This window comes from Heptranchias perlo, chromosome X (assembly GCF_035084215.1).
Source record: "Heptranchias perlo isolate sHepPer1 chromosome X, sHepPer1.hap1, whole genome shotgun sequence".
Lineage (NCBI taxonomy): Eukaryota > Metazoa > Chordata > Chondrichthyes > Hexanchiformes > Hexanchidae > Heptranchias > Heptranchias perlo.
Window position 1 is genome coordinate 10,154,357 of NC_090370.1, and position 144,179 is coordinate 10,298,535.

Here is a 144,179-nt window from a genome sequence, read left to right on the forward strand (position 1 = left end):
CACCCACCAGTTGCCACATAATCTATGGGGAGGTGCAAAAATAAAAACCTTTGGGCCAATTCAGGGAGAAAAAGAACTGGGAAATTCCTGTCCGACCCCCGAATACGATCGAAACGAGTTCCAGGAAACCACATCACTCAACATCCCACCTACCTTATGTACGCTGTCAATCAGCTACACCAAGGAACTTGTTCAGCTCCCTTTTGAATGCCTGCAGTGAATCCGCACTCACTCCGTGAGCTGGCAACTTGTTCCAAAGGTCGATGATCCTCTGAATAGAAAAACCTCCTGGCATGTGAGCTAGTTCTATGTTTACATAACTTAGACGCATGTCCCCTGGTTCTCCCTAACCTATCTAATTCAAATAGTCAATCCACATCGACAGTCTATTCCCTTCATTATTTTAAAGGCCTCAATCTCCCCTGAAGTCTATGCTTTTGTCAATTAAAGAAACCCAGCTCTCTAAGCCTATTGAGGTAACTAAGGTCTTTTAAACAAGGCAACAATCTAATGACGCTCCTCTGAACCTTTTCTAGAATTCGAGATCACCCACCATACAAGGGGACCAGAACTGAACACAGTATTCTAGGTGGGGCCTAACCAAGGTCTTATACAAGAACACGATGGTGCTCTTATATTGGATCATCCCAGCAATGCATCCCAATACTCCATTTGATTTTGTTATAGCCTCATGGCATTGGTCATAAGCCTCAAGAGACTCATGCACTATAACACCTAGGTCTCCTTCCTGCTCAACAGACCTTAGTTCAGAACCTGCATGGTATATACACAGAGGATATTAGCCCTACCCATGTGTACAATACATTTATCTATATTAAATGACATCTGCTCATTCTCGCACCACATCTAACATAGGAACAGGAGTAGGCCATTCAGCCCCTCAAGCCCCGTTAACATAGGGGCTGAATAGCTTATCTGTACCTCAACTCCATTTACCTGCCTTTGCTCCATATCCCTTGATACCCTTACTTAACAAAAGTCTATTGAAATTTTCAAGACAAAAATCAATTGACCCCCAGCATCCATAGCCTTCTGGGAGAAGAGACACCTAGAGCTGACTGTAGTCATTTCTCCTCAAACAAAGGTTCTAGCACTCAACTCTTTGTATTATCCACAAACCTGCAGACAGTACCCTCAATGCTTTCATCCAGATTATTAAAGATTGTAAAGAGCAACAGTCCCAACACCGATCCCTGCAGGACTCCACCAGTAACCCATGCGGAATCACAACCATTAACAACAACCTTCAGGCTAGGAGAGTACAACCAATTCCTTATCCAATCCAAGATCTGCCCTCCAATCCCACAGGACTATATCTTATTAATTAGCCTATTGTGGGACACGTTGTCAAGAGCATCGTTGACAATCCAAGTATATGCTGCTAACTGGATTTACCTTCATCCACTTAGTAACCCCCTCAGAAAATTCAACCAGGTTGGTAAGATATGATCTTTTCCAGAAGTCATGTTGAAAGACTCCAATAATCCCTTCTCTGTCCAGGTGGTTATGCAGTGTATCTCTAATGACCCCTTCTGGCAACTTACCTATAATCACAGTCAAACTTATGGGCCTGGGATTTCCTGGTTCAGACTTGTTGCCCTTTTTGAATATAGGCACCACATTGGGCCTCTCTTCAGTCCATGGGGGAAAAAAATATCTGGTCCCATGCAAGTTGTTAAATATATAAGCCAGGGGCTCACTGAACACAGCTCTCATTTCTTTGAGCATCCTATGTGAATGCCACCAGCCTAATCTGTTTTGAGGCCTCTTATTCTTTCCAGAATTATGTCTGCATCCACTTTGACATGACTTGAGTTAACTGTAGGTTGGATCATTCTCAGCTGGGGCAACAGTAGTAGTGAATTGGCCTCAGTGGCACCAAACTGGAGGGGGGAGGAAAGAAACCAGCCTAGGCTCTCACTCATTCATCTGACGAAGGAGATAATCTCCGAAAGCTTGTGATTTTAAAATAAATTTGTTGGACTATAACCTGGTGTTGTAAGATTCCTTACATTTGTCCACCCCAGTCCATCACCGGCATCTCCGCATCCTGATTTCAACAGGGAACACTGGCAAATTTTGTGTGTCTGGATGTAGACCAAGATTGGGCATGGCTGAAATACCCCAGATGATGGTATAGTCTGCTGATAATGTCTAGACTAACACATTTCCAACAATCATTCGAGTGAATGCAAAGGGGCAGCCAAAATTCATGGGGCCGTATCCCAGAAGAGGAAAAAAAAAATCATAATCCCAGATCCATGTTTAAATACATTTCCAATCTGATCACTGTCACTCCCAATGCTTCTCCAGTGTGTTAACAGCTCTGTTATGCAGCAGTCAGTGGACTTGCTAAACTGTTCACGTGACCAGAGCTTCTGGACAGACCAGCAACGTTCTCGCGAGAGCTGGTGTGAATTCCCGTTTTTTCCTCTGCGCAGTGAAGGTGCGGTGTTCCTCTCTTCAGGACCTTCATCTGCATCATGTTATCCCGGTTACTGAAAGATCATCAGGCCAAGCAAAACGAACGCAAAGAACTACAAGGTGGGTTCAGATCGTGCTATTCCGCCATTAGGCCGAACTTCCCTTTAACCGTCGGTACCCGAGCAGCCGTTGACCGCCGAATTCGACTGCTGCCTGAGCGCGAGGCCCAGATCTCCATGGAGACGGGGCTGTGCTCCCGCTAATTGGTTATTGATTGGTCCAACTCAGTGCAAGGTCTGCCCATATATGGAGCGCAGCAATCTACTCGCGTCCCTGATTGGTGGAATCAGCTGTCAATAATGCTACGATAAGATTAGTTTACATTTAAAACACAAACCAATCGAAGTGTTGTTGGATTGTAAAACAGACAGTTATTGTGTAGGTGAAAAGAAATCTACATTTATCTCTCTTTGAAATAAAACATATTTGAGATTTAACTACCAGAATTTATGTATAATGTTCAGCCTCTCAAGTAATGAACTGCCAACTACACCTTGATAAACTAGCATTGATCACAATACAATTAGCAACATTGGCATCCACATTGAAAGCTGTCAACAACATACTTAACGACGTTTATATACATACCTGCCACCTATCCATATTTTTACACAGTTAACATTTTGGACCCAGTAGCCACTTGTCTGTGTTTGAGGAAAGAAAAACTTGCATTTATAGAGCACTTTTCATGTCCTCGGGGTTTGCCAAAGTGTTTCACAGCCAATGAATTGCTTTTGAAGTGCATTCGTTGTTGTTATGTAGTGCAAACAAGACAGCCAATTTGCAGACATTAAGGACCCACAAACAACAAATGAATGAATGACCAGTTAATCTGTTTCTGGTAGTGTTGCTTGAAGGAGGCATGTTGGTCAGCACACCAGGAGAACTTCCTGCTCTTCAAATAGTGCCATGGAATATCCTGTGTCCACCTGAAAAGGCAGCTAGAAAGAAAAGAAAAAAGAAATTGCATTTATATAGTGTCTTTCACATCCTCAGGACGTTCCAAAGCTTATTACAGCCAATTAAGTACTTTTGAAGTGTGGTCACTTCTTTGTAAGGCAAACGTGGCAGCCATATTGCACACAGAAAAGGTCTCACAAACAGCATTGAGATCAATAACCAATTAATTTGTCATTGTTAATAAGGGGTCGGCCATTTAGGACCGAGATGAAGAAATATTTCTTCACTCAGAGGGTTGTGAATCTTTGGAATTCTCTACCCCAGACGGCTGTGGATACTCAGTCATTGAGTATAGTCAAGACTGAGATCGATGGATGTTTGGACACTAAGGGAATCGAGGCATATGGGGATAGGGGAGTTGAGGTAGAAGATCAGCTATGATCTTATTGAATGGCGGAGCAGACTCAAGGGGCCGTATGGCCTACTCCTGCTCCTATTTTTTATGTTTTAGGTGGTGTTGGTTTAGGGATAAATGTTGGCTAGTTCACCAGGGCAACGCCCCGCTCTTCCTTGAGTAGTGCGGTGGAACTTTTTACCTCCACCTGAGAGGGCAGATGGGGCCTTGGTTTATTGTCTCTTCTGAAAGACCACACCTCTGATAATGTCACACTCCCTCAGTACTGCACTGAAATATGAGCCTAGATTATGTGCTCAAGACCTGGAGTGGGATTTAAACTCATGATATTCCGACTCAGGTGAGAGTACTACCACCAAGATTGTGGGAAAAGTTACACAAGGATTTTCCCTAATTTCTTAGAGAAATTGCAAGCTATTATGGATCTGTATTGGTACTCCGTTACGAAATCTAATGGTGTTTTAAAATTGCTTACATGGTGTGATATGGAAGAATTCTTCTACCCCACCCCCCACAGTTCACACTGGCACTCTTCTCCATTCCAAGTTCACCGTAGCATTCTTCTGACTTTTTTTTGTCAGATGGACCTCGGCTTAATGTCTCATTTGAAAGCACAAAAAACAGCGGTCTTTCGTCGTCTGTCCCTCACCACCTCGCCTGGCTCCATCTGTCACTGCCACTTGATGCTGCTCCTATTGTTCTAGGATTATTTTGCAACATTTTTGTGAGATCATGAATTCTCAGCCTCAGTGTGCAGCAAAGTTTGATCAGTGGGAGCTGCAGCATCTGGTACGCGGTTGTGAAGGGGGAATCAAGCAGGAAGAATGCTAACATAAACTGGAGGGAGGAGAGGGGAGAAGAATGCTACGGTGAACTTGGAATGGAGAAGAGTGCCAGTGTAAACCATGGCGGGTGGGGTAGAAGAATTCCTCCATATCACACCATATAAGCAATTTTAAAACACTATTAGATTGAATAGCTTGCAATTTCTCTAAGAAATTAGGGAAAATCCCTGTAACTTTTCCCGCAATCTTCAACTATACAGGTGATGGAATGTTGAATACATCTGCAGCTTAACTTGTGAGATGTCCATACCCCGCTGCACTTTCAACGTATCTCAACCATGCCTTTGTTACCTCTGGACTCGACTATTCCATTGCTCTCCTGGCTGGCCTCCCACCTTGCACCCTCCGTAAACTTGAACTCTTCCAAAACTCTGCTGCCCGTTTCCTAACTCACGCCAAGGGGCCGATTTTCGAATGGCCGAGCGGGTGCGTTAGGGGCGGGGGGGACTCCTAAAATGGCGGAATCCCGGAGCGGGTTCGGAGTCCGGCTCCAACCTGCTGACTTCTGGGTTCCCCAGTGACGCGTTCGGGTGTGCGCGCAGCTCCCGCATGCGGGACTCCCACTGGCAATTAAAGCCGGTGGGATGCTACTTTACATTGTTATTTAGATACTTGCGGTAATTCACAGACCTCATTGAGTGGAGATTTTGGCAGGGGTGCAATTTTGAAGGATCCTCAGCGTGTTTCCCGTGCTGTGGGAAACACTCCCTGTTGGAGCAGACGTGTTTCAGCCAGCAGCCAGTGGGAGATGCAAAGGATTTTTTGACAGTTGGGGGAAAACCTCATTTATTGCAGCAGGGCACTCTGTCACTTCAGACAAAGTTTTGACTGCAAGACCTTTGTCTTTTCACTCAAAATGCTTAATTTATACCCTAAACTCTGCTGTTCAAACACATTTACCTACTTGGCGGACCCCCTCAAACTCACACCGTCAGGATGGGTGCCATAGCTGCATTCATCACTTCATCCGCGGACGAGCAGCATCACCAGTCTCGCCAGGCACGCCGTCCACCTCCGCCACGTGGAGCTCCACAACACAGTGCTGCGCCACAGGCACCTGCACAAAATAGTCGTGCAACTACACATACACCCACTGTAGGGTAACCCAATGGGTGGCATCAAGTGTGGGTGTTCATGGTGAACCTCATGAAAGGGACTTATTACACAAGCCAGTCAAGAATGGCCAAGACGTGGCAGTAGTGGTGACAATATAATATTTAATGTGAGTTGAACAAAAATTAAATATAAATACAAAAACATGACACAGCGTCAAACACCCTTGTGCATCCTCTTTGTGCTCACAAAACCTTTGCCTTACTCCTACATGGTGCTTCCACTGAGGCTGCAGCAGAGGTAGTGGCAGGTTGCTCTTGTTCATGCCTTGACTGCTTAGATGCTTTGGGCCTATGCCCTCTGGGTTTTGGTGCCCGTGAGGGCCCCTCCAAAGACTGCTCCACCTGCACCTGTGCAGTGTCAGACTCGGCCACCTGGAGAGGAGGCAGCATTGCGGGTACTGGTTGAGGGGGGGGGCAACGGGTGAGACGTGGGAGCGCTTTGAGTGGTGTCCCCATTTTCATGTCCCCTTTCGCCATCATCCCTCTCCTGGCCAGGCCCACATCACTCCTACCACCCTGCTGGACGACAGTTTGGAGGACATGTGTGAAGCCTTGTAAGGCCAGTGCCAGAGTATCTGCCTGCCTGTTTAAGGCTCACCCTGAGTCCGAAGGGCCGTTGTCAGGGCCTCATTGGCGAGTTGTGCTTGAAGCTCGATGGAGGCTAGCCTTCCCTCCATCGCAGACATTCCCGCACTTACCCGCGACACTATCTCAGAGATGCCCTCACGTCCCTGTGACAGTATCTCAGAGATTCCCTCCTGTACCTGTACCACCATTCCACTCATGCAGGAGTTGGACTCCTCCATCCTCTGCGCGATTGTGGAGAATGCGCGTGGCGCCTGTTCCAGCACCTCGCAAATGTGCTGCTGCCCCTCGATCATTCTCCTTTTAAAGGATGGCTCCCAGGGTTCAGCATCTGTATCCAGCTGAGCAGAACCTGGAGAAGAGTGCTCCCACCGATGCGGACTCTCTACAGCTGCCCCTGCCACCAGTGTCTGCTCGTGCTCACGTGTATGGTGACTCACCATGTGCGACCCCAACTAAGTGAGGATGGGGACCCACTGAGATGTGTGTATCTGCGCTGGTGGATGGCTCGTTCAGATGTGACGATGCCCCCTCAGAGGCTGGCAGGTCCTCTGAGGAATCGCCCTCCGCCGTCATGGCGGTCGCTGAAGGCCCTGTAAGAGAACAGAAGGCAATATTAAGTATGATGACAGATGTTGAGGTGCTGAAGATGGCAAGGCATGTTAACATCATTTACTATTGTGAGTGCTGAATGTTAAAGTTCTGTCGCCAGCCGTTTGTCAGGTGGTAGTCTCGGTGTCCCCAACAGACAGACATTCAAGGGTGCGGTTTAGTTCAAGAGCCTCCTGCTCCGTGTCCGTGAGGACGACCAGATGTTGCGGCCCCCCTCCGGTCTTCGCCCCCTCCGTGCATTCTGGGCCCTCTTCTATAAGGGGAGAAAGTAGAGAGGTGTGAGTGAGGGACGGTGACATGGCTAACCGCTGAATGCATTGGTTTGGGTAAGGCTGACCGTGATAGAGATGCATCAGAGGGTGAGTATGAGACAGAGCCATGACATTGGATCAGTATTGGGTTGAGTGGTAGTGGTGGGATGAGTACTGGGGAGGTGAGTAAGTGCAGGTAAGTTGAGGATGAGGTTTGAGTGGGTGTGAGGAGTGATGTGATAGTGTAGTGTTGGCAGTGTAGTGTTGGCAGTACAGAAGGAGTTGTGGGGTGGGGCGGTGATGTGGAAGACGGAGTGTAGGAGAATGAGTAAGTGTGCTCACTTTGGCTGACCTAGTTAGGTCATTGAAGCACTTCCTGCACTGGATCCAGGTGCGGGAGATGTTGCTGCTGCTGCTGACCTCCTCTGCCACCTTGAGCCAGGCCTTCTTGGTGGCAGAGACAGGCCACTTCCTCCCGTCCGCTGGGTAGAAAATATCCCTCCTCCTCCTCAACCCATCCAGTAGGACCTGGACTGAGGCATCGGTAAATCTGGGGGCAGCCTTTCCCCTGGTCTGCTCCATTCTGTACGTTTGGGTGTTTGCTGCAGGAGCAGCATTGGAGGACTGCCCCTTTAAATAGGGCTCCTCCAGCTGACAGCCTGTGATGCAGGTGCGCAGTCCGCCCACTGCGCAGGTTGACGACGGGAAACCCGGAAGCCAAGGTAAGTGCCTTTGATTTACTCGCAATCGCATGGGGAACGGACGGATTTCACTGGGCCTGTTACCCACGTGCCCAATCGCCCCCCCCACCCTCCCCCACACAGCTGCCATCCCGCCTCCCTGGTAATATCGGGGCCCAAGTCCCATTCACCCATCGCCTCTGTGCTTGCTGACCTATATTGGCTCCCGGTCTGGGAACGCCTCGATTTTAAAATTCTCATCCTTGTTTTCAAATCCCACCATGGCCTCGCCCCTCCCTATCTCTGTAACCTCCTCCAGTCCTACAACCCTCCAGGATCTCTGCGCTCCTCCAATTCTGGCCTCTTGCGCATCCCCGATTTTCATCACTCCACCATTGGCGGCCGTGCCTTCAGCTGTTTAGGTCCTAAGCTCTGGAATTTCCTCCCTAAAGCTCTCTGCCTCTCTCTCCTCCTTTAAAACGCTCCTTAAAACCTACTCCTTTGACCAAGCTTTTGGTCATCTGTCCTATTATCTCCTTACGTGGCTGGGTAAATTTTGTTTGATAACGCTCCTATGAAGCGCATTGGGATATTTTACTACGTTAACGGTGCTATATAAATGCAAGTTGTTGTTGTTGTTATACCACTGCGACACACATTGCTGACGTATTACACAGTGGAATGTATTTTTGCAACAACTTTCAGCTTGTTTTTGTAAAATAAAATACAGAATGTAACCAGAATATTTCACACTCTATATAACCTTTTACTGAAAGAGATGTTCAAGACTGACTGTTTTGTAAGGGACATAAAATAAGTTACTTTTTGTGCGGTGAGTTGGAAAGATTTTCGCTACATTCTTCGTGTAGACAGTATTGTCAGGGTCACTGGAAAGACAAAAAACGATTCATTCCCTTCAATTTAAAGGAATAATTCTGATACAGTCCAGCCTAAGATGCTACCCTATCTTTCTCGTTCACTTGCTGATTGATCTGTTACTTCCAACGTTTTCGGTTGCATTTCAGACGTGCGGTGTTCATGGTTTTCTCTCTATGTATAAAGATTTACAGGTTCAAAGATTGGTCTTATTTTGAATCATGAAAGACGCTGTGACTATCCCAGATTACTTTGCTTAAGGCCGCATTCATGGGCTTTCTTGTGGAAGAGATCCTGTGCACTAGGTATGAGAAAAAGCATCTGGAGAAGGCCTGGATCATGATGCTCACTGTCTTGATTAAGCAGTGTTGGACAAATCTTTTTTCATTCTAGGAGGCAGCAGAACCATTTTTTGGCTAACAACACTTGCAAATGGCTCAATTATCTGTAAACAAATGAATACGGTTTGCCAAACACTTCTTTGTAAAGACACTGCTCTTTAAAACCAACTGAAATTAATTGAACTATTTTTAAGAACAGCAGAGTGGTATTTTTTAAAGCAGCTTTTCCACTCCCCCCTCCACATTAAACAGTAATTGTCATAGAGGCTCGACAAGTTGTAGAAAAAGCTTTAGTCATTTGTTCGATGGCCATTATTAATTCATTACAAAGTAATACAGTCGAACTGTACACATGTGGGAATTATCTTCTAACCTTCAAATTGCCACCAGCATGTACATAATATTCAATATAATGTTTCATGATTGGTGACTGAAGAGTTAATGGTTTTGGCTGCAAACTTTCCCCTTCATTAGTTGCAGACAACTTAGACATTAATTGCAACTGATGAACCTTATCTACAGCAATGTTAACTTATATTTCCATAATGCTTACCATGCAAAGGAAGATGCCTCAGAGCACTTTCCATTGAGAAGGGAAAAACAGTGGATGGCAAGCAGGATGGGAAAAGGGAAAACTGAGAGGATTAGAGGGGCATGAGGGTATGGTTGAACAGAAGGAGTTTGAGGAAGTTTTTGAAAGCAGGAGGGAGGTGGCAAGGCACAGTGATCTAGAGAGGGATTTCCAGCGGGAAGGGACGTAATGGCTGAAAGAGCAGCCACCATTGGTGGATCACGGAACAAGGAGTGACCTGGAGAGGAGTGGAGGCTACGTTAAAGGGCTTATGCTGGAGAAGATTGCTGGTGCATGATTTAAAAAAAAAACAAAGACAAGGATCTTGATCAGTTCACTGGGGCACGGGGAGTCGGTGGAATTTTGAAAGGACATTTTGATGGGAGTGTGCAGATGAGGATGCATGTCTTGTTGTTTTGAATGAGGGTGTAATTTGGTTAGCAGAGTTAGAGAAGTCTAGACTCAAGATGATGAAGGTATGGACTGTGGTTTCCGCATCAGTAGGGAATCGATAGGGGTTGCGTTTGGCATTGTTATAGAGATGGATGAAAGTGGTTTTGGAGGAAGTAGCTCAATTCAGGATTGAGCATTGCACCAAGGTTTCGCGCATCCTGACCTAGCCCAAATCAGCAGCCAGGGAGGTTGATGGAGCCAAAGCCAGAGGGAGGTACATAACTGTTGGCAGGAACCAAAGGGAATTGCTTGGATTTTGCCAGCAGTAAGCTGGAGGAAAATTTGGCACATCCAGGTCTTAATGTCAGCAGGTAGTTGGAGAGTGTAACAACAACCTTTTGAATTGATGGAGGATGCTCAGGGATAGAGCTAGTTGTCTTTGGCATACTTGTGGAGGCTGCTTTGGTGGTTCCAGTGATCTCACCAAGGGATAGCATGTAAATGATTAAGGGGAGGAGACCAAGGAGGAAGCCCTGGAGTATATTGGAGTTATTCATGTACCAAAGGAGGGGAAGCCATTGGTCATGATTTAGTGTTTTTATTGTAACAGGTACGAGTGGAACCAGGAGAGAGCAGTGCCACGGAGGTGGACTGCATGGGGACAGATGTTGAAGGAGGATGGAGTGATTGATGGACTCAGGAAGCAGCAAGATCAAGGAGGAAGAGGAAAGACCATGAGTCATGGCACAGATATATGGAGAGGTCAATCTCATTGTATATGGCAGCTAGAGGAGAGAAAGAACTTGTATTTATATAGCACCTTTCATGTCCTCAGGATATCCCAAAGTGCTTCATTGGCAACAAATTACTTTTGACGTGTAGTATATTCGTTTTGTAAGCAAATGTGGCAGTCAATTTGCACACGGCAAGGTCCCACAAACAGCGGAGAGATAAATGACCAGTTAATGCTTTTTGATGGTGTTGGTTGAGGGAAGAATGTTGGCCAGGATACCCCAAAGTTATTAAGCTATCTTGGATAAGAATAATTAGAGTTGGGATCCACTGATAATTCTAATTATGTAATGTTCGGTTTGATAAAGATTGAAGGGTGCAGTTGCAATTTCAAAAATCAAATTTTCTTCCCTATCCTTACTTCCCCACTTGAGATTGTAGGCAGCCTGCTGTTTAACTGGCTACTAGAGGGTGCATGGGACTGATCTGGGCAAATTTTCTTCCTGTTTTCCCTCTCTCTCTCGTAATGTGGAGGCAGTTGACCTCCAATCTGCACCTCCCCCAAAGGCACCGTCGAAATGAGGAAACGTGTGTATTTTGAAAGCTGCAGAGGACATTTAAGAAAACCATTACTGCTGGTATCGTAATGCTGCCAGGAAGTGATAGTGTAAAGATGCCACCAGGGTGATAGCATAATCCTGCATACAGAGGGAAAGCTTAGGCTGGCTTATATCGCTTTACTTACACTAAATAACGTGGTTCTACTTAGATAAACAGATACAGTATACAGTGAGTAACTGTTAGCTAGTTGCTCACCTCGGGCACTCTATGGATGTGTATTGGTGTCATTGGTTCCATGTATGCTCTAAATGGGATACATGCAGAGGAATAGAGAGCAGAAGTAGCTGTGTCGGTGTTGGGCAGGCTGGTATTTATTTTTCTAGTACTGGGTTTAATTGCCATATCTCTTGTACAAATGGTGTAAGCTTCTTATACAAATAGTGTACAGTTCCTGTGTGATTTGCGTCAAGTTCATATACTGAGTGTCAGCTTCTGTGAGCTGTGTAGAAGGCACTACATTCTGGTAGTGCCTTGTACCCCAAGAGCAGCTTTTTTATTTTTTAATCTGATTATAGCTGTAATAGCTCCAGAACTTATTTCAAATTCAGTCTGTCGTTCTTCCAAAATAGAATAGCTACTAATGCAGAGGGGAGCAATTCTGAGCTTTGAAGTTTAAGATCAGAATTTTTGGACATCTGCCTGAATTGAGTATACTTGGCAAAAACATTTTGAGTCTCATCACTTAGACCTAAGATCCTGAAACTAGGCCATTTGGACTCCATGTCTAATTTTCATAACTCCAGTGTTGGAATCAAAGTGGAAGTCTGGTGTATTAGGGATATCTTGCCCTGGTTGCCATTAGTATATGGTTTGTAAATGTGATTGCTGTACGCAATAAACGTGCCAGTGATATTGAGGACATCGTAGAATTTTTTTTAATAGGAATTACAGTGTAGTAGGAGGCCATTCAGCCAATTGTATCTGTGCCAGTGCTAGCACTTCTACTGGAGCTATCTGTTCTAATCCCATTTCCCTGCACCCTTTTATATTCTCCCTTTTCAAATGCTTATCCAATCCCCCCATTTAAATTCTGTTCTGATCCCTGCCTCAGTAGCCACTTGTGGTAAATTGATCCAACTTCCACCTTGCTCTTCTCGTGATTCCGGTGAAATTTCTGGGGTCAGCTTCATTAAAATGTCTTCCACCAGCTCCTGTCAGTATTCCAGCCTGTGCTGGGGAGCTCGCCATGGCGTTGTGGGGGGGGGGGGGGGGGTGGGGGTGAAAAATGGCCACTGCTGCAGGAGATGGACATTTGCAGACACCCTTGAAGATTAAAAAAATATTCCTGGCTCTGTTTTTAGCACCAGTGGTAACCCATCTTATTTTAAACAGGTTACCATTGACATTAAAACAATGCCGATCAGGAAATTTAGGATTCGCTCTCAAGTTGCACACATAAAGAATGGGAAAATAAGAATTGCTAGAGCATAATAAAAAGACCAAAGTCCTTCTAACGTCCTGGTAGTCATGTAATACAACGATAATTGGAGTTGGAGCAGTGTGAACCATTCTGACCTCCATATAGAGGCACCGGAGAAGGTGCAAAACAGATTTACAAGGATGATACCAGACTGAGAGATTATATCTATCAGGAAAGATTGAACAGGCTGAGGCTCTTTTCTCTAGAAAAGAGAAGACTGAGGGGTGACCTGATAGAGGTCTTTAAGATTAGGAATGGGTTTGATAGGGTAGACGTAGAGAAGATGTTTCCACTTGCAGGAGAGACCAGAACTAGGGGCCACAAATATAAGATAGTCACTAATAAATCCAATAGGGAATTCAGGAGAAACCTCTTCACCCAGAGAGTGGTTAGAATGTGGAATTCGCTACCACAAGGAGTAGTTGAGGCGAATAGCGTAGATGCATTTAAGGGGAAGCTGGATAAACACGTGAGGGAGAAAGGAATAGAAGGATGTGTTGATGGGGTTCGATGAAGAAAGGTGGGAGGAGGCTCGTGTGGAGCATAAACACCAGCATGGACCTGTTGGGCTGAATGGCCTGTTTCTATGCTGTACATTCTATGTAATTCTATGTTGGATTGGCAAAATCTACCAATGTAGAACCACCCTGCCGTGGGCCTTCAAATTCTTTGCAGCAAGCGTTGCGCCTCTCCCAGCAACACTGGGCGCCTACTGAATGCTGGAGTTTAGTGTTGCTGAGGAAATAATAATGAAAATGTGATGCACGACATTAAGCACCTTATTCGAATGCAGGCGCATCCAATGGAATTGGTACCAGAAAAGAGGAACCATCACAAAACTGGCCAGGGATGTGGCATAGCGGGTCCCCACCCATTATACACCCATGCCCGCACCTGCATCACCGCTAAAGCAGCAGAAAGCAGGTGGAAGATCCTCCTCAATGACTCCTGCTCTGGTATTGTTCTGCAGGTACAGATGGCAGCTCTCTGTTCTTTATGTAAGTGGCCGTTCTCTGTGTGGGCTGGACGGTGAGTGTTGGTCATCACAGCTAAGGTTGGGCCTTGTCTTTACCTGACATCTACAAATGTGTGTACTTCCAGCAGCAGTCACTGAACAGCAATCAAGACCATCAACCCTAGGCAGATTTCTTTCCACCTCGCTAACCTGGGGATGCTGAAGACCTGTGTAGGACCCCAGTTACTGCCTTGGTTCAGATCAGCTGCACCCCTCTAAACTCTGATGTACATTTGCATATTTTCAATGTGTCCTTTGCCAATCCAATAACATCGATTTTGGTCCATAGTTTGCACAGAAAAATGGGAACTTCATTGCCTTAATAAACCAACAGTTGGTGGGTTGGTTTAATAAGGTGCAACTATGCAAATATGTTCATGCATTGGTTCACAGGCACTAAAAATATCAAGTACAGGTCTTTGCCCAGTGACTTAGTAAGTCAGTGAACCGTGTGGTGTGGTACTGAGCCACACAGACCAAAAAGCTTTTGGCTTTGATTCCTGCTCTGAGTTACACAATCTCATTTGGAGCGTTCCAAATTCTCTCAGTGCCCCAGGTCGAAAAATGGGGTTCCCACTCCCGATCGCTATCCAGTAATTCCTGCTGGAAAGGTGCATGGTGGCTCAGTTTTGATGCCCTCAGTAGTTGAATAACTTGCTGACACTCACTTGTTTAGGCTCACACATGAAGAGTAACCAGTTGGACAAGGCACCTTAGTGCTGCTGGCATTGATGGAATTGTACCCCAGTAAGAGTTGATCCTCTTGAGAGGAATGGAGAAAATTGGCATAAAACAAAGTACAGCAAGTAAAATATACCCTGGCACTAGGACATTTGGCTACGTGACTCCTCGTTTTGTGACCTGTGTAACAAAATGTCTCCTGCATGATATTTAATGCTTTCCCTTCACCAGCAGTTTGCTTAAAAAGCTGTTAGTTACAATGAAAGTCACAATAAGTCAACCCAAAGTTATTCAACTGTGATTTGCCCATAATTTACAAGATGATTCTACAGCAGTAATGCCAACTTTCTGACTGGATTGATCAGGCTGATACGTCAAGGGTCTTCTCCCCCTTCCCCCATAGTGATTATTCCTTGGAAAAAATAATAATGTAACCATCTATTATATCACTAGAGCAGCCTCTGTTCAGTAGTAAAGATAAAACTATTTCACAGTCTTAGTTGACCCTTTTCTAATTACCCTGGAGACCTAAGTTATTCTCTGAGCAGAGAAGTTGAGGCCTGGCCAGCATCTTTTCCCACAGTCAGAGTAAGGAAAAATAATCTCCTGAAACGGTCGTCATTCAGTGTAGATCCAGCGTCCAAGGGCCAGAAAGGTTTTTAAACTTTTAAAACTTTTTTTTAACAGCCACATTGCATCACACTCCATTTGATCCAACAAGGCCTCTGCAACCCAACTACCAATGCCAGTTTGTCATCAGGCTTATTTAGCATCTTGTACCATCACACTATAGGAAATGTTGCACTGAATGTCTTAATGGTGTACAAATAATAAGATCAAAACTACAAAGTAAAAAATGCAAATGCTGGAAATTCACAACAGGTCAGTATCTGCGAAGAGAAAATGACAGGGTCACATTTCGGGTGTAGATCCTTTGTCAGAAGGATTTGCTGTGGATTTCCAGCAAATCCTTCTGACAAAGGATTTGCTGGAAATCCATTTAATATTAATTTCTAGTTATAAGAGCTGTTTGTGCCTGTGGAACAGTTTCCCAGCTTGGAAGGGATAAAATTGGTGGGGGAGATTAACAAAATCCTTGTTCTTGTTCCTGCAAGTGGGCAGCAAACTTTTGATGTCAGAGACAGAGACCAGGGAATGGTCGGTGTGTATTCCGGCCAGCTTGCAGTCTGCTTCTAGCATGTTATAGAGGGGCATTTGCGATTAGGTTCACTGTCTCACTGTACATCACTTAACGACAGTACAGAGGTAAATTGGAGCAGTTGGATACCATTCCTACACAAGGATGAATGATGTGGGGGTCGTCACTTCAGCAGGATATTCCAAGTTTCCATTTTGATAGCAGCACTGGATATTTAGAATTCCAGATTTTCTTGCCATGTGTATGTGGTGGTTATCTTTTCTCCCTCTTCAGAATGCAAGGATAGACCAGGGTAACCATGCAGGCCTTGAGGAATAGTCCTTCACCAATCTTGCTTCTTCATTTCCTTTCAGAAAAAAGGAGGAGAGAAGCTGTTGCAGCTGCCACCCGACTCACTGAAGCGCTGGTCGATCACCTTAATGATGGGTGGGTATTTGCCTTTATCAGTGACCTTAAAAAAAAATGCAGTAAAACATTTATCCTTTCTTTTGTGGAAAATGTACAATTCTTCAGAACCTATGAAGAGGTGGGAGGAAATGATTGATATAAGTTTCTGTGCTTAATTCTGCAATCTTTATGCAAGATGTTTCTCCCTCCTTCAATACAGCACTGTTGCAGGATTGGCTAATTATTTGTCTGATAGCCTTGTTATTAGTTATGAACGATCAAATCACCCACTGTAATTACAAGAGGATAATTGCCCCAAGACAGTGCTGACTTCGCACCCATTTTGGGCGTATGTGCCTCTTATGAAATAGCATTTTTGAAAAAGCTTGTAGGCTTGACACTGGGCAAGTCATTTGAAACAAGAATTTTTTTCTTTCATTGTCAAATGAAGCCACTTGTTTTTGGTTCTTCAGCCATTAATGATGATAGACCATAACAAATGCATCTGACTGTGTTAATCTGACCCTTCATAAACAGTCTGCTAAGTTTTTGTGCCATTTCAGTAACACATATGATTCCAGATGAAGTATTTGTGTTTGGAGGATCCAGTGGGTCTGAAGATAAACATATATTGCCTTAGATGAATCTTCAATTTCATTTTCATTAATTTTATAAATAAACTGGAATGCTTTTAAAAATGGCGAATGAAGCATGATATTGAGAGGGCAAAAGAGAGAAGTAGGGAATATTAAATACTGATGAGGGTATAATTTTCATTGATGTAATAACAGGTATAGCGAGGATTGGATGGCATGTCGTTCAAAAGTACCAGCTGTGCAAGTAGTGTTAAAAGAGAGTAATCAAGCCAGAGAATAAGTTAAACATTGTAATTGCTTCTCGTGAAATTAGCTGAGTGAGTGGGAGGGTGTGCACTGTTACTATTATGTTTTCAGTGTTTCATATTTCAACACTGAGAAATGAAATCACTATAGTAGTAATCGAGTAGCAGTGGCCTTCAAGATTGTGCTCTGCTGGGTAAGGTTCTTGTTTTAATTCCACTGCAGTGGAATCTGCTTAACCTAAGCATGACCTATCATTCACTAGCACTATAGCAGCTGTGTGAAGCAGGTGTGGGATGGGGGGAGGCTGGGGAAGGATGCTGAAATGCTTCAGGCACTCATTTGATACAGAATGCATGGATTGTGAGCTCCTGCTCTTTCCAGGTATCACAGCTGTGCTTATGATTAACAATGCCCTGCTTCTCCTCTTTCCTCTATGTGCTGCTGTCTTTCCCCCCCCCCCCTCCGCCCCACCCTTTCCTCATGTTTGTCTAATGTCTGTAACCATGTCTTCCTAATTTGGTCAATAGTAATGGTGAAGGCCAAGAAATGGATTACAAGACAGAGTCTGGGGAGGCATGGTGCACATGATTTGAGAAATATATGGGGTATGTGTGATGGTGGCAGCATCACTATGTGTCCAGTGTGGGATTATGCAATCATCACATGGGGCAGTCTCGGCATCATGATGAGGACTGCACAGTAAGCTGTGGGTTCTTTTGCACATTCAGGTTTAAGATATTGACTCTCTATTCAATCCTTGGGTCTTCTTGTGGCTTTCAAAACAATACGATCAGCATTTGGCTAGTTGGCTAGTTACTTAAGGATGGAGAGGTCCCAACAGTTTATGAATTTCAGGGTTGTCATGGTATAACCCCGGTTCAACCACCCGCTGAACCGGTTCAACTTTGATGCTGATTCAGGCTGACTTTGGAATATACACGGCACACGCACAAAACATCAAGTGGCAATTCTTCATGTGTAAGCCCAGGGAGTTAGGTGACTCGGGAAGGAGAATGGTGGCGGATGATGGGTGAGTCTAAACCCTGGCTGATCTTTGACAAAGTGAGCATTGACACAACTGTGTCAGCCAATGATTTGGAGGCAGGGTGGGACTTACAGCAAACAGTCTATTTACTCAGCAAACAGCGTCTATTTAAACAGAGTCTCTACGAACTACAGCAAACCAAACTCACGACGGAAACTACAGCAACTTCTCCCGATAAAAGCAGGGTTATTTCTCCAGCAAAATTCAGTGAGTGGAGGATAGTTACATAATACAAATTATGTGAGTAAAATCAATCCCGGAGGGGGGGTGGAATTATCCAATCATCTCCGTTCTGGCCAGGACTTGTGGTGTCACTACATGCAGTTGATTTTATTTTAAAAAAAATTTCCTCCCTAACTTGGGGAGTGTCAAGAAATCCTCGAACCTGGCTGCAGCACTGGACTTGTGCTTTTACAGCATTACTATTAGACCTGTTCGTTTACACGCTGCTGCCATAGTTATTTGATTTTTTTTTCGGCGGCTATATTTTGCAGTACAAGCCTAAAAGGAAGGATGGGGAGAGGATGAGCAGGAAGTCAAGGATCAGGGGGAACAAATGAGATTGTGAAAGCTGCTGGGCTGTAGTAAAACCCCAAATGGTTCACCAATATCCTTCAGGGAAAGGGAACCTGACATCCTCACCTGGCCTAGCCTACACGTGATTAGGTGGTTGATTTTTACTGCCCTCTGGGGTGGTCCAGCATTCAGTTGTCCAAAAAAAAAAATCATTATGAAGAAGGCCCACCACTATCTTTTTTGAGGGCAACAAGGGATGGGCAATAAATTTGGCCTTGTCAGTATCCCCCACATTCAGAGAACAAATTTTTAAAATCTCAGTTTTTTAGGGGCATTGCCTGAAAATGGACACAATTTTGTTAATGTATAGATTTGAGTTTTGGGTTCTCTTCTTGTCTTGACCCTTCAGTAGACTGATACAAAGAAGACCCTTTTAGCACTGTTTTCAGTTGCTGCACATGTGGTAAAATTGCATGCAGGAAATTCTACAACCGTGGCACTTCTTCGGAGCCAAAAAGATTACAGCTGGGCAGTGTTACAATAGAGTGAAAATTCACTACAAATGTTGGTGTGCAATTTGCCAATTTTTTTTTAAGGAGGTGATTGTTTACCAGGGGGCCAGATTCCATGGACTTTTAATGGAACCATAACTGAGACCAAGGGAAGCAATTTTAATTGAGTTTGAAGAGTTACAGTGGAACATATTTAGAGGAATGCAAAAATCTTGTCGAGGTGAATATTTCTTTTTGTGCAGCAATAAAGGATTGTGGCAAACTGGTTGGAATCATTTGTCTAAATTTCACTTCAAACCTTAACGGTGTACCTTTCCTTGACCTTTAACGAAACGTGATGATAGATTTATGTGAAGGAAGCCTGTGAAAGGCATGTGGCTTGAATATAAAGCTACAGTGTTGTGGGTTTTTTAGATTAAATTTTTTAAAAATAAAGTTTCCTGGAATGCCTCTTGCAAACCAAAAAAATACTGCTGTAACTCTTCCAGCATTCAAACACTATATAATTGTTTTTTTTGTTGCCATCCACTGAAAATCTGAACCAGAGCGACAGTACCCATGGAGAGCCTTTCATTTTCTTAGGAAAATGCGAACTTGTCCACTTTGGCAGGAGGAATAGAAAAGCAGTATATTATTTAAATGGAGAGAGATTGCAGAACTCTTGAGGTACAGAGGCATCTGGGTGTCCTAGTACATGAATCACAAAAAGTTAGTATGCAGGGACAGCAAGTGATTAGGAAGGCAAATGGAATGTTGTCATTTATTGCAAGGGGAATGGAATATAAAAGTGGAGATGTTTTTCTACAGTTGTACAGGGCATTGGTGAGACCACATCTAGAATATTGTGTGCAGTTTTGGTCTCCTTATTGAAGAAAGGACATAATTGCTTTGGAGACAGTTCAGAGAAGGTTCACTCGACTGATACCTGGGATGAGGGGGTTATCTTATGAGGAAAGGTTGGACAAGTTGGGCCTGTATACACTGGAGTTTAGAAGAATGAGAGGTGATCTTATTGAAACATATAAGATCCTGAGGGGACTAGAAGGGGTAGATGCTGAGAAGATGTTTCCCCTTGTGGGAGAGACTAGAACTAGGGGCTGCAGTTTAAAAATAAGGGGTCTCCCATTTAAGACGGAGATGAGGAGAATTTTTTTCTCTCTGAGGGTCGTGAGTCTGTGGAACTCCCTTCCCCAGAGAGCGGTGGAGGCAGGGGCATTGAATATTTTTAAGGCGAAGTTGGATAGATTCCTGATTAACAAGGGAGTCAAAGGTTATAGTAGGTAGACTGGAAAGTAGGGTTGAGGTCACAATCAGATCAGCCATGATCTTATCAAATGGCAGAGCAGGCTCGAGGGGCCGAGTGGCCCACTCCTGCTCTTAATTCGTATGTTCGTATTGGCAAACTAGTTTTTGGTTGGCCCATCCCATATTGTGACCACCATAAATTCATTTCACTTTCTGTTTAGAAGCACACCCTCCTCTCAACCCAGAGCTCATAATTTTTTTTTTTGTCAACTGTATTGGCAATAGTAGCGCAAAGGCAGCCTCGTGTATTTTTATAAAGGCAAGAGATCCGAAGCAGACTGCCGCAACTACAGGGGTATAACCTTACTGTTAACAGTGGCTAAAGTATTTGCTTGGATGATACTTGCTCTAATCAAGAACCCTTTCAGGGACAGACGCCACAAACAACAGGCTGGCTTCACAGAGAATAGGTTCAATAGACTCAAGAAGCTCGACACCATCTCGGACAAAGCAGTCCGCTTGATTGGCACCCCATTCACCACTTTAAACATTCACTCCCTTCACCACCGACGCACCGTGGCTGCAGTGTGTCCTATCGACAGGATGCACTGCAGCAACTCACCAAGGCTTCTTCGACAGCACCTCCCAAACCCGCGACCTCTATCATCTAGAAGGACAAGGGCAGCAGGCGCATGGAGACACCACCACCTGCACGTTCCCCTCCAAGTCACACACCATCCCGACTTGGAAATATATCGCCGTTCCTTCATCGTCGCTGGGTCAAAATCCTGGAACTCCCTTCCTAACAGCACTGTGGGAGAACCTTCACCACACGGACTGCAGCGGTTCAAGAAGGCGGCTCACCACCACCTTCTCAAGGGCAATTAGGGATGGGCAATAAATGCTGGACTTGCCAACAACGCCCACATCCCATGAATGAATTATAAGAAAAAGGTTCGCCATCGAACAGATATTCACATTATGGCAGGTGGCAGCCAGACGACGCTAATACAATGAGCCACTGTATGTTGCCTACATTGACTTGAAAAAAAGCTTTTGACTCACTGAATAGAGAGTGCCCATGGCTCTAGGTATCCCTACCAAAATTATATTATTAATCAGACAGCTTTATGCCCACACAAGTAGCCAGGTCCCTATTGATAGAAAGCCTTCTGAGCCTTTTGAGTTTTATACCAGAGTACGTCAGGGCTGTGTTCTCGCCTCAACCATACTCTTGCCAGGTGTTGACCACATCAGGAAGCCCGCAACAGAAAAAAGTGGATGTGGAACTAGCCTGGGCAGTGACTATATGTGGACAGAGCTGGATTTTGTCGACGACATAGCAACCTTGGCTGAAACTGTGGACACCCTCACCAAAGCCCCACGAATCTTTCACCATGAGGCATCGAGCCTTGGTCTTCAGGTCAACTTGAACAAGACGAAAGTGTAATCGCTGGGACATGACATAATTCCAGCTACCTTCTTAATGGATGACGATCCATCCAAGACAGTGGAACTAGTGACATGATTCACTCACTTAATTAGCATGCTTTCCTCCAATGGGGACTGCCTTCCTAATTGCCGAAGGTGCATTGCACTTGCGAGCTCCGCAATTAACTCTCTACTCCATATATGTAGGGTACGGTAGCATAGTGGTTATCACCACACGGACTGCAGCGGTTCAAGAAGGCGGCTCACCACCACCTTCTCAAGGGCAATTAGGGATGGGCAATAAATGCCGGCCTCACCAGCGACGACCACATCCCATGAACGAAAATTTAAAAAAATGTTACTGGACTAGTAATCCAGAGGCCTGGAATAATAATCCGGAGTCATGAGTTCAAATCCCACCATGGCAGCTGGGGAATTTAAATTCAATTAATTAAATAAAATCTGGAATTAAAAATACTAGTATCAGTAATGGTGGCCATGAAACTACCGGAGTGTCGTAAAAACCCATCTGGTTCACTAATGTCCTTTTAGGGAAGGAAACCTTCCGTCCTTACCCGGTCTGACCGATATGTGACTCCAGACCCACAGCAATGTGATTGATTCTTAATTGCCCTCTGAAATGGCCTAGCAAGCCACTCAGTTGCACCATCTCGCTAAAAAAAGTCACAGACGAGTCGAGCAACAGCCTGACATAGCCATACTCACAGAATCATACCTTTCAGCCAACGTCCCAGACTCTTCCATCACCATCCCTGGGTATGTCCTGTCCCACCGGCAGGACAGACCCACCAGAGGTGGCGGTACAGTGATATACAGTCAGGAGGGAGTGTTCCTGGGAGTCCTCAACATTGACTCTGGACCCCATGAAATCTCATGGCATCAGGTCAAACATGGGCAAGGAAACCTCCTGCTGATTACCACCTACCGCCCTCCCTCAGCTGATGAATCAGTCCTCCTCCATGTTGAGCACCACTTGGAGGAAGCACTGAGGGTAGCAAGAGCACAGAATGTACTCTGGGTGGGGGACTTCAATGTCCATCACCAAGAGTGGCTCGGTAGCACCACTACTGACCAAGCTGGCAGAGTCCTAAAGGACATAGCTACCAGATTGGGCCTATGGCAGGTGGTGAGCGAACCAACACGAGGGAAAAACTTACTTGACCTCGTCCTCACCAATCTACCTGTCGCAAATGCATCTGTCCATGACAGTATTGGTAGAAGTGACCACCGCACAGTCCTTGTGGAGACGAAGTCCCGTCTTCGCATTGAGGACACCATCCAACGTGTTGTGTGGCACTACCACCGTGCTAAATGGGATGGATTCAGACCAGATCTAGCAGCTCAAAATTGGACATCCATGAGGCGCTGTGGGCCATCAGCAGCAGCAGAATTGTATTCCAGCACAATCTGTAACCTCATGGCCTGGCATATTCCTCACTCTACCATTACCAACAAGCCAGGGGATCAACCCTGGTTCAATGAGGAGTGCAGAAGAGCATGCCAGGAGCAGCACCAAGCGTACCTAAAAATGAGGTGCCAACCTGGTGAAGCTACAACTCAGGACAACACGCATGCTAAACAGCGGAAGCAACATGCTATAGACAGAGCTAATCGATTCCACAACCAACGGATCAGATCAAAGCTCTGCAGTCCTGCCTCATCCAGTCGTGAATGGTGGTGGACAATTAAACAACTAACGGGAGGAGGAGGCTCTGTAAACATCCCCATCCTCAACGATGGCGGAGTCCAGCACGTGAGTGCAAAAGACAAGGCTGAAGCGTTTGCAACCATCTTCAGCCAGAAGTGCTGAGTGGATGATCCATCTCGGCCGCCTCCCGATATCCCCACCATCACAGAAGCCAGTCTTCAGCCAATTCGATTCACTCCACGTGATATCGAGAAACGGCTGAGTGCACTGGATACAGCAAAGGCTATGGGCCCCGACAACATCCCGGCTGTAGTGCTGAAGACTTGTGCTCCAGAACTAGCTGCACCTCTAACCAAGCTGTTCCAGTACAGCTACAACACTGGCATCTACCCGACAATGTGGAACATTGCCCAGGTATGTCCTGTCCACAAAAAGCAGGACAAATCCAATCCAGCCAATTACCGCCCCATCAGTCTACTCTCAATCATCAGCAAAGTGATGGAAGGTGTTGTCGACAGTGCTATCAAGCGGCACTTACCCACCAATAACCTGCTCGCCGATGCTCACTTTGAGTTCCGCCAGGACCACTCATCTCCAGACCTCATTACAGCCTTGGTCCAAACTTGGACAAAAGAGCTGAATTCCAGAGGTGAGGTGAGACTGACTGCCCTTGACATCAAGGCAGCATTTGACCGAGTGTGGCACCAAGGAGCCCTAGTAAAATTGAAGTCAATGGGAATCAGGGGGAAAACTCTCCAGTGGCTGGAGCCATACCTAGCACAAAGGAAGATGGAAGTGATTGTTGGAGGCCAATCATCTCAGCCCCAGGACATTGCTGCAGGATTCCTCAGGGCAGTGTCCTAGGCCCAACCATCTTCAGCTGCTTCATCAATGACCTTCCCTCCATCATAAGGTCAGAAATGGGGATGTTCGCTGATGATTGCACAGCCTTCAGTTCCATTCACAACCCGTCAAATAATGAAGCAGTCCAAGCCCGCATGCAGCAAGACCTGGACAACATCCAGGCTTCGGCTCATGAGTGGCAAGTAACATGCGCGCCAGACGAGTGCCAGGCAATGACCATCTCCAACAAGAGAGAGTCTAACCACCTCCCCTTGACATTCAATGGCATTACCATCGCCAAATCCCCCACCATCAACATCCTGGGGGTCACCATTGACCAGAAACTTAACTGGACCAGCCATATAAATACTGTGGCTGCAAGAGCATGTCAGAGGTTGGGTATTCTGCGGCGAGTGACTCACCTCCTGGCTCCCCAATGCCTTTCCACCATCGACAAGGCACAAGTCAGGAGTGTGATGGAATATTCTCCACTTGCCTGGATGAGTGCAGCTCCAACAACACTCAAGAAGCTCGACAACGTCCAGGACAAAGCAGCCTACTTGATTGGCACCCCATCCACCACCCTAAACATTCACTCCCTTCACCATCGACGCACAGTGGCTGCAGTGTGTACCATCCACAGGATGCACTGCAGCAACTCGCCAAGGCTTCTTCGACAGCACCTCCCAAACCCGCAAGCTCTACCACCTAGAAGGACAAGAGCAGCAGGCACATGGGAACAACACCACCTGCACGTTCCCCTCCAAGTCACACACCATCCCGACTTGGAAATATATCGCCGATCCTTCATCGTCGCTGGGTCAAAATCCTGGAACTCCCTTCCTAACAGCACTGTGGGAGAACCTTCACCACACGGACTGCAGCGGTTCAAGAAGGCGGCTCACCACCACCTTCTCAAGGGCAATTAGGGATGGGCAATAAATGCCGGCCTCGCCAGCGTCGCCCACATCCCATGAACGAATAAAAAAAAAACACTTGGAGAGCGAGAAGAATTGTATAGATTGTGTCACCTGGTCATACAGATATTTACATCTTATTTGAGGGAGGCAGCATGTTTCAATTTTTGCCTCAAAAAGTGTCCGGTTGCAGTACCCCTCCGAGTGAAACAGTAGTCCTGCCAGGACTGGAACATTGCACTTGCCAACCAGTCAGAGGCAAGTTAATATCCAGTATTGGTGAGCGGAAAAACAAAGGAACTGGCCAGCATCCAAGTTCCTTCAGCTATGTACCCCATCATCTTCAATCCTTGGATTGTTTCATTCTGCATTTTCTTGCTGCATCTGATCCTCTGTAAATTTTTGCATGTCTTTGCTACCCCACTGACTGGCTTCTCATCTATATTAAGGGTAGACGTTCTTCCTTTTTAGGATTAATTTGCCATGGTTGAAGATGATTTTCCCCCTCCCCATCCCCCCCCCCCGGGTGGCAGTTAACATGAAGCGTGGGATTTCCCCACTGGCTTCCTGCCCCCAATCTGGCTGACTGCAATTAGACATTTCAGGTGGCAAGGGCACCCATCTGAAGCCATCGTGTTCCTTCCTTAAAGATGCAGATCGGAAACCGATGCCATCATTGAGGCCCGACTGCAATATTAACCTGATGCCTGAGTGAGGGAGCAGTAGTGGCTTCCCCACCAGGCCAAAGTTGTCAGGAAGTGGGTCTGGGGCCAGAAGAGACCCAGAAAGATAAGTTTTTTTTAAAAGAAAGGTTGTTTCCTTATGGGGCCAGGAGCAGGAGTACTCTTCTGGGCCCCACAAGGAAACCTTGGGCCTCCCCACCCCCTCCCGACTGCCATCCCTATCAGACCCCCCTCCTGAGTGCCTGGGACCGTCCCCAGTGGTGACCTCCTGCCTGATTTGAACAGCCGGGCAGCCACTTCCTGCCGACTTCCAGGCTATTTTCATTGGGAAGTCGGCCAGTGGCATGTTACTGAAGCCCAGCCATTAAAATCAACTCTGCCTCCTTGCTGCCTCTCCGGACACTCACTCGGTCGCTTTCCTGCCCAGGACTTAAAGTCGACCCCAGTGTGTCTGCAGGCTGTTCAACTGTGGAGGACATCACAGCTGAGGATAATCTTACCCAATGTCTGCACACATGCACTTTTCATTTAGGTTATTTGGATAACCATCAGAAGGGGGAATCCCTGACTAACTCCCCCTCCCCCTTCTTAGTTCAGCGGTGCTGAAGCCAATTTCGAACCCCAACTGCTATCCCAAATGGAATCAGCTCACTCAGTGTGGACTGGGGATCACATCTGCGATCTTTCACTCTATATGGTTTAGTGCCACACCAGGCAGTGCCGTTACCCATTACACCATCTAGGAAGCTCCATGTTTTTAATATAGTGGGGAAAAACTGAGATACAAGAAAAAAATCTATTTTCCAACACTGGCATGTGCCACCGACTACATGGGGACATAGAGTTGCTGCAAAAAACATCTGCATTTGTGCTGATAGAACATTGACCAGTCTGCCTATTCCCAATTGTTTTTCGTAGCGATGTTAACATGGAACCTGGGAGATGAAACAGCACTTTTAAAAATTATTTTATTGTTTGCTGTGCCAACCAGATTCCGCCCAGAATACAGTGCCTACTGAACTGGGATCATGAAGTAGGCGCTGCCAGTTCTCACAATCCTGATGTAGGTGGGTAAGAAAAAGCTGGTCTCGACAGTTGTTTTGCAGAATACAAAAGGGAGCCTGTTAAATTTAAATTGCAAAATGAATGTCAAAATTCAGTTATGATATTTAGAACAAGCCACACTTTCTTTTAGTTTTTAAAAAAGACTTAACAACAGCCCCTTTTAATAGCAAGCTGTTGGAGAGTAAAGTACGCACTGTGATACTGCATAAACTGTTGTGCATTTATTTGGATTCAATTGTATTACAAGTGGATGGCCAAGAAACTTAAATGTTTGGATCAAGCTTTTATGGGATGCATATGAAAAAAATTACCATTTTGTAAAATGTTGTACCCCAGCCCTGTGTCCTCATTATAAGTTTGAAAAAGTGAAGAACAAGGGCTCGGGTCACTATTAAAATACTTAACCTGAAAAATAATGTGGCTTATTGCAAATAAGTTCATGAAAGGTATTGTGGTGGTGGTGGGGGGTATTCAGTTTGTTATAATCATTCAGTCTGCTGTATAGCTTGGTAAGTGATTGAATGCTGGATGCTCACTCTACAGTGTTGGCTAGAAATCCCTCCATGCATTACATTTATTTCGTGGGCAAGGTCTCGTACCCATAATGATTTTCCCCATGGGAGAAATGCAACATGTGGAGGAATTTGTTGCCTCCTCAGTTTAAGTAGTGAGTGACTATAACCAGAAAAATATTATTTCCAGCAGTAGAACATGCCACTGGCTCTCGACAGTAGCTGGTAAAAGAAACGCCTGCATTAGTGCTGATCAAAAAAATGAGCTGTCTGCCGCTTCTCCCAGTTGTTTTAGATCATGGGGGGCCCAGGAGATGAATCTGTGCTTTCTAGGATGATTGTGTAGTGGCTTGTGCCAACTAGATTTCACCCTGAATTGCACCCTCGATTGACTCACCAATCCATCCGCTCTCTATGGTGAGATTTTGCAATTCTTTGCTGGGCTGTGAGATAAAGAATGCTCAATCTCCAGGAGGAAGTGGGTGGGTCAGGGGGAAAAGAAGAATTTGGTATGGAGCCTCGACCTACCACACAAGCTGTCTCCTGTCAATCAGCACTGAGCAACATCGATGTAGGCTGACTGCCTCGCCCTCTCGAATGGAAGTGGAGCAATCGTGAAGTTGGGGAGGGAGTGAAGTTTTCAAACGTTTCAAAATCTGTTGTCAACTAAAATTTAAATTAAACATTTAGTACAATGGGGCCGATTTTTGGATGGCCGGTTGGGGGCGGGGGGACTCCTAAAATGGCGGAATCCCAGAGCGGGTTCGGAGTCCAGCTCCAACCCGCTGACTTCTGGGTTCCCCAGTGACGCGTTCGGGTGTGCGCGCAGCTCCCGCATACGGGACTCCCACCGGCAATTAAAGCCGGCGGGATGCTACTTTACATTGTTATTTAGATACTTGAGGTACTTGACAGACCTCATTGAGTGGAGATTTTGGCAGAGGTGTAATTTTGAAGGATCCTCAGCGTGTTTCCCGTGCTGTGGGAAACACTCCCTGTTGGAGCAGACGTGTTTCAGTCAGCAGCCAGTGGGAGATGCAAAGGATTTTTTGACAGTTGGGGGGAAAACCTCATTTATTGCAGCAGGGCACTCCGTCACTTCAGACACGTTGCAACACCTTTGTCTTCACACTCAAAATTATTAATTTATACCCTAAACTCTGCTGTGCAAACACACTTAACTACTTTGCGGACCCCCTCAAACTCACACTGTCAGGATGGGGGGGGCACCATGGCTGCATTCATCACTTCATCCGAGGACGAGCAGCATCACCAGCCTCGCCAGGCACGCCGTCCACCTCCGCCACGTGGAGCTCCACAATACAGTGCTGCGTCACAGGCACCTGCACAAAATAGTCGTGCAACTACACATACACCCACTGTAGGGTAACCCAATGGGTGGCATCAAGTGTGGGTGTTCATGGAGAACCTCATGAAAGGGACTTATTACACAAGCCAGTCAAGAATGGCCAAGACGTGGCAGTAGTGGTGACAATATAATATTTAATGTGAGTTGAACAAAAATTAAATATAAATGAAAAACATGATACAGCGTCAAACACCCTTGTGCATCCCCTTTGTGCTCACAAAACCTTTGCGTTACGCTTCCTACTACTCCTACGTGGTGCTTCCCCTGTGGCTGCAGCAAAGGTAGTGGCAGGTTGCTCTTGTTCATGCCCTGACTGATTAGATGTTTTGGGCCGACGACCTCTGGGTTTCGGTGCCCGTGAGGGCCCCTCCAAAGACTGCTCCACCTGCACCTGTGCAGGGTCAGACTCGACTACCTGGAGAGGAGGCAGCATTGCGGGTACTGGTCGAGGGGGGGGCAACGGGTGAGACGTGGGAGCGCTTTGAGTGGCGTCCCCACTTCCATGTCCCCTTTCTCCATCATCCCTCTCCTGGGCCAGTCCCACATCACTCCTACCACCCTGCTGGACGACAGTTTGGAGGACATGTGTGAAGCTTTGTAAGGCCAGTGCTAGTGTATCTGCCTGCCTGTTTAAGGCGGCAGAATGTTGTTCACCCTGAGTCCGAACGGCCGTTGTCAGGGCCTTAATGGACTTATTGTTGAGCCGTGCTTGAAGCTCGATGGAGGCTAGCCTTCACTCCATCGCAGACATTCCCGCACTTACCCGCGACACTATCTCAGAGATGCCCTCACGTCCCTGTGACAGTATTTCAGAGATTCCCTCCTGTACCTGTGCTACCATTCCACTCATGCAGGAGTTGGACTCCTCCATCCTCTGCGCGATTGTGGAGAGTGCGCGTGGCACCTGTTCCAGCACTTCACAAATGCGCTGCTGCCCCTCGATCATTCTCCTTTTAAAGGATGGCTCCCAGCGTTCAGCATCTGTGTACAGCTGAGCAGAGCCTGGAGAAGAGTGCTCCCACCGAGGCCAACCCTCCATCGCTGCCCCTGCCACCAGTGTCTGCTCGTGCTCACGTGTGGTGACTCACCATGTGCAACCCCAACTAAATGAAGACGGGGACCCACCGAGGTGTGTGTATCTGCGCTGGTGGATGACTCGCTCAGATGTGATGGTGCCCCTTCGGAGGCTGGCATGTCCTCTGAGGAATCGCCCTCCACCGTCACAGCGGTCGCTGAAGGCCCAGTAAGAGAACAGAAGGCAATATTAAGCATGATGACAGATGTTGAGGCGCTGAAGATGACAAGGCACGTTAACATCATTTGCTATTTTGAGTGCTGAATGTTAAAGTTCTGTCACCAGCCATTTGTCGGGTGGCATTCTCGGCGTCCCCGACAGACGGGCACTCGAGGGTGCGGCTCAATTCAAGAGCCTCCTATTCTGCGTCCGTGAGGACGACCCGATGTTGCGGCCCCCCCTCCGGTCTTCGCCCTCTCCCCTGCATTCTAGGCTCTCTTCTCCTATAAGGGGAGAAAGTAGAGAGGCGTGAGTGAGGGATGGTGACGTGGCCAACTGCTGAATGCATTGGTTTGGGTGAGGATGACCGTGAAAGAGATGCATCAGAGGGTGAGTATGAGACAGAGCCATGACATTGTATGAGGATTGGGTTGAGTGGTAGTGGTGGGATGAGTACTGGGGAGGTGAGTCAGTGCAGGTAGGTTGAGGATGAGGTTTGAGTGGGTGTGAGGAGTGATGTGATTGAGTAGTGTTGGCAGTGCAGAAGGAGTTGTGGGGTGGGGCGGTGATGTGGAAGACTGAGTGTAGGAGAATGAGTAAGTGTGCTCACTTTGGCTGACCTAGTTAGGTCATTGAAGCGCTTCCTGCACTGGATCCATGTGTGGGATATGTTGGTGGTGCTGCTGACCTCCTCTGCCACCTCGCACCAGGCCTTCTTGGTGGCAGAGGCAGACCACTTCCTTCCGTCTGCCGGGTAGAAGATCTCGGTCCTCCTCCTCACCCCATCCATTAAGACCTGGAGTGTGGCATCATTAAACCTGGGGGCAGCCTTTCCCCTCGTTGCTCCCTGGTCCTGTGTCGTTGTTTGCTGCAGGATAAGTCATTGGATGAGTGCCCCTTTAAATAGGGCTCCTCCAGCTGACAACCTGTGATGCGGGTGCGCAGTCCGTCCGCTGCGCAGGTTTCCGACGGGAAACCTGGAAGCCACATAAAGTGGCTTCAATTTACCCGCGATCGCGTGGGGAACGGACGGATTTCACTGGGCGGGTTGCCCACGCGCCCAGTCGCCCTCCCGCTGCCAACCCGCCTCCCCGGTAATATCAGGGCCAATATGTTACTTTTTCCACAGTCTTCACTTAAAAGCAAGGTTGATATTTGATGGTTCCTCCACAGAAAAATCAAAAGTAGCTCATCTTGCAGAAAACCCTTAGCCTGTGTACAGTGGTAAGAGTTTCAGCAAGACATATGAAGTTGACTGAGCCATTGTAGAAACACTTCTTAAAGCATTTGATCATTATGTCATTGTTAGATACTGGGAGAATTCAAACATATTGTCCAAATGTCCTTTAAACACCTACATCCAGAAAGAGTAGAGTTATCGGGTAAATAAGAGAATCTGTAAATTAAAGCTTATTTCAGTGAGGTTGAGAATTGCCCTTTCATCCTTCGTTTAGATGTAATTTGTGTTTATTGTTCCTTTACTTCCCAATGGTTCTTCACTGCCTATGGCACAGACAGTCTTTTCAGCTGCTTCATTTCCAGACATAGCTTTACATTGACTATGAAAAATTGATCATAAGCTAGGTGTCTCTGCATATTATAAATAACAACCTATCATAGTTTGATAGGTAATGGACCTTTATGTGTCCATTTGTTGGCTGGGTACTGTTGTGGATAAGCTGCTCACTTCATAATTTTTTAATTACGGGTTTAAGTCCTTCTGCCTATGGGAGGATCTCCTCCTGGGGAAGCTGTCATGAGCCACTTTATTCAGCAGCAAGTTTGTCTGCTAAATGCTGAGGAACAACAGCGTTAGGGTTGCACCAAGACTGGAGATGCCCACAGACTGCTCACCCAAAGAAAATTCTGTAGAAACGAAAGGCCTTGATATGTAAAAGGGAAAAGATTGAGGCAAAGCTATAAAAGTACTGTTTCATCCTTGTAAAATGCTGGATGCTTTGAAGTGTTGGCACAAAGAGCCCCTACAAGAACGTTACAAGACCAAGAAGCTAAAGGATACTCCAAAAGAAAAGGATTTATGTTACGACACTGTATTTATTCAAAAATTCTATCCATTATAAATACTGGTCATGTATGTAGAGGACTACCTTTGATGCTAGTACCTGGGTCTTGTCTGGTACAATGTATGTAAGGGCTCACTCAGCTCCCTGTTATACCTATAGTAGTAAAATATCAGTTTAACGTTGAAATGATAAATGTTGCCAGTATTCTTGCTTAATACATGAACTTTGAATTTTTAGTGTTAAATTCTGTAAAGCTTAATCTCTTGTTACAACTGAAAAATGATAAAACTGAATATTTTGTGGTTGAAGCAGACTATGTCGCTCAAGTCAGTTATACAGATCTCTTTGACAGCGCAGAAAATGCTTGAAATACACATTTGCATCTAAAAAGATAAAATGGGTTAACATTTCAGGTAGAGGTCCTTCATCAGAATTTCGTATGCAGCATTCTGTTTGTGATTTGTATTTACTTTTATGTACCTTTTTTTTAAAGTTACAAACTGAATTTTGCTACATGGTCTTTTTTGAGGGTGATGTGGAGTCAATTCAGCCTGTGGAATCGTAAACCAGCATAAGAGTGCTCCTTCAGCAGAGGAGGGCAGGCAAAAATAATTCCTCTTAAGAATGTTGTGTAACTCCTTTTCTCTTTGTCGAAGCTCACGGACTTGCTGTTTTTCCAGCTCTTCTCCCACAATCTATTTTTAAACTGGAGAACAGCAGCAGCATTTCAGTTTAAAAATGGGATGGGATTCTGAGATTTAACAATTGAGTGTCACCATGAGAACCTTTTTTTCTATTTTTTTTCTTTCAAAGCTATTACAAGAAATGTAATATTTTTATCTTTTAATATTTGTGCCAATTTTTTTTAAATGTATTTTTTAAACAGTAAATACTGACTGTTGTTGGGGGGGTGTGAGTGTGAGTCGTCATCCGCCGACTCCGTCTCTCTATGTGGCCAGTTGTCCCTCCAAAGCATTTCCACCCAAGAGTTTGTCACCACTCTTTTCGAATACAAACGTTTTGAGCTGTCTTGGTGCCTCAGTTGGTCAGTGCTGCACGTAACTGAACCGTAAGGCTCGATTTTCCCCCCGCGCCCCATGATAACGGGCTTGTATGGGGTTGAAACCCTAGCAGCGAGCTTCACACCTCATTCATATCGTCTTCGCAACCTTTGTTGGAAAGCTTGCATTTGTGTGAATGTCAGGTGAGGACAGGATTGGGCTCACTAGTGATGACTCGCACAGTTGAATAGCCTGCTTGCACTAACTGTCGAGGCTCACACATGAAGAATGACCACTTAGGTAAAGGACCCGAAGGTGACCAACATACATGGAACCGAACCCCACTAGACATCAGTACCTTCAGCAGAGGTTGTAGGGAAAAATTGGTTTTAAACGAATGGGATTGAGTCAACTGCCTGGATTATTTATGAACTGCGACTTCAGAGTTTAAAAATTTGGCTGTGTATCACTTGCAATTATACTGTAGCTAATGTACAGTGCAAGTGGTGTGAGGTCACCTCTTCATCTGGCTTCTGGCGCCAAACTGGTGATGTCTGAGAAATTGGGAGCATTATATACACGTTTGGTGTGGCACGACCTTTTGTACCACACCCATAGCAAAGTTAAACTTGTACCACCGGGTCACACAGTCTTTTTAATTTTTTAAAAAATTTTCTCTTTTTATAAAATGTCCCTTTTTTACCCTCCCTCAAATATTGAAAGATTATCTTGGTGGGAAGTATTTGGCTCCCAACCTTCTGCCTTTTACAGAAAATTATTTTTTCCATCTGTCCTCTGACAGAAATCATGTGCATTTTTTTGGAAAGCTGCACGGCCCATTTGGTGCTACAAACAGTCGCTTGCCTTTTTAAGTTCCCACGTCTGGCTTGGTTTTCCCTCGTGTTCACAACTGCTGTTTGTTTTTGGTATTCCAGTTCAGAGCCTTTTTTTTTGCTGGTCCCACCCTTGGACTGATTCAGATTAGCTCTTGTCATTTTTTCCAGTTTCCCACTAATAAAATCTTGCATTACTGGAGTGAGGTTTACAATGTCTTGAGCTGCCGACAGCGGCCGGCAGCTGTGGAAGCTTGGGACCCTCAGATTTGGAAATAGAGAAATTCTCCAGCAATACGCCAACAGTTTTTAACCCTTTCCTTCAAAATTTAACATCCTGTATATTTTTTTTTAAACTTTTTAACATCAGCCCTAACATTGAAAGTGAAACTTTGGATGATCTACTTGTTATGTACTTGCAAGCTCGATTATTCCAGTGTTCTCTTGGCCGGCCTCCTATCCTCCACCTTCCAGAAAATCCAGCTCATTCAAAACTCTGCTGCCTGTATCCTATCCCTGACCAAATTCCACTCATCTATCACTCACATCTATATTGGGTCCTGGTCCCGGTCCCCTGACGCCTCCAATTTAAAATTCTCATCTTTGCGTTTTAAATCCCTTCATGGGCCCGATATAAGGAGGGAGGCGGGTGCCAGCGTGGGGTCGACTGGGCATGTGGGTAACCCGCCCAGTAAAATCGGTGGGTTCCCCACACGATCATAAGTAAATTGAAGCCACTTACCTTGGCTTCCGGGTTTCGCGCTGGAAAGCTGCCCAGCGGGCGGATTGCGCACCCGCATCATAGGTTGTCAGCTGGAGGAGCCCTATTTAAAGGGCAGTCCTCCACTGACTGATGCTGCAGAAAGGAGCCAAAATTACAGCATGGAGCAGCCCAGGAGGAAGGCTGCTCCCAGGTTTAATGATGCCTCGCTCCAGGTCCTACTGGATAGGTTGAGGAGGAGGGGGAGGACAGAGATCATCTCCCCAGCGGACGGGAGGAAGTGGCCTGCCTCTGCCACCACAAAGGCCTGACTCGAGGTGGCAGAGGAGGTCACCAGCACCACCAACATATCGCGCACCTGCATACAGTGCAGGAGGTGCTTCAATGACCTAACTAGGTCAGCCGAAGTGAGTACACTTACTCATTCCCCTACACTCCGTCTGCCACATCACCGCCCCCACCCCACATCTCCTTCTGCACTGCCAACACTACTCTATCACATCACTCCTCACACCCACTCAAAGCTCATCCTCATCTTACCTGCACTTACTCACCTCGCCAGTACTCATCCCGCCACTACCACTCAACCCAATCCTCATACAATCTCATGGCTCTGTCTCATACTCACCCTCTCATGCATCTCTTTCACGGTCAGCCTCACTCGACCTGCCACTACCTGTGCTGCAGCCACAGGGTATGCATCACCTATGTGTAGTAGGAAGCGTAAGGCAAACGTGTCGTGAGCATGAAGGGGATGCACAAGGGTGTTTGAGGGTTTGTCATGGTTTTTACTTATATTTGATTTCTGATCAACTCACATTACATATTACATTGTCACCACTACTGCCACGTATTGGCCATTCTTGACTGGCTTGTGCAATAAGTCCCTTTCATGAGGTTCTCCATGAACACCCTTGATGCCACCCATTGGGTCACCCTACAGTGGGTGTCTGTGTAGTTGCACGACTACTTTGTGCATGTGCCTGTTGCACAGCACTGTGTTGTGTTGCTCCACGCGGCGGAGGTGGACGGCATGCCTGGCGAGGCTGGTGATGTTGCTCGTCCTCCAATGGAGTGATGAATGCAGCAATGGACCCCCCCCCCCAATCCTGACGGTGTGAGGGGGTCCACAAAGTAGGTAAATGTGTTTGGACAGCAGAGTTTAGGGTATGATTTAATAATTTGGAGTGTGGAGACAATGGTGTGGCAGGCAAAACTTTTGTCTGAGGTGACAGAGTGCCCTGCTGCATTGAATGAGGGTTTACCTGTTAAATGGGCCTTTGCAGCTGCCACTGGCTGCTGGCTGCAACACGTCTGTTTAAACAGGGAGTGTGTCCCCCAGCATGGGAAACATGCTCTGGGTAGTCCAAAATCCGAATCCTCCTAAAATCTCCAACTAATGAGGTCTGTAAACGACCTCAAGTACCCAGATAATGATCTTAAGTGGGATCCCGCTGGCTTTGATTGCTGGTGGGAGTCCCGCATGCGGGGGCTGCGTGCGCACCGATTCGCGTCACTGGGGAACCCGGAAGTGGACGGGTTGGAGCTGGGCTCCGGACCTGCTCTGGGAATCCCCAATTTTAGGAGCCCCCCCACCACGAAAGCACCCGCTCGGCCATCTGAAAATTGACCCCCCCAATCTCTGTAACCTCCTCCAGCCCCACACTCCAAATTCCCTGGCCTCTTGTGCTTTTGCCTCCCTTCACCTCGCCATTGGCAGCTGTGCCTTCAGCTGTCTAAATTCCACCTACTGGAATGCCTTTCCTAAACCCCTCTGCCCCACCATCTCCTTGGGACATCTTAATATGATAAACGGTGCTATGTAAATGCAAGTCGTTACTGAAAATGCAGTGTACTGCAAAACTTAAAAATAAATGTAACATTTAAAACATTTTGATTTGCTACTCCAGTGGTCAAACTCCTTATGTAGTCCTAAAACCATACAAATCAAAAGGCCCTGAGTTTGACCCCCAGTCTGTCTGAGTTAGCTGATCTCAAACAGTGCAGCAGTTGGGGCAGTACAGTTGGTCTCAATGTCCCTGGGCTCGGAAGTGGAAAATCAAGGATCGTACTCTGTACGTTGTTCAGGGACCTCTGCTAAAAAGTGCACTTAGTGGAAATCAAGTGAGGGTGTGATTAGTCCCTGCTATGATGCCCCCACTGTGCAATAGCTGAGCAATACTCACCAACTAGGCTTGTACATTAAAAATGGCAGGTTATAGTCCAACAGCTTTATTTGAAATCACAAGCTTTCGGAGCTTTCCTCCTTCGTCAGGTGAGCTCCGAAAGCTTGTGATTTCAAATAAAGCTGTTGGACTATAACCTGGTGTTGTAAAACTCCTTACATTTGTTCACCCCAGTCCATCACCGGCATCTCCACATCATTAAAAATGGCCACTGGGGGTTGAGGTCCCAGTGGGTTGCCTGTGTCTCTGAAACCATAGTGTGAGTCTGTACCTTTAGGAAAGGAAGCAAGAAAATTGGAAGGGAAGCAAAGTAAAATTTCCATCATTCGTTGAAGAGTGGGCCAGTGCTCTTGTTGCCACGGTCAATCCAGTATTTATAGCTGTTGCTATAAAGCAGTGCATTACTCCTAACTAATTAGAATTAATAATTACGATCAGGAATCGACACTACTTACCTACATATAGTATAAAGGCTGTACATATAAGTACTAGAAATGGGTCTTGTTTGTCCAGTGACCCTTGTGACCAACTCAACATGAACAATCAGCTGGGGCAGAGGGAATGTATTAGCTAATGGCTTAAGAGGTTATCTAGTCTTTTTTCAAGTCCCACTAGCATTCAAGTCTCATCTATACGTTTTTACGCAGCATGCAAAAACCTTGCCGCCACCCCCAGATTCACAGTTAATAAAAGCACTTTGGAGATGTGACTTTTGCACTGGATTTTACAGGAACTTAATACAGTAGAGGTGTGTACTGTCTGCATCAGTTGTGTTTCCTGTCGGACATTGCTAGCGAATTAATTTTTTTTATATGATAATTGCCATTTACCAATAACCATGATATTTCAGAATATATCAATAATCCTGTCATGTATCCTGAAAATATATATTTTTTTAATTCCCTCCCAATGTAAGATCACAGTGACAAGGCTTCATTTATGAACTCGAGCTTTGTCCTTGTGATTTATGACATCATCCGAGCCCTTAATTCAATTACTGTCATGTGTCTCACTGCCAGTTATCTATTAACCTCTGTGTGTATCCATATATGCACATACTTCCATTTATTTTTCAGCAATATGCTCTCTTCCCATAGCCTGGCGACTAGAAAGCTCAAATGGGAGAGAAAAATGTGGGAACTTTAACTGTGAGACTGTGTCATGCTCTTGGGGATTCAGATGACTGTATAAACAGCTTAATCTTCACTCTTGTGTATATTTCCAACATTTTCTGTGTTTATACAAGCTCTGCCACGTCTGAAAGAAAAAAGATAAGCTAACATTTCCCATGAAGATGTTCAGTTCTGAGGAAGGGTCTTTACCTGAAACGTGAGCCTGTCTTTTCTCTCTCTAGTTGCTGGATGGGCCTGCTGTGTATTTCCACCATTTCCTGTTTTTACTTCGTAACACCAGCATTTGCAGTTTTCGTTTTGTCTCTTCATTGTAATAGTTTGTGCTATCCTACTAACCCCTCGAGTATGTTACAGGCATCATCTGTTTTATTCTCTCTGAAATGGATACATAGAATTACATAGATTGTACAGCACAGCAACAGGCCATTCGGTCCAACAGGTCTATGCCAGTGTTTATGCTCCACATGAGCCTCCTCCCACCCCTCTTCATCTAACCCTATCAACATAACCTTCTAATCCTTTCTCCCTCATGTGTTTATCTATCGATACAATGTATATAAACTGTATATCATAATACCGTTAGCCACAGACCACCAGATAATGGGGATGACTGTGAACTGGGCTGCAAAATCAAACTCATGAACTTGGCCAGCATGATTAAGACTGAACTTGGGTTTTAGATTTTGTGTAACGTGGTACATCTCTCTGTCCAACAAGAAATTCAAACCTATATCAGAGGAAAGAACATTCAACAGAGCCAATATTTCACTTCTGCAGCACTATTTTGAACTTAGCGACAGGGTAGATGAGCTTTGGGTCAATTTGCTTGAGCTGGACTGAGCGCACTTTAGTCATTTCAAATTACTTTCAGCTTACTCTGACGATACTCTTGGACAAATGTAAGGAATCTTACAACACCAGTTTATAGTCCAACAGTTTTATTTGAAAATCACAAGCTTTCGGAGGCTTTCTCCTTCGTGACGAAGGAGAAAGCCTCCGAAAGCTTGTGACTTTCAAATAAAACTGTTGGACTATAACCTGGTGTTGTAAGATTCCTTACATTTGTCCACCCCAGTCCATCACCGGCATCTCCACATCATGGATACTCTTGGACACCAAGTAGCCCACATCTGGGGCATGATTTTAACTCAGAAAAACGGGTGAGTTGGGGGCAGTAAAATTTTTAAAATCTAAAACCCGCCTCCAACACACCCATTTCTTGTTTTCGTGGAGGCAGGACGAGGGGTGGGCGACCAACCCGCTCTCAGGAGGCGGGTTGGTCACTAAAAGCTTTCAAGGAGGCTGCGGGCCTCCCATTTCAACAGATCTTTTGTTTTTAACGCCTGGGGGCCTGGATTCCTGGGCCTTCTCCTTCACACCATGCGAAAGGAGGCGAGAAGGCCCGAAACAGCAGGTAAGTGCCTTTATCTCACAGCTTATGGGCCCAGAGGAGCAGGCGTGCTTCCCCCCCAGGCTCAACAAGCCTACCTGCAGTGACCACGCCCATGATCTCCGACCCCTCCCCCCACACGATCTACGACCCCCCCTTGACCTACGACCCCAATGACAGCCCCTCCCAATGACCCTGTCCCTGTCCTTCTCCCATGACTCCTGACCCTGCCCTCCCCCCCCCAACCGATCTAAGACTTATCTGCTTGCATCCTCTTCCTCTTCTGCTGTTCGACTGAGACCAGCCTGTCAATCAGGCCGGCCTGTTGGGTGGGAAACCATAAAAAAAAAATAAAAGACATCCTTACATCAAAATCGTAAGGGTGTCTGGGAAACTCTTCTGGATTTCCCGTCAGGAATTCTGCCCGCCCTCCCTCCCCTCCCCCCTCCCCGTCTTCCCGGCTTGGAGTTAAAATTTTGCCCCTGGTGTCGATCTTTTCCCGGCTCTGACGAACCGAAGTTGGAGCTCAGAAAAGCGAAGCTGAAGGTGGCACGGATTATTAAACTCTGGGAATGCCGTCATAATGTCTCAAAAACCCTATGCCTAGTCATTAATAAACTGCAGGATAATACAGCAGCTGTCAGCTGCTAAAACATACAAAATTAACAGTTAATTTACTGAAAAGAACTAACGAAAAGTGTTTGTTTTTAAAAATTGCACTGACGTTGAGCTTTATCTTTGTAGTCTCTTTTGTACTCTTCCCTCCTACATAGATAAATTGTCTTGGGAGACTGAGTGAAAATTTTGAAATCATGTGGCTAGGATTGTTTTTTTTTTGTCTGGTATTCATAAACCATGATGGTCATGATGACCCTTTTTTATTCTATCAAAATCGCAACAGGTTTTTAAAAATATATTTTTCAATTTTTTTTTTCCACAATCGCTCACTCTCTCTCTATCACACACACACACTCCCTCTCCAACATTCACCCAAGGTGCTCCAGCTTGCCCTGCTACCACCTTCATTTGCACCATCAATAACTGAATTTGGTCACTGTGTGAAATGGTGGATGAATCTTTTGTGTCATTCCAACTCACCTGAGTGAGGTCCAGTTGGTGGAAAAAAAAAGTACCAGTTAATATTCCAACAAGCTAATATTTAATAGTGAGCATTCAGATTCCAATGCATTGGATCCAAGATTAACCTGCACCACTGTACAGTGACTGAGCACTGTAATGGCAGAGGAATCATGCTTTGAACTGGATGTGGAGATGCCGGTGATGGACTGGGGTGGACAAATGTAAGGAATCTTACAACACCAGGTTATAGTCCAACAATTTTATTTTAAAATCACAAGCTTTCGGAGATTATCCCCTTCGTCAGGTGAATGAGTGAAAGGTTCTCAAATCGCATATCTTATATTAGGCTGGGACAGCATCACACCAATCAAAAGGTGTCGTTATTGTTCAAACAGGCCAGTCACGGAGAACAGCACGTCCCAGTACACTGGATATACATTGTGTCAATTAAACAGACAGAAAGAAAGAGACCCAAATGGCAGAGAGAGAGAGAGAGAGAATATTAAAACACATAACTTTTTTTTCTCCTTTTTGCTGGTGGGGTTACGTGTAGCGTGACATGAACCCAAGATCCCGGTTGAGGCTGTCCTCGTGGGTGCGGAACTTGGCTATCAACTTCTGCTCGACGATTTTGCGTTGTCGTGTGTCTCGAAGGCCGCCTTGGAGAACGCTGACCCGAAGATCGGTGGCTGAATGTCCTTGACTGCTAAAGTGTTCCCCGACTGGGAGGGAACCCTCCTGTCTGGCGATTGTTGCGCGGTATCCGTTCATCCGTTGTCGCAGTGTCTCCATGGTCTCGCCAATGTACCATGCTCCGGGGCATCCTTTCCTGCAACGTATGAGGTAGACAACGTTGGCCGAGTCACAGGAGTATGAACCATGTACCTGGTGGGTGGTATCCTCTCGTGTGATGGTGGTATCCGTGTCGATGATCTGGCATGTCTTGCAGAGGTTGCCGTGGCAGGGTTGTGTGGTGTCGTGGACGCTGTTCTCCTGAAAGCTGGGTAATTTGCTGCGAACGATGGTCTGTTTGAGGTTGGGTGGCTGTTTGAAGGCGAGTAGTGGAGGCGTGGGGATGGCCTTAGCGAGGTGTTCGTCGTCATCGATGACATGTTCAAGGCTGCGGAGAACATGGTGTAGTTTCTCCGCTCCGGGGAAGTACTGGACGACGAAGGGTACTCTGTTGGTTGCGTCCCGTGTTTGTCTTCTGAGGAGGTCTATGCGATTCTTCGCTGTGGCCCGTCGGAACTGTCGATCGACAAGTCGAGCGTCAGATCCCGTTCTTACGAGGGCGTCTTTCAGCGTCTGTAGGTGTCCATCGCGTTGCTCCTCGTCTGAGCAGATCCTGTGTATTCGTAGGGCCTGTCCATAGGGGATGGCCTCTTTGACGTGGTTGGGGTGGAAGCTGGAAAAGTGGAGCATCGTGAGGTTGTCCGTGGGCTTGCGGTAGAGTGAGGTGCTGAGGTGCCCGTCTTTGATGGAGATTTGTGTGTCCAAGAAAGAAACCAATTCTGAGGAGTAGTCCATGGTGAGTTTGATGGTGGGATGGAACTTGTTGATGTTATCGTGTAGTCTCTTCAGTGATTCTTCGCCGTGGGTCCATAGGAAGAAAATGTCATCGATGTATCTGGTGTATAGTGTTGGTTGGAGATCCTGTGCAGTGAAGAAGTCGTGCTCGAACTTGTGCATGAAAATGTTGGCGTATTGGGGTGCGAATTTGGTCCCCATGGCTGTTCCGTGTGTTTGAGTAAAGAACTGGTTATCGAAGGTGAAGACATTGTGATCCAGGATGAAGCGGATGAGTTGTAGGATGGCGTCTGGAGATTGGCTTTTGTTGGTGTTGAGTATTGATGCTGTTGCAGCGATGCCGTCATCGTGGGGGATACTGGTGTAGAGTGCCGAGACGTCCATCGTGGTGAGAAGTGTTCCTGGTTCAACTGGTCCGTGGGTGCTGAGTTTTTGTAGGAAGTCTGTAGTGTCGCGACAGAAGCTGGGGGTTCCCTGTACAATGGTTTCAGGATGCCCTCGACGTATCCAGAGAGGTTCTCACACAGGGTTCCGTTGCCTGATACGATAGGACGTCCGGGTGTGTTGGCTTTGTGTATCTTTGGGAGGCAGTAGAAGTCTCCCACACGGGGAGTACGTGGGATGAGAGCACGTAGGATGCTTTGAAGGTCTGGATCGAAGGTCTTGATCAGTTTGTTGAGCTGGTGGGTGTGTTCTTTGGTCGGATCTGCGGGTAACTGTCTGTAGTGTTCCTGGTTGTCCAGTTGTCGGTATGCTTCTTTGCAATAGTCTGTTCTGTCCTGTATGACAATGGCTCCTCCTTTGTCCGCTGGTTTGATGACGATGTTGCGGTTGGTCTTGAGAGCGTTGATGGCGTTGCATTGTGCTCGGGTGACATTCTGGACTGTCTTGTGAGTGCGGCTGATGAATCCGGCATTGACGCATTTCCTGACAGCTTGAGCATACATGTCCAGCTGAGGGCAGCGACCCTCCGGAGAAGTCCAGTTTGACTCTTTCTTCTTTGGTTGCTGTACCGCGGATCCCTCTGTCTGCTGTTCCGGATCGTTGATTGTCTCATTGGGCTCGCTGCTGAAATCTTGGGATTTGTGGAAGAATTCCCGGAGTCTCATTCTCCTGATGAATTCCTCTGTGTCTGCCGCGAGACCGATGGGGTCCATTTTGGTGGTGGGGCAGAAATTGAGCCTTCGGCTGAGAACCTCGATTTCGTCTGGTTGAAGGGTGTGGTCAGACAAATTGACGATAGACTTCCCTGTGGTTGTAACCGTGGTACCGAACTGGACATTAAACCATTCAGCTATCTTTGTGGAAGACAAATAGTAAAAGGTTATCCTGGCGTTGGAGCTGATGTTCCTTGGAAAAACCTTCCTAATCAACGGGGACATAGCAAACCCGTGGTATCCTTGTATTGATCTACCCTTTCTTAAAATTTTAAAATAAGATGCAAGAAGCCGATCTCCTTCCCCGAGCACCCCAACACACTGCCTTGTGTATTGTGCCACACAGACCAGGATGTGCAAAGGTTTAATGCCCTGGGTCTGTGCTGAGTCTGCTAATCTCAGAGGGGGCACTACAGGTGGGTTTAAAAAATACAGCCAGGGTTCTTACTATCTAGTGACTACTGCTGGAAAGTGTGCAGTAGTATGGGTGAGAACAAGATCGGGCTTAGCTATGAGACATTGACAGTGGTCTTATGACACTCATTGTTTTGACTCAACGTGTGAAGAATGGACATTTGTGTGAGATTACTGGAGAGCTGTAGGCAACTGTAGAATTGTATCCCAGCAACAGTGGTTGAAGTGGAATTTAAGAAGTGGTGCGCACCTCCCTCCCTCCACCACCTCACCACTTTTGTACCTTTTGCCCTGCCCCTGCACCGTTTGACTTTGCCCACAACTGTACCTGGGTGTCAAGAACTGGTAAAATGTTCCTGCCCAGCAAGAGACACCGCCTTCAGGAAAGGAGGGCAGAATATCGGAGGTGGGAATTTTAGAACGTAAATATAAATATTAATAAATTACAATACAGTACATGACTACAGCTAATAGCAAAACAAAAACGATTTCTCTGCTGTGCTTTAGCTTGAAAGTATACAGCTGAACAAACTTTGTTAATCCCAAGACCATATCTTAAAATAAATGGGAAAAGATCACTGTAGGTTCTGAGGTGCAGATGCTAAGCATATTTCACAAGGGGCTTCTGTGACTCTCATGTGATTTATATTCCAGTTTTGGACTGTTCATCCATAAAAACAAATGAAGCAAATCATCTCTACATGAAGTATCATGCCAAGCAAAATAATAAATTAATAAAGCCTAAAATATCTTGAATGTTTTGTTTTTATGTCTTTGAATCTGAAACATTTTTCTTATTGAAATGGGGTCATCGTTTAAACTTCACTAGTTGTGACTTGATTTTTTTTTGTGGGAAGTGTAAGTAGCATACTGGAAGTCGGAAGGGTATTCTCCGACAGCCTGCTTCCACCCAGTTCATTCATGTTGGTTTATGTTGGCCTTTGTCTGAGATGGGTAATGGGAGTGGAATGTCGACTACAAACAACAAAACTGCAAGGAACGCAGTACACAATGCTTTAAAAGAAGAAGTGTTTCTCCCAGGGACTGGGTGTGCCATTTAGGCCTTATTTCTATGGCGCAGTCATTGTAACATGATTCAGTAGACTTACATGTTTTTCAGGCTTTCCTTTCTGCGATAGATGCAAGATTGCTATAGAAGTGCCCCATTTGAACATCCATAAGGATTACCAATTGATCAAATCAATTTTCAAGGCGCAATATTGAATGATGTCACACACCATGCTCAATAGTGGAAACTATCCACAGAAGGCAGTACAAATGATAACATTAAGCATATGTCTTATCACAGTATTGGAAGTGTTTCAGAGAGGAAAGTTTTCATGTATCTGACAAGTCAGATTTTTTACACAGCAGTAGGAGGAAATTCAAAAATTCCAAATTTATTTCAACATGGATATTGCCCATGGTAACTTAATTTTTAAAAAATGCATTCAGTCTATCTTGCCATCCGTTGTACAGCAGCATATAAATGGAAAGCAAAACCATTAATGTAAGATTCCCCCCCCGCACCCCCTCCATTTTTCTCCACTCCTCTCCTGAAGCCAGTGACTCTTCCTGTTGTACAATTCCACAAGCGGCAATTGCAAATTTACCAACTGAGCCATCAGAAGAGCTCATTAGTGTAGCTGTGTTCAGTTACTTCAGTGATGATTCCCATCATGTAACCTGATTCAAAGATGGATTTTTGAATGGCATGAGAGTTACCATTTACAGCCAACTCTACCTGAGGGGTTACGTTGTTCATGAATTAGTGTTTGTAGGATGGCGGCAGGGCACACTGATCTAAAAATACAAGCAGGCTTCTTCTTCCCTGAAGTTGTGCAACACATCGTTCCTAATTTACTCTTCTCTGTTTGGTTGGACAGCTACATGTTATTCAACCTAAATGATTGTTGCAGATGTGCGATAGGCAAAACAAACTTGGCATGTCTCCTTTGGTACTGTTCCAGAATGGCACTGGGTTATCTTGAAACTTGCATCCTTGGCAACCCTGGGAAAGGCTGCAATGATCACAAAACCCACTAGGATATTTATGTATTGTTGATGACAAAGTAATAATTCTTCATCTGTTGGCCTTGATGCTGCGTGTAAGCAGACTATTTGACCTTGTTGGGGGTGGGGGGTAGGGGAGAGGGTTCGTTAGATCACAGCCAAGCCTGAAACTCTCCTCTTCTGATGTGCACTTCTGACAATGTCACTGGATAATGATCAGCATTCTGGATGATTTGTCCCAATTTTAGCACCCCGACTGTCCTGGCAGAGACCAGCTGACTCGACACAGACTGGGAATCAAATCTGGGACCACCTTGATCTGTATGACTTGGTACCTCATCAAGTCACTGAATCTACCCACTGAGCTATCAAGTGACGTCAGACAGGTTCTCCTTACAAAGTAATGGAAAAATAGCGATTCCTGTAATTTTTGTTCAACTGAAAATTCTGAGGTGGAAATCTTTGGGAGGATTTCCTTCTTCCAGATGGATAACCTTGACATCTGCAACAAAATCTAAGGCCAATTTTGATTGCAAGTGAGATTAAATTTAGCTGCTTAAACTGTACTCCTTTTAGGAGCAGAAAATTGTTTATTAGATAAATTTGCTACCTCTCACCCATCTGTAAAACTAGTACAAATTTTTATGACTCTTGAATCTTTTTCCGCTTTATTTAGAAGATGCACAGCACCTCCTGTTACTTTTATTGCTGTTTGTATTGATTATATTTCCACTGAAGGCCCAGCATATTGCAGTGTAACTGTAAATGAACCCGCATCAATGTGGCATTTTACATCAGGTTTAGAATCAACAGGCGGAGTTTCAAAAGAACCCAGATAGTCTGCTGGACTACAATTAGTCATGCCAACATTGACCTATATTGGCTCCCGATCCAGTAATGCCCCAATTTTTAAAATTCTTATTCTTGTTTTCAAATCCCTCCCTGGCCTCGCCCCTCCCTATCTCTGTAACCTCCTCCAGCCCTACAACCCTCCGAGATCTCTGCGCTCCTCCAATTCTGGCCTCTTGCACATCCCCGATTTTAATCGCTCTATCATTGGTGGCCATGCCTTCAGCTGCCTCGGCCCTAAGCTCTGGAATTCCCTCCCTAAACCTCTCCACACCTCTCTCCTGTTAAGATGCTCCTTACAACCTACCTCTTTGACCAAGCTTGTCCTAATATCTCCTTATGTGGCTCAGTGTCCAGTTTTGTGACATGCCTTGGGATGTTTTATTGCGTTAAAGGCGCTATATAAATGCAAGTTGTTATTGTTGTTGTTAGAAAAGAGATGGCAGGCAGGCACTGCACATCCATTAAAGAGCTCGTGTATAGAGCTCTGCTTTTCCCCAATTTGAGAGTGGAACGATCAGGCGGTATTGCTCAGTGCTGAACGCTCACAACTCTCAAAACCCTATTGGTGTTTAACTGGAAGGTGCATTGCAATTGCACCAGTGATTTAAAAAAAAATTTTGCTATCATCTGTGGAATTGAATTTTGCACTTTTATTCTTCCAGTGCTTTCCTTCTTATACAGGACAATCTAATCTCAAAGGAGAAGAGGGCTTTCTTTGCGGAAAGACCAAAAAATAAATGTCACCTCTCTGCACTTGATGATTGCAGGAGGAGCTATTGCTGGAAGGGCAGCACTTTGCATATATTCTGCTCATGACCCTGCATTTGGTAATTCTGGACTGCAGTCTGGGTGACGACAATAACCATGACTAATCTCCCAGTCCCCGAGGACCCAGCCCAGTGCCTGTTAGGCATAGTCACTGTGGGGAGAGGATCCCTTGCAGCGTGCAGACTAGCTTTTCTGTATTTCTCCTCGCTCAAGGAAATTTTTTTTTATTCGTTCATGGGATGTGGGTGTCGCTGGCAAGGCCAGCATTTATTGCCCATCCCTAATTGCCCTTGAGAAGGTGGTGGTGAGCCGCCTTCTTGAACCACTGCAGTCCGTGTGGTGAAGGTTCTCCCACAGTGCTGTTAGGTAGGGAGTTCCAGGATTTTGACCCAGCAACGATGAAGGAACGGCTGATATATTTCCAAGTCGGGATGGTGTGTGACTTGGAGGAGAACGTGCAGGTGGTGTTGTTCCCATGTGCCTGCTGCCCTTGTCCTTCGACGTGGTAGAGGTCGTGGGTTTGGAAGGTGCTGTCGAAGATGTCTTAGTGAGTTGCTGCAGTGCATCCTGTGGATGGTACACACTGCAGCCAGGGTGCGCCGGTGGTGGATGGGGTGCCAATCAAGCGGGCTGTTTTGTCCTGGATGGTGTTGAGCTGCTTGAGTGTTGTTGGAGCTGCACTCATCCAGGTAAGTGGAGAGTATTCCATCACACTCCTGACTTGTGCCTTGTAGATGGTGGAAAGGCTTTGGGGAGTCAGGAGGTGAGTCACTCGCCGCAGAATACCCAGCCTCTGACCTGCTCTTGTAGCCACAGTATTTATATGGCTGGTCCAGTTAAGTTTCTGGTCAATGGTGACCCCCAGGATGTTGATGGTGGGGGATTCGGCAATGGTAATGCCGTTGAATGTCAAGGGAAGGTGGTTAGACTTTCTCTTGTTGGAGATGGTCATTGCCTGGCACTTGTCTGGCACGAATGTTACTTGCCACTTATGAGCCCAAGCCTGGATGTTGTCCAGGTCTTGCTGCATGTGGGCACGGACTGCTTCATTATCTGAGGGGTTGCGAACGGAACTGAACACTGTACAATCATCAGCGAACATCCCCATTTCTAACCTTATGATGGAGGGAAGGTCATTGATGAAGCAGGTGAAGATGGTTGGGCCTAGGACACTGCCCTGAGGAACTCCTGGGGCTGAGATGATTGGCCTCCAACAACCACTACCATCTTCATTTGTGCTCGGTATGACTCCAGCCATTGGAGAGTTTTCCCCCTGATTCCCATTGATTTCAATTTTACTAGGGCTCCTTGGTGCCACACTCGATCAAATGCTGCCTTGATGTCAAGGGTAGTCACTCTCACCTCACCTCTGGAATTCAGCTCTTTTGTCCATGTTTGGACCAAGGCTGTAATGAGGTCTGTGTTCCTGGCGGAACCCAAACTGAGCATCGGTGAGCAGTTGTTGGTGAGTAAGTGCCGCTTGATAGCACTGTCGACAAAACCTTCCATCACTTTGCTGATGTTTGAGAGTAGACTGATGGGGTGATAATTGGCTGGATTGGATTTGTCCTGCTCTTTGTGGCCAGAACATGCCTGGGCAATTTTCCACATTGTCGGGTAGATGCCAGTGTCGTAGCTGTACTGGAACAGTTTGGCTAGAGGCGCGGCTAGTTCTGGAGCACAAGTCTTCAGCACTACAGCCGGGATGTTGTCTGGATCCATAGCCTTTGTTGTATCCAGTGCACTCATCCGTTTCTCGATATCACTTGGAGTGAATCGAATTGGCTGAAGACTGGCTTCTGTGATGGTGGGGATATCGAGAGGTGGCTGAGATGGATCATCCATTCGGCACTTCTGGCTGAAGATGGTTGCAAACACGTCAGCCTTGTCTTTTGCACTCACGTGCTGGACTTTGCCATCATTGAGGATGGGGATGTTTACAGAGCCTCCTCCTCCAGTTCGTTGTTTAATTGTTCACCACCATTCATGACTGGATGTGGCAGGACTGCAGAGCTTTGATCTGATCCGTTGGTTGTGCAGTTATTTGAAAGTTGCACTTTGCAAATTTACAAATCACTATGAAATTTCACTTCTGCCTGCTGGACCTTTCCCTGTAGTTTTTCCTAATGCAGCAATACTTTCTATGATTTTTCATATAAGTTTTATTCTATGACGTGATAATGTTTACAATATTTTTAAAAAAACAAACCTTTTGTTTTAATTTATGTACCAATGGATTCCACCTCTTTAATAATAGCCTGAATGATGTGTTTTTTTTTAGAATCTGCCCTGTGTTTTTCGCCCTGTATATGGAACCTTTGCGCTCCTGCTATAATTACTTGTACCATGTGTCTGTAATGAACTAACATCTGGTACTTATTGTAAGCCATTCAGTTGCATCTTGATAAATACAGAACTAGTTTGCTCAGATTTTATACTTTGATCAAAGTACATGCACAAAAATAAGCAATTTACAATATCTGTACAGTCCCTAATCCTAATTTAATCATTTGATTCCTGAATTGAGTTGTAAAATGAGGCAGTGTGCTGACAATGGCCTCTGTGATGAATGATGAAAGCTTCAATAATTTGGGAAAGGGTGGGGTGAAATTTTTGCAGTAAGTTTTCCAATGCTGTAAATAATATTTTAACCATCAACCTGGTGCTCTTTTAGATCTAAAGCCCCCCTTTATATTACAGGACCTCCTCAAGTCGAAGCAATTCATAGAATCATAGAAGTTACAACATGGAAACAGGCCCTTCGGCCCAACATGTCCATGTCGCCCAGTTTATACCACTAAGCTAGTCCCAATTGCCTGCACTTGGCCCATATCCCTCTATACCCATCTTACCCATGTAACTGTCCAAATGCTTTTTAAAAGACAAAATTGTACCCGCCTCTACTACTGCCTCTGGTAGCTCGTTCCAGACACTCGCCACCCTTTGAGTGAAAAAATTGCTCCTCTGGACCCTTTTGTATCTCTCCCCTCTCACCTTAAATCTATGTCCCCTCGTTATAGACTCCCCTACCTTTGGGAAAAGATTTTGACTATCTACCTTATCTATGCCCCTCATTATTTTATAGACTTCTATAAGATCACCCCTTAACCTCCTACTCTCCAGGGAAAAAAGTCCCAGTCTATCTAGCCTCTCCCTATAAGTCAAACCATCAAGTCCCGGTAGCATCCAAGTAAATTTTTTTTTTTTTTGTTATTCGTTCACGGGATGTGGGCGTCGCTGGCAAGGCCGGCATTTATTGCCCATCCCTAATTGCCCTCGAGAAGGTGGTGGTGAGCCGCCTTCTTGAACCGCTGCAGTCCGTGTGGTGACGGTTCTCCCACAGTGCTGTTAGGAAGGGAGTTCCAGGATTTTGACCCAGCGACAATGAAGGAACGGCGATATATTTCCAAGTCGGGATGGTGTGTGACTTGGAGGGGAACGTGCAGGTGGTGTTGTTCCCATGCGCCTGCTGCCCTTGTCCTTCTAGGTGGTAGAGGTCGCGGGTTTGGGAGGTGCTGTCGAAGAAGCCTTGGCGAGTTGCTGCAATGCATCCTGTGGATGGTGCACACTGCAGCCACAGTGCGCCGGTGGAGAAGGGAGTGAATGTTTAGGGTGTTGGATGGGGTGCCAATCAAGCAGGCTGCTTTATCTTGGATGGTGTCGAGCTTCTTGTGTGTTGTTGGAGCTGCACTCATCCAGGCAAGTGGAGAGTATTCCATCACACTCCTGACTTGTGCCTTGTAGATGGTGGAAAGGCTTTGGGGAGTCAGGAGGTGAGTCACTCGCCGCAGAATACCCAGCCTCTGACCTGCTCTCGTAGCCACAGTATTTATATGGCTGGTCCAGTTAAGTTTCTGGTCAATGGTGACTCCCAGGATGTTGATGGTGGGGGATTCGGCAATGGTAATGCCGTTGAATGTCAAGGGGAGGTGGTTAGACTCTCTCTTGTTGGAGATGGTCATTGCCTGCCACTTATCTGGCGCGAATGTTACTTGCCACTTATGAGCCCAAGCCTGGATGTTGTCCAGGTCTTGCTGCATGCGGGCTCGGACTGCTTCATTATCTGAGGGGTTGCGAATGGAACTGAACACTGTGCAGTCATCAGCGAACATCCCCATTTCTGACCTTATGATGGAGGGAAGGTCATTGATGAAGCAGCTGAAGATGGTTGGGCCTAGGACACTGCCCTGAGGAACTCCTGCAGCAATGCCCTGGGGCTGAGATGATTGGCCTCCAACAACCACTACCATCTTCCTTTGTGCTAGGTATGACTCCAGCCACTGGAGAGTTTTCCCCCTGATTCCCATTGACTTCAATTTTACTAGGGCTCCTTGGTGCCACACTCGGTCAAATGCTGCCTTGATGTCAAGGGCAGTCACTCTCACCTCACATCTGGAATTCAGCTCTTTTGTCCATGTTTGGACCAAGGCTGTAATGAGGTCTGGAGCCGAGTGGTCCTGGCGGAACCCAAACTGAGCATCAGTGAGCAGGTTATTGGTGAGTAAGTGCCGCTTGATAGCACTGTCGACGACACCTTCCATCACTTTGCTGATGATTGAGAGTAGACTGATGGGGCGGTAATTGGCCGGATTGGATTTGTCCTGCTTTTTGTGGACAGGACATACCTGGGCAATTTTCCACATTGTCGGGTGGATGCCAGTGTTGTAGCTGTACTGGAACAGCTTGGCTGGAGGCGCAGCTAGTTCTGGAGCACAAGTCTTCAGCACTACAGCTGGGATGTTGTCGGGGCCCATAGCCTTTGCTGTATCCAGTGCACTCAGCCGTTTCTTGATATCACGTGGAGTGAATCGAATTGGCCGAAGACTGGCTTCCGTGATGGTGGGGATATCGGGAGGAGGCTGAGATGGATTATCCACTCGGCACTTCTGGCTGAAGATGGTTGCAAACGCTTCAGCCTTGTCTTTTGCACTCACGTGCTGGACTCCGCCATCATTGAGAATGGGGATGTTTGCAGAGCCTCCTCCTCCCGTTAGTTGTTTAATTGTCCACCACCATTCACGACTGGATGTGGCAGGACTGCAGAGCTTTGATCTGATCCGTTGGTTGTGGAATCGCTTAGCTCTGTCTATAGCATGTTGCTTCCGCTGTTTAGCATGCATGTAGTCCTGAGTTGTAGCTTCACCAGGTTGGCACCTCATTTTTCGGTACGCCTGGTGTTGCTCCTGGCATGCTCTTCTACACTCCTCATTGAACCAGGGTTGATCCCCTGGCTTGTTGGTAATGGTAGAGTGAGGAATATGCCGGGCCATGAGGTTACAGATTGTGCTGGAATACAATTCTGCTGCTGCTGATGGCCCACAGCGCCTCATGGATGCCCAGTTTTGAGCTGCTAGATCTGTTCTGAATCTATCCCATTTAGCACGGTGGTAGTGCCACACAACACGTTGGATGGTGTCCTCAGTGCGAAGACGGGATTTCATCTCCACGAGGACTGTGCGGTGGTCACTCCTACCAATACTGTCATGGACAGATGCATTTGCGACAGGTAGATTGGTGAGGACGAGGTCAAGTAAGTTTTTCCCTCGTGTTGGTTCGCTCACCACCTGCCGCAGGCCCAGTCTAGCAGCTATGTCCTTCAGGACTCGGCCAGCTCGGTCAGTAGTGATGCTACCGAGCCACTCTTGGTGATGGACATTGAAGTCCCCCACCCAGAGTACATTTTGTGCCCTTGCTACCCTCAGTGCTTCCTCCAAGTGGTGTTCAACATGGAGGAGGACTGATTCATCAGCTGAGGGAGGACGGTAGGTGGTAATCAGCAGGAGGTTTCCTTGCCCATGTTTGACCTGATGCCATGAGATTTCATGGGGTCCAGAGTCAATGTTGAGGACTCCCAGGGCCACTCCCTCCTGACTGTATATCACTGTACCGCCACCTCTGGTGGGTCTGTCCTGCCGGTGGGACAGGACATACCCAGGGATGGTGATGGAAGAGTCTGGGACGTTGGCTGAAAGATATGATTCTGTGAGTATGGCTATGTCAGGCTGTTGCTTGACTAGTCTGTGGGACAGCTCTCCCAATTTTGGCACAAGTCCCCAGATGTTAGTAAGGAGGACCTTGCAGGGTCGACTGGGCTTGGTGTTTTGCCGTTGTCGTGTCCGGTGCCTAGTGGTCCGATGCCGGGTGGTCCGTCCGGTTTTATTCTTATTATGACTTTTCGTAGCGAGATTTTACAACTGAGTGGCTTGCTAGGCCATTTCAGAGGGCAATTAAGAATCAACCACATTGCTGTGGGTCTGGAGTCACATTTTGGCCAGACCGGGTAAGGGCGGCAGGCTTCCTTCCCTAAAGGACATTAGTGAACCAGATGGGTTTTTACGACAATCCGGTAGTTTCATGGCCATCATTACTGATACTGGTATTTTAATTCCAGATTTTTATTTAATTAATTGAATTTAATTAATTAATTGAATTTAAATTCTGCACTCTTTCTAGTTTAATAATATCCTTTCTATAATAGGGTGACCAGAACTGTACACAGTATTCCAAGTGTGGCCTCACCAATGCCCTGTACAACTTCAACAAGACATCCCAACTCCTGCATTCAATGTTCTGACCAATGAAACCAAGCATGCCGAATGCCTTCTTCACCACCCTATCCACCTGTGACTCCACTTTCAAGGAGCTATGAACCTGTCCTCCTAGATCTCTTTGTTCTATAACTCTCCCCAACGCCCTACCATTAACGGAGTAGGTCCTGGCCCGATTCGATCTACCAAAATGCATCACCTCACATTTATCTAAATTAAACTCCATCTGCCATTCATCGGCCCACTGGCCCAATTTATCAAGGTCCCGCTGCAATCCTAGATAACCTTCTTCACTGTCCACAATGCCACCAATCTTGGTGTCATCTGCAAACTTACTAACCATGCCTCCTAAATTCTCATCCAAATCATTAATATAAATAACAAATAACAGCGGACCCAGCACCGATCCCTGAGGCACACCGCTGGACACAGGCCTCCAGTTTGAAAAACAACCCTCTACAACCACCCTCTGTCTTCTGTCGTCAAGCCAATTTTGTATCCAATTGGCTACCTCACCTTGGATCCCATGAGATTTAACCTTATGTAACAACCTACCATGCGGTACCTTGTCAAAGGCTTTGCTGAAGTCCATGTAGACCACGTCTACTGCACAGCCCTCATCTATCTTCTTGGTTACCCCTTCAAAAAACTCAATCAAATTCGTGAGACATGATTTTCCTCTCACAAAACCATGCTGACTGTTCCTAATCAGTCCCTGCCTCTCCAAATGCCTGTAGATCCTGTCCCTCAGAATACCCTCTAACAACTTACCCACTGCAGATGTCAGGCTCACCGGTCTGTAGTTCCCAGGCTTTTCCCTGCCGCCCTTCTTAAACAAAGGCACAACATTTGCTACCCTCCAATCTTCAGGCACCTCACCTGTAGCTGTCGATGATTCAAAAATTCAGGAGCACATAGAGGCTCCTGGTGCTATGGAATGCACTGTATGCAATTTGCAGGCTGATTTCACAGTACTCATGCAACAGACAAAGCAGTTGGAAGTTTGTTTGATTTCTGCCCACCGGACCTTCCCAGTGGCTGGAGAAGGCCCAGGCTGCCCAGTCTTGGGAAAAGCTCATCACTGGCTGGTATGAGGGACTGAGCCAGAGGCATCAGTAAAACCTGCCTTGTTTTATTCTCGGCAGCTCTGGAGGCAACCATATTGCCTGCTGTACCTCACAGCCCTGCTGTTGAAGTCATTGACCCCGATATTACCAAGGAGGCGGGTTGGCAGCATGGGGTCGACTGGGCGCGTGGGTAACCTGCCCAGTAAAATCGGTGGGTTCCCCACACGATCGCGAGTAAATTGAAGCCACTTACCTTGGCTTCCGGGTTTCCCGTTGGAAACCTGCACAGTGGGCGGACTGCGCACCCGCATCACAGGCTGTCAGCTGGAGGAGCTCTATTTAAAGGGGCAGTCCTCCAATGCTGCTCCTGCAGCAAACAGCCAAAATTACAGCATGGAGCAGCCCAGCGGAAAGGCTGCACCCAGGTTTAATGATGCCTCACTCCGGGTCTTCCGGAAGGAGAATTTGGTGGTGCAGTGAGTTAGAACATTGTCCTTTAGCACTGGCACCTACCTTGCGCTGTGCCTTAGAAGGACAATTATGCATCTTTCCTTGTTCTGGATCAGGATCAGCTCTGCTGTCCCTACGGCCAGGTAGCCCATCAACTCTCACTGTTGCAGTTCACAGATGAATAATAGCCACTTGGATGAGGTACTGGAGAGCGATTGGCACCTGTAGATCAATTCCCCAACTAGGAGTCTACTCCATCAGTAGAGGAGAAGAAAAATTAGTAAGAAAAAAATGAAGTAGCGCATGGATGGTGTGGAAAATAGAAATGTCACACTGGTGTCAGAGGGAGTTCTTTCCTCATTGCTTTACCTTGCATCCAAACCACTGTACACCTAACCAGAGTGGTTGCAAAATGTGGAAGGGATTTCTTAGGACTAACGTCCTTCACCTTGAAAAGTTCCATTTTAAAGGTGATTTGTGTGTCTGGTGCTGTAAGGGTTAAAGGAACAAACAGCACTCTGCATTCAAACTTGCAAACTTTCCTGTGTAGAACTGAAGTTTGAATATCTGTTGTCGCCAACAAAAAGAATCCTGTTTCTTTTCAAGGCAACCGAAATTACACTTGGATGGAGACCCATTTATCTAGAGTCAACTGCTTTATCTGCCTGTCCAGATGTAGACTCGAACCTTTGTTCTTACTTTTGTTTCAGGAAGGAAGTTTAAAAATAGATGTATCTTGTAATTACTTGGCGACTCATAATGATGAGTAATATTGCTGGAGTACTTTTAGTGGGCAACAGTGGCTATAACTGTAAGCAATATTTCTAGGGGAGAATCTGAATTTGCCAACATATTATTTAAGTGAATTTCGCCTTTCGAGCTTAACTTGAATATCTGTCATGATGTGGAGATGCCGGTGATGGACTGGGGTTGACAAATGTAAGGAATCTTACAACACCAGGTTAAACATAAGAACATAAGAAATAGGAGCAGGAGTAGGCCAATCGGCCCCTCGAGCCTGCTCCGCCATTCAATAAGATCATGGCTGATCTGATCCTAACCTCAAATCTAAATTCATGTCCAATTTCCTGCCCGCTCCCCGTAACCCCTAATTCCCTTTACTTCTAGGAAACTATTTCTGTTTTAAATGTATTTTTATTTAATGATGTAGCTAAACATCATTAAATAATAATCACAAGCTTTCGGAGGCTTCACCTGACGAAGGAGAAAGCCTCCGAAAGCTTGTGATTTTCAAATAAAACAGTTGGACTATAACCTGGTGTTGTAAGATTCCTTACATTTGAATATCTGTGTTAGGATGGGACAGAGGCAAGGAAGGTTTTGGGATTGTCATGTTTGCTTTACTGTTGATGAAATTCATCATCAAAAAGCCTAAGAATCTCAGTCAAAAATGCATCTACATTCATGAGATGCAATGGAGGAAAAATGAACTTTTATTCAAAAGAAGACTTTTGGTATCTGACTTCCCTTTTAGAAACTTTAGGATAATCTGCTTAAAACTCAGCTTTTGATGATCCAAATCTATATTTGGGTTTCAACTAGAGAATTTGTCTATTTTAGTTTCTTGCATGACTGTAATGCTCAGGGTTCAATAGTATTCAAGAAAATACAAGTCTAATCTTTTTCAGTCAGTTTGTTAACTCTTATTTCATGTGTAGTTTTGCCAGTTGCTGACGGGAAATGTTTCGAATATCCAAATGTGCACATGGATGTGTTTGTGTGTGTGTATTTTATAGATAGAAATGGCTTATTTCTGTAGCTTGAAGCAGAATAATTGGTTTGGCATGCTTTACAGCCAACTGCAGAAATGGTGTTGAGAATCTTTGAATGGAAACATTCTGTGCATGCTCTTGGGCAGAGTTCATTGTTCAATTTTGTTTCTACCTCATATTCTGCAGTCAGACCGGGAGGGCTTGTATCTCTAAACAGCTGGTGTGCACAAGTGACCAAAAATATTTAATTTAAGAAGTTTTCAAATAGAACGCTCTGCAGTTTTAAATTCATCATTTCCGTTCTTTTGCTTTTTCCCTTCCTAAATTCTTTCTCTCGTTGAGTCTCCCCCCCCCCCCCCCCCCAAGTTCTCTCTCGCACGATTTTTTTTTTACAACAATCCGACAGCTTCACGGTCACTTTTTTTACTGATGCCAGTTTTTTTATTCCCAGATTTTTTTTAAACTGAATTCAAATTCTCGATCTGCCATGGTGGGATTTGAACTAGTGTTCTCTGACTTATTAGTCCAGGCCACTGGATTACTAGCCCAGTAAAATAACCACTTCCCAACTCCCACGATTTAAAGGACTTCCGCCTCATGCCAATTAAGAATTCAGAGGTTGGCACGACCACCACCAGTTCAGTTTGTCTCTCTGTGACTGTTTGCAGCCTTCTCTTTTTAAAAAAAAATCAAACATACAACTTTGAGCATTTGGAAGTGCCACCCCAGTGACCCGTCTCCATCCCACCTTGTGTGAATCGATGTCTAAGCAGCACACAAGTAGTTTCAGATAGAATTTTGACTCGTGGCAGTCTCTTTCTGGTGTAAATATCAGTCTGTAATAATCATAGAATCATACAGCACAGAAGGAGGCCATTCGACCCATCGTGCCTGCGCAGGCTCTTTGAAAGAGCTATCCAATTAGTCCTACTCCCCTGCTCTTCATCCATTTCCATTTCAAGTATATTTCCGTTCCCTTTTGAGAATTACAATTTGAATTTGCTTCCACCACCCTTTCAGGCTGTGCATTCCGCATCATAACCACTCACTGCATTATAAAAAAGATCTTATCTCCCCTCTGGTTCTTTTGCCAATTACCTTAAATCTGTGTCCTCTGGTTGCCGACCCCCGTGCCAGTGGAAATAGTTTCTCCTTATTTACTCCATCAAAACCCCTCTTGATTTTGAACACCTCTATTAAATCTCCCAAAGTATTTTTCCCCTTTCTCCTGGGTGTCTCTACCTCATACGCCAACCTGGCTGATGTTTGTGTCAAAGTGACATTTGTTTTTTTTCTGCTATGTTCTATCCATTTAATGTATGTTGCAATATACACAATACATTATTATATAAATTGATGGCAAAAATAAAACTTGCTCACAAACTAGGCATGCTGGGAAGGTCATGGGCCCGATATTAGGAGGGAGGCGGGTTGGCAGTGGGGGATCGACTGGACGCGTGGGTAACGCGCCCAGTGAAATCGGGGTGCTCTGCACGCAATCGCAGCTTGATTGAAGGTACTTCCGGGTTTCGCGCTGGAAAGCTGCGCAGCGGGCGGACTGCACAGGCGCATCATAGGGTGTCAGCTGGAGGAGCCCTATTTAAAGGGGCAGTCCTCCACTGACTGATGCTGCAGAAAATAGGCAAAATTACAGCATGGAGCAGCCCAGGGGGAAGGCTGCTCCCAGGTTTAATGATGCCTCACTTCAGGTCTTATTGGATGGGGTGAGGAGGAGGGGGAGGACAGAGATCTTCTCCCCGGCGGACGGGAGGAAGCGGCCTGCCTCTGCCACCAAGAAGGCCTGGCTCGAGGTGGCAGAGGAGGTCACCTGCACCACCAACATATCGCGCACCTGCATACAGTGCAGGAGGCGCTGCAATGACCTAAGTAGGTCAGCCGAAGTGAGTACACTTACTCATTCCCCTACACTCCATCTGCCACATCACCGCCCCCACCTCACATCTCCTTCTGCACTGCCAACACTACTCTGTCACATCACTCCTCACACCCACTCAAACCTCATCCTCATCTTACCTGCACTTACCCACCTCACCAGTACTCATCCCGCCACTACCGCTCAACCCAATCCTCATACAATCTCATGGCTCTGTCTCATACTCACCCACTCATGCACCTCTTTCACGGTCAGCCTCACTCAACCTGCCACTACCTGTGCTGCAGCCACAGGGCATGCATCACCTATGTGCAGTAGGAAGCGTAAGGCAAACGTGTCGTGAGTATGAAGGGGATGCACAAGGGTGTTTGAGGGTTTGTCATGGTTTTTACTTATATTTAATTTCTGATCAACTCACATTGCATATTATATTGTCACCACTACTGCCACGTCTTGGCCATTCTTGTCTGGTTTGTGCAATAATGCCCTTTCCTGAGGATCACTATGAAGACCCACAACTGATGCCACCCATTGCGTCACTGCAGAGTGGGTGTAGGTGTATTTGCAGGGCTCTTTTGTGCAGACGACTGAGAGACGTCGGCGATGTCCCTGGTGGCACCCTGGAAGGATGCGGAGGAGAAGTTGTTGAGGGCAGTGGTGACTTTGACAGTGACAGGTAAGAAAATGGTGCTCGGGCCGGCCGGGAGCAGCTCGGCATGAAGGAGGCTGCAGATGTCCACGACTACATGTCGAGTGACTCTGAGCCTCCGTGTGCACTGCTGCTCAGAGAGGCCCAGGAAGCTGAGCCTCAGTCTGTCGACCCTGTAGCGAGGGTAGTGCCTTCTGCGACGCATCTCTCTCTGCCATTGCCCTCCCTCCTGCTGTGCAGGTGGATGTGTCACAGCACTGTGTTGTGGAGCTCCACGTGTCAGGGGTGGCCGGCGAGGCTGGTGATGCTGTTCGTCCTCCGAGGAGGTCACGACTGCAGCTACGGCGGCCCCCATCCGGAAGATGTACGTTTGAGGGGGTCCGCAAGGTAGGTAAATGTGTCTGCACAGCGGTGTAAGTGTGCAAGTTTGTGAATTTTATTGTTAGGAGGAGGGTGGTGGAGGCCAAACTTTGTCCCAAGTGACAGAGTGGCCTCCTGCAATGAGTGTGGGTCTCCCCCCCCCCCCCCCCCCCCCCCACCCCCCCTGTCAAATGGACCTTTGCAGCTGCCACAGGCTGATGGCTGCAACACGTCCATTTGAACTGGGAGTGTTTCCCCCAGTACGGGTAACGGTCTCAGTTGATTTGAAAATCCCACCCCTCCAAAAATATCAGGTCTGCAAACGACCTGAAGTACCTACTTAATTACCTTAAGTGGGATCCTGCCGGCTTTAATTGCCGGTGGGAGTCCCGCATGCGGGGGCTGCGCGCGCATGTAAGTGCGTCACTGAGGAACCCGGAAGTGAGCGGGTTGGAGCCGGGCTCCGGATCCTCCCCGGGAATCCCCGATTTTCGGACCCCCCCCCCACCACGAATCCGCCGGCTCGGGGGTCCGAAAATCGAGCCCCATTTCTTTCAAGGATGGACACTACTGGAGCACATCTACTTCAGAAAAGCTTTTAAAATATGAATACCTAAACCTTTCGAGGGTGGAGACAAAAAATTAAGTGTGACACACGGCAAAGTAAAGAATTAACATTCATACTCTGAGAGATTTCATATTAGTATGGTTATATATTCCTCCAGCTGCTAAAGTGAGCAAGAAAGTTGTTGCAAATATACAGTAAGGAAACCTGTTGAAAGATGTCCACAAAGTACTCTATAATTAGATATAAAGTGGGATCAGAGAGAAATAAAGCAAGTGGAAAAGTTTCTAGAGGTAATCCATTTTTATCTACACAGGGTTATGATTAGAGTGTGTGAATGTCTTGAATTTCTGTTCTCAGACACTAATTTTTCCATTGTTTTGAGGGTTTCTTTCTATCATTACAAGGTCAGTGCTGCTCAAAATGATGAGCAGTCTTGACAGGGATGATAGAGAAGGCAAACGATAGGTTGGAGTGCAGAGCCAGTGAGAAAATGAATTTGGAATGTTTTAAATTCAGCAGCCTCAGTATTCTTTTCCCTCCGTTTATAAACAACAAAATGTTATCTTAAACTCCTCTTTCTCAAATTTAGAATATTTCAGTAGTTTGAGTCATTCACATCTGATATTTGATAATCTTTTTGGAAGTTAATTTTTTTTACATGTGACCATTGTGGGAGAGATACTGGGAGCAGAGGGTAAGTGATAAAGATGGCAATCCTGATCTGGAGGCCAGTCATTGTGTGGTGCGGTCTTTATTTTAAACTTAGATACAAGAATATATATTCCAAACATATTCATGAAGAAAGCCATTCAAGGTCTTCTCCTGAAGTATATTCCTTTTAAAAACCATAAAGGTGAGGGACAGCACGGTGAAAGAACACAATTCTCCATGTGTTGATTTTTGCATAATTACGCTTCTGTGAAGCGCCTTAGGACATTTTCCTATATTAAAGGTGCTATATAAATGCAGATTGTTGTTGGGCTCAATTGTATTGCCACGGGGAATGTGCCTAGCAAAAGTCAGATGCTTTATCACAGGTAGGTGGTTGGGGAAGAAATGAGAAGCAGGAGATTTGCATGGTTGTCATGACCATCTTAGTGATAAACTATAGAGCAGCATTGGTGAATGCTTGGAGATAGGTCTCTTTTGGGAAGGGAAAATGACAGTTTAAAATTTTGTACCTAATTGAATGTCACATTCACTTGATTAGGAAAAATTTTATGTCTGAATGTTAACATTATTTTAATTTATTTCACCATTTCAGGATGTATCTAATTTGCATAACTAATACTAATTGATGGGTAGACTGTGATTACTAGCTTAAAAAGGGCAAAGTACTAAACACCAAGTCAGTAATGGATTTTTTTATTACTTTATCTTTCCTAACTATAATCTGGACTTGTCCTTAAAATAAAACCAATGTTGAATTTAATTTTTATTATGCCTTGTATTCATAATGATAAGCAACTTCGTGGTATCAACAACCACATCAAAATTGCTCAGAGAAGTAAACCTGTCTCTAGCAGGATGCTGAAAGGTGTTTTTTTTAAATGGAGAGAGCAGAAATTATGGGAAAAGGGCCAAGCTTTCAAATACTTGTACATTTTGAAGTTATAGTAACTTTTGCAGGTCTACTGTGTTCCCCTCACCTATTGAATGCTTTTGAAAGCTTTCTATTTTCTCAGTTGGGCTTCCATCACTGCATTTATTGTGCGTTGAGGTCAGGTGCAACAAGAATCCGATATAAGGACCTCTTATGCTGCTCTTGCAAAGTCTGAAATCCAACCCCATCCTAGCAGCGTTAGTGTGTCTTTGTATTTTTTCGTACATTCTTCAAGATCTCCTATGTTTGCCGTTTGTATGCACATTGTAAACATCGTTTTACAGAACTCATTTATGATTTTGCTGCAAGTAGTGAACAAAAGAAATCTCGCCCCTCCCCCCACCATGCTCGTGGGTTCTATATTTCACTCTGCAGCCCCTCACACTTGCAAATTATCAAAACAATGTATAAACAGCAATTTCCAAAGGAAGATTAAGTATAAAATAATTATAGAATCATAGAAGTTTACAACATGGAAACAGGCCCTTCGGCCCAACATGTCCATGTCGCCCAGTTTATACCACTAAGCTAGTCCCAATTGCCTGCACTTGGCCCATATCCCTCTATACCCATCTTACCCATGTAACTGTCCAAATGCTTTTTAAAAGACAAAATTGTACCCGCCTCTACTACTGCCTCTGGCAGCTCGTTCCAGACACTCACCACCCTTTGAGTGAAAAAATTGCCCCCTCTGGACCCTTTTGTATCTCTCCCCTCTCACCTTAAATCTATGTCCCCTCGTTATAGACTCCCCTACCTTTGGGAAAAGATTTTGACTATCTACCTTATCTATGCCCCTCATTATTTTATAGACTTCTATAAGATCACCCCTTAACCTCCTACTCTCCAGGGAAAAAAGTCTCAGTCTATCCAACCTCTCCCTATAAGTCAAACCATCAAGTCCCGGTAGCATCCTAGTAAATCTTTTCTGCACTCTTTCTAGTTTAATAATATCCTTTCTATAATAGGGTGACCAGAACTGTACACAGTATTTAAACAAATTATTCACTGCCATCCCAATCTATTTTTTTTCTCCTCCTCGCCCCAGAATTAAACCTTGTACTGCTTAATTGTCTAATGAAGGAAATCTAGTGAGTTTTGGGAGAAATGTTGTAATGTGAACTTGTTTCTGGTCTATGTTTCGTTTTACTGTATTTGTACTCCTCAAGATAGAAGGCAATGCTGAGGAATGTTTTCTTTTCCACTTGGCACTGAACAATCCATACCTTTTGAATGGTCTGGGTTAGTTGAAAATTTGTAGCTCTATACTTGGTGGTGCATCTTAACCTGAGTTGGATACTTCTGCTTATACCATACAGGATGATATTTTTATTGGAACATCTTTCATGGCTATGACATTACATCACATTTTAATTGCTGGAAGTATTCACTCCAAAGGCTTCCTTGATGACTCAGTTGGTAAAGGAAGTGAGTAACAGCATCATACATACCAGAAGGTCCTAGGTTCAAACCCATATTTATGCTAGGTTAGCTAATACCTCAGTGCCACTTGGACGAGATACATCAGGGTGGCAGGTGCCTTGCTGAATCAGTGCCTTCAAGAAAGGGGGAAGGAGTTAAAGTCACTTGAAGGGAAGGTTCAAAGTACAACAATTCTAAACTCGTACCACACTAAAATAGACTAATCAAGCTGCAATGAAACCAAACCGCAATGAAATATTAAACACATCTTTATTTATTTTTTTAAACAAAACTATCCACTTAAATTAATTTTTAGCATCAGTATATTATTTTTAGCATCAGTATATTATTTGTGTCTAGTATGCACTTCCTGTGTCATGATTTTGTCTCACCTGGGTATTACTTTTAAACTGTAAGCTTTGTATACTTGCCATTAGACTTGCCTTTCAATTCTCCCAACGTTAGGTGGTATTGCTGCTCCTCCAAATGCCATCTCCCAGGTGTATTCCTCTAGATGACACTGCAGGTAATTCATTTTTTTGTCTTCACTTTTTTTTCCCTCCTCCCTTCAGCTGTCAGATAAGTTTTACTTATTTTTTTTCTTTTCCTTGTCCCTCAAACTGTCTTTATATATAATTTACTTTTATTTGCCACCGCATGCCACTCACCATCTACCACCCTTGAGCCAGCTTATTAAAATAACATAGAACTTCGGGTTTTCAGCCACTTTGTGAAGGATTGGGATCTAACCTGCTGTCTTCTATTTACTGGCCTCCCGCCACTTCGGAATCCCAAGCCTGCTTCCAGCCATCCCTGGGCCGGGATCTGCGACATCTCCTCTGCTCTCTCTGGTGGACGTAAATTATCCCATGGCACCAGAAGGTTAGGGGAGTTCTCCCAGTGTCCTGGACAACATTTATCCCTCAATTAACATCACTAAACCAGATTATTTGGTAATTTATCACATAAATTGCTGATTATGGGACCTTGCAGTGTGTAATTTGACTACTGTGTTTGCCTACATTCCAGCAGTGACTACACTTCAAAAGTACTTCATTGGCTGTGAAGCGTTTTGGGACATCCTCGGATATGAAAGGGGTTATACAAATTCAAATTCTTTCTTGCTGCCTTTTTACCAGCCCGATCTGCATAATCTTGGTGTCTCAGACTCCCTTGCCATCCCCAGTTCTATTCCCTGGTTTTCCAGCATTGAGCTGACAGACTGACAATTTAGTTTTTAAAGCACTCATTGCACTTATAATGTATTTTCCAGCATTGTAACCACATTGAATGCTTTCAAAGCAAAACTGTTGGTTTCCTGGCTCAGTGCTGGGAAACTGGCAGACAACAGGTGAGGGGGTGGCAGTAATCATGGCTGGGAAAAGCTTTGGAGTGAGGGCAGTGCGGGGGCGAATAGGAAGCAGAGGGCAAGGGGGTGGTGGGCATAGGGGTGGGGGCGATGGCGAGGGGCTGATGAGAGTTGGAGGAAGGACTAGGATTGAGAAGGGAAGGTGGATGGGGCAAACTGGAATGGGTATGGGGAGGTCTCAAAGCTTGGAGGAACAGCTGGAAGGAGTGAACGTGATGAAAAAGGGAAGCGTCCCATAAAGATCTCATTTGTGGAAAGGAAAGAGGTAGTTCAGTTTGAGTTACCTTAGCCAACCCTCCATTTGCAAGCACTGGGATTATAATTATGTTTATCATAACAACCATGTATACAAAGTGCCTTTAAAGTTTTAATATTCTTTCTCCGGTCTGTCAGTTGCTCCGGGGCAAATTGCTGAAAAACAGATTTTACTCACCATTGTCACTGAGGTTACAGCTTAAATTATGCGAGTGATAAAACAAAAGAAATCCCAGGTGAAAAATAACAAACATCTGCAGGAAAGGAATTGAAATATAGGCTTTTCTCTCATTTAAAAAAAGTGCTTCTATCTTCTGTGTTTTTTTAACATAAATTTTTCTTCCATGAAAGCTGCTGAGGGAAAATCTACCCCTTGAGTATCCACGGTCCCATTCAACCCTGAAAGGTATCACAGTTGACCCCCGATCCTGACCTCCAGTGACATTCACACACATGCACTTTCCAAGGATGCTTACTGGATAGCAGTTGAGATCAGGGTACCCTGGTTGGTTCGTCCTAGCCTGGGGATGCTGAACCCAATTGTAGTCCTGGGTGTGATCAGCTAACTGAGCACAGACTGGTGATTGAATCTGGAACCTTCTGGTCTATACGGCCTAGTACTACAATGGTTCATTTACCCCTCAAACCATTGGGGGAACCTGTGGCCACTTTCTTTTCAGTCATTCCTGCTCCATTAACAACTGATGGGAGCTGTGTTGAACCAAATTTCACTTCCTTGCTCTTTCTTCCCTCTTTCTCACTCACTCTGCGACCATCAGCAAACTAATGTGAAATATCCTATTATAATCTAAGCATGTGACAGTCACAAAGATCTAATGAACACAAGTGACCTGCAGAGTAATCACTGATGATGGTGAATTTGAGACGTGAATTTGGTGTTCAAGATGGTGCCTGGGAAAATATGTCAGTTGTGTTAGTTGTAATGCCCCTTTTCCTTCGACTTTTTGTAAGTGAGCAAGAAAATTTGCAGCAAGGTTTGAGCCATTAATTCCATCAACTGGTCCTGATGAGGTTTAAGAAATTGCAAGAGTGATGCTCAAGTAGTTTCCTGAACAGCAGGAGAGACCAGAGATTGAATTATTGCCCGAAGTCTGTTGCAAGCTAATTGTTCCATCCAATCTATGATGCCTAGTTGATGCTATGATTGTGATTTTTCTTTCTGTGAGGCAATGGGCATGCTGAGTGCACTGAAGATACGTGGCATGGGTGAGATAGTAGCAAATGATAATAATGTAAGACTGAGATCACTAGATTTTTGGACACTAAGGGAATAAAGGGATTTGGGGATTGGGCGGGAAAGTGGAGTTGAGGTAGAAGATCAGCCGTGATCTTATTGAATGGCGGACTCGAGGGGCCGTATGGCCTACTCCTGCTCCTATTTTTTTACGTTCTTATTAAGACCTGAAGGTATTTGTGACCGTTAGTAAAATGCAGGTTTCTGTTTCCCTTTCTCATCAGCAGAAGACTGGGAAATAATTGATGCATCGTACTGTAATACCTGATGCATAAGTCCCACCTTTGTTCAAGTTTTTAAAGACCTGCAAGTGTATGTTGAGGATGGGCATGAGCCATGTGGGCATTGGCAATAAAGGTTTACATTATTGTAACCTGCACATTTCTTCCGTGTTCAATGATGCTACACTAGTTCTGTAAGTATTAAGAGGGACTGGATGGTGCAGAGTTTTTGAACACTCATCTCTAGGACCTGGGTTTACATTAGAGCCTTGGAAACATTAGTCTCCTTTTGCTGCTGGTTGCAAGAGTCCTACATGAAATGAGGTTGGTCCAGCTCCCAGTTGACACGGGCTCACAGCAGAAAACTGCACACTGACACTAAATTAGCAATAAGAACATAAGAAATAGGAGCAGGAGTTGGCCATATGGCCCCTTGAGCCTACGCCATTTAATAAGATCATGGCTGATTTTCGACCTCAACTTCACTTACCCGCCCGATCCCCATATCCCTTGATTCCTGTAGAGTCTTTCTCAGATTTTCAGGTTGGTGAGTGTGGGATATTAGAATGTTGTCATATTGGTACAGTAGGCAGTGCCCTTTCTGAGATGGGTGTTAAGCTGGGACATATGGTTTGGGCAGTGGGTAGAAGGAGCATTGACCGTGTTTGACTCTGCTGTACCTGAACTGTCGTCCGATGATTTCAAAATACAAAGCAATAAATTGGTAACTATTCGATACATTTTTGAGACAAATAAAAAAGAACTTGCACTTATAGTGCCTTTCACAACCTCAGGACGTCCCAAAGCACTTCACAGCCAATTAAGTACTTGTGAAGTGTAGTCACTGTTGTTAAGTAGGAAACGTGGCAGTCAATATGCACACAGCAAGATCCCTGAAACAGCAATGTGATCAGATAATGTTTTAGTGATGTTAATTGAAGAATAAATATTGGCCAGGAAACCGGGGCGAACTCTCCTGCTCTTCTTCGAATAGTGCCATGGGATGTTTTGCGTCCACCTGAGAGGGCAGACGGGGCCCCAGGGTCTCATCTGAAAGACAGATACTTTTATTGTACTTCATAAATCCTATATTCTAGATGTGTGTACTGCTCCTTTCAACTTGGCTGAAGTGTCCTGTACTATGGGCTTGGTGCTTCAACTAGATCTCTCAGCTTGAAAATAATATTGTTGTACAGAACAGAATCGACAGAAATTCTTTGCGGATGTTGTGTGACTGAAGCCATGCAGATTTTGAAAGGACATGGAGTATTAGAAGAGTCCAGTTTAATCACTGTAACTAGAAAGTATAATTGACATCCAAATTAATTGTGTTCGTCACAGTTTTTCTCTCTTAACAAGTGTAATTTTACCAGAACACAAGGCCTTTTTGTTTTGTGTTGCAAATTAGCTCAATTATCTAATGTGAAATGATGTTGGCAATCTTAGTTCTTGTGTGACAAACATCTGGTTTGGTCATTACAGCAAATTTCGTTAAAACATTCGTGGGAAATAGAGTATGTCGGAGTGTCCCAGGCGCCATCAAGTAATACACACAATAATGTTTATTGTGTACAATTTCACATATTTCATTGTATTTGTTTCCCACTTTTCTCCTCTCTGAAGGCACTGACTGTTGCTGGGGTACAATGACCTGGGTGCAGGCAGCAAGCACTGTGCTGCCTCACTTAACGGGCCTTTCCATATGTGAGTTCAGTGAGTGCTAGCAGGCTATTCAACTGTGGGGAGCATCACAGCTGCATCCAACACTGTTCTCTCCTGACATTCACACGAGTGCTCTTTCTAGCAGGATGGTAACCTGAAGCGGGAACCCTGGCTGTTACTCTCTCCTCTTTCTGTGACAACCCCCACCCCCACTCCCAAGCACTCCAACTGCCATCCCGCCTGAGATCAGCTAACTCAGTGCAGACAAGCGGATCAAACCTGTGATTTTTCTGGTATGTGTGGCTTAGTGCTACACTGGCTAGCGACTTTTACCCACATTGGGTCATTGTGGACAATTGACATCCAAATTAATTGTGTTTGTCACAGTTTTTCTCTCTTAACGCTATTCCATTCATTTCAGTGGCTGCTACCTCATTGCATAGCATGTGTGTGTGTTATATCAATCATGCATGCACACACCCGAGCTGATCTCCTGTTCATGGTCCGTCTGGAATTACAAGGATAAGTACAGATGAGAGAAGCCATTCAGCCCAGTTAGCTCACCCTTCCATAGAACACTATGATCCCCACCGTACAATGTCTAACAGCCTCCTGAATGATTCCAGAGTTTTTGCTTCCATTATCCTACCCAGAAGACCATTCTAGGTATTAACTATTCTAGGTATTAATCACTCTTTGTGTGGAGAGGTGCTTCTTGACATCAGCCCTGAACTTGCCTTTTACCATGTTCTGCAGTCCTGATATTTAATTCAAATAGTGCTCAGGATTAGCTTTTCTGCCACTTAGTATCTTGTATGCCTCCATGAAGTCTCCTCTTGCTCACCTCCTTTCCTTGAAACTCAGTTCTCTGACTCTCGGGCTTTGTAGCCATTGTGTGTTCCCAGAGCTTGGATTTTTCCTATGTGCCTCAATGACCAGAACTGAATGCTGTATTCAGGGTGCGACGTGACCAGAGCACCATACAGCTTCAGCATGACTGCCTCAGCCTTTCAGTCTACTGATTTGGCACTCTGTTTACTTTGTTAATTGCTGCTCTGCAATGACTGGACATGGGCAGTATTGAGTTTACTATTACTCCTGGATCTTCTCGGTCTCTTCCCTTGCTCCACACTGTAGGAAGGATATTGAGGCTTTAGGAGGGTACATCGCAGATTCAGTAGGATTAAATGTAAGAGATTTAGAGCAGAGAGCAAGAGAAACTTCTTTACACAGAGTTCTGAGGCTGTGGAATTCACTCCCAGGGTCAGTGATTCAGGCAGAAACTCTTTCAACATTCAAGATTAGAGTGGATAGTTGGATGTAGGAATGTGATAATAGGGTGGGTAAGTTTGATTAGGACTCTTTACTTGCATGGAGGGTAAACACCGATTGGGCCGAATGGCCTGTTTCTGTATTGTAACTTTTATGTAGTTCAACATCATTCATTAAGTATATCTGCCATTTTCCTTCCAGTACGTAAAACCTTGCATTTATCTGCATTGAATTTCATTTGCCATAATTTTGCCCACTTGCAAATATTATCTGGGCCCTTCTGTAACTGCTTAGCTGCTTTCTCAAACTCTACTGCTTCCCCTCCTTGTTTGATGTGATCAGCAAATTTGGCTAACTCACATTGGGGGTTATATTGGATAAGCCCTGAAAACGGGCTCTGGGATCGTGGTGCGAGATTAACCCACGCCCAGTCGTTGCGATGCAGGCAACACGTAACGTTCCTGCTGCCTGATGATTTCAATGGTTGCTGCATGCAGCCAGCGCTACCTGCGCATTTGAGTGGCTGCACGCATCAGCAGGGGGTCCTGATATCGGGAGTGGCTGGCACCACTTAACGGCAGCCTACACCTCTTAAAGGCGAGGTGCACTGTGGCTGTAGGAAGTGCTGGAAGTCCATTGGGAAGTAAATCTGTGCTGGAATATAGTGAAGAATGGTGGTGATGGGAAATCTGGAATTTTTAATTAGCAACAACTTGGCAGCTCAAAGTCAAAGTTTGCGGGACTCTTGTATTTTCAAAATATAAGATGCGGGTCTTAACGGAGATCAGAAATTGCACACATTAAACATAGGTGCAGGTCTTGTCCTTATGTTTAAAAATTGTTATTTTATTTTAAAATATTGAATAAAGGTTTCTCAAAACAACATCCCAAATCCTGCAATCTGCGCACCAGACCCGACCAATCTGCCAATCTGAGTTTGTACCGGGCCTTCAAGAGAGCATGCACCAAGGTTCTCTGATGATGCACTGGGGGCCATGCTGCAAGAGGTGGATAGAAGGAGGGGCATCCTCTATCCGCAGTGGGTGGAAGGGTGGCGGGGGCGGCAAGAGGCCCTCCAGACATGCTCCCGAGGCAGTAGCGGACCTGGTCAATGCCATTGACGTGGATGCAGTGCAGGAAGAAGTTTAATGCTTTGACACGAGTGGTCAAGGTGAGTGTGGTCTCCCACCAACTGCACCACTAGCCGCAATCCACTGCTCCACTCACGACACCCCCCATCACCCACCTACCAACAAACTCTTTCCGTCAGTACACAACTCTTCCAATCAGATGCTTCCTCTCACCTTCATACATTACCACTGTTGCAAGCCGTACACCCACAATTCACAGGTCACATACACTGGCAGCTATTCTACCATGACAGGCACATCACCCAAACATCCTGCAGGACACTCACGGACACACGTCCCGCTTTCTCGCAGGAGAAGGTGACGCATGACAGGAGGCAGCAAGTGGCAGTGGCTCCATGGAACATGAACCTGCTGTCCTCCCTCAGGATGACAGCACTCCTGTTCCACCCCTGCCACTCCGCCAGTGCCCTTGCTGTTGCCTGTCAGCTAGCCAGCCCCACTCTTTTTTTTGTTCGTTCATGGGATGTGGGCGTCGCTGACGAGGCCAGCATTTATTGCCCATCCCTAATTGCCCTCGAGAAGGTGGTGGTGAGCCGCCTTCTTGAACCGCTGCAGTCCGTGTGGTGACGGTTCTCCCACAGTGCTGTTAGGAAGGGAGTTCCAGGATTTTGACCCAGCGACGATGAAGGAACGGCGATATATTTCCAAGTCGGGATGGTGTGTGACTTGGAGGGGAACGTGCAGGTGGTGTTGTTCCCATGCGCCTGCTGCTCTTGTCCTTCTAGGTGGTAGAGGTCGCGGGTTTGGGAGGTGCTGTCGAAGAAGCCTTGGCGAGTTGCTGCAGCCACAGTGCGCCGGTGGTGAAGGGAGTGAATGTTTAGGGTGGTGGATGGGGTGCCAATCAAGCGGGCTGCTTTATCTTGGATGGTGTCGAGCTTCTTGAGTGTTGTTGGAGCTGCACTCATCCAGGCAAGTGGAGAGTATTCCATCACACTCCTGACTTGTGCCTTGTAGATGGTGGAAAGGCTTTGGGGAGTCAGGAGGTGAGTCACTCGCCGCAGAATACCCAGCCTCTGACCTGCTCTTGTAGCCACAGTATTTATGTGGCTGGTCCAGTTCAGTTTCTGGTCAATGGTGACCCCCAGGATGTTGATGGTGGGGGATTCGGCGATGGTAATGCCGTTGAATGTCAAGGGGAGGTGGTTAGACTCTCTCTTGTTGGAGATGGTCATTGCCTGGTACTTATCTGGCGCGAATGTTACTTGCCGCTTATGAGCCCAAGCCTGGATGTTGTCCAGGTCTTGCTGCATGCGGGCTCGGACTGCTTCATTATCTGAGGGGTTGCGAATGGAACTGAACACTGTGCAGTCATCAGCGAACATCCCCATTTCTGACCTTATGATGGAGGGAAGGTCATTGATGAAGCAGCTGAAGATGGTTGGGCCTCGGACACTGCCCTGAGGAACTCCTGCAGCAATGCCCTGGGGCTGAGATGATTGGCCTCCAACAACCACTACCATCTTCCTTTGTGCGAGGTATGACTCCAGCCACTGGAGAGTTTTCCCCCTGATTCCCATTGACTTCAATTTTACTAGGGCTCCATGGTGCCACACTCGGTCAAATGCTGCCTTGATGTCAAGGGCAGTCACTCTCACCTCACCTCTGGAATTCAGCTCTTTTGTCCATGTTTGGACCAAGGCTGTAATGAGGTCTGGAACCCAAACTGAGCATCGGTGAGCAGGTTATTGGTGAGTAAGTGCCGCTTGATAGCACTGTCGACAACACCTTCCATCACTTTGCTGATGATTGAGAGTAGACTGATGGGGCGGTAATTGGCCGGATTGGATTTGTCCTGCTTTTTGTGGACAGGACATACCTGGGCAATTTTCCACATTGTCGGGTAGATGCCAGTGTTGTAGCTGTACTGAAACAGCTTGGCTAGAGGCGCAGCTAGTTCTGGAGCACAAGTCTTCAGCACTACAGCTGGGATGTTGTCGGGGCCCATAGCCTTTGCTGTATCCAGTGCACTCAGCCGTTTCTTGATATCACGTGGAGTGAATTGAATTGGCCGAAGACTGGCTTCCGTGATGGTGGGGATATCGGGAGGAGGCTGAGATGGATCATCCACTCGGCACTTCTGGCTGAAGATGGTTGCAAACGCTTCAGCCTTGTCTTTTGCACTCACGTGCTGGACTCCGCCATCATTGAGGATGGGGATGTTTGCAGAGCCTCCTCCTCCCGTTAGTTGTTTAATTGTCCACCACCATTCACGACTGGATGTGGCAGGACTGCAGAGCTTTGATCTGATCCGTTAGTTGTGGAATCGCTTAGCTCTGTCTATAGCATGTTGCTTCCGCTGTTTAGCATGCATGTAGTCCTGAGTTGCAGCTTCACCAGGTTGGTACCTCATTTTTAGGTACGCCTGGTGCTGCTCCTGGCATGCTCTTCTACACTCCTCATTGAACCAGGGTTGATCCCCTGGCTTGTTGGTAATGGTAGAGTGAGGAATATGCCGGGCCATGAGGTTACAGATTGTGGTGGAATACAATTCTGCTGCTGCTGATGGCCCACAGCGCCTCATGGATGCCCAGTTTTGAGCTGCTAGATCTGTTCTGAATCTATCCCATTCAGCACGGTGGTAGTGCCACACAACACGTTGGATGGTGTCCTCAGTGCGAAGACGGGACTTCATCTCCACAAGGACTGTGCGGTGGTCACTCCTACCAATACTGTCATGGACAGGTAGATTGGTGAGGACGAGGTCAAGTAAGTTTTTCCCTCGTGTTGGTTCGCTCACCACCTGCCGCAGGCCCAGTCTGGCAGCTATGTCCTTCAGGACTCGGCCAGCTCGGTCAGTAGTGGTGCTACCGAGTCACTCTTGGTGATGAACATTGAAGTCCCCCACCCAGAGTACATTTTGTGCCCTTGCTACCCTCAGTGCTTCCTCCAAGTGGTGTTCAACATGGAGGAGGACTGATTCATCAGCTGAGGGAGGACGGTAGGTGGTAATCAGCAGGAGGTTTCCTTGCCCATGTTTGACCTGATGCCATGAGATTTCATGGGGTCCAGAGTCAATGTTGAGGACTCCCAGGGCCACTCCCTCCTGACTGTATATCACTGTACCGCCACCTCTGGTGGGTCTGTCCTGCCGGTGGGACAGGACATCCCCAGGGATGGTGATGGAAGAGTCTGGGACGTTGGCTGAAAGGTATGATTCTGTGAGTATGGCTATGTCAGGCTGTTGCTTGACTAGTCTGTGGGACAGCTCTCCCAATTTTGGCACAAGTCCCCAGATGTTAGTAAGGAGGACCTTGCAGGGTCGACTGGGCTTGGTGTTTTTTTGCCGTTGTCGTGTCCGGTGCCTAGTGGTCCGATGCCGGGTGGTCCGTCCGGTTTTATTCTTATTCTGACTTTTCGTAGCGAGATTTTACAACTGAGTGGCTTGCTGGGCCATTTCAGAGGGCAATTAAGAATCAACCACATTGCTGTGGGTCTGGAGTCACATATAGGCCAGACCGGGTGAGGGCGGCAGGTTTCCTTCCCTAAAGGACATTAGTGAACCAGATGGGTTTTTACGACAATCCGGTAGTTTCATGGCCACCATTACTGATACTGGTATTTTAATTCCAGATTTTTATTTAATTAATTGAATTTAATTAATTAATTGAATTTAAATTCGCCAGCTGCCGTGGTGGGATTTGAACTCATGACTCTGGATTTTAGTCCAGGCCTCTGGATTACTCGTCCAGTATCATAACCACTATGCTACCGTACCCTGTTGGGTATTGAAACTTTATTCAGGAATAGGAAACCTCCAAAAACAGGTACAAATGCATCAGCAGCCAGAACAAATAATACAGCAACTAACTAGTAACTCCTGTATAATCCCTTTAAATAGCACTGGTGGGGGGGTCCTCCAGGCCATTTAAGACCTGTTCAGCTGAGCATTGGCTGGAGTGTGGAGTTCCAAAAGAGCAGCGGTCCCTTTAAATCAGCGTTGCACACTAATTTACGTCAATCTCCCTACTCTACATTTTGCTGGCGTTCGTTAGGTGCACGTGTGCTAAAGCCTTTACCAAGATGGCGTCCTGCCAGAAGCTTGCGCGTGTATCTTGGACGCTATTTTCGGGGCTTAAATGTCCGCATAGCGCTTACACAATGGGCACTACACGGCCCAATTTCGCCCCCATTGTGTTTCTGAATTCAGGTCATTTTATAGATCAGAAACAGTAGGGATCTTAGTGCCAATCCCTGAGGCATTCCACTAAATACATCTCCTCAGCCTGACATTGCTGCCCTACTACTTGCTGCTACTTTTCCTGCTTCCTTTATTTTCTTTTTGATTCGTTCTGTTTATACCCTTCTCTCTGGGCTAATAAATTTAAATCCTTCTCACTGCTATTTACCCTCTCTGCAAGAACATTGGTGCCAATCTAGATTAGATGAAGGCCATCCCATCTAAACAGCTTCCCCTTGCTTCTGAATGTATCCTAATCTCTTCTACATCATCTGTCTGGCCACACATTGACATATCTAATCTGTGTCTGTCTAACTGGTCCAGTGCATGGCACCAGGACAATCCTAATACCTACAAGGTCTTGCATCTTAATCTGGAGTCAAATTCCTCAAAGTCCCTCAGTAAGACCTCCATCCTACTTTTTCCTGTATAATTGATTCCTGAATGAACCACTGCTTCTGATGGTTTTCTATTCCTTTGCAAAATCTCTCCCACCCACTCTCCTTCCTTCCTCCCTCGCTCTTTTTTTTCCCTCCCATTTCTCCCCCATGCACCCTCCTCCCCAGCCAAAGCAAATGAGATTATGCAAAGGGTATTCCTGGGAGCTGAACTTGCAGCCTTTTTGATGAGTAGTTAACTATGTTGAGCATCTCGAACTCCTGACTTTCCCTCACATTCTTCTCCCAATTATTATCTTAACCAACTTAAGTGACCTTTCTACTGAGATGAAGCCTTTTACTTCGTTGTATTTTTGCAAAGTTTTACTGCGAGTCCAAGAATGACCCTTTAATTTTTTTTTATGTACCTAGTCTGTTTGAAATTACTGACCTTGCTGTGAAAACAGCCCAACCACGTCAGACACTGCAATAATCTGCTGACTGAAAAGATAAAAACACAGCTACTCTCCTCCAAAGCCTAGTGTTGTCTGTGATTGACCACTTTTGCATAGTACAAACTGGCTACTAAGTAATTCTGGGCTCTTTCATAAAAGGAATGATTTATAGTGCCATTAACACAATAGCTCAGTGTTGAGACTGACTTCCAAAGCAAGCATCTCCATAACATTAACAAAGAAATCATTTTACATCAGTAATGGTGACACTTGTTTGAAGATGTAATGGAACAATTGATTCCACTTTTTCCCACAATTCTCTTTGCAAGACTTGGCAGAAGTCCTGTCTTCCCTTAATGGAACTTAATATTGGAGTGTTGCTGTCATGCTGTAATATCCTCTTCACATGTGCAAAGCAAGATACTGTAGGGGGTGGTGGTGTGTGTCAGCTTCACCTCTGACTTCTGAGCGGTTCGAATCGCTCCCACTCCCTGGGTTCTAGACCTTGGACTTATTTGGGGGTTGTGACAAAGTGCAGCAGACAACTGGTTTTGGTGCAAGAAACTTCGATCTTTATTCAAGAGAGAAAATACAACACGAAAATCTTAACACTAATAAAATGGGGAACACTTCAGTACACACAAGGGAAATTACAGTAGAAAGATACCTCACCCCTCCCAATCCCACTTTACAAGTTAAGTTGGACTCTAAAGGACCAGAGATAATGCTCACCAAACGAATCCTTGACAGTAATTCACCCAGAGGTAAGTCAGGAATAGATCGTGGAGTGGAAACTTTGCGGATCTTCAGTTTTCTCCTGAGTTGGTTTTCTTTGGTCGCGGTGGCCCAATATTACCCGGTTGGTTGATAGCAATATTTGGTTGGTTGTTTCGTAAGGCCCTTGTTGCCGCGAGGTGTCTGTTGCTCTGGTTTCTTCTTGTGTGTCGGCCTGCTTCTAGAGCTGCTGACCTTCTCTCTGTTGCCCCCTCGCCTTGTTGAACTGTCTCCTCCCGAGCTGTTGAACAATCCTTTGCACTTGCAGGTCTGGCTGACCGGTTCTCTCACGTAGGGTTCGTTGGTTTCGCTGGAAGCTGCTCTCCTTCCAGAGACAGGCAGAACAAGAGAAGCAGAACACAACAGCCAGAGAGAGAGAGGTTTCGAGTTTCCACTTCTATATCCCTCTCTTACAATGGTCTTCCTCACTTAAAAAAAGCACTTCATGTCTGTTTAAACAGTTCTTACAAAGTCCTTAAGAATCTTTGATGGCTTTTGATGGTCCCTCATCATGTTGCAATTGCTTCTCCCGATGGGTCATTGTTTTAATTCCGATTTTCTGATCACCTGGTACGCAGGCTTCCTATTGTATCCAACGTCCTAGGTGTTGATCGGTTTTGCTTTAAAACAAAGACATGGCCCCACCATGTCTGGAGCAGTTGCCTCTTTCAATGGCCTACTGCCTTTCGAATTAGTGCTGAGTGTTGACCACCTGCTGTAGGTTTTGCATTAAAACAGAGACATGTCTGAAGCAGTAATTCTCCTACATTCCACTGTGTATGTTGTTGATTCGTCTGGTGACCTCTCACCTATCCTTCCATCTTAGGATTTTAGTCAATGGCCAAAGTTTTCCATACTCAGGGAAAAGGTGAATTCCCAGAATTCTTACAGTCACCCCTAAGAGGAAGCGAGTCCTTTAAAGGACGTGGATTCCTCGAAAAGTACTTTTCCCTGGTTGATGCTTCCTGGTGCGGCGCGTATGTGAGTCGGCCTAATATTTCATCACTCTGAAATGGTTAGAACAGAGTCCAAAGTCCTTTTCTTTAGGGTTTTCCTCCGAGTTTTGGGGGATCTGTGAATTTTGAGAATCTTACATACCAACGAATGTTTCGGAAAGCAGTTGGGAAAGATATTCTGTTTCCTGAAGTTAGTATGGAGCTTAGACTTGTTTTTTGTCCTCAATCAGTAGTGGAATTCATCCCACCTCCAGCATACCCACTCCCCCTTCTTACACTGGGATGCAGTTTCACATGCATCAATTACCCTCTGATACCTTATCAGGAGAGCATTCATTGTGTGAAACTAGGTGGTGAGGGTCAGTTGGCTGCTGGACCAGGGGGATATAGCCATCTCAATCCTGTCTTCAATATCCATGTGTGTGTGCTTTCTAGACAAACCTGTCACTTTGTCCTACTTTTACAATTTAGTTTAAAGTCATTTTCCAGTCTTTCCTCATAACCAAGACCTTCAACACTAGAAATGAGCATTATGGCTCGTCTCTGCATTGCTGCTAGCACCTGAATGTCTCCCTTGTGTCTTGGTGACCAGAACTGAACTTATACTCGAGGTGCAGTCTGACTAAAGCACTATGCCTTTTGATCATGACTTCCTCTGACTTGTACTGTACTGTTCTAGCAATATCGTTCAATGTTCTATTGGCTTTGTTGATTGCTGCTCTGCGCTGATTGAACATGTTGAGTGTCTACTAAGACTTCTAGGTCTGTTTCAACTTCATCCTTGCCTATTTCAACACCATTCATGAACCCTATCAGTGTAATCCATTTTTCCTTCCTAAGTGCTCTACTTCACACTTGTCCATTGTTACGCCCACTTACGTATTTTGTCCAACTCATTTTTGTAGTTTCTGAGCTGCCTCCTCCAATTCCACTGCCCCTTTTAATTTGGTATCATCAGCAAATTTGATCAATTTGCGCTGAATTTCTGAATCAGAGTCATTGATATGAATTAGAAACCGTAGTGGTCCCAACACCAAAATCTGGGCACCCCACTCAGAACCTCCACACCTTGACATAACTCCTCTAACAAATACCCGATGTTTTATACCTTTAGCCAGTTTCTTATTCATTCCCAAGATTTACCCTGGATCCCCACAGCTTTGAACGTAACTAATATCCTTGTGTGGAATTTTGTCCAATGCTGTTTGAAAATCTAGGCACACAACATCATGGGGCTTTCCACTGTCCACTTGGTTTGTCACTTGCTCAAAGAAGTCAAGGAGGTTAGTACGGCATGATCATTGCCTTCTGAATCCATGTTGACTGCAAGTTTTCTCCTGATAATGAATTCCACTATTTTACGTGGAATTGAAGTAAGATTAATGGGCTTGATTTTCAAAGTAAAAAACAGTTGGGTTGGGGGCGGCGGGGGCATTGAAAATTGCCACCATTTCAGACCCTCCTCCAACCCGCCCATTTCTGGTTTTCATGGGGGCGGGACAAGAGGCAGGCGGCCAACCCACTCCCAGGAGGCGGGGCAGGCCTTAAAACTTTTCAAGGAGGCTTCAGGCCTCCATTTTAAACTAATTTCCCATTTCAACCCCGGGGGGGCTGGGATTCCCTGGCCTTCTGTTTTACGCCTCGTGGAAGGAGGCAAAAAGGCCCGAGACTGCAGGTAAGGGCCTAGAAAAGCACAGCTTGTGGGCCCGGAGGAGTAGGAGTGCTTCCCCCAGGCCCAACAAGCCTATCTGCACCAACCCCCTCACCCCCTGATCGCGAACCCCTGACCCCAACCCTCCCCCGATCCTCCGACCCTCCCCTTCAACGATCGCTCACCCCCCGCCCCGCGATGACACCTGATCCCCCCCCCCCCCCCCGTGACTGATCCCCGATCCCATCCCCCATGACTCACGACCCTTGTGCCCACCTGTGCTCCTTGCCCACTCATGCCTCCCCCCATATCCATACAAACAAAGACTTACCTGCAGACTTATCTGATGACGTACTCTCCCGTCCAACTGAGACCAGCCTGTCAATCAACCGGTCAGTTGGACGGGAAACCAACAAAAAAAAAGACGTCCTTACGTCAAAATTGTAGGGACGTCTGGGAAACCCGTACTAATGGGTCCTCAAATTGACCCCCCTGCCCCCTTCCTGGCTCAGTTTGAAAATTGAGCCCAATGAGTCTGTAGTTGCCTGTGTCTTTTTGTCACCTTTTTTGAATATGGGCACCACGTTAGCCTGTTTCAAATCTACTGGTACCTCCCCAGTGTCCAGTGACTCCCTCTTAATGATTTTCAGTGTGTCTCAAATCCATTCCCTGGGCTCCCTTGGCACCCAGACAAATACCACCTAGCCCTGGGCTTTGGAGCCTTTTTTAATGTTGCAAATTGGTAGCATTATGTACGGTGATTGATAAACAGCCAATAAAATATTCTTTCAGCAAACGTATTGGCAAATTTTGAAAACTGGCCATGTGGATGATTATTTAGAGATTTATGATGCAAGTTTTTTTTATTCATTCATGGGATGTGAGCATCGCTGGCAAGGCCAGCATTTATTGCCCATCCCTAATTGCCCTTGAGCAGGTGGTGGTGAGCCGCCTTCTTGAACCACTGCAGTCCAAAGCTTTTTGTTTACGTATAAACTATCGAATCTGGTGGAAGTCAGAGTTTCTGACAATCGTCATTAAAATGTAGAACACCCTCACATCAGTTCATATGCCTTCCAGCTTCCCCTTTGCTGCCTAAGTTCACTCAAGTCAAGTTCACAAGCTGACATTGTTAAGAAGTGGCTGCCTCTAGCACTGAACTAATCACGTCCCAAGGTACAACCTCCTGCTGATTTGAGTCAGGGCCGATGCCACCGCTTCAGGGTTTCTAAGATAGTAACCCTGGAAAATAAGTGACGCGGTTCTTAAATTTTCACTTGTATTAGAAGTATTTTAATATTTTGCCTTGCAATGCAGAAATCCAAAATAATTTTACTCGGCACCTTCCTAAGATAAAATTGAGGAAGCGGTACCCAAAGGAGAGAAAAGTAATTTAAAAATTGAAGCAGAACCATAAAAGTGCATATTTACACAATTTGCAAGAAGGTTAAGTGCAGAATATTTGTCAGCACACACAGCAATCGGTGAAGTGAATTTGGGAAACTGATACCAATGTACCAATCATAAATGCTAGCAAAAATGCTCTGCTTAGATCAGTGTTCTACTTTTCTCTCCTAATTTCTCCCCTTCTCTCCTGAAAGTACTGACTCATGCTGGGGCACAGTTCCCCATGCACGTATCATTCCTCACACAAGAGCCTTGGCAGTGAGTGCTGGCAGGCTGTTTGACTATGAGGGACATCACAGCCGAAAAGTATGACCTGTATAATTGTACACAGACTACAGTTGAAGCCTGTTAATTGGAATGACGTTTTGTCAGCTGTTTCTTATTGAGCAGAGCCATCAGTGCTGATTTGTTGGTTGAATTTAATTCTGGAGGTGGACTGTTTGTTGCTTGATTTGAATTGTTATTAACCGTTTAATCCTCAAATGGATTTTTCAGCCTTCTCCAAATCCAGCACAAGCTGATGTCCCCTGTACACTACAGAACCACTGCACATCAAATGGAAGTGATTCTGTAATATGCGGGTGCTGCGGAATATACATTATATCCCTCAGAAATCACTGTACTCCTCCAATTCTGGCCTCTTGCGCATCGCCAATTTTAATCACCCCACCATTGGTGGCCGTGCCTTCAGCTGCCTAGGCCCTAAACTCTAGAATTCCCTCCCTAAACCTCTCCGCCTCTCTAACTCTCTCTCTTCCTTTAAGACGCTCCTTAAAACCTACCTCTTTGACCAAGCTTTTGGTCACCTGTCCTAATATCTCCTTATCTAGCTCAGTGTCAAATTGTGTTTGATAATCACTCCTGTGAAGCACCTTGGGATGTTTTACTATGTTAAAGACACTATATAAATGCAAGTTGTTATTTACATGGTGGGGTGGATTCTGCAACAACACAGAAACAGCTGTGCATGCACAATCATGGTTTTTATTTTCAGCAGTTGCGCCTTCTCCTCAATACCTGTACAGCCCAACAATGTGAAAACTGCAGTACTCAGCCTGTATAGACAAGCTGAGTGCTTGGCCTGTTTGCAGCCAGGCAAGATGGTGTCTTGTGCCAGCAGCAGCAGCTGTTTGCATCTGCTGCCAGAGGCACTCATGTTTCTGGAGGAGCCAGCACATACCACCTGTTGAGGGGGTACTTTGCTTCTCACGCAGCAGAAGTGCCACCCCTTTTATCTAACAGCATTCGCTCCAATTTTGGCATTGGCGGTGACTCTAAAGAAGGTTTGAGGCTGCCAATCTTGGAACACAGAAATCAGATGAGCATATTTACAGTCAGGGTTCCTGCTGTTAAACATTGATGGCAATATATATTTAAACCCAGTGCCAGACCCCATTGGCACCATTGAAAGAACCTTATGTAAAGGAATGTCCTGACTGGGTGCACTTAGTTGTAACGCAAGGGGAAATAAAATGGGAATAGTGACCAGTTTAGGTGAGAATTTAATTTGGTTTGGGGTGGGGTCCTATTACCTGGAGCAGATTTTTTTTTAAAAAAATTTCTGGGATGTGGGTGACATTGGAAAGGTTGCATTTATTGCCCTTCCCTAGTTGCCCTGAGAAGATGGTGGTGAGCCTTTCCCTTAAACTGCTGCAGTCCTTTCGTGATGATGCTCCCATGATGGTGTTAGGTAAGGAATTCTAGGGTAGTGACTCAGCGATGATGAAGTCAAAGCAATATATGTCCAAGTCAGGATGGTGTGTGACTTAGAGGAGAACTTAGAGGGGTTGGTGTTCCCATAACATTGCTGCCCCTGTTTGTCATAATGGTAGATGCCACAGGGAAAGGAGGTGCTGTTAAAGAATGCAATGATTGCATGAGCATGGACATTTAAAAAAGAGCAGTGCAGATACTCTAATAGATAACAAAAAATTCAAACAGTTTGGCAAGACAAATACTGCATTACAATTGTTGGAAAATTGTTCATAACATCACATTTTGCCATTTACTTGGCTGCATAAGTAACCAGCCATTTTTCACCTCTGCAAACATGCCGATTGATATGTTGCTGTCTCCCTTTCAGAGTGGCACAGGCCTATGTGAATCAGAGGAAACTGGATAATGAAGTAAAAACTCTGCAGATCCAGGCAGCCCAGTTTGCCAAACAGACCCAGCAGTGGCTTGGTATGGTGGACAACTTCAACCAGGCACTAAAGGTAAATTGTAGCAGTGGAAGGCCCTGATGTACAGTGAAATATCCCAAAACTTGTTAATCACCTTGACTGTTTTTAAACACTCTTTTAAAACTTAACATTTTGCAGAATGCTTTTTGTCACATTAATTGCATGTGATGATTTGGAACAAAAAATGATTTTCGTTTATATAGCGCCTTATCATGTCCTTAGGATGTCCCAAAGTGCTTCACAGCCAGTGAATTTCTCCTGAAATGCCATTATTGTTGTTATGTAGGTAAAAGTGGCAGTAAATTTGCACACAGCAAGATCCCATTAACAGCAATGAGATGCATGTTCAGTTAATCTGTTTGTGGTATTGGGTGAGGGAGGAATGTTGACCAGGACACTAGGACAATTCCCTGTTCTTCTTTGAGTAGTGCCGTGGGATCTCTTATCTCCGCCTGAGCAATTAGCTGGGACCTTGGTTCAATGTCTTATCCAAAAGGTGGCACCTCCGACAGTGCAGCACTCCCTCAGTATTGCACTGGGGTGTCGGCCTAGATTATGTGCTCAAGTCCTGGAGAGGAGCTTGAACCCACAACCTTCTGACTTGGGTGAGAGTGCTAATACTTTGATCCACAACTAACTGTTTCTACTACCTCGGTGCCCAGTGCTGCCCAAGCATGTACGTGATTGCTAACACTCTGGATGGATGCTTTGGTGTATGATATCAGTGTGCGACCCGAAAAGTACTATGTGAACACAGTGTACCATGATTGAACCTGATGTTGGGGGAGTTGTCTCAATTTACACATTTGGCTTTTAATTGTGGGAACATGGTATTAAATATATCTGATTTCTGGCACATTGCCAAACCAACTTTGACTATATTCACTCAGGAAATGTTAAACCTTGAAATAATGAGCTACTATATCTTTCCAACAGCAGAAGACTATTGCTGCTTCAGTCTGAAACAACATAATCACTTAATTACCCCCAGTTAATGACTATCTTCACTGATGTCCCATGTCAGAGAGATGAATGTCCATCGGTAGAGATATACGGTAGTCAGCAACTTGGAATGCTTTGTCTGTGGTGGACTGAATATTCTGGTGGGTGGCATATTCACTGCTCTTTCCTTCCTTGCCCCTCAATAATGGTTTTACTGGATGGCAGTGAGATCTGCCAGGTAAATCTATTCTCTTGATACTACCCACATTGCTGGTAATGGGCAGAATGGTTCCCCTTCCCCAATTCAGATAGACTTTTTGTCAAATGACACGAACAAAGCACAGTTTAATACTTAAAATGAAAAAGTTCCTCTTGTTGGGGATTTGGTTGGGCAGGAAGAAGGTATTCTTTTCATTTTAATATTGTATACAAGTCATCTGATGCATTGCAACATGACGTATAACACTCCATTGTGTGTTCTGGCTATCTCAGAAGTAGATCATGACCTCTCATCGCAAATGCTCCACTGTAGTGGGACAACACAAATATGCTGTTTGCCTCAGACCAACAGCCCACACCTGTGGTTGTTAAGGTGATCAATCTCCAATTGAGAGGCCTGGCTAACTATAGATGCTATAATTATTTTCAGCTCCCCAGCTGCTGTTCAAGCAACTGAATAAACCGCCTTTACCTTCTGTGTAGAGCTTTTGAAGCTGCTCAGCCCTTGCTCAATAATCGCATTTCAGGAGGGCTGCTCTTTTGTGGAAAATATAGTTCGATACATCATTAGGTTTTGATATTTACTTTGGAATCTTCATTTTCCCAACATGCTGTCCTAACTTGAGTGATCAAATATTTCTAAGATTCCACTCTGCCGATCATAGTGATTTTCTAAGTTAGATTGTTCAGGATGATGTGGCTTCAGTAAGCCATCACCTACCAGAATACTGCAAATCTGCAACCAAAAAGCCAGCATTGACATCCCCTTTGAAAGTCATTTTTAATGTGAATGAAATTCCTTGCAGATTGTAAACCATTTTCTGCATTATTTGTAAATCATGTATCCAGCATTGAGACACTTTAAAAAGGACAAATTAGAATTCACTAGATTCTGGAAAGGTCCCAGCGGATTGGAAAACCGCAAACGTAACACCCCTATTCAAGAAGGGAGTGAGATAGAGAGCAGGTAATTATAGACCAGTTAGCCTAACATCTGTCATTGGGAAAATGCTAGAATCCATTATTAAGGAAGTAGTAGCAGGATATTTGGAGACTCATAATATAATCAAGGAGAGTTTATGAAGGGGAAATGATGTCTGACAAATTTATTAGAGTTCTTTGAGGAAGTAACGGGCAGGGTGGATAAAGGGGAACCAATGGATGCAGTACATTTGGATTTCCAAAAGGCATTCGATAAGGTGCCACATAAAAGATTACTGCACAAGATAAGAGCTCGTGGTGTTGGGGGTAATATACTGGCATGGATAGAGGATTGGCTAACTAACAGAAAACAAAGAGTTGGGATAAAAGGGTCATTTTCAAAATGGCAATCTGTAACTAGTGGGGTGCCGCAGGGATCAGTGCTGGGGCCTCAACTATTTACAATATATATCAATGACTTGGATGAAGGAACAGATTGTCTTGTGGCCAAATTTGCTGATGATACAAAGATAGGTGGAAAAGCAAGTTGCGATGAGGACACAAAGGGCCCGATTTTACCAGGGGTGCGGGTTCCCGGCGGATGGGCAAGCGGGCACGTTGGTAACGTGCCCGGTGAAATTAGTGGGTTTCCCGCGCGATCGCAGCAGGCAAACCACTAATTGGATTCACTTACCTGCTCCTCCGGGTTCCCCGCTGCTGATCAGCGCGTCGGACAGGCTGCGCATGCGCAGTAAGATCTGTCAGCTGGAGGCGCTCTGTTTAAAGGGGCAGTCCTCCACTGACAGATGCTGCAACAAATAGCAAAAATTACAGCATGGAGCAGCCCAGGGGGTAGGCTGCTCCCAGTTTAATGATGCCTCACCCCAGGTATCAATACATGGGGTGAGGAGGAGGGGGAGGACAGAGATCTTCCACCCGGCGGGCGGGAGGAAGCGGCCTGCCTGCGCCACCAGGAAGGCCTGGCTCGAGGTGGCAGAGGGGGTCACCTGCGCCACCAACATATCGCCCACCTGCACACAGTGCAGGAGGCGGTCCAATGACCTCAGTAGGTCAGCCAAAGTGAGTACACGTAGTCTTTCCCCTACACTCCGTCTGCCACATCACTGCCCCCACCCCACATCTCCTTCGGCACTGCCAACACTACTCTGTCACATCACCCCTCATAACCACTCAAACCCCATCCTCATCTTACCTCCACCTACTCACCTCGCCAGTACTCACCCCACCACTACCACGCAACCCAATCCTCATACAATCTCATGGCTCTATCCCATACTCACCCTCTCGTGCATCTCTCTCACGGCCAGCCTCACTCAACCTGCCACCACCTGTGCTGCAGCCACAGGGCATGCATCACATATGTGCAGCAGGCAGCGTAAGGCAAACGTGTCGTGAGCATGAAGGGGATGCACAAGGGTGTTTGAGGGTTTGTCATGGGTGTTACTTATATTGAATTTCAGAACAACTCACATCACACATTATATTGGCACCACTACTGCCATGTCTTCGCCAATCCTGTCTGGTTTGTGCAATAATGCCCGCTCCTGGGTATCACTATGAGGACGCACCACTGATGCCACCCATTGTGTCACTGCAGAGTGGGTGTAGGTGTATTTGCAGGGCTCTTCTGCGCAGACGACTGAGAGACATCGGCGATGTCCCCGGTTGCACCCTGGAACGCTGTGGAGGAGAAGTTCGGGAGGGCAGTGGTGACTTTGACAGCGACAGGTAGGAAGATGATGCACGGGCCAGCCAGGAGCAGTTCAGCATGAAAGAGGCTGCAGATGTCCACGGCTACATGTCGAGTGACTGTGAGCCTCCGTGTGCACTGCTGCTCAGAGAGGTCCAGGAGGCTGAGCCTCGGTCTGTGGACCCTGTGGCGAGGGTAGTGCCCTCTGCGACGCATCTCTCTCTGCGGTAGCCCTCCCTCCTGCTGTACAGGTGGATGTGTCACAGCACTCTGTTGTGGAGCTCCACGAGTCAGAGGCGGACGGCGTGGATGGTGAGGCTGGTGATGCCGTTCGCCCTCCGAGGATGTCAAGGCAGCCCCCATCTGGCAGCCGTAGGTCTGAGGGGTTGTGCACGGTAGAGAAGTGTGTCCTCGCACAGGGGTTGCGGTTCCACGCCGGTGAATCTTCTTGCTTGGAGGAGGGTGGTGGAGGGCAGGCGTCGCCCAATGTTACGGAGTGTCCTCCTGCGTTGGTGAAGGGTCTCCCCCCCCACCTGTGGAATGCACCTTGGCAGCTGCCACAGGCTGCTGGCTGCAACACGTCCGTTTGGAGTGAGAGTGTTTCCCCCAGTATGGGAAACAGTCTCAGTTCAAGGTAAAATCCCACACTTCCTAATAAAACAGCTCAGTCAGGTCAGTTAATGACCTGAAATAGCTAAATAAATACTCTCAAGTGGAACCCCGCTGGCTTTAATTGTCTGCGGGATTCCCACCAGCGGGGGCTGCGCGCGCACGCCGGCGCGTCAGCGTGGAACCCGGAAGTGGGCGGGATCCGGTCGGGGTCCTCCATTTCGCGATTTTCGAGGCCCCCCCGGCCGAGAACGCACCCGAGAGCGGGTGCTAAAATCGGGCCCAAAGTGTCTGCAAAGGGATATTGACAGGTTAAGTGAATGGGCAAAAATTTGGCAGATGGAATATAATGTGGGAAAATGTGAAGTCATCCACTTTGGGAGGAAAAATAAAAAAGCAAAATATTATTTGAATGGAGAAATACTACAAAATGCTGTGGTAAAGAGGGATCTGGGTGTCCTCATACATGAAACACAAAGTCAACATACAGGTGCAGCAGGTAATCCGGAAGGCAAATGGAATATTGGCCTTTATTTCTAGGGGGATGGAGTATAAAAGTAGGGAAGTCATGCTACAATCGTACAGGATGCTGGTGAGACCACACCTGGAGTACTGCATACAGTTCTAGTGCCCTTATTTAAGGAAGGACATACTTGCATTGGAGGCAGTTCAGAGAAGGTTCACTAGGTTGATTCCGGGTATGGAAGGGTTGTCTTATGAGGAAAGATTGAACAGGTTGGGTCTATACTCATTGGAGTTTAGAAGAATGAGAGGCGATCTTATTGAAACATACAAGATTCTGAGGGGACTCGATAGGGTAGATGCTGGGAGGATGTTACCCCTCATGGGGGAATCTAAAACTAGGGGGCATAGTCTCAGAATAAGGGGTCGCCCGTTTAAGACGGAAATGAGGAGGAATTTCTTCTCCCAGAGGGTCGTGAATCTTTGGAATTCTTTACCCCAAAAAGCTGTGGAGGCTGAGTCATTGAATACATTCAAGGCTGAGTTAGACAAATTTTTGATCAGCAAGGGAGTCAAAGGATATGGGGAAAGGGCGGGAAAGTGGAGTTGAGGTAAAAATCAGATCAGCCATGATCTCATTGAATGGCCTACTCCTGCTCCTATCTCTTATGGTCTTATAACGATAAATGAAGTCACAATATTTTAGGCAAAAACTGGGATTAATAACATTAACTGTTTGATCACTCTGTACTATTTCTGCACTATATTTAAGTAAAAAAAAACTCATGATACTGTGAATTCAGAAAAATGCTGTAGTTACCTATTTCTTTGCATTTTATAATGTTCATCACTTCGAAACTTACAGGACACTTTTTTGCAGCTATTTTGTGATTTGCCTCAATGGCTCAGTTGGCAAATGTGCTGCATGATGTATTCATGAGCAGTACAAGCAAGGAAGCTCTGGGATGTTGGGATACTTCCTATGATTAAACATTCTGTTGACACTAACTGTCGAGGCTCACACTTAAGGATAGCCACTTGGTTGATGTAGGGGGTGGTCTGGAACTCTTGAACTATACCCCAGCATGGGTCAATCAGTGCTTCAGGAGTGAAGGGCAGAATACTAGATTGAGAAAAGATAAAACTTTTTCAGTTAGTAGCATTGAATTAATGCAGCGCTGAGCACCATCTACTGGCTTGTGGAGAGAAATAAAAACAATGATACCATGATCCTGGCAAATCCAGTTTTGACTATAGCCATCTTATATTGCTAGTTTTAAAGAGGCACTGCTGTCATGGAGAAGTGTTTGTTCAGGGAGGGAGAAGCGCCAGGTGTCATTTTTTAATCACAATAATGTAATGTGCAAGTTGTACAAGCACGTGTTTTTGACATGATCTATATCATTACATTCTGTTTCACAAACCGTAATGCTCCACAGATCTGTAGTTATCCTTAAATGCTCAATTCTGTTCCTAACCAGACATACATCCAGCTATTTCTCAAAGTTACATGTGCCCCATGGAATTCGAATAACAAAACAATTGCCTAAAACCAGGGCCTTTTCTAAAGAAAACTGGAATTCAGTTCTTCCACAAGCAATCTGTAGCTATGATCTATTACCAAGTTTTGTTATTGGGGCTATCTTTAGAACAGAGCCTTAAGGCCTGGGTGTCAGAGTGAAAAAAAGTAATGAACTTGCATTTAGAGAGCACCTTTCGTGTCCCGAAACACTTAACAGCCAATTAATTACTTTTGAAGTGCAGTTAATGTTATTATGTAGGGAAACGCAGCAGCCAAATTGCGCACAGCGAGGTCCCACAAACAGCAAAGAGATAAATAAGCAGTTAATCTACTTTTGGTGGTGTTGGTTATGGTATAAATGTTGGCCAGGACACTGGGAGAACTCCTTGCTTTTCTATTGGTGCCCTGGGATCTTTTTACAGGAGATCAGGTTTCAGTTTAAAGTCTCATCCGAAAGACGACATCTCCGACAGTGCAGCACTCCCTCAGTACCGCACTGGAGCGTCAGCCTGGATTATGTGCTGAAGTCTCTGGAGTAGGTCTTGAACCCACAACCTTCTGACTTCAAAGGGTCAATTTTAACTGGTGGCAGTGCGGAGCAGGAGAGAAACCCCCAGGGGGAGTTCAGCATGAGACCCGGGCCATTTTAACTCCCAGGCCTCATTTATATAATCCAAGATGGTCTCCACCCGAAACCGGCAGGAGTGGCGTCAGAACTGGTGGACGGGAGCAATAATTCAGTCGGGTGTCCGAGAATGCCAGGGATCCAAGTGAACGGTCACTGCAACAAAATTAACGCTGGGCAGGAGCTTTGGAAGTCAGTGCCGGCACTGGGAGGGAGAGGCAAGGCCGGGGATGGGGAGACCGAAGGATTCCTTGCGGGGCCTGAGGGGGGGAGGAGGAGCACGCCTTCTCCTCCTGGTCTACAAGAATTCCATGGAAAAGAGATTTTTGTGAACTTACCTTCACTTCTTCTGGCCACCCTATGACTCCTGTTGTGGTTCTGCTGTCGGGGTGAGCCCTATGTGGACCTCCTGAATCCAGAAGTTAAAATGACATTGCAGCACCAATGATGTCATTGGGCTGCGATTTTCCGATTTTAAACTAGGTTCCTGCCTGTTGTTCTAAATTGGATAGCCCGGTGGTGGAGGATAGAATACTAGAGCCTGGTCTTCAGTTACTTCCAAGCCTTTATTCACAGAGATCCACATTACACCCACACCCTCGATGAGCTCTCTTATAAATGGATACAAGCGAGTTCCCAATTGATACACACCACCTGAATACAATTAACACTAATTGCTATAAGTTGCATGGCTACAATTAACACCTGCCCCCTGGAGATGGAGCACGTGGTGTCTGCCGGTACGCTTGAGGCTTTCCACGACCAGTGGGCACCGCAGGGGCTGGAGTGCATCCTGGATCAATACAATAACATTATTATTTGTCTCTTATTTGGTTTTTGATTTGTTTTAATAAAACACACCCTAACACAAAAAAAAATTAACACCTGCCAGGGTCGGGCGTCCCTCCCTTGCCTGAGTTAAGGTAAGTAAAGATGGTGGGGGTGGGGGGGGACGCGGGAACACGTCAAGAACACAACGTGAGATGCCTTCTGTACCATCTTAATCCGCTGCCTTATCTGTTCCTGCTGGGGAGGCGAGAATGTTACCGCTGACACGTCTAGGTCTGTGATCCTGACTGAATTCAGCTCCACAGATGAGCTGGAGGTCTCTTGTATCTGATAGATGGCCAGGCCTTTGCATCTGTTTTTCCCTCTTTTTCAGAAGGCACTGGGGTACAATTCCAAAGGGGCAGATGGCCCTCCGATACTTCATCCAACTGTCCAGTTCTTCTTGCGTGAGCATAGACAGCAAGTGTTAGTAGATTATTCTCCGTGTGGGGCATCACAGTGGAGCTCAGCCCTGTCCACATACACAAGCGAGCACAAATCTTGTCCTTGAATCTTCAATTGGCACGATAACAGCAATAAAAGGAGTACAAAATACCATGTCCATTGACAACCCAGTCGGGGGTTTTGATCCACTTGGTGAGCTGTGATTTTTTTTTTTAAATCCTTTTACGCCCTGGCTAACTGCTTCCTTAATCTAACAACTGCATAGTGTAGCCATGTGACTGCCAGCTAAATAGCACAAAACCTGATACACTGATACCTGATACACCCTAGCCCATAAGGTTTTTCTATACTAGATGTTCTTTCAAACACACCCTACCACAGTATAAATTGGATACAAGGAGCCAGTGCACCAATTTCCTGTTATTGTCAGGTTTGACTGTAGTCTTAAGGTTTTAGATTGATTCACCACTACATCTCGACTTTAATATTCTGTACCTCTCGAGGGCCTTTAGCCAGTGAACATTCATAAAGATGTGGTGGAACTGCCTATTGATCAGGTGGAACTGCCTATTGAGCAGCAAAGCACAGTCCAAAAGGCTAGCGGGATGCAGATGCAATCCTCACTTTGCTTAATCGCCCAATCCAACCTCATTATGTGCGGAATCAAGCTCAGACATCTCTATGTAAGAGGCGTAGAAAATCAGAGGGAGGGCCATCACTCTGGCATAGCTCAAAAAGTGCACTGGCAGAGGTCTGGAAGCAGGTCACCCACCCATCTGATTTCTCTGTCACAGAAGGTGGGCAGTGGGGAAGAAAAAAATCAACATCATTCAAAAAGAAAAAGACTAATTCTCACCTGCACCATTTACTGTTGGCATACTGTGTGCAGTTTTGGGTTTTACACTAAAGGAAGGATGTTGAGGCAATAAAGAGGGTACAGCGCAGATTCACTGGGATGCTGCCTGGTAAAAGGAAATACAAATACAAAGAAAGACTTGAAAAATTGGGACATTACTTGCTAGAACAGAGGAGAGAACAGGGTAATTTGATAGAGGTGTTCAAAATTATGAAGGGATGGGACAGAGTGGATAGAAACAGACTGTTTCCAGTGGTTGAGGGGTCTAGAACGAGGGGACTTAGATATAAAAGACAGGATAAACTGTTTTACAGAGAGGGTTGTGAGGCAGTGGAATTCACAACCAGAGTTAGTGGTTCAAGCAGAGACCAGTCCCAACATTTAATAGGTTAGATAGCTGGTTGAAAAAAGGGAATAAAGTGATATGCGAACAGGGTGGGCACATGGGATTAGGACTACTGATCGAGTGGAGGATAAACACCAACATGGACTAGTTGGGTCGAATGGCCTGTTTCCTTTTTCCAATTCTTATGGAATAAGCTCTCCAGTGGCCTAGAGGGTAGAGACACTATCTGCTATAATGTTAAGCCAGACAGACTGGAATGTCCCAGATTTGATTCCCAGTCTGTGCAGAGTTAGCTGAACTCAGCCCAGGCATTAGTTGGGGATGCTACATTCAGCCTCAGTGCCCCAGGCTAGGGAGCAGAAAATCAGCCAGAATTGCTGCTCTTAATTGCTTTCAAGTGACCCCTGCTGGAAAGCTCGAGTGTGAGGAGGATTGGGCTTGGCTACGATACCTCCTATTGTCAAATATCTTGCCAAAATTAACTGTCCTGGCTCACACAGCAAGAACGGCCACCTGAGTGAAATGTCAGCTTTGGTCAGTAGTAGCACTCTCACCTCTGAGTCAGAAGGTTGTGGGTTCAAAGCCCCACTCCAGGGAGCACGTAATCTAGGCCACCAAACCAGTGCAGTACTGAAGGAGTGCTGCACCGTCGGAGGTGCCATCTTTCAGATGAGACATTAAACCGAAGCCCCGTCTGCCCTCTCAGGTGGACATAAAAGATCCCATGGCATTATTTCGAAGAAGAGCAGGCGAGTTCTCCCTGGTGTCCTGGCCAACATTTATCCCTCAACCAATATTACCAAAACAGATATGTCAGTTGTTTGTTGGACTTTGCTGTGCGCAAATTGGCTGCTGCATTTGCTGACATAACAAAAGTAATTAATTGGCTGTGGAGTACTTTGGGACATCCTGAAGATGTGAAAGGAGCTACATAAATGCAAGTTCTTTCCTTTCTTACTGGAAGGCTGGTATCTGTGGAAGATGGGAAAAAACTGGCTGCAAAAATATTTCCTTTTAGAGAACCATAGATGACAGCTGATTGAAGTTCCATCAAGATAAAACTGAATTGGGTTATGTAAGGATAAAGGATAAAAGGGTAAAAAAACAGGGACTTGAGCAGCAAAGAGATGCAAGTGGATGTTGATTTTGTCTGATCTTACTGAATAGTTGTTATCCCTCCAGGAAATTGGTGATGTGGAGAATTGGGCGAGAAGTATTGAGATGGACATGAGGACTATTGCCACTGCCCTAGAGTACGTCTATAAAGGGCAGCTGCAACCTGCAACATGATGCATCAAATGTGGATCTGAGAAATGGGCATTTTGTGAGGAAGAAGTCTTCACAGTTAAAAGCTGACATTCTAACCACAAGCTATGCAAAGGAGGATTTCCAACAGGAAGATTGCAGTAAGGCCTAAATGCCCTTCCTGATTCTTACTAAGATGAGGACTATGATATATTATCCACCCACTGTGATGACTGTTAACTACGATAGTCTAAGAATGAATGCAGATATCTGAGACTTGATGAATTTGCTTTTGTTTTCCCAGGTGTAATAGTCAAAAAAGAATAATGTGCAAATGTTAAGATCTTGAATAAAATATGTGCAGGGCTATTTCATGTTTTACTGCTAAAATAATTTGTACCTGTCTCTGGTTGCTGGGAGCAAACTTTGGGTTTTAAAAAAAGCACTCTAGAGAGAGCATTAGTGGTAGAAATATTCAGTGGAACACTGCCCTGTTGAAAACAAAATTATTACATTTTGATTCGTTCCCCCACAAACCCGATCCTCTGTGCCAAACAATTTGCATCACATGCTGCTGTACTGTGTAATACTGCACTTATATTTATTTTGCCAATTAAAGGACATTGTTGCATCTCCTTCCTGCAGTTTATTGTCAGTGGCATGATGTCAATTGCCAGTCTGCAGCTATTGCTTCTCCCTCTTGCAGTGTGTTGTCATTCGGGTGACCTTCCTTGCCAGTCTTTGCATTGTAGCTGTTGCTTCGCTGTTCTGCAGTGTATTGTCAGGCAAATAACTTCATTTGCCAGTCTTTGCTCTGGTTGCTGCTTCTTCCTGTTCTTGCTGGGATGGACCTCATTTGCTTGCTTGTGCTCTGTAGCTGCATTCTGACATGACACAGAATTTGCGATCCTAAATAAAGCAAAAGCTTTTTTTGTTTCAATGAGCCAAAATTCTGTGCGAAAGTATGACACTGTCCCACCCAGAAGCAAAAGTGTTTATCAGCATACTGATCTTGTTTATAAATGAATCATTAAAAAATAACCTGTCTGTGTGCACATTTAATAAAGTAAGAAGATAAATACCCCTTTGATTCAAATGAATTAACTATTTGCTGATTGTGTTGCACTATATTTGCATTTTTTCCCCATCAACCCTGATGTGCATGCAGTGTGGCTGGGAATGATCATGTGATCAGTACAAGTATGCTGTCCTTTCACCTTTTGGGACTGGGTTAAGTCTAGCCCAGGATGAAAGCCGTCTCTCTCTGCTGGCTGTAAGGATCCTTCGTGAAATGATTTTGAGCAGTCTCGACCCAGTTCCTTCTAAGCATAAGGCTACAATATAGCACTTAATTGACAATCTGGAAAGATGAATACAGTATATGACCCTTGTAATGGAAAGTATTAGTGTTGACTAGTGTTTCTCTAGTCATTCCTAAAATTCAAATGGATTGCAGAGTATCCTGATGAGCCAGAACTAAGTCCTGTACGTGCCCTAAAACTAAATGTTTGTACTGATTTGATTTGTCAATTTTAGTTTTTTTTAAAAAATGAGTTTGTGTAGTCTAACCCTCCAGACAAATATTTGTGGTGTCACAACTTTAATGGGAGGCACTTGATTGTGTCCCTGTGGGGCCAGGTTCGCTTGGTTCCGTGTTTATACTGGCCTGTGTAAAGTAGAACTGGCTCCCAGATTTATGTCAGGAGGCAGAAGGATAGAAACTACAGTACAGAAGGAGGCCATTCAGCCCATCATGTTTGCGCTGGTGCTGGCTGTTTAACGAGAAATATCGGGGGGAAAATTCGATAAGGGTCTGTTTTGGGCGGTGTCAGCACGATGTGCTACCACCCCGTGCCCAACGGACCGTGCGCAAGTAGGACGCAAGTTTGGACCCAAAGGAGCATTTACCTGCAATCAGTGTTCCATTCCAGGTCTTGCACATGGAATCAATGCAATTCGCACTTTCCACCACCAGAGGGAACGCAATCTCTTAAAGGGAGGATGTTTCTTAGAGATCTCTTAAAGGTAGCTGGTTGGAAAATAACAGTCTGCTGTCTGCATAGAGTCTGAACAGAGATTAGACATCGAACACGTAAAAAACAGATGCAGATCCCATCCCTATGTTTACACACTGATGAGTTATGTTAAAACATTGAATAAAGGTTGCGCACTACTAAATCCCACATCCTCCAATCTGCACACCAAACCTCACCAATCTGCCGATCTGAGTTGGTACCAGGTCTGCGAGAGTGCATGCACCAAGGTTCTCTACTGATGCACTAGAGGCCTTGGGTGCAGGAGGAGGACAGAAGGAGGCCCTCCAGACATATACTCAAAAGAGAGTGGGAGGCAGCGGGGAACAAAGTCAATGCCAGGCGCACAGCATCATGAACATGGATGCAGTGCAGGAAGAAGTTCAATGCTTTGACATGTCAAGGTGAGTGAGGTCAACTGTCAAGTGGCGTCTCCTACCAACTGCACCACGCACTACACCCCCATCACCCACATACCAACAAACTCTTTCCATCAGTACTCAACTCTTCCAATCAGATGCTTCCTCTCACCCTTACACATTACCACTGTTGCAAGCCGCCCGCCCACAACTCACAGGCCACACACACTGGCAGCTATTCAACCATGACAGGCACATCACCCAGCCACACGTCCCGCTTTCTTGCAGGAGAAGGTGGCGAGTATGAAGAGGCAACAAGTGGCCTTGGCATTTAGCCCCTCGAGCCTGTTCCACCATTCAATGAGATCATGGTGGACCTGTGACCTACCTCCATATCTTAGCCCCATATCCCTTAATACCCTTGGTTCACAGAAATCTATCAATCTCAGATTTAGAATTCACAAGTGAGCTAGCATTAACTGCCGTCTGTAGAAGAGCGTTCCAAACGTCTCCCACCCTTTGCGTGTGGAAGCATTTCCTAACTTCACTCCTGCACGTCCTGGCTCTAAATGTTAGGCTATGTCCCCATGTCCTAATATTCAAGTCTAGGAGACCTCCAAAAACAGTTACAAATGTGCCAGAGGCAATAATCCAGCCACTAACCTGTAAATCCTGCATGGTCCCTTTAAATAGCGCTGGTGGGGGGTTCTCCAGGCACTGTAAGACACGTTCAGATGGTCGGGGTTAAGTTGAGTTGAGTGTTAAGTCCCAAAATGGTGTCTATCACTTTAAATCAGCGTTGCTCACTGATTGAAGCCATTTTCTCCCTACTTTACATGATTCCAGCATTCGTTACCTGCGCCTGCCAAACTCCTATACCAAGATGGCGTCTGGCGCATGTCACGCAGGAAACGTGCGTGCGCATCCAAGACGCCATCTTGGATGTCGGAGAGGCCGTGTAGCGCTGAAGCAACAGGCGTTCCACGGCCCAATTTAGCGCCCATCTACTCTTAATCCCATTTTCCTGCCTTTTCATGTACCCTTTTATATTTTTCAAATACTTATACAGTGCCATTTTAAATGATGTTAAAGTCTGTGCCTCAGTAGCAACTTTTGGTAAAACATTCCATGTTTTAATAATCTGTGTGGGAAAAAAATTCCTTCCAACTTCCCCCTTCATTGCTCTTGTGATAATCCTCCATCTGTTACCGATTTGCCAACCAGTGGAAACAATCTTTCATTTACCCTCTCGAAATATTTCATAATTTTTAAAACCTCTATTGGATTCCTCCCCCTTAACTTTCTCAGTTGCATTGAAAAAGTCTCAATTTTTGAGACTTCATGATTACAGTCTGTTATTCGTGGTATCAGTCGAGTAAATCTTTGCTGTGCCTGTTCCATGGCTGTAATATCCTTCCTATAACAGGGTGCCTAGAACTACATGCAGTACTCCAATTATGCCTAACCAATATTTTGTACAAATTTAATATCAGTTCCTTGCTTTTGTGTTCAATGGCCCCATATATGAAATCCAGAATCCAATTGCCATTTTATGGCCTTTTCCTCCTGCACTCCCATCTTAAAAGATCTTGTATCTGCACCCCTAGAACTCTTTAAGAGTCATGTTGTTTAGGGTAATGTTCCTTGCAATGTACTTTTTCCCAAAATGGAGGAATTCACATTTTTCTGCAGTGACCTGTATGTACCACCTATCTCCTCTCTGAAAACTTGTCTCTGCCCTCCTGTAATCTCTGACATTTTTCCTCAACAGTTTGTCATGCCCCTCAATTTGATTTCATCAGCAAAATTTGATTTCATTCCTCTTGAATTTATGTCCAAATCATTTATACAAATAGAAAACAAAAGCAGTCACAGCACACACTACTACCTACATCCTGCTAATCAGTAAAACATCCATTGATCCCTACTCTCTGCTTTCTGTCTTTTAGCCATCTCTCTATCCATGTGGCTAAATTTCCTTTAATAGTTTGTGCCTTAATTTTGAGAAGTCTCTTGTATAGCACCTTATCAAATGCCTTCTGAAAATCTACATAGACAACACCCATCACATTTATACACTCCTGTAATTTACTCAAATCATTCAATTAAATAAGTCAAGCATGACTTGCAATTTACAAATCCTTAGCAATTTACCCACAACTGACATAAGACTAACTGGTCTATAATTTTCTGGCTTATCCCTTTACCCTTTCTTGAACAAGGGTGTAACATCTGCTACCCTCCAGTCTTTTGGCATAATTCCTATTTCCAAAAGCTTTTTGGAAAATGATGGTGCACGCTTTTGCTATCCCCTCCTCCAGTATTATGGTATGCATCTCATGTGAGCTTGGTGACTTATCTACTTTCAGTCCCATAATTTCCTTTTGCATATTTTTCTCTGGTAGTGGCTCGTCCACATTTTCCTCAAGTATCCCTATAGTGCCATCTTAACTTTCCTCTTAAAAAATGAGGCAAAAAACTTATTAAGCATTTCTGTCACTCACTGACTGTCAAGTACTGTATGACAACATGGCCTCTTTCACCTCCAAGTGGTGCCATCCCTTCTTCAACTATCCTTTTACTTGTGTGTCTATAAAACCCCTTGCTACTTTTTATATTGACTGTCAGTCTTTCATACTCCGTGTTAGCCTTCCTCATCTCCCATTTTAGTTACTGTCTATACCTTTTATATATTTTTCATAGTTTTCTTCTGTATTATACCCTCTATATTTATCATCTGCCTTATTTTAAATGTAATTTGTGCTCTAACCTCTTTGCCCATGGAACTCCAGTCTTTAACACATCTCCTTTACTCATAATCAGAATGTATTTAACTAGTACCTTAACCAAACACACGAGTACAGCAAGGTCCCACAAACAGAAAATTAGTTGAGTGACTAGTTAGTATGTGTAGTTTGAGATCTGGCCATGCCAACTCTATGCTCTTCTTCAAAGAACTCCTCATGGGATCTTTTCCACCCATCCAAAACCAGTAGACAGGGCCTTAATTTAACATTTCATCTGAAAGACCGCACTGCCAACAATGCAGCACTCCCTCAGTATTGCAGGGACATGACGAGACTATGTGCTGAAGTCCTGGCATGGAATTTGTACCCATAATTTTCTATTCAGAGGTAAGAGTGCTACCAACTGAGCCAAGCTGATTCTTGCTGTAGCCGTGAAGCATACATGCTGCAGTATTAAGGTAAATGTAGGACAATCTCCTACATGTATGAAACCTGGATAATGACTGTTGATGGGGAAACATCTGCTTACATTGGTGGTAAGTTTATATGATCTTGATGTAAATTTGAAGCAGAAACCCTTTTGCTTGCTGTTCCATCGCAATGTCATTATTTGTCCAGATGCATATTATAACCAGCACTAGTTTGGTCCAAATGAGCATGGAACCACACTTAGGTTTTTTTTAAAAGGGTAGAACTCCATGGATGGTTTAGTGGGTAAATGCACTGCCTGGGTGTGGTACTGAACTATAGAGACCAAGAAGGTCCCAGGTTCAATCCCTGGTTTGTGCTGAGCTCGCTAATCTCAGCCTGGGTGGCAATAGGGATGTTACAATTGGCCTTAATGCTCTTGGGCTACAGAGGGGAAATATCATCATTTCTCATCACAATCCATTGACTCCTGGTGGAATGTGGATGTTGGAAGAAGACAAGATTGGGCTCTGCTGTGATGCCTCCCGGAATCAGATAGGCTGTTGACACTCACTGCCGAGGCTACCACATGATGAATGTCAACTTGGATGAGGCACTGGAATGCTGCTGATGCCCATGGAACCACACCCCTCCAAGAAGCTGGCACCTTTAGGAGAGATAGAGAGAAAGTCTCTCTTTCCCCTTCCCACATACGAAGCATTGGACATAACAATTGTGAATCTGTATTTCCCTACCCATGACCAGCCTTGTACTCTTACAAAAAGAAGTAATTTCATTCAGGGAAGGAAACCTACCGTCCTTACCCGGTCTGGCCAATATGTGACTCCAGACCCATAGCAATGTGGTTGATTCTTAATTGCCCTCTGAAATGGCCTAGCAAGCCACTCAGTTGTAAAATCTCGCTAAAAAAAGTCATAATAAGAATAAAACCGGACGGACCACCCGGCATCGGACCACTAGGCACCGGACACAACAACGGCAAACCAAGCCCAGTCGACCCTGCAAAGTCCTCCTCACTAACATCTGGGGACTTGTGCCAAAATTGGGAGAGCTGTCCCACAGACTAGTCAAGCAACAGCCTGACATAGCCATACTCACAGAATCATACCTTTCAGCCAACGTCCCAGACTCTTCCATCTCCATCCCTGGGTATGTCCTGTCCCACCGGCAGGACAGACCCACCAGAGGTGGCGGTACAGTGATATACAGTCAGGAGGGAGTGGCCCTGGGAGTCCTCAACATTGACTCTGCACCCCATGAAATCTCATGGCATCACGTCAAACATGGGCAAGGAAACCTCCTGCTGATTACCACCTACCGTCCTCCCTCAGCTGATGAATCAGTCCTCCTCCATGTTGAGCACCACTTGGAGGAAGCACTGAGGGTAGCAAGGGTACAAAATGTACTCTGGGTGGGGGACTTCAATGTCCATCAACAAGAGTGGCTCGGTAGCACCACTACTGACCGAGCTGGCCGAGTCCTGCAGTAGGTGGTGAGCGAACCAACATGAGGGAAAAACTTACTTGACCTCGTCCTCACCAATCTACCTGTCGCAAATGCATCTGTCCATGAAAGTATTGATAGGAGTGACCACCGCACAGTCCTCGTGGAGACGAAGTCCCATCTTCGCACTGAGAACACCATCCAAAGTGTTGTGTGGCACTACCACCGTGCTAAATGGGATAGATTCAGAACAGATCTAGCAGCTCAAAACTGGGCATCCATGAGGCGCTGTGGGCCATCAGCAGCAGCAGAATTGTATTCCAGCACAATCTGTAACCTCATGGCCTGGCATATTCCTCACTCTACCATTACCAACAAGCCAGGGGAACAACCCTGGTTCAATGAGGAGTGTAGAAGAGCATGCCAGGAGCAGCACCAGGCGTACCTAAAAATGAGGTGCCAACCTGGTGAAGCTACACAGCGGAAGCAACATGCCATAGACAGAGCTAAGCGATTCCACAACCAACGGATCAGATCAAAGCACTGCAGTCCTGCCACATCCAGTCGCGAATGGTGGTGGACAATTAAACAACTAACGGGAGGAGGAGGCTCTGCAAACATCCCCATCCTCAATGATGGTGGAGTCCAGCACGTGAGTGCAAAAGACAAGGCTGAAGCGTTTGCAACCATCTTCAGCCAGAAGTGTCGAGTGGATGATCCATCTCGGCCTCCTCCCGATATCCCCACCATCACAGAAGCCAGTCTTCAGCCAATTCGATTCACTCCACGTGATATCAACGGCTGAGTGCACTGGATACAACAAAGGATATCGACCCCGACAACATCCCAGCTGTAGTGCTGAAGACTTGTGCTCCAGAACTAGCTGCGCCTCTAGCCAAGCTGTTCCAGTACAGCTACAACACTGGCATCTACCCGACAATGTGGAAAATTGCCCAGGTATGTCCTATCCACAAAAAGCAGGACAAATCCAATCCGGCCAATTACCGCCCCATCAGTCTACTCTCAATCATCAGCAAAGTGATGGAAGGTGTCGTCAACAGTGCTATCAAGTGGCACTGACTCACCAATAACCTGCTCACCGATGCTCAGTTTGGGTTCCGCCAGGACCACTCGGCTCCAGACCTCATTACAGCCTTGGTCCAAACATGGACAAAAGAGCTGAATTCCAGAGGTGAGGTGAGAGTGACTGTCCTTGACATCAAGGCAGCATTTGACCGAGTGTGGCACCAAGGAGCCCTAGTAAAATTGAAGTCAATGAGAATCAGGGGGAAAACTCTCCAGTGGCTGGAGTCATACCTAGCACAAAGGAAGGTGGTAGTGGTTGTTGGAGGCCAATCATCTCAGCCCCAGGGCATTACTGCAGGAGTTCCTCAGGGCAGTGTCCGAGGCCCAACCATCTTCAGCTGCTTCATCAATGACCTTCCCTCCATCATAAGGTCAGAAATGGGGATGTTCGCTGATGATTGCACAGTATTCAGTTCCATTCGCAACCCATCAAATAATGAAGCAGTCCGAGCCCGCATGCAGCAAGACCTGGACAACATCCAGGCTCGGGCTCATAAGTGGCAAGTAACATTCGCGCCAGACAAGTGCCAGGCAATGACCATCTCCAATAAGAGAGAGTCTAACCACTTCCCCTTGACATTCAACAGCATTACCATCGCCAAATCCCCCACCATCAACATCCTGGGGGTCACCATTGACCAGAAACTTAACTGGACCAGCCACATAAATACTGTGGCTACAAGAGCAGGTCAGAGGCTGGGTATTCTGCAGCGGGTGACTCACCTCCTGACTCCCCAAAGCCTTTCCACCATCGACAAGGCACAAGTCAGGAGTGTGATGGAATACTCTCCACTTGCTTGGATGAGTGCAGCTCCAACAACACTCCAGAAGCTCGACACCATCCAGGACAAAGCAGCCCGCTTGATTGGCACCCCATCCAGCACCCTAAACATTCACTCCCTTCACCACCGGTGTACTGTGTCTGCAGTGTGTACCATCCACAGGATGCACTGCAGCAACTCGCCAAGGCTTCTTCGACAGCACCTCCCAAACCTGCGACCTCTGCCACCTAGAAGGACAAGAGCAGCAGGCACATGGGAACACCACCACCTGCACGTTCCCCTCCAAGTCACACACCATCCCGACTTGGAAATATATCGCCGTTCCTTCATCATCGCTGGGTCAAAATCCTGGAACTCCCTTCCTAACAGCACTGTGGGAGAACCTTCACCGCACGGACTGCAGCGGTTCAAGAAGGCGGCTCACCACCACCTTCTCAAGGGCAATTAGGGATGGGCAATAAATGCTGGCCTCGCCAGTGACGCCCACATCCCATGAATGAATAAAAAAAATAACATTTATTCGGAGCTGGAGAGTTCGTCTAAACTTCACTCCCCATTTCAATTTGTTTTATTCTGAGTCGCTCAGAACTCAATGATAGAAAGAAAGACTTGCATTTATATAGCACCTTTCACAACATCCCAAAGCACTTTACAATCAATTAAGTACTTTTGAAGTGTGGTCAGTGTTGTGATGTAGGAAACACAGTAGCCAATTTGCACACAGCAAGGTCCCACAAATAGCAATGTGATAATGACCAGATAATCTTTTTTTAGTGGTGTTGGTTAAGGGATAGATATTGCCTCGGACACTAGGGAGAACTCCCCAGCTATTCTTCAAAACAGTGCCATGGGATCTTTTATGTCCACCTGAGAGGGCAGACGGTTTAACGTCTCATCTGAAAGACAGCTCCTCCAACATTGCAGTACTGCATTGGAGTATCAGCCTGGATTTTGTGCTCAAGTCTCTCGAGCAGAACTTGAACCCACAACTTTCTTGACTCAGAGGCGAGAGCACTACCAACTGAGCCAAGACTGATCGGGGAGACCTTTCTTTTAACTCCCTCTTGGAGCCTCATGGAAACCTGACATTATGGGTCAGGAAGTCTCCCAAGTGTCACTCGCCTGACGGTGAGTAGCTCCATTGAATCAGCGGAGATTAGCATCCCTGTGGGGTGGTAGTTTAAAGGAAGCCTTCTGCTATTAGATAGGGGAGCTTTATTTCACAACAAAATACTTGGCAGTGAAATAACTGAAAAGCCGGATACGAAAACGACCCTATTCACCTTCCTGCGCACATCCACGCACAGCAAGTTCCTCTTTCACATTGAAAATACTGAATGATCTACCAGTGTTGCCTTTATTGAAATCTAATCTTGCAGCTTTATCCTTCTGATGGTCTGTTAGGTACAGGCTGCTTCCATTCCAAATCACCCAGTACATAAATAAGTAAATATTTGTGTGTCGGATACCAAAAATAGCAAAGTAGACCAACTGGTAAACTGAACAGCGTGTGCAGTTCCTCACGAGCCAGAGTTCTAGCTATATTTGGATCTCCTGCATACGTAATTATGAGTGTTTTAAGAAATGAGTTTTCACGCTATCTGCAGTGTTTTAGTTGCAGCTTTGAAGTTAGTTTTCTCCAATTCATTCAACTTCACATTGTCAAATGATGTCCCCCCTTAGTGCACCTCCACCCCCTCCCCCTAGTTGGTAAAATCCAGTATAGTGCGATATTGAGCCATATCAGTCAGAAGATCAAAGGTTTCATTCCTGGTCTGTGCTGAATTAGCTCATCACAACTGTGACAGTGGCTGAGGCTTCCAATCCATTGAACTATCCAGTCTCCCCTGCTGCTCTAACCTGTTGCCATAGTTATACTGCTTCTCCCCATCAGGGTAGCCTGAGGCCTTTAAGTATATCTGGGGGATTCTGTATTTTGCTTGCCCATATTTTTCATGTTTCACTGAATTAATTATGAAATTTAAGGTGCACACAGATGAGAATACAAGATTTTTTAGATTTAGAATGAGGCGGGGCAGGTTTCTGAGAACAGAGACATCAAGTTCAGCAGCACCACTGACTGGCATTTAGTGATATTGCAGTTATTCTGAGATCTTCACTGACTATATTCCATTTTGAAATTGTGAACTTTAGCTATGAGAAAGAGATGGGGCATATTGTATCTGTGGAACCTAGAGTGTGGGTAGTATTTTTTTAAACAGTAGCAGCAATTGTTAAAATAATAAATTGCGAAGGATGTGAAAGAACAGCCAGGATTTCTGCTCCTGGTCATTTTGCAATGACCGCTGCTGAAAAGTGTACGTGCGAGATGTTGGGTGAAGGTAGGATCTGGGTCAGCAATTACACCCCCAATGGTCCAGTAGCCTGCCAACACTCACTGGGTGCTAGGATCAGGATATTTCTGATCCTTCACTTTGATACAGGCACGTGGACTCAAGAGTTAGAGAGAGTCTGATTAATAATCTTTATTTATAAACACACTAATACAAATCCAGCACATCACAGTTTTTATGAGCTTGATGTCACTACTACTCACAAGCAATGAACTGATCGGGCCTTGTGAACTGCGCTCTCTGACCGCTCACGGTAGTCTCATCAAAACTACTTCGAGTTGCTTAGTGCGCTGTACCTTTATATGGTTACGGTGAGCATCGTGTTAGTATGTAAGGGACTTCCTAATATGTGCAGTTAGTGCGTAAGTACGGAGTGTTAATACGTAAGCACGTTAGTGGTCACGCAGACCACTACCCCACCCCCCACCCCTGCACATGCTCATTAATGATATTATCTGTTTACTGTACTCCGGACATTCCACACGCATGATCAACTAAGGTTGGCCTTCAAAATTTTTGCTCCCTTATCTCTCTAGATATTTATTACACTGAGGCCTATTCTTCATTCACACACACTTACCACACACTTAGGCGCCTGTCCAGCAAGTAACGCTCCACTCTCGAGCCACCCTTCACTTAGCTCCTTGGTCTTGCATCTTTGTATGTCCAGAGTGTGATTTAATCCAATTTAACCCTTACCCCTATCACAGCCTACCTATATGCCTACGTGCTGCTGACTATTCTACATAGCTTACTGATCCTTGCACTGTGGAGGGGTTATTGCATTTTGAGTTCTTATCCCAACCTTTCTGACAGCAACGTGAATGTTGTGCTATACCATTTGCAGGTCTACTGCAGCCATTTATCCTATAGAACAGTTCCTTATACATATATATATAAAAGTGGATCATTGTATTGGTTTCTTCCCCAGTTGTCTGTATTTTTTTACTCTCCTGCTGGATACAGTTCCAGTGCGTATCTGCTGGCTATTCCATCGTGGAGGCATCACACACAGGCCTGTTCTTACCTGATAATCAGCACGTGTGCACTGTCAAGCAGCAGTCTTTGGATTGTGACCAGAAGCAGGAGCTCGGACTGATTCCCCTACCCCCCCACCCTAGTCAGGGGTTAGACAAGCCAATATTAGCTGCCCCACTACCACCCCAGCTGAAATCAACTAACTCTGCAGAGAGCAGGCAGCAAACCTGGGGCCCTCCTGGTTCCTATTTGCATCCTTTGAACTATTCCTTGACTGTGTGGAGGGCAAGTAAATTGCTCCTATGCCTCTGCCAACATTGTTCTTGAATCAGCTAGTAAGAGACCTGTGACATTGGTAGGGGTGACTCTGCCGGTTTCCTTTCCTGTGAGGAAATGCCCTGCCTCGCTTGCCCCGATGACACATCTGAAATCAGGAACTTGCTGTGCAAGGAACTTCGTGCATGGATGATGTTTCAAAGGCACATTTTATTTTTAGAATTAAGTTTTTCTGGTTAAAGTCCAAACTTATCAATTGAGTTGGCACCTTCAGGGGAGAAGAGTGTAAGCAAAGAGAAAATGAGGGTGGAAAAAAACCACAGCCCTCCTTTGTAAATATGAGGGGCTGCTGTGTGAGATAGAGAAGAGCTGTAATGGGCCTGCAAACAATAAGGCGTAACAGGAAAGCAGGTCAAGAAACTGTGAAACAGTCAGAGGTGGAGGGATAAAAGACGCTGATTTTGCTAACAAGCTGGTGAGTTCCTTTGTTTTCAGCTCCTGGCCAAAGCTGGAAAAGTAACTTGCGCCCAGGCTAGTTGGTAAATGAAGGTTTCCAGCCCTGGTTGGACCCATCTTAAAAGTGCTAGTGCTATTAATTGGGACTATTGCAGGGGATGGGATAAGAATTCAAAGCACTGTGGCCATCACTAGCAGGATTTCAACATTCTGTTATATTTTTGTTTCTCCGTGGAAATTTGCATTAGTCAAAACACAAAGCCGCTTTTTAGCAGGTGGTATTTGTGTAAGTACCTCCTTCACTCAGTCTTGTGCTATTGCTGGTCTAAGAAAACCAATTGTATTTTCTGAAGTACAGGGCAACTCAAACACAACCTTCATTATTTTTTCATTTAATTTACTTTAAAAAAATATATTATTGGATAGCCTGTAGTCATGTTTCTGCTTATAGCAGTGTGAGGTAGTTCTACAATTAATATAATTGCTGTGAGTTTGAATTTTCCACATTGAACTAAACCATGCTGTGTAGTATAAATGATTGAAACAGCGATTAAATCAATCAGTGGGAGTTGGGGTGGGGGGGGGCCCGACCTGACCAAATGAAGCCAATCTGCAATTTTCTGCAAAAAGTTCCCTTATATTCTCCATGCACTAAAAGTCACAATTGAAGGAAGTTTAAATACTGCAAGCACACATTCGGTGAGGTTATTGAGATCAGGAGTGGATTCTCCCTCCCCATTTGGCTGATCTTTCATCCATACAGAAAGACTTTATGTTCCCTCATTACTGCATTTTATTGTTCCTTAAATGATTCCAAAGTTTTCGCCTCCATACTCTATCTGGAAGTCCATTCCAAGTGTTGATCACTTTGTGTGAAGAAATTCCTGATACTACTCCTAAATTACTTTTCACTAGTTTGAACTTGTGTAGCCTTGTTTTACTCTCATAGTTTAACTTAAGGTAATATTCTTGATTGACCTTTTCCATTCCCATAATTATCTTTTATACTCCTATAAGATCACCTCTCAGATGCCTTCTTTCGTGGTTGAAATCTTTCCAGCCTTTCCGCATTATTAAGACCCGCTGATGCTCCAAGGATCATCCTTGTGGTTCTTCTCTGCACTGCCTCCAGTTCTTGAATGCCTCCTTTCAGTGACCATAAATGGACACAGTACTCAAGGTGGGATCTGACCAGAGCCCTGCACAGTTTGATCACAACTTCCTCTGACTTGTATTCTACTGTTTTGGCCATGTAGTTCAGTTTCTATTGGCTTTGTTGATTGGACATGTTGAGTGTCAAGTCTACTTTAGACTCCTGGGTTTCTTTCAACTTCATCCTTAACTATTTCAATACCATTCATGAACTATGTGTGTTGCCCATTTTTCCTTCCTCTGTGCAAAACTTTGCATTAAATTTGATCTGCCATTGTTCTCATGATTTATTTTCCATACACCATCTCTTGGTGTTCTGCATCTGCAACATATCCTCTCTGAACACCTGGTACATAGCAATTGGCAAAAATATTTGTAAAAGTTTTGTACTATCTGGTAACCTGTGGTGAACTTGTACTCTGGTAAATATGGTAATTTGTACCAAATATACTGCAGGACGACATGAAATTGCAACATCTAATTCACATTGTAATCCTGTTAATGTCTCAGTCATTCTTAAATCAGTGTAATTCTCTTGAAATCTCCTCGAATTGAAAATGCAAAATGTATTTGAACTTCGAATAATTTGAAGTGATAAGGTTCTTTGTGACTTTAAATATTCAAACTTCACCCTCCAGGGAGTGCTTAAAGTCTCAGCCTTTTGGATAAGCTTTACTTAAATGCGAAGTGCTTGTTCACCAAGTCATTTTTACACAGTAGAAAAGATAGAGACAAAATGGAGGTTGGGGTATTCCTCCAATCTACTGGCAGACAGGAGGACTTTGGGAGAAAAGTCTCTGTTCATCTTCTCATTGTCCAGATAAGTCAAATTCAGGCTGATCATGAGCAAAAGTGAATTTATCAGAATCTCCATTGGAAAGACATACACTCGGTCCACAGGCAATGTGGTATTCTGCATGCCCTATAACTAGAGAAAGCTTTTGCAATTCAGTCAATCTAAGCTGTTCATTAAATTATTTTCATGGGTTTTTTTTCTTCAACATTTTTTTGGGCTCCAGTTTTCTTTATTTTTTTTTCTCATGAAGGTGGGTGACTCATACTGGGGTAACCAGGGCAACATTCAGTCTTCATGTATGTGCATAGACAATAAGCAGACTGTCACAGTCAGCCCCAGTTCTATGTCATGAGACATCCTGTTCACCTATGTTTTCCAGCAGGGGTCCCTGGATGACAATCGGGAGTGGGAACCCGAGCTGATTTTTTTTTTCCCTGACTGAGGTCACATGTAACACCCTTGCTGCTGCTGCACCCAGAATCTGCGAATTTAGCACAGACTGTGGATCTGAGACCTTCCTGATCTGTAAGACTCTAACAGACCAGGCTGCCGTAGGAACAAGAAGAGGCCATTCAGCCCCTCGAGCCTGTTCCACCATTCAATTAGATCATGGCTAATCTATATCTTAACTCCGTTTCCCTGCCTTGGTTCCATATTCCTTAATACCCTTGCCGAACAAAAATCTATCAATCTCAAGTTTTTAACTGACACTGAGGCCAGGAATTTCCTCAGAGCTGCTGTTGCTCTGCAACCGTAACTTTACTAGAAATACAGTGGAAACCCTGTTTACACGCGTAAGCGGAGTTTCCATCGCACTTCCGATGAAGTTACGGTGGCAGAACAGCAGCAGCTCTGAGGAAATTCCAGGTCATACCAACTGAGCCAGCAGGGTGTCATGTTGATAAACTCCCAATGTAACCCATTTATCAACCCAGGGATAAACTATTCAGTATAGCTGGATATATTCAAGAAATAATATTAAATAGGTACATAATTAGTAGCAAGGATTCCCATTGTATGAAATAAATCATTGGTTTTAAAAAATGTAAAATTTTTCGAAATAGTAACTGGTTGATTCCCTCATGGTTTCATACTCATCCCTTTGAGGGGGCAAAGGAATAATTTAGCTCTTCCTGAAGAGGTGCACGTGACTGTGAAAACAAAGAGGGAATGCTATAGTTGGAAATTTTTCAGTGTGGGAGACCGACTTCCACCACCCTTTCAGGCAGTGCATTCCAGTTCAAAGCAACTCGCTGCGTAAAAATATTTCTCCTCATCTCCCCTCTGGTTCTTTTGCCAATTACCTGAAATCTGTGCCTTACATAAAAAAATATGTATCATAACTATTATAATTATATATTATAATTATGTTCTTCTTATGTTCTTATCCCAGAATATCAAGCTCGACAGGTTTGGGGTACAGTATCCAGCTCTACAGGTTTGGGGTAAATTATCCAGCTCTACAGGTTTGAGGTACAATATCCAGCTCTACGGGTTTGAGGGACAAGATCCAGCTCCACAGCTTTGAGGGACAATATCCAGCTCTACAGGTTTGGGGTATATTATCCAGCTCTACAGGTTTGAGGTACAATATCCAGCTCGACTGGTTTGAGGCACAATATCCAGCTCTACGGGTTTGAGGTACAATATCCAGCTCTACAGGTTTGAGGGACAATATCCAGCTCTACAGGTTTGAGATACAATATCCAGCTCTATAGGTTTGGGGTACAATATCCAGCTCTACAGGTTTGAGGTACAATATCCAGATCGACAGGTTTGAGGTACAATATCCAGCTCTACGGGTTTGAGGTACAATATCCAGCTCTACAGGTTTGAGGGACAATATCCAGCTCTACAGGTTTGAGGTACAATATCCAGCTCTATAGGTTTGGGGTACAATATCCAGCTCTACAGGTTTGAGGTACAATATCCAGCTCGACAGGTTTGAGGTACAATATCCAACTCTACAGGTTTGAGGTCCAATATCCAGCTCTACAGGTTTGAGGTACAATATCCAGCTCTACAGGTTTGAGGTACAATATCCAACTCGACAGGTTTGATGTACAATATCCAGATCTACAGGTTTGGGGTACAATAACCAGCTCTACAGGTTTGGAGTACAATATGCAGCTCTACAGGTTTGAGGTACAATATCCAGCTCTACAGGTTTGAGGTACAATATCCAGCTCTACAGGTTTGGGGTAAAGTATCCAGCTCCACAGGTTTGAGGTACTATTTCCAGCTCGACAGGTTTGAGGTACAATATCCAGCTCTACAGGTTTGAGGCACAGTATACAGCTATACAGGTTTGAGGTACAATATCCAGCTCCACAGGTTTGAGGTACAATATCCAGCTCTACAGGTTTGAGGTACAATATCCAGCTCTACAGGTTTGAGGTCCAATATCCAGCTCTATAGGTGTGAGGTACAATATCCAGCTCTACAGGTTTGAGGTACAATATCCAGCTCCACAGGTTTGAGGTCCAATATCCAGATCTACAGGTTTGAGGTACATTATCCAGCTCTACAGGTTTGAGGTACAATATCCAGCTCTACGGGTTTGAGGTACAATATCCAGCTCCACAGGTTTGGGGTAAAGTATCCAGCTCTACAGGTTTGGGGTACAATATCCAGCTCTCCAGGTTTGGGGTAAAGTATACAGCTCTACAGGTTTGAGGCACAATATCCAGCTCGACAGGTTTGAGGTACAATATCCAGCTCTACAGGGTTGGGGTACAATATCCAGCTCTACAGGGTTGGGGTACAATATCCAGCTCTACAGGTTTGAGGTACAATATCCAGCTCTACGGGTTTGAGGTACAATATCCAGCTCCACAGGTTTGGGGTAAAGTATCCAGCTCGACAGGTTTGGGGTACAATATCCAGCTCTGCAGGTTTGGGGTAAAGTATCCAGCTCGACAGGTTTGAGGCACAATATCCAGCTCTACAGGTTTGAGGCACAATATCCAGCTCTACAGGTTTGAGGTACAATATCCTGCTCTACAGGTTTGAGGTAAAATATTCAGCTCTACAGGTTTGATGTACAATATCCAGCTCTACAGGTTTGGGGTACAATATCCAGCTCCACAGGTTTGAGGTACAATATCCAGATCGACAGGTTTGAGGTACAATATCCAACTCTACAGGTTTGAGGTCCAATATCCAGCTCTACAGGTTTGAGGTACAATATCCAGCTCTACAGGTTTGAGGTACAATATCCAGCTCTACAGGTTTGAGGTACAATATCCAGCTCTACGGGTTTGAGGTACAATATCCAGCTCTACAGGTTCGGGGTAAAGTATCCAGCTCTACAGGTTGGGGGAAAATATACAGCTCGACAGGTTTGTGGTACAATATCCAGCTCGACAGGTTTGAGGTACAATATCCAGCTCTACAGGTTTGTGGTACAATATCCAGCTCGACAGGTTTGAGATACAATATCCAGCTCTACAGGTTTGGGTTACAATATCCAGCTCTACAGGTTTGAAGTACAACATCCAGCTCTACAGGTTTGAGGTACAATATCCAACTCAACAGGTTTGAGGTAAATTTCCAGCTCCACAGGTTTGAGGTACAATATCCAGCTCGATGGGTTTGAGGTACAATAGCCAGCTCTACGGGTTTGGGGTCCAATATCCAGCTCCACAGGTTTGGGGTACAATATCCAGCTCGACAGGTTTGGGGTACATTATCCAGCTCTACAGGTTTGGGGTACAATATCCAGCTCTACAGGTTTGGGGTACAATATCCAGCTCCACAGGTTTGAGGTACAATACCCAGCTGCACAGGTTGGAGGTACAATATCCAGCTCGACAGGTTTGAGGTACAATATCCAGCTGTACAGGTTGGAGGTACAATATCCAGCTCGACAGGTTTGAGGTACAATATCCAGCTCTACAGGTTTGAGGTACAATATCCAGCTCTACAGGTTTGAGGTACAATATCCAGCTCTATGGGTTTGAGGTACAATAGCCAGCTCTACGGGTTTGGGGTACAATATCCAGCTCCACAGATTTGGGGTACATTATCCAGCTCTACAGGTTTGGGGTACATTATTAAGCTCTACAGGTTTGGGGTACAATATCCAGCTCTACAGGTTTGGGGTACAATATCCAGATCTACAGGTTTGGGGTACAATATCCAGCTCGACAGGTTTGGAGTACAATATGCAGCTCTACAGGTTTGAGGTACAATATCCAGCTCTACAGGTTTGAGGTACAATATCCAGCTCTACAGGTTTGGGGTACTATTTCCAGCTCGACAGGTTTGAGGTACAATATCCAGCTCGACAGGTTTGAGGCACAGTATCCAGCTATACAGGTTTGAGGTACAATATCCAGCTCCACAGGTTTGAGGTACAATATCCAGCTCTACAGGTTTGAGGTACAATATCCAGCTCTACAGGTTTGAGGTCCAATATCCAGCTCTATAGGTGTGAGGTACAATATTCAGCTCTACAGGTTTGAGGTACAATATCCAGCTCCACAGGTTTGAGGTCCAATATCCAGATCTACAGGTTTGAGGTACATTATCCAGCTCTACAGGTTTGAGGTACAATATCCAGCTCTACGGGTTTGAGGTACAATATCCAGCTCCACGGGTTTGGGGTAAAGTATCCAGCTCTACAGGTTTGGGGTAAAGTATACAGCTCTACAGGTTTGAGGCACAATATCCAGCTCTACAGGTTTGAGGTACAATATCCAGCTCGACAGGTTTGAGGTACAATATCCAGCTCTACAGGGTTGGGGTACAATATCCAGCTCTACAGGTTTGAGGTACAATATCCAGCTCTACGGGTTTGAGGTACAATATCCAGCTCGACAGGTTTGGGGTAAAGTATCCAGCTCGACAGGTTTGGGGTACAATATCCAGCTCTGCAGGTTTGGGGTAAAGTATCCAGCTCGACAGGTTTGAGGCACAATATCCAGCTCTACAGGTTTGAGGCACAATATCCAGCTCTACAGGTTGAAGGTACTATATCCTGCTCTACAGGTTTGGGGTAAAGTATCCAGCTCCACAGGTTTGAGGTACAATATCCAGCTCTACGGGTTTGAGGTACAATATCCAGCTCTACAGGTTCGGGGTACAATATCCAGCTCGACAGGTTGGGGGAAAATATCCAGCTCTACAGGTTTGTGGTACAATATCCAGCTCGACAGGTTTGAGGTACAATATCCAGCTCTGCAGGTTTGAGGTACAATATCGAGCTCTACAGGTTTGAGATACAATATCCAGCTCTACAGGTTTGGGTTACAATATCCAGCTCAACAGGTTTGAAGTACAATATCCAGCTCTACAGGTTTGAGGTACAATATCCAACTCAACAGGTTTGAGGTAAATTTCCAGATCCACAGGTTTGAGGTACAATATCCAGCTCTATGGGTTTGAGGTACAATAGCCAGCTCTACGGGTTTGGGGTCCAATATCCAGCTCCACAGGTTTGGGGTACAATATCCAGCTCGACAGGTTTGGGGTACATTATCCAGCTCTACAGGTTTGGGGTACAATATCCAGCTCTACAGGTTTGGGGTACAATATCCAGCTCCACAGGGTTGAGGTACAATATCCAGCTCCACAGGTTTGAGGTACAATACCCAGCTGTACAGGTTGGAGGTACAATATCCAGCTCTACAGGTTTGAGGTACAATATCCAGCTGTACAGGTTGGAGGTACAATATCCAGCTCGACAGGTTTGAGGTACAATATCCAGCTCTACAGGTTTGGGGTACAATATCCAGCTCTACAGGTTTGAGGTACAATATCCAGCTCCACAGGTTTGAGGTACTTTATCCAGCTCCACAGGTTTGAGGTACAATATCCAGCTCAACAGGTTTGAGGTACAATATCCTGCTCTACAGGTTTGAGGTAAAATATTCAGCTCTACAGGATTGATGTACAATAACCAGCTCTACAGGTTTGGGGTACAATATCCAGCTCTACAGGTTTGAGGTACAATATCCAGATCTACAGGTTTGAGGTACAATATCCAGCTCTACAGGTTTGAGGTACAATATCGAGCTCTACGGGTTTGAGGTACAATATCCAGCTCTACAGGTTCGGGGTACAATATCCAGCTCCACAGGTTGGGGGAAAATATCCAGCTCTACAGGTTTGAGGTACAATATCCAGCTCTACAGGTTTGAGGTACAATATCCAGCTCTCCAGGTTTGAGGTAAAATATTCAGCTCTACAGGTTTAATGCACAATATCCAGCTGTACAGGTTTGGGGTACAATATCCAGCTCTACAGGTTTGAGGTACAATATCCAGCTCTACAGGTTTGAGGTACGATATCCAGCTCCACGGGTTTGAGGTACAATATCCAGCTCTACAGGGTTGGGGTACAATATCCAGCTCTACAGGTTTGAGGTACAATATCCAGCTCTACGGGTTTGAGGTACAATATCCAGCTCGACAGGTTTGGGGTAAAGTATCCAGCTCGACAGGTTTGGGGTACAATATCCAGCTCTACAGGTTTGAGGTACAATATCCAGCTCGACAGGTTTGAGGTACAATATCCAGCTCTGCAGGTTTGAGGTACAATATCCAGCTCTACAGGTTTGAGATACAATATCCAGCTCGACAGGTTTGGGTTACAATATCCAGCTCTACAGGTTTGAGGTACAATATCCAACTCTACAGGTTTGAGGTAAATTTCCAGCTCCACAGGTTTGAGGTACAATATCCAGCTCTACAGGTTTGAGGTACAATATCCAGCTCTACAGGTTTGGGGTACAATATCCAGCTCCACAGTTTTGAGGTACAATATCCAGCTCCACAGGTTTGAGGTACAATATCCAGCTCTACAGGTTTGAGGTACAATATCCTGCTCCACAGGTTGGAGGTACAATATCCAGCTCTACAGGTTTGAGGTACAATATCCAGCTTTGCAGGTTTGAGGTACAATATCCAGCTCTCCAGGTTTGAGGTACAATATCCAGCTCTACAGGTTTGAGGTACAATATCCAGCTCTATGGGTTTGAGGGACAATAGCCAGCTCTACGGGTTTGGGGTACAATATCCAGCTCCACAGGTTTGGGGTACAATATCCAGCTCTACAGGTTTGGGGTACATTATCCAGCTCTACAGGTTTGGGGTACAATATCCAGCTCGACAGGTTTGGGGTACAATATCCAGCTCCACAGGTTTGAGGTACAATATCCCGCTCCACAGGTTTGAGGTACAATATCCAGCTCTACAGGTTTGAGGTACAATATCGAGCTCTACGGGTTTGAGGTACAATATCCAGCTCTACAGGTTCGGGGTACAATATCCAGCTCCACAGGTTGGGGGAAAATATCCAGCTCTACAGGTTTGAGGTACAATATCCAGCTCTACAGGTTTGAGGTACAATATCCAGCTCTCCAGGTTTGAGGTAAAATATTCAGCTCTACAGGTTTAATGCACAATATCCAGCTGTACAGGTTTGGGGTACAATATCCAGCTCTACAGGTTTGAGGTACAATATCCAGCTCTACAGGTTTGAGGTACGATATCCAGCTCCACGGGTTTGAGGTACAATATCCAGCTCTACAGGTTGAGGTACAATATCCAGCTCCACAGGTTTGAGGCACAATATCCAGCTCGACAGGTTTGGGGTACAATATCCAGCTCTACGTGCTTGAGGTACAATATCCAGCTCTACAGGTTTGGGGTAAAGTATCCAGCTCCACAGGTTTGGGGTACAATATCCAGCTCTACAGGTTTGGGTTAAAGAATCCAGCTCTACAGGTTTGAGCTACAATATCCAGCTCGACAGGTTTGGGGTACAATATCCAGCTCTACAGGTTTGAGGTACAAAATCCAGCTCTACAGGTTTGAGGTACAATACCCAGCTGTACAGGTTGGAGGTAAAATATTCAGCTCTACAGGTTTGATGTACAATATCCAGCTCTACAGGTTTGGGGTACAATATCCAGCTCGACAGGTTTGAGGTACAATATCCAGCTCTACGGGTTTGAGGTACAATATCCAGCTCTACAGGTTCGGGGTACAATATCCAGTTCTACTGGTTGGGGGAAAATATCCAGCTCTACAGGTTTGTGGTACAATATCCAGCTCGACAGGTTTGAGGTACAATATCCAGCTCTGCAGGTTTGAGGTACAATATCCAGCTCTGCAGGTTTGAGATACAATATCCAGCTCTACAGGTTTGGGTTACAATATCCAGCTCCACAGGTTTGAAGTACAACATCCAGCTCTACAGGTTTGAGGTACAATATCCAACTCTACAGGTTTGAGGTAAATTTCCAGCTCCACAGGTTTGAGGTACAATATCCAGCTCTACAGGTTTGAGGTACAATATCCAGCTCTATGGGTTTGAGGTACAATAGCCAGCTCTACGGGTTTGGGGTACAATATCCAGCTCCACAGGTTTGGGGTACAATATCCAGCTCCACAGGTTTGGGGTACATTATCCAGCTCTACAGTTTTGGGGTACAATATCCAGCTCAACAGGTTTGGGGTACAATATCCAGCTCCACAGGTTTGAGGTACAATATCCAGCTCCACAGGTTTGAGGTACAATATCCAGCTCCACAGGTTTGAGGTACAATATCCAGCTCTACAGGTTTGAGGTACAATATCCAGCTCTACAGGTTTGAGGCACAATATCCAGCTCTACAGGTTTGGGGTACAATATCCACCTCTACGCGTTTGAGGTACAATATCCAGCTCTACAGGTTTGGGGTAAAGTATCCAGCTCGACAGGTTTGGGGTACAATATCCAGCTCTACAGGTTTGGGGTAAAGTATCCAGCTCCACAGGTTTGAGGTACAATATCCAGCTCTACAGGTTTGAGGTACAATATCCAGCTCTACAGGTTTGGGGTACAATATCCAGCTCTACAGGTTTGAGGTACAATATCCAGCTCTACGGGTTTGAGGTACAATATCCAGCTCAACAGGTTCGGGGTACAATATCCACCTCTACTGGTTGGGGGAAAATATCCAGCTCGACAGGTTTGTGGTACAATATCCAGCTCGACAGGTTTGAGGTACAATATCCAGCTCTGCAGGTTTGAGGTACAATATCCAGCTCTACAGGTTTGAGATACAATATCCAGCTCGACAGGTTTGGGTTACAATATCCAGCTCTACAGGTTTGAGGTACAATATCCAACTCTACAGGTTTGAGGTAAATTTCCAGCTCCACAGGTTTGAGGTACAATATCCAGCTCTACAGGTTTGAGGTACAATATCCAGCTCTACAGGTTTGGGGTACAATATCCAGCTCCACAGTTTTGAGGTACAATATCCAGCTCCACAGGTTTGAGGTACAATATCCAGCTCTACAGGTTTGAGGTACAATATCCTGCTCCACAGGTTGGAGGTACAATATCCAGCTCTACAGGTTTGAGGTACAATATCCAGCTTTGCAGGTTTGAGGTACAATATCCAGCTCTCCAGGTTTGAGGTACAATATCCAGCTCTACAGGTTTGAGGTACAATATCCAGCTCTATGGGTTTGAGGTACAATAGCCAGCTCTACGGGTTTGGGGTACAATATCCAGCTCCACAGGTTTGGGGTACAATATCCAGCTCTACAGGTTTGGGGTACATTATCCAGCTCTACAGGTTTGGGGTACAATATCCAGCTCTACAGGTTTGGGGTACAATATCCAGCTCCACAGGTTTGAGGTACAATATCCCGCTCCACAGGTTTGAGGTACAATATCCAGCTCTACAGGTTTGAGGTACAATATCCTGCTCTGCAGGTTTGAGATAAAATATTCAGCTCTACAGGTTTGATGTACAATATCCAGCTCTACAGGTTTGGGGTACAATATCCAGCTCTACAGGTTTGAGGTACAATATCCAGATCCACAGGTTTGAGGTACAATATCCAGCTCCACAGGTTTGAGGTGCAATATCCAGCTCTACAGGTTTGAGGTACAATATCCAGCTCCACAGGTTTGAGGCACAATATCCAGCTCCACAGGTTTGGGGTACAATATCCAGCTCCACAGGTTTGGGGTAAAGAATCCAGCTCTGCAGGTTTGACCTACAATATCCAGCTCTACAGGTTTGGGGTACAATATCCAGCTCGACAGGTTTGAGGTACAAAATCCAGCTCTACAGGTTTGAGGAACAATATCCAGCTGTACAGGTTGGAGGTAAAATATTCAGCTCTACAGGTTTGATGTACAATATCCAGCTCTACAGGTTTGGGGTACAATATCCAGCTCTAAAGGTTTGAGGTACAATATCCAGATCTACAGGTTTGAGGTACAATATCCAGCTCCACAGGTTTGAGGTACAATATCCAGCTCTGCAGGTTTGAGGTACAATATCCAGCTCTACAGGTTTGAGGCACAATATCCAGCTCTACAGGTTTGGGGTGCAATATCCACCTCTACGTGTTTGAGGTACAATATCCAGCTCTGCAGGTTTGGGGTAAAGTATCCAGCTCGACAGGTTTGGGCTACAATATCCAGCTCGACAGGTTTGGGGTAAAGTATCCAGCTCGACAGGTTTGAGGTACAATATCCAGCTCTACAGGTTTGAGGTACAATATCCAGCTCTACAGGTTTGAGGTACAATATCCAGCTCTACGGGTTTGAGGTACAATATCCAGCTCTACAGGTTCGGGGTACAATATCCAGCTCTACTGGTTGGGGGAAAATATCCAGCTCCACAGGTTTGTGGTACAATATCCAGCTCGACAGGTTTGAGGTACAATATCCAGCTCTGCAGGTTTGAGGTACAATATCCAGCTCTGCAGGTTTGAGATACAATATCCAGCTCTACAGGTTTGGGTTACAATATCCAGCTCTACAGGTTTGAAGTACAACATCCAGCTCTACAGGTTTGAGGTACAATATCCAACTCTACAGGTTTGAGGTAAATTTCCAGCTCCACAGGTTTGAGGTACAATATCCAGCTCTACAGGTTTGAGGTACAATATCCAGCTCTATGGGTTTGAGGCACAATATCCAGCTCTACAGGTTTGGGGTGCAATATCCACCTCTACGTGTTTGAGGTACAATATCCAGCTCTGCAGGTTTGGGGTAAAGTATCCAGCTCGACAGGTTTGGGCTACAATATCCAGCTCGACAGGTTTGAGGTACAATATCCAGCTCTGCAGGTTTGAGGTACAATATCCAGCTCTGCAGGTTTGAGATACAATATCCAGCTCTACAGGTTTGGGTTACAATATCCAGCTCCACAGGTTTGAAGTACAACATCCAGCTCTACAGGTTTGAGGTACAATATCCAACTCTACAGGTTTGAGGTAAATTTCCAGCTCCACAGGTTTGAGGTACAATATCCAGCTCTACAGGTTTGAGGTACAATATCCAGCTCTATGGGTTTGAGGTACAATAGCCAGCTCTACGGGTTTGGGGTACAATATCCAGCTCCACAGGTTTGGGGTACAATATCCAGCTCCACAGGTTTGGGGTACATTATCCAGCTCTACAGTTTTGGGGTACAATATCCAGCTCAACAGGTTTGGGGTACAATATCCAGCTCCACAGGTTTGAGGTACAATATCCAGCTCCACAGGTTTGAGGTACAATATCCAGCTCCACAGGTTTGAGGTACAATATCCAGCTCTACAGGTTTGAGGTACAATATCCAGCTCTACAGGTTTGAGGCACAATATCCAGCTCTACAGGTTTGGGGTACAATATCCACCTCTACGCGTTTGAGGTACAATATCCAGCTCTACAGGTTTGGGGTAAAGTATCCAGCTCGACAGGTTTGGGGTACAATATCCAGCTCTACAGGTTTGGGGTAAAGTATCCAGCTCCACAGGTTTGAGGTACAATATCCAGCTCTACAGGTTTGAGGTACAATATCCAGCTCTACAGGTTTGGGGTACAATATCCAGCTCTACAGGTTTGAGGTACAATATCCAGCTCTACGGGTTTGAGGTACAATATCCAGCTCAACAGGTTCGGGGTACAATATCCACCTCTACTGGTTGGGGGAAAATATCCAGCTCGACAGGTTTGTGGTACAATATCCAGCTCGACAGGTTTGAGGTACAATATCCAGCTCTGCAGGTTTGAGGTACAATATCCAGCTCTACAGGTTTGAGATACAATATCCAGCTCGACAGGTTTGGGTTACAATATCCAGCTCTACAGGTTTGAGGTACAATATCCAACTCTACAGGTTTGAGGTAAATTTCCAGCTCCACAGGTTTGAGGTACAATATCCAGCTCTACAGGTTTGAGGTACAATATCCAGCTCTACAGGTTTGGGGTACAATATCCAGCTCCACAGTTTTGAGGTACAATATCCAGCTCCACAGGTTTGAGGTACAATATCCAGCTCTACAGGTTTGAGGTACAATATCCTGCTCCACAGGTTGGAGGTACAATATCCAGCTCTACAGGTTTGAGGTACAATATCCAGCTTTGCAGGTTTGAGGTACAATATCCAGCTCTCCAGGTTTGAGGTACAATATCCAGCTCTACAGGTTTGAGGTACAATATCCAGCTCTATGGGTTTGAGGTACAATAGCCAGCTCTACGGGTTTGGGGTACAATATCCAGCTCCACAGGTTTGGGGTACAATATCCAGCTCTACAGGTTTGGGGTACATTATCCAGCTCTACAGGTTTGGGGTACAATATCCAGCTCTACAGGTTTGGGGTACAATATCCAGCTCCACAGGTTTGAGGTACAATATCCCGCTCCACAGGTTTGAGGTACAATATCCAGCTCTACAGGTTTGAGGTACAATATCCTGCTCTGCAGGTTTGAGATAAAATATTCAGCTCTACAGGTTTGATGTACAATATCCAGCTCTACAGGTTTGGGGTACAATATCCAGCTCTACAGGTTTGAGGTACAATATCCAGATCCACAGGTTTGAGGTACAATATCCAGCTCCACAGGTTTGAGGTGCAATATCCAGCTCTACAGGTTTGAGGTACAATATCCAGCTCCACAGGTTTGAGGCACAATATCCAGCTCCACAGGTTTGGGGTACAATATCCAGCTCCACAGGTTTGGGGTAAAGAATCCAGCTCTGCAGGTTTGACCTACAATATCCAGCTCTACAGGTTTGGGGTACAATATCCAGCTCGACAGGTTTGAGGTACAAAATCCAGCTCTACAGGTTTGAGGAACAATATCCAGCTGTACAGGTTGGAGGTAAAATATTCAGCTCTACAGGTTTGATGTACAATATCCAGCTCTACAGGTTTGGGGTACAATATCCAGCTCTAAAGGTTTGAGGTACAATATCCAGATCTACAGGTTTGAGGTACAATATCCAGCTCCACAGGTTTGAGGTACAATATCCAGCTCTGCAGGTTTGAGGTACAATATCCAGCTCTACAGGTTTGAGGCACAATATCCAGCTCTACAGGTTTGGGGTGCAATATCCACCTCTACGTGTTTGAGGTACAATATCCAGCTCTGCAGGTTTGGGGTAAAGTATCCAGCTCGACAGGTTTGGGCTACAATATCCAGCTCGACAGGTTTGGGGTAAAGTATCCAGCTCGACAGGTTTGAGGTACAATATCCAGCTCTACAGGTTTGAGGTACAATATCCAGCTCTACAGGTTTGAGGTACAATATCCAGCTCTACGGGTTTGAGGTACAATATCCAGCTCTACAGGTTCGGGGTACAATATCCAGCTCTACTGGTTGGGGGAAAATATCCAGCTCCACAGGTTTGTGGTACAATATCCAGCTCGACAGGTTTGAGGTACAATATCCAGCTCTGCAGGTTTGAGGTACAATATCCAGCTCTGCAGGTTTGAGATACAATATCCAGCTCTACAGGTTTGGGTTACAATATCCAGCTCTACAGGTTTGAAGTACAATATCCAGCTCTACAGGTTTGAGGTACAATATCCAACTCTATGGGTTTGAGGGACAATCGCCAGCTCTACGGGTTTGGGGTACAATATCCAGCTCCACAGGTTTGGGGTACAATATCCAGCTCGACAGGTTTGGGGTACATTATCCAGCTCTACAGTTTTGGGGTACAATATCCAGCTCTACAGGTTTGGGGTACAATATCCAGCTCCACAGGTTTGAGGTACAATATCCAGCTCCACAGGTTTGAGGTACAATATCCAGCTCTGCAGGTTTGAGGTACAATATCCAGCTCTCCAGGTTTGAGATACAATATCCAGCTCTACAGGTTTGGATTACAATATCCAGCTCTGCAGGTTTGAAGTACAATATCCAGCTCTACAGGTTTGAGGTACAATATCCAACTCTACAGGTTTGAAGTAAATTTCCAGCTCCACAGCTTTGAGGTACAATATCCAGCTCTACAGGTTTGAGGTACAATATCCAGCTCTATGGGTTTGAGGTACAATAGCCAGCTCTACGGGTTTGGGGTACAATATCCAGCTCCACAGGTTTGGGGTACAATATCCAGCTCTACAGGTTTGGGGTGCATTATCCAGCTCTACAGTTTTGGGGTACAATATCCAGCTCTACAGGTTTGGGGTACAATATCCAGCTCCACAGGTTTGAGGTACAATATCCAGCTCTACAGGTTTGAGGCACAATATCCAGCTCTACAGGTTTGAGGCACAATATCCAGCTCTACAGGTTTGGGGTACAATATCCACCTCTACGTGTTTGAGGTACAATATCCAGCTCTGCAGGTTTGGGGTAAAGTATCCAGCTCCACAGGTTTGGGGTACAATATCCAGCTCCACAGGTTTGGGGTAAAGAATCCAGCTCTGCAGGTTTGAGGTACAATATCCAGCTCGACAGGTTTGGGGTACAATATCCAGATCTACAGGTTTGAGGTACAATATCCAGCTCCACAGGTTTGAGGTACAATATCCAGCTCTACAGGTTTGAGGTGCAATATCCAGCTCTGCAGGTTTGAGGCACAATATCCAGCTCGACAGGTTTGGGGTACAATATCCACCTCTACGTGTTTGAGGTACAATATCCAGCTCTACAGGTTTGGGGTAAAGTATCCAGCTCTACAGGTTTGATGTACAATATCCAGCTCTACAGGTTTGGGGTACAATATCCAGCTCTACAGGTTTGAGGTACAATATCCAGATCTACAGGTTTGAGGTACAATATCCAGCTCCACAGGTTTGAGGTACAATATCCAGCTCTACAGGTTTGAGGTACAATATCCAGCTCCACAGGTTTGAGACACAATATCCAGCTCCACAGGTTTGGGGTACAATATCCAGCTCCACAGGTTTGGGGTAAAGAATCCAGCTCTGCAGGTTTGAGCTACAATATCCAGCTCGACAGGTTTGGGGTACAATATCCAGCTCGACAGGTTTGAGGTACAAAATCCAGCTCTACAGGTTTGAGGAACAATATCCAGCTGTACAGGTTGGAGGTAAAATATTCAGCTCTACAGGTTTGATGTACAATATCCAGCTCTACAGGTTTGGGGTACAATATCCAGCTCTAAAGGTTTGAGGTACAATATCCAGATCTACAGGTTTGAGGTACAATATCCAGCTCCACAGGTTTGAGGTACAATATCCAGCTCCGCAGGTTTGAGGTACAATATCCAGCTCTACAGGTTTGAGGCACAATATCCAGCTCTACAGGTTTGGGGTACAATATCCACCTCTACGTGTTTGAGGTACAATATCCAGCTCTGCAGGTTTGGGGTAAAGTATCCAGCTCGACAGGTTTGGGCTACAATATCCAGCTCGACAGGTTTGGGGTCAAGTATCCAGCTCGACAGGTTTGAGGTACAATATCCAGCTCTACAGGTTTGAGGTACAATATCCAGCTCTACAGGTTTGAGGTACAATATCCAGCTCGACGGGTTTGAGGTACAATATCCAGCTCTACAGGTTCGGGGTACAATATCCAGCTCTACTGGTTGGGGGAAAATATCCAGCTCGACAGGTTTGTGGTACAATATCCAGCTCGACAGGTTTGAGGTACAATATCCAGCTCTGCAGGTTTGAGGTACAATATCCAGCTCTGCAGGTTTGAGATACAATATCCAGCTCTACAGGTTTGAGTTACAATATCCAGCTCGACAGGTTTGAAGTACAATATCCAGCTCTACAGGTTTGAGGTACAATATCCAACTCAATGGGTTTGAGGGACAATCGCCAGCTCTACGGGTTTGGGGTACAATATCCAGCTCCACAGGTTTGGGGTACAATATCCAGCTCCACAGGTTTGGGGTACAATATCCAGCTCGACAGGTTTGGGGTACATTATCCAGCTCTACAGTTTTGGGGTACAATATCCAGCTCTACAGGTTTGGGGTACAATATCCAGCTCCACAGGTTTGAGGTACAATATCCAGCTCCACAGGTTTGAGGTACAATATCCAGCTCCACAGCTTTGAGGTCCAATATCCAGCTCTACAGGTTTGAGGTACAATATCCAGCTCTATGGGTTTGAGGTACAATAGCCAGCTCTACGGGTTTGGGGTACAATATCCAGCTCCACAGGTTTGGGGTACAATATCCAGCTCTACAGGTTTGGGGTACATTATCCAGCTCTACAGTTTTGGGGTACAATATCCAGCTCTACAGGTTTGGGGTACAATATCCAGCTCCACAGGTTTGAGGTACAATATCCAGCTCTACAGGTTTGGGGTACAATATCCACCTCTACGTGTTTGAGGTACAATATCCAGCTCTGCAGGTTTGGGGTAAAGTATCCAGCTCCACAGGTTTGGGGTACAATATCCAGCTCTACAGGTTTGGGGTAAAGAATCCAGCTCTGCAGGTTTGAGGTACAATATCCAGCTCGACAGGTTTGGGGTACAATATCCAGATCTACAGGTTTGAGGTACAATATCCAGCTCCACAGGTTTGAGGTACAATATCCAGCTCTACAGGTTTGAGGTGCAATATCCAGCTCTGCAGGTTTGAGGCACAATATCCAGCTCTACAGGTTTGGGGTACAATATCCACCTCTACGTGTTTGAGGTACAATATCCAGCTCTACAGGTTTGGGGTAAAGTATCCAGCTCGACAGGTTTGGGGTACAATATCCAGCTCTACAGGTTTGGGGTAAAGTATCCAGCTCTACAGGTTTGAGGTACAATATCCAGCTCTACAGGTTTGAGGTACAATATCCAGCTCTACAGGTTTGAGGTACAATATCCAGCTCTACGGGTTTGAGGTACAATATCCAGCTCGACAGGTTCGGGGTACAATATCCAGCTCTACTGGTTGGGGGAAAATATCCAGCTCTACAGGTTTGTGGTACAATATCCAGCTCGACAGGTTTGAGGTACAATATCCAGCTCTGCAGGTTTGAGGTACAATATCCAGCTCTACAGGTTTGAGATACAATATCCAGCTCTACAGGTTTGGGTTACAATATCCAGCTCTACAGGTTTGAAGTACAATATCCAGCTCTACAGGTTTGAGGTACAATATCCAACTCTACAGGTTTGAGGTAAATTTCCAGCTCCACAGGTTTGAGGTACAATATCCAGCTCTACAGGTTTGAGGTACAATATCCAGCTCTATGGGTTTGAGGTACAATAGCCAGCTCTACGGGTTTGGGGTACAATATCCAGCTCCACAGGTTTGGGGTACAATATCCAGCTCTACAGGTTTGGGGTACATTATCCAGCTCTACAGTTTTGGGGTACAATATCCAGCTCTACAGGTTTGGGGAACAATATCCAGCTCCACAGGTTTGAGGTACAATATCCAGCTCCACAGGTTTGAGGTACAATATCCAGCTCTACAGGTTTGAGGTACAATATCCTGCTCGACAGGTTGGAGGTACAATATCCCGCTCTACAGGTTTGAGGTACAATATCCAGCTCTGCAGGTTTGAGGTACAATATCCAGCTCTCCAGGTTTGAGGTACAATATCCAGCTCTACAGGTTTGAGGTACAATATCCAGCTCTATGGGTTTGAGGTACAATAGCCAGCTCTACGGGTTTGGGGTACAATATCCAGCTCCACAGGTTTGGGGTACAATATCCAGCTCTACAGGTTTGGGGTACATTATCCAGCTCTACAGGTTTGGGGTGCAATATCCAGCTCTGCAGGTTTGGGGTACAATATCCAGCTCCACAGGTTTGAGGTACAATATCCAGCTCCACAGGTTTGAGGTACAATATCCAGCTCGACAGGTTTGAGGTACAATATCCTGCTCTGCAGGTTTGAGGTAAAATATTCAGCTCTACAGGTTTGATGTACAATATCCAGCTCTACAGGTTTGGGGTACAATATCCAGCTCTACAGGTTTGAGGTACAATATCCAGATCTACAGGTTTGAGGTACAATAGCCAGCTCCACAGGTTTGAGGTACAATATCCAGCTCTACAGGTTTGAGGTACAATAACCAGCTCTACAGGTTTGAGGCACAATATCCAGCTCTACAGGTTTGGGGTACAATATCCAGCTCTACAGGTTTGGGGTCCAATATCCAGCTCTACAGGTTTGGGGTAAAGTATCCAGCTCTACAGGTTTGAGGTACAATATCCAGCTCTACAGGTTTGAGGTACAATATCCAGCTCTGCAGGTTTGAGGTGCAATATCCAGCTCTACGGGTTTGAGGTACAATATCCAGCTCTACAGGTTCGGGGTACAATATCCAGCTCTGCAGGTTGGGGGAAAATATCCAGCTCTACAGGTTTGTGGTACAATATCCAGCTCGACAGGTTTGAGGTACAATATCCAGCTCTACAGGTTTGAGGTACAATATCCTGCTCTACAGGTTTGTGGTACAATATCCAGCTCGACAGGTTTGAGGTACAATATCCAGCTCGACAGGTTTGAGGTACAATATCCAGCTCTACAGGTTTGAGGTACAATATCCAGATCTAGAGGTTTGAGGTACAATAGCCAGCTCCACAGGTTTGAGGTACAATATCCAGCTCTACAGGTTTGAGGTACAATATCCAGCTCTACAGTTTTGAGGTACAATATCCAGCTCTGCAGGTTTGAGGTGCAATATCCAGCTCTACGGGTTTGAGGTACAATATCCAGCTCTACGGGTTTGAGGTACAATATCCAGCTCGACAGGTTCGGGGTACAATATCCAGCTCTACTGGTTGGGGGAAAATATCCAGCTCTCCAGGTTTGTGGTACAATATCCAGCTCGACAGGTTTGAGGTACAATATCCAGCTCTGCAGGTTTGAGGTACAATATCCAGCTCTACAGGTTTGAGATACAATATCCAGCTCTACAGGTTTGGGTTACAATATCCAGCTCTACAGGTTTGAAGTACAATATCCAGCTCTACAGGTTTGAGGTACAATATCCAACTCTACAGGTTTGAGGTAAATTTCCAGCTCCACAGGTTTGAGGTACAATATCCAGCTCTACAGGTTTGAGGTACAATATCCAGCTCTATGGGTTTGAGGTACAATAGCCAGCTCTACGGGTTTGGGGTACAATATCCAGCTCCACAGGTTTGGGGTACAATATCAAGCTCTACAGGTTTGGGGTACATTATCCAGCTCTACAGTTTTGGGGTACAATATCCAGCTCTACAGGTTTGGGGAACAATATCCAGCTCTACAGGTTTGGGGTCCAATATCCAGCTCTACAGGTTTGGGGTAAAGTATCCAGCTCTACAGGTTTGAGGTACAATATCCAGCTCGACAGGTTTGAGGTACAATATCCAGCTCTGCAGGTTTGAGGTGCAATATCCAGCTCTACGGGTTTGAGGTACAATATCCAGCTCTACAGGTTCGGGGTACAATATCCAGCTCTGCAGGTTGGGGGAAAATATCCAGCTCTACAGGTTTGTGGTACAATATCCAGCTCGACAGGTTTGAGGTACAATATCCAGCTCTACAGGTTTGAGGTACAATATCCTGCTCCACAGGTTTGTGGTACAATATCCAGCTCGACAGGTTTGAGGTACAATATCCAGCTCGACAGGTTTGAGGTACAATATCCAGCTCTACAGGTTTGAGGTACAATATCCAGATCTAGAGGTTTGAGGTACAATAGCCAGCTCCACAGGTTTGAGGTACAATATCCAGCTCTACAGGTTTGAGGTACAATATCCAGCTCTACAGGTTTGAGGTACAATATCCAGCTCTGCAGGTTTGAGGTGCAATATCCAGCTCTACGGGTTTGAGGTACAATATCCAGCTCTGCAGGTTCGGGGTACAATATCCAGCTCTGCAGGTTGATGGAAAATATCCAGCTCTACAGGTTTGTGGTACAATATCCAGCTCGACAGGTTTGAGGTACAATATCCAGCTCTGCAGGTTTGAGGTACAATATCCAGCTCTACAGGTTTGAGATACAATATCCAGCTCTACAGGTTTGGGTTACAATATCCAGCTCGACAGGTTTGAAGTACAATATCCAGCTCTACAGGTTTGAGGTACAATATCCAACTCTACAGGTTTGAGGTAAATTTCCAGCTCCACAGGTTTGAGGTACAGTATCCAGATCTACAGGTTTGGGGTACAATATCCAACTGTACAGGTTTGAGGTACAATATCCAGCTCTACAGGTTTGAGGTACAATATCCAGCTCTGCAGGTTTGAGGTGCAATATCCAGCTCAACAGGTTTGAGGCACAGTATCCAGCTCTGCAGGTTTGAGGTGCAATATCCAGCTCTACAAGTTTGGGGTACAATATCCAGCTCTACAGGTTTGAGGTCCAATATCCAGCTCTATAGGTGTGAGGTACAATATCCAGCTCTACAGGTTTGAGGTACAATATCCAGCTCTACAGGTTTGAGGTCCAATATCCAGCTCCACAGGTTTGGGGTAAAGTATCCAGCTCTGCAGGTTTGAGGTACAATATCCAGCTCTACAGGTTTGAGGTCCAATGTCCAGCTCCACAGGTTTGGGGTAAAGTATCCAGCTCTACAGGTTTGAGGTACAATATCCAGCTCTACAGGTTTGAGGTCCAATATCCAGCTCTGCAGGTTTGGGGTACAATATCCAGCTCGACAGGTTTGAGGTACAATATCCAGCTCTACGGGTTTGAGGTACAATATCCAGCTCTACGGGTTTGAGGTACAATATCCAGCTCTACAGGTTTGGAGTAAAGTATCCAGCTTTACAGGTTTGAGGTACAATATCCAGCTCTACAGGTTTCAGATACAATATCCAGCTCAACAGGTTTGGGGTACAATATCCAGCTCGACAGGTTTGGGGTACAATATCCAGCTCTACAGGTTTGGTGTAAAGTATCCAGCTCTCCAGGTTTGAGCTACAATATCCAGCTCTGCAGGTTTGAGGTACAATATCCAGCTCTACAGGTTTGAGGTACAATATCCAGCTCTACAGGTTTGAGGTACAATATCCAGCTCTATAGGTTTGAGGTACAATATCCAGCTCTACGGGTTTGAGGTACAATTTCCAGCTCTACGGGTTTGAGGTACAATATCCAGCTCTACAGGTTTGAGGTACAATTTCCAGCTCTGCGGGTTTGTGGTACAATATCCAGCTCTACAGGTTTGAGGTACAATATCCAGCTCCACAGTTTTGAGGTACAATATCCAGCTCTCCGGGTTTGCGGTACAATATCCAGCTCTACTGGTTCGGGGTAATGTATCCAGCTCTGCAGGTTTCGGGTACAATATCCAGCTCTACAGGTTTGAGATACAATATCCTGCTCTGCAGGTTTGGGTTACAATATCCAGCTCTACAGGGTTGGGGTACAATATCCAGCTCTACAGGTTTGAGGTACAATATCCAGCTCTACAGGTTTGAGGTACAATATCCAGCTCTACAGGTTTGATGTACAACATCCAGATCTACAGGTTTGGGGTACAATACCCAGCTCTACAGGTTTGAGGTACAATATCCAGCTCTACAGGTTTGAGGTACAATATCCAGCTCTGCGGGTTTGATGTACAATATCCAGCTCTACAGGTTTGGGGTACAATGTCCAGCTCTACAGGTTTGGGGTACAATATCCAGCTCTACAGGTTTGGGGTAAATTATCCAGCTCTGCAGGTTTGAGGTACAATATGCAGCTCTACATGTTTGAGGTACAATATCCAGCTCTACGGGTTTGAGGTACAATATCCAGCTCTACAGGTTTGAGGTACAATATCCAGCTCTACAGGTTTGAGGTACAATATCCAGCTCTTCGGGTTTGAGGTACAATATCCAGCTCTACAGGTTTGGGGTGCATTATCTTTCTCTGCAGGTTTGAGGTACAATATCCAGCTCCACAGGTTTGAGGTACAATATCCAGCTCTACAGGTTTGAGGTACAATATCCAGCTCTACAGGTTTGAGGTACAATATCCAGCTCTGCAGGTTTGAGGTACAATATCCAGCTCTGCAGGTTTGAGGTACAATATCCAGCTCTACAGGTTTGAGGTACAATATCCAGCTCTACAGGTTTGGGGTACAATATCCAGCTCTGCAGGTTTGAGGTACAATATCCAGCTCTACAGGTTTGAGGTACAATATCCAGCTCTGCAGGTTTGAGGTACAATATCCAGCTCTACAGGTTTGAGGTACAATATCCAGCTCTACAGGTTTGAGGTACAATATCCAGCTCTACAGGTTTGGGGTACAATATCTAGCTCTGCAGGTTTGAGGTACAATATCCAGCTCTGCAGGTTTGGGGTAAAGTATCCAGGTTCAAGCCGACCTGCTTCATTTGCATTCCTGACCTGAACAGCAGTATTTGGGCTCTTTGCTGATCTAACAAGCAGCACAGTGAGATTAAAATACCAACAGTACAAGCATATCAATCGAGAAATGAGGTGACTCTCCATGTGCTCTTTTTGTGGCATGGTTTTGCAAATGACAGTGCAATTGCAGAACGTTAAAGGTTTAGTATTGAGCCATCGTGATCAGCAACTTGTTCTTTTTCTTCACAGATTGTATCCTTGGGGGTAATTTTGTCTTCGGCCAATAGTGTAAAACAGGCGATATACGTCTCTCCTGATTTTCATTTCTGTTGACTTTAATCGGGAGCGATGTACAACAGGCGGCTGATCCGATATCACCCTTTTTACAGTATCGTCCAAAGTCAGAATTACTCCCATTGTATCAAAGTCAACTGCAAAAAGTTAGATGGCCGTCTGCGTGTGCAGTGTGATTGTCATTCAGAAAGACAAACTTGTTAAGATCGTTTTTCCTCATTCCTATCTTGATCTCTCTGTGCCGTGCACAGACTGCTTGCTAAGAGGGTCAGAGGGCTCGTTCTAGGCCTTCCCCAGTGCTGAAAGCAAAATGCCTACTAAGAGGTGTATGTCTTTGGGATGAGACTTTAAACCGAGGTCCTGCCTGCCTGTTCAAAGGGACATTATAAATCCATGCCGCTATTTGATGAATCGCAAGGAGTTCTCCCAGATGAACTGGTCAATTCATCTCATTTGCTGTTTGCAGGACTTTGTTGTGTACAATTTGGCTGTTGTGTTTGCTGACATAACAGTGACTGCATTTCAAAAGTAATTCATTGGCTATGACGTATTGCGGGTTAGCCTGAGGATTTAATAAGGTTCTAGATAAATGAAAGTTCTCATTTTCTTGTGAGAATGGCTTTGGGAGTGATTTTCCCCTTCTGTCTGGAAAGTGCCAAGTGAAGGCCAGGCACTTTCCAACTGCAACACACTGAGATGGCGAACACCATTGTGTATAGAATTGTCGTCATGAATCCATGTTCTACCACTTTATGGTCCAGTGCATTGGTGGTCCGACGCAGTATCATCATACTGCTCAGCTTGCTTCTCTTGACGTTCTCTCCATGACATTTGTTCACATTGCGAGTAACAGTGGAAAAACATTTTTGTTCCGATTTCACCTTTTTGCATCTTGCCTCCACACCGCTTCTTTGCGTGGACACTGTTGGACTTCTGCCAACTTCACCCTTTGCAACTACTGCGCTTGATGTTCTCTTCACTCTTCCAAACTGCAGAATGATGCAACTTCTGAATCTCACCAGGTGTTGCCATGCCATCTGCCATTGTGCACAATAACACAAAAAGTCTGACCAGAAATCATGACAACAGGAAGATTTTTAACGGTCCAGAATTTGCTGTCAAAGTAACAGCAAGGCTAATGGTGCTTGCCGATATTTATGGGCAAATGGTATTGCAACTTCAGGCGGTTAAACGTGCCTATTCAAAAGTTGCTATCCAAGTTGCGCCGCTCCGCCGATAGCTAAGCGAAAACAACATCTCACCCTTAGCCTCTCCGGTTTTTTTAGGAACTTGCTGTATTTGCCCAGTATATTTTAAACTGCATAAACTACCTACTATGATAAAAAAAAACATGCTGGGATTCAGTAAGTTGAATATACATGACTCATGGATCTGAAATAATATGCTTGCAACATTACTTTTGTGAAGTGATATATTTTTTCCTTGGCATTCTGCATGTCTCTCTCCAACACAATACCCCACCCCCACTCCCTGCCGCAGCAGGTGACCTGCTCACAGCCTCTGCCACTCCATGGTTGCTAACAGGTACACCAGGCCACCCAGAAGTGCTTGTCTCTTCCTGTGAGGAAACACCTGGCCTCTACTCAGCTCCTTTCTACAGTGACATGGCTGAAACCAGAAACACATCATGTGGAGAATCACATGCACAGGCTCCCATTCCTTCGCGCCCAACATACTTGCATGTTATTCAGCTGAGTCCAGTCGCTGTACAAGTAAACAATTCATTTCTAATAGAATCTGCTGTGGCAACTATTTGCGCCCTTATAGATAAGACAATGTCGTAGTTCCACTGAACCTTGCTGGAAGTTACAGGGAGAGTTAATATTTGGCTAATGTAACAGCCTATTACCAATACTCTGCTATTTCACAATGGCGTGCTTTACACTCCTTGATTTAAACATTAATTGAATGCAGAGTGCCCTCAAAGCTCCCATAACACATACACTTTGAAAATGCAGTGGTGTAGAACATGGGACAGCATACACAATTCCCCACACGGTGAGTTCTTAGATTACTTCCACATTTCAATAGCACTTTTGAATCTGTCCCTATATTGAAGGCCATTGGAAATGGAAGTGCTAATTCTTCAACTTGTGCAGATTGCATTTTATCCCCCCACCAACTCTTCCCCCAACTCCAAGCCACAAGTGACAGCCCTTCCTTATATCCCTTGGTAGGGAAGGTACATTTGTCCACCCCACACACTTCTACATGAGTGTCTTGGAGGACTGCAAATGTCAAATCACTGGCATCTGAACTCTCTTGTCCCAGGCTGGAGTCTTTTACTAATTGGTGAAACCGGCAGCATCAGGTTTATTTGTTGCAATTCCTGCTGTTGCATCTACGTGAAATAGCAAGAGGTGATGCTCAAGGTCTAAAACGATCCAAAGTAAGTGTGTTAAAATATGAATGGATCAGCACGATACCCGGAATTAGATCATTCCTATTCATTAGTCATTACAGATTCAGTTATAATCCATTGATCCATCTTGTTTATCTTCTTTTACTGGACAACAGTACTGCTTGTGTCTGCCTTCTCATGGTCTATATTAATTGGACCCTGTTATGCAGTCGATTCATAGTTAATTGCATGTGTTAGGATTTAACAAGATTAGCAGTATGATGCTAATTCTGCATGAGAAACAGAAGCTTATCTCAGCCATTTTCATTGAGAAAGTCCTTGTGTAATAAGATTTAATAAAAGGCAGGAGTAGTCTGGAAACTACTGCAGGGTATACAGCAAACCCAAGTTAAGGAATGACGGTAGGGACCAGCATTAGAATAAATTCAAGCTTCGGATTTGGAGTTGGAAGGTTGGAGATATCGATTCTTCATATGAGAACCTGAAGTTCAAACACCAGGGCGGCAAGAAGACCAGCTTCTACACTCACTGTCAAGGTAGGCTGCCACCTTTTGTAAAGTCTCCAAATTGGACTATGGCATGAGTTCCCAGCTGCCGGTTCTCTTCAAAAAGAGGCTAGAAATTCCAAATGCATAGACGTTTCAAATTTGTGACAGCCAGTCATAGGCCACCCCAGCACCAGATGCTGGGAGATTAAGCAGAATTTTATCTCCAAGGTGTCAACAAGCTGTCAAGATGGCACTGAATCGTAGATGCTGCAATTCCACAAATGGGGGGAAAAAAACATTTTTATTTTAAGAACTGGACTTTTGAGCCCTGATTTTTCCTAGTCTGGCAAAAACGGGCTCGAGTTGGCTCATGGCACAGACTTGCCTGCATCCATAGCTCAAGAGGTGGGCAGCGCTGAATTTTTCAACCGAAGCCCTTCCCTCTAATTTAAATAGGTTTCTGGCACATGAAAAAAAGCTTGGCCTGTAGCACACTCGGCTTGGGGGGTGGGTAGGGGGGTGGGGGTGGAAAATGTGACAAGGGAGCAGCTCTTAAAAGTAACAGACAAGTGGACTAATTGTTCACAACGGTACAGTGAAGCCACTGCTGCTTTTGCTGATGAGGTGGAGGTCCTGCTGCAGGCGATCCACCAAAGGAGGGTAGCCCTATTTGAGGCTAAGGATCTACCCTCCAGTAAAAGCACAGGTGGAAACTGTATGGAGGCAGGTTGCCAAATGAGTCAATGCAGTCACCCAGTTCCCTCATACCTGGCTGCAAGTGAAGAAGTCATTTACTGGTATTAGCAGGAAGGCGAGGATAACTGGGATAATTGTACTCACTTCATGTGGGCTCACCAACTGTGTCCAAAACCTAAGTTGCGAACTGCCACACCCTCTCAGAGGTACCATTTGAAGCACTTTGTGCGACCATTGCCCTTTTGCACACCTTGCTTAAGCTGTATGGCTTAGAGGTGGCAGTCAAGGAACGACAGACAGTTGCTAAAGTGTCCAGACCGAGGTACTCCTCTACTGTTTGGGGAGGGGGTGGTCTCAGTGGGGTCAACAGCCATGGATGTAAAGGATAGCCCTGTCCTCCTATGAGCCATCCACCCAGTGGTCCTTCGCCTTCAAATAATGCAGACACTGTGGAATACCGTAAATGGAAAGCTTTGTCGCTGGTTCCTGGGTAACAGTTACAGATGTACACAGTGATGCTTTGGTAGTAAGACACTCATTCTATTCATATAGCCCATTGGTTGATATAAGAGCCCCGACACCCATATAGGTGCCATCTACATTACCCTGCACTTGGGGTAATCCTGCCACCCAGTGAAGCTCCGTGCCCTGTCCAACTGATGCCACCTTTCCACAAGAAAAGTGATGAAGGTGTTGCTCGTTGCAAACGTGGTGATTGTTAGTTGCACAGTAGACTGACTGTTGGGGCAGATATCTCCTGGAGAGGTTTTGAAGGATGCAGTGGCATGAAGCTTCCGCATGTGTTAACCTTCACTTCTGTGGGAAGAGCTGTTCCTGTTCCAGATGTTGATTGCAGGTTATCCTACAACAGAGGGTACATCTATGTGGCAGCTACTCTTGTGAATTGGAGGTGATGAAGACAGGTCTCCTTTAATATGTCCAGGAAGCTTCTCTAAACACAGGTCCCAGGGTAGTGATGGGTACAGACCAAATGCCTCAGGTATCATTGCACCTGCACTTGTTGGCCCATCATGAATCACTCTTTCCCCATTTAAATCATGCAATGTGTTTGGACTCCTTTAAAAAGAATACAAATCTTCACCATTTTGTACGGTGGGATTTAAGTGCCGCTAGCAGCAACCAAGAATAATGATGAAAAGCATTGGCAGAAAAGAAAACCCCAAAAATGACAGACAACCTATTAAAGCCAACTAATGCATGGAGCAAAATGTATCAAATCCCCAAGCCCACCCCCCCCCCCCCCCCCACTTCCCCCACAAAAGATAGACTTTTACCAGCAACTAAAACTTCCATCTCCCTTTAAGAAGCCTGCTAGAATAGGCCTGGACTCCGGATTCCCACATGCCCAATTTATATGGGTGAGGTGCACCACGGGAGCAGAACCTCAGCTGAAGTTGGAACATACAACTTGGGACTTTTCTAAGCTCATTTTAACATTAAAATGAGGCTGACGCATGCCGGTAGCGAGGCCTCATTTTTTGGTTCCCCCAAATTGCCTGCTGGAAAATCAGGCACCCTGTGAATTGGACATTTGAGGTTGGGTGCCTCGCTCCCAGACCAGCCCCTTGTTGTTTATACCTTTTAAAGTTTCCTTGGACAGCCTGCTCAGCAGTCAGACTGTAACGGGTTCAGTAGTTTAATCTATGCCAGAGATGTACACAAGAAGAATGTATACATGTTGCCAGAGACTCTCTGACATACCACAAGTCACACACCATCCCGACTTGGAAATATATCGCCGTTCATTCATCGTCGCTGGGTCAAAATCCTGGAACTCTCTACCTAACAGCACTGTGGGAGAACCTTCACCACACGGACTGCAGCGGTTCAAGAAGGCGGCTCACCACCACCTTCTCAAGGGCAATTATGGATGGGCAATAAATGCCGGCCTCGCCAGCGACGCCCACATCCCATGAACGAATAAAAAATAAACTTGACCATCAACAACTTGTATATGCACCAGTATGCATATATGTACTGGATACTTTAAGGCATTTTTCCATTAGATTCCCAAGAGTTAAGTAGTTATGCATTACTAGACCAACAGGGATGGAGATGTGTCAGTCACCATGATGCTAGGGATCAAATGTCCATCAGTCTAGCAGTAATCAGATGCATTCTGTCATCCATTTGCCAGAGACTAGACACATGGCCACTACGAGGCTGCCCAAGGATCAAATTTGTATCTGCCCAAGGCACTTACCCACAGTCCAAATACTAGGGGGCAGATGCATTCCTACCATTCCACATGCTTGACTGGAAATAACTAGTATTTTGTTTTAAACCCAGTGCCCTTTCGTTACTGTGATCTTGGCAGATGCAGGGCTCCTTGTGATTTTTTTAATTCTGAATTCTGAATACAAAATTTACAGATTTGTTTAAGAATCCCCATGAAATAAATCCTGATGCAACTTCAAGATTTTCTACTTAAATTTAAGCCCTTAAAATCCCATTAAAGTAACACATTGTTTTAAAAAAAATCCCTTTGAGGCTGCTCTCTAAGTGAATTATAAAACAAGCTAGAGCATTTGTATTTCCTGATGCTCATTGCAGCTCAGAGGGCAACCTGAGTAGCTTCAAAGCCTCCCTCTAACTCGTCGTGTTCCTGTTTATTTTCATTTTGTCATTAGGGCTGCGCTTTTGATCCAATTAATTTAGGCTCATCGTGTCATTGCTGGTGATTTCAATTTTTCACACGCACAGTACTGAGCAGCATACAATTAGAACTAGGCATGTTCCTAAATTCAGAAGAAGGGCACATGGTAAAAACCAAGCAAAGGTGGCTAACTGGTCATGTACAAGGACTATTCAGACTTAAGCAGAAATACTTTTATGGAATTCAAGAAAACAACTCTCAAGAGAATAAGGATAGGTATCGTGCTCAGCTTATGGTAACAAAAGCTGCCATCAGAGCAGCCAAAAGGTCAGTGGGAAAAAAGGTTGTGGATAACTGCAGGAGCAATAGTAAAATCTTTTTTAGTTACGTTAGGAGTCTGAGGGCGATATAGTACTGCATAGGTCCGCTAAAGCATTCTTTAGGGCAGATTCAGATGGACTCCCAGGACATGGTGGAGGTTTCCATCAGTCTTTACTCCTGTGGACTGTGCTCAGTTACCATTAATTCAGTGTGTAGTTGACACTAAAAGTTGTTAATGTCAAAGTAGACGCAGATCTGACTTTGAAGAGAATAAGAGGTCTTAAATCAGATTGAGCTGCTGATCCAGACAGCATTTTCCCAAGGTTGCTTGAAGAAATGGGAACTGTGCTAAGTGAACCCCTTGCTCATCTATTCAATAGTTTTCTGGCATCTAGAGATCGTTTCTGGTGATTGGAGGGAAGCTAATGTTGTACGGATGTTCAAAAAAGGCAACAAGTCAGACCCATGAAATTTTAGGTCCATTAGCTTGACGTAGGAAAGTTGCTAGGGGGGATCATTAGGGATACCCTATATGAGCACCTAGACAGAGAAGGGGTTATTAGGGACACGCAACATGGCATCTGGAAAAGTAGGTCATGTCTTACTAATCTGGTTGAATCCTTTGAAGAAGTTACCAGGTTGATGGAAGGAGGTAGACTTTGTATATTTGGACTATCAAAAAGCTTTTGATAAGGTACCTCACAATAGGCTGCTATATAAGATAGAGTCCAGTGGAATTGGAGGGCAGGTTCTGGGTTGGATGGGGAATTGGTTGCGTTCTCATAGACAGAGGGTTGTCATTAATTGTCGTGGCTCCATGTGGAGACCAGTTACTAGTGGAGTCCTGCAGGGATCAGTGTTAGGACCATTAGTCTTCACGATTTATATCAGTGATCTGGATGAAGGCGTTGGGGGTACTGTCCGTGAGTTTGTGGATGACACAAAGATCTGTGCTAGGAATAAGCCATTCAGCCCCTCAAGCCTGTTCCGCCATTCACTTGGATCATGGCTGATCTGTACCTTAACTCCATCTACCCACCTTGGTTCCGTAACACTTAATACCCTTTCCTAAAAAAAATGTGCTGGATTCAAAACCCTTGATGAGAAGAAAAGATTACAATCTGATCTAGATACGATGGAGAAATGGGCCCATATTGGGCAGATGACATTTAATGTTAATAAGTGTAGTGTGATGCATGTTGGTAGGGCTAATGCCAAGCATGTATTCACCATACTGGGTTTGGAATTGAAGTCTGTTGAAAAAGAAAGAGTCCTGGATGTAATAATGCACGAGTCTCTAAAGGTTCACAACCAGTGCTGAGAAGATGTAACGAAAGTAAACAGGGCATTAGGATATACAGGTACAATACAAAATAAAGAACATCATAGTGTCCCTGAACATCTTGGTTAGGCCCCATTTAGTATACTGTGTCCAGTTCTGGTCCATCACATGGTGGGAGATATAGAGGCCCTAGAAAAGGTTCAGAGGAGGGCCACTAGATTAATACCTAGTCTAAAAACCCTTAGCTATTACGATAGGCTCAGGGAGCTGGGTCTTTTTACTCTAGAAAAGCACTTCGGGGAGGCTTGATTGAAGTATTTAAAATGGTGAGGGGACTAGACTGTAGATGTGGACAAATTATTATGAGAATTAGTAACTTTTTATTTGAATTAGATAATTTAAGGAGAACGAGAGGTCACTTATGCAAGCTGTGTAAGCACAGAACTGGGTTAGATGTCAGGAGGTTTATCTTTGCCCAGGGAGTCACTGTTCTTTGGAATAAGTTGCCGGCTTATGCAGTTGATGCAGGTTCGCTACAAACATTCAAAAGGGAGCTGACCCAATACTTGGAGTAGGCTGATATCGCTGCATACAAAAGGTAGGTGGGATGTTGGATAATGGACTCTGTGGTCACTGCTATCTCCTGGAACTCGTCTTTGATCGCCTTTGGGGGGGGGTGGTCGGAGAGGAATTTCCCAAATTTCTTTTTTTCCTGAATTGGCCTCGGGTTTTTTTAAATCTGTTTTTTTGGGGGTCTCCCAGGAGAGTACATGGCTGCTGGTGGGTGGAGAATATTGCGTCATGTTGCTTAGTTGTAACGTGGTTGAATGGGACAGACTTGATGGACCAGCTGGTCTTTTTCCACACATCTTTTTGTACGTTGTAACCTATCTCTAACCTGTTGACCAGCTTCTAACTCATGCTGGAAAGTCCGAACGTGTGAATGATTCTGGATGAAGACTCGATTGAACATAGTTGTGGTGACCCCCAAGGTTGAGCACACTCATGCTCACTGTCTAGGCTCGCATGTGAAGAACGGCTGCTTGAACGAGATACGGGGGGCTATTGTATGCATGGAACTGTTCCCTAGTAAGGGTCAGCGCCTTGAGGGGAGAAGGAGAGAAAACTGAAAGGAATTTAAAAATGTATAGCCCATGTTTACAAGCTATCCAGCTCATTAACATACTTGCAGAAATATTATTTATTTGCTTGACCAATACTAAGCCCCAAAACTATTCAACTAATTAACATAATAAGCTATACCTATTTTCTGTTCAAGTTGATTGCTACACATCTAATTTAGAATATCATTACATGCCCTAAATCAACACACTACATTCTCGAAGTTCCTAGTTTTCCCTTGAACTGTGAAATATGTAACCAGCTTCATCAACCAGAAGTACACAGTTATGTGCTCAGCCATGTTTGTACCCAGCTACAGAAACTGTCACAGGTTCCATTTTTCAGATCGACATAAAGATCCCATGTTACTATTTGAAGAAGAGATGGGGAGTTCGCCCGTTGTCCTGGCCAACGGTCTCCAGGAAAGACTGGAGACACTGGGGCTCTTTAGCCTAGAAAGGAGGTGACTGAGAGGGGACTTTATAGAAATGTGCAAGATATTATTTAATGGCACAAGTAAAATTAATCCAGCGCACTTCTTCAAGGTGTGATAGAATACTAGAACTACGGCATAGGTTAAAACTGGTGAAAAGAAAGTTTACGAAAGATATCAGGAAGAACTTCTTCACACAAAGAGACAGCAACACCTAGGATGGCCTTCCAGGTAGGGCATTGGAGAAAAAGCCCTAGCTCAGTCAAGATCCAATTAGATGATGAGATGGGAGGATACAGGTCTTTTAGTCTGATTGGATGAGCTAAGGTGAGCTGAATGGTCCATCTCATCTGTATCCACCTTGTCATCGCTTAATTGAGGTTCCACCAGGTGGCTAGTGACTGTGAAACCATGAGCCAGCACCTTCGGGAGAAAATTGGAGGTAAAAATTCTCTTTGTTGTTTAAAAATATTATGATCTCAAATTAATACTTTCTTAAATTTAGGTCCCACTCCCCAGATTATATACACATGGACAAATGTGATCACTACCACAGTATGTTCTAAGGCCAGATGAGACGCACAAAAGGAAAGCTTTAGAACTCCCTGAAAGCATACCAAGGCCCTATAACCTATATACAGAATTGGACTGGTCCTGTAAATCATGGAAAGTTGAAGGCCAGCTGAAAATCTTGTGTATAAGGAGATTAGCAAACCATGAGCTGCTTACCACCTCATGGGTGACTCTCTTATGAAGGTAAGCTCTATACAGCTAAAAGCTGGAAACAATAAGACCATACACAGTCCCAGAATATGAATGTCAGAACCAGGCATAACAGTTACTGTGAAACGGTATTGAGTCCCTTCTGATTTGAAATGGAAGAACAAAAGCTTGAAATAAAGGATGTAAGTTCTTTTTAAAAATTTAAATAGTTTTCATTTTCTTTTGACTAACTGCGATCAGACCACTGTTAGTCACTTGAACCAATTCTGGAGCAATCAGTGTACAATCAGTTACTGAACCTTTAATTAGCTTGGCTTGTTCTCTTTGTGCAATATTTTGTTTTAGTAAACCGTGAGGTGACTGGGACAAAGTCAAAAGGTTTGAAATATCAGGATGTCAGCTAGGCTTAGTTCAGGATGACCTTCTGAAAGATTTCTAATATTCCCAATTTTGGGAACATTTCCCATGTTTGAAAGTGCATGTATGTGAGGAATCCTCAGTTCACATCTCCATTTCCAAAAGTTGCATGTCCAAAAGTACCTCACAATTGATAGAACATTCAGACAACTGATAGAACATTCTATCTTGTAACATTCTCTTTCATAATCCAGATTGTGACCTTTGCTGATTTATTTTGCTCCCAACAAACCAAACAGGACCTCTGTCGGGTAAGATTTTATCTGCAGGTGATACTAAGGTGGGTATGGACAGGGACCCATTATATGGATCCCCATCCATTTTTCTGCCCACAAGAATTTTGGCATCACTTTCACTGTATGCTGGATACCCCCGTCCAAATATGGGCAGGTGTATTTAAATGAAGCGGTAATATCATGCATCCTATTTTCACCATTCCTGCCTCATTCACATTGGATGTTAATCACAGCTCTATAAAACAGGTATCCACTGTTGCTGGGCTACTGAAAAGTTGGAAGTAAATTTAAAAAGACACAGCAGGTACTTGTATCCTTAAAATCTACTTCTGACTCGTTTTGCATTAGTTTTGTTTTCTACTACTGACTACTGCTTGCCATCTATCTTTGAGATAGATTTTAAGTGGCTTTGTACAATGCATTCATGAAGGTGTCGATGACGTCTCTTGCCTTACCTGCCCTGGTCAGATCATTAAACTTCTTGTGGCAGACCAGGGATCAAACCTGGGACCTTGCTTGTCTGCATGACTCAGTTCTAAGTTGGGTAGTGTATTTACCAATTAAGCCGTCAGGGCACCTTCCCCACATTACATATAGTGCTAATTTCAAGTTAAAGGAGAACAATAACTTGTGTGATTCATATTGTGAACCAGTTATGATGACTTTCTCAGATTCAAATGTTCCGTGTCTTCCTCTCAGGTTCTTCAAACAGACCTCATGTGGGTGTATCTGCTCACTGCTGTTTTTCTGCTGGCCATCAGCTGGTTTATCAGGGACCGTCAGAAGATCAGTAATGTCAAAGACAAGTACGTCTTTATCACTGGATGTGACACTGGCTTTGGCAACCTCCTGGCAAAACGCCTGGACACGCAAGGATTCCGTGTCCTTGCTGGCTGCCTGACACAAAAAGGAGTGGACACCCTGCAGAGGAGCAACTCATCCATATTAAAAGCTATCTTGCTGGATGTGACTGATTGCAGCAGCATACAGAAAGCAGTGGACTGGGTCCAGGCAGAGGTGGGAGAGAAAGGTAACCATGATCATAGATTAACATTCAAGGAAAAGTCTTGTTCTTTAACAATTTAAACAAGATAAAGCACCATGGCGACCTGCTACAGACAAAGCCACTTTAGTTCTTGCATCGCTAGCACCAATAATACCCGGCGTGCCGTGGCCAATTATGGCATCTTCTACAACTGTCAGGTTGAGATCAGGTAACTCGGCACAGACCAATCCATGTTTTCCAGCAGATGTCACTAAATAGTTACCAGGAATGGGAAACTTGTCTGATTTTCCCCTCCTTGGCCAGGATACTAAAGCACCCAAGATACTGAGGTACTACTAAAGCCACCTGGCTGAGAACAGTTAACTCAGCACAGACCAGAAGTTGAACATGTGATTTCCTGGTCTGCGTGACTCCGTTCTACACTGGTCAGTGTCCTTACCAATTGAGCCATCTCACAGCCCTTTTTAGTATAGCTTTATGATGTGATCCAATAACCATAAAATATGATGTCCCTGTTCAGGCAGCTACAAGGAAAACATTGCCTTCTGCTGTCTTCGCATGACTTCTTTCTGTACTCTAGAACTGTGAGGCATTAGGCAGGTAGTTCTAGCGCACAAGGAGTCAGCAGAATGCACTGTTAAGATGGACGTGACTGACTTTGTGTACTATTTCAACAAAGAAAGATGACCAAACCTGTTGTGCCGCACTTAATTTTTTACTCATAAATTGCCCTTTATTTCTTTTTTAAAACTTGAGCATTGGAACCCAGAGTTACCATGGAAATGATTGCTCCCTGGTTAAGAGTGCCCATTCCAGATGTGTTGAGGTTTTGACTGGTCGAGTCTCGTAATAATGTATGAAATGTGACCCAACACAGAAGATTCCAAACATACTATTGAAGCAGGGCCGATAACAGAAAAATCACATTACTCTTGTGGTGCAGAGTCTCGTTACTGGTCTGAGTGAGGAAAAAGTAATAAACAGAACAGCCTGAAATCTACAGATTTCAGCAGCAATTCTTGAATGTGTCACCTTTGCCCTTTCTTTTACAGGCCTCTGGGGTTTGGTCAACAATGCGGGCAGAGCTATTCCCATTGGTCCAACAGAATGGATGAAGATGGAGGATTATTATACGGTCCTGAATGTGAATTTGATTGGACTGATGGCGGTCACGCTGACCTTTCTCCCATTGGTTAAAAAGGCCAAGGGGCGGATCGCGAATGTGTCCAGTGTTATGGGAAGGATATCCTTTGCAGGTGGTGGGTACTGTCTCTCAAAATGTGGAGTGGAGTCTTTCTCCGACAGTCTGAGGTTAGCATCCCAACTTTTATTGAGTTTTTAAAAAAAATCTATCGTCAGGGTCAAACCAACATGGGTGCCATTTATGTGTGTCTCAGTCAATCGTAAATCTCACAAAAGTGCAGAAATGTTCTTAAATTTCAGCAACACAAGATGTTTGCACAAAAATAACCTTTCTTGGCTCGCTGTGTGGAGCCCTTTTTTAAAAAAAACTGTTCTAAAAGGGTGTGATTAATTTCAACATTCCTTTTTAGATTTTATTTTTTGTCCATTATTGCTGAT

The 144,179-nt window shown here is 45.2% G+C and overlaps 2 protein-coding genes and 1 long non-coding RNA gene across 4 annotated transcripts in view; 2 read left to right on the forward strand and 1 right to left on the reverse strand.

Annotated features, from left to right (window-relative positions):
• The first annotated feature begins 2,429 nt into the window (after positions 1 to 2,429).
• On the forward strand, positions 2,430 to 94,319 carry bloc1s1 (biogenesis of lysosomal organelles complex-1, subunit 1). The gene is made up of 4 exons (XM_067976695.1): positions 2,430 to 2,565; positions 16,071 to 16,143; positions 82,446 to 82,578; positions 93,174 to 94,319. The coding sequence occupies exons 1-4, from the start codon at positions 2,505 to 2,507 to the stop codon at positions 93,279 to 93,281; spliced, it is 375 nt and encodes a 124-aa protein (XP_067832796.1). The 5' UTR covers positions 2,430 to 2,504; the 3' UTR covers positions 93,282 to 94,319.
• Positions 94,320 to 95,150: 831 nt separating this feature from the next.
• On the reverse strand, positions 95,151 to 105,615 carry LOC137307001 (uncharacterized). 2 transcript variants are annotated; one of them, XR_010958982.1, is made up of 3 exons: positions 105,497 to 105,615; positions 96,292 to 96,345; positions 95,151 to 95,302 (listed from the first exon to the last, which is right to left on the reverse strand). It is a non-coding gene; the product is annotated as an uncharacterized lncRNA (long non-coding RNA). The 2 variants fall into 2 exon arrangements; XR_010958981.1 differs by lacking the exon at positions 105,497 to 105,615 and adding an exon at positions 104,673 to 104,798.
• A 33,595-nt stretch (positions 105,616 to 139,210) lies between these two features.
• Positions 139,211 to 144,179, forward strand: part of rdh5 (retinol dehydrogenase 5 (11-cis/9-cis)) — a 12,279-nt gene continuing 7,310 nt past the window's right edge. Inside the window, exons 1-3 of the mRNA XM_067976331.1 lie at positions 139,211 to 139,259; positions 142,292 to 142,622; positions 143,651 to 143,909. Coding sequence (XP_067832432.1) covers positions 142,310 to 142,622; positions 143,651 to 143,909 — 572 coding nt within the window. The 5' untranslated portion in view covers positions 139,211 to 139,259; positions 142,292 to 142,309. The remainder of the gene's footprint in view (positions 139,260 to 142,291; positions 142,623 to 143,650; positions 143,910 to 144,179) is intronic.

Excerpts from the sequence above, each read along its gene's own strand:
- bloc1s1 (XM_067976695.1), top strand. The coding sequence starts at position 2,505 with ATGTTATCCCGGTTACTGAAAGATCATCAGGCCAAGCAAAACGAACGC. Across the intron at positions 16,144-82,445 it reads GTCGATCACCTTAATGATGG|AGTGGCACAGGCCTATGTGA; the intron begins GTGGGTATTTGC and ends TCTCCCTTTCAG. Across the intron at positions 82,579-93,173 it reads ACTTCAACCAGGCACTAAAG|GAAATTGGTGATGTGGAGAA; the intron begins GTAAATTGTAGC and ends TTATCCCTCCAG.